General features: G+C 39.2%; 2 protein-coding genes and 1 pseudogene across 2 annotated transcripts; all 3 read left to right on the top strand.

Moving 5' to 3' along the window:
* The first annotated feature begins 5,680 nt into the window (after positions 1-5,680).
* Positions 5,681-89,566, top strand: LOC126248814 (3-hydroxyisobutyrate dehydrogenase, mitochondrial). Its single transcript, XM_049950226.1, has 7 exons — positions 5,681-5,852; positions 9,832-9,914; positions 18,470-18,648; positions 45,040-45,161; positions 47,972-48,182; positions 78,891-79,017; positions 88,135-89,566. Exons 1-7 carry the CDS (start codon positions 5,843-5,845, stop codon positions 88,315-88,317), a joined length of 915 nt encoding a protein of 304 aa, XP_049806183.1. The 5' UTR covers positions 5,681-5,842; the 3' UTR covers positions 88,318-89,566.
* A 2,012-nt stretch (positions 89,567-91,578) lies between these two features.
* Positions 91,579-98,435, top strand: LOC126235714 (uncharacterized). Its single transcript, XM_049944484.1, has 2 exons — positions 91,579-92,086; positions 96,766-98,435. Exon 2 carries the CDS (start codon positions 97,136-97,138, stop codon positions 98,417-98,419), a length of 1,284 nt encoding a protein of 427 aa, XP_049800441.1. The 5' UTR covers positions 91,579-92,086; positions 96,766-97,135; the 3' UTR covers positions 98,420-98,435.
* A 27,125-nt stretch (positions 98,436-125,560) lies between these two features.
* LOC126203073 (5S ribosomal RNA) lies at positions 125,561-125,678 on the top strand (annotated as a pseudogene).
* Positions 125,679-144,179: the final 18,501 nt, after the last annotated feature.

Raw genomic sequence — 144,179 nt, forward strand, 5'->3', positions numbered from 1 at the left:
GTGCTATCATTCTCTGTATACATTCAACATCCCCTGCTAGTCTTATTTGGTAAGGGTCCCATACAGTTGTGCAATATTCTAGGATGGGTCGCACGAATGATTTGTAAGCAATCTCCTTTGTCAGCTGATTGCATTTCCCCAGTATTCTACCAATAAACCGAAGTCTGCTACCTGCATTACCCACGACTGAGCCTACATGATCCTTCCAGTTCATATCCCTACTAAGTGGTCCACCCAAGTATATCTGTGATTTTACAGATTCTAATTTTTTTCATCAAAAGGCAATCTCGACCCTGCATGATTTGTCCCACCCTGGAGTTCAACAAGGCTGGTTTAGGTAGTAATTATGTGGCCAAAAATGGACACAGATTGTAAAGCTTTTGTGCACCAGTGTGTGGCCTGTCAACATAACATGATCACCTGCAATGCCAGTGCACCTCTTAGCACTTTTGTCCCATCCAATCAACAATCTGAATATGTTCACGTAGATATTGTTGGACCATTAATTCCATCTGCAGGACACACCTACTGTCTAACCGACACCGACTGTTTCACACATTGGCCTGAAGTGTTTCCTATGGGCGACAAAACCGCTGAAACCATTGCAGCCACGTTTTTCGGCAATGGATCATCGTTTTGGATTGCGTCTCCATAACACCAACAATCGAGTCAGGCAGAGTCATGTCTACTCACATTACTCGCTGCTTTCTTAGGCATGAAGCGCATCTGACGTGCAGCATTTCACCAGCAGGCAATGGCTAAATGAGTCCCCGCAAAGCCAATTAAAAGTGTCTCTAAGATGCTGTGAATCGTGACATTGGACAGACACTCTGCATTTGACCTAGGGTCTTTTTACTGCCATCAAGGAAGACCTTAACACCACAGCAACAGAACAGGTCTATGATCAACCAATATGATCAACTAGTTTGATTACTCGATAAAGTGTTTAGCAACATGTTTAAAGAACTGATTGGGGCATCAGACTTTTTTCAGAAATTACTTTCGGATATTCGTGAACTACATCCAGTCACACTGAGAGATCAGCATGCTCGCCATGCTTTCATTTTCGCTTACCCTTCGACATGTAACAAGGATTTTATTAGACATGACACTGTTTGCAAGCCTCTGCCGCCAGCATATGACGAACCACATATAATTCATGCACACTTCAAAAAATGTTTTGCATCATCCTGGTTCCCAGAACTCCTGAGGATATACACAGTCCCCTTGACTGTCATAAATGTCACTAAACCCGCCCAAAGATGTAAACAACCATGTATGAGTGGCGCCTATTAGATGGAGGAGGTCCGACAGCCGATCAGTTCGAGTCATTCCACCAGGAAGGAGGTACACGATTCGTGTTGTCTGTAGTTCAACCATGCCTAGACGGTCAATAGCGCGGTTCGATCGCATCCGCATTGTTACTTTGTGCCAGGAAGAGCTCTCAACAAGGGAAGTGTCCAGGTGTCTCGGAGTGAACCAAAGCGATGTTGTTCGGACATGGAGGAGATACAGAGAGAAGAGACACTGTTGATGACATGCCTCGTTCAGACCGCCCAAGGGCTACTACTGCAGCGGATGACTGCTGCCTACGGATTATACCTCGGAAGAACCCTGACACCAATGCCACCATGTTGAATAATACTTTTCGTGCAGCCACAGGGCGTAGTATTACGACTCAAAATGTGCGCAATAGGCTGCATGATGCATAACTTCACTTCCGACGTGCATGGCGAGGTCCATCTTTGCAACCACAACATCATGCAGCATGGTACAGATCGGTCCAACAACATGCCGAATGGACCGCTCAGGTCTGGCATCACGTTCTCTTCGCCGATGAGTGTCGCATATGCCTTCAACCAGACAATCGTCAGAGACATGTTTGGAGGCAACCTGGTCAGGCTGAATGCCTTAGACGCACTATCCAGTGAGTGCAGCGAGGTGGAGGTTCCATGATGTTTTGGGGTGGCATTAAGTGAGGCCGACGTATGCCGCTGGTGGTCATAGAAGGCGCCATAACAGCTGCACGATATGTGAATGCCACCCTCTGACCAATAGTGCAACCATATCGGCAGCACATCGGCGAAGCTATCGTCTTCATGTACGACAATTCGCGCCCCCATTGGGCACATCTTGTGAATGGCTTCCTTCAGGATAACGACATTGTTCGACTAGAGTGGTCAGCATGTTCTCCAAACATGAACCCTATCGAACATGCCTGGGTTAGATTCAAAAGGCCTGTTTATGGACGACATGACCCTCCAGCCACTCTGAGGGTTCTACACTGAATCGCTGTTGAGGAGTGGGACAATCTGGACCAACAGTGCCTTGATGAACTTGTGGATAGTATGCCATGACGAATACAGGCATGCATCAATGCAGGTGAACGTGCTACTGGGTGTTAGAGCTATTGGTGTGTACAGCAATCTGGACCACCACCTCTGAAGGTCTCAATGTATGGTGGTACAACATGCAATGTGTGGCTTTCATGAGCAATAAAAAGGGCGGAAATGATGTTTATGTTGATTTCTATTCCAATTTTCTGTACAGGTTCTGGAACTCTCAGGACCGAGGTGATGCAAAACTTTTTTTTGATGTGTGTAGTTGATATAAGAAGGTATTTAAAGTCGGCGTCAATGGTGCCTCTCCTCAAGGGACAAGTGTTAACCTAACATTGTCTGTGTGGGTAAGGAGGTTTCTCTGTTCTGGATCTGAGGGCTGTGCTGGCGTTAACTTAGTTGCCAGAAGGGTCACCCAATCTGAACAGGCTGAAGGGCAGGAGCCAAAGATGGCCTAAGCCTGTCTTTACTGAGCTTTTTCTTCCTTTCACCTCAAATTATAAGTAAAGGGTTGGAGGACTCTTAGGTGTAGAGAAGCCAGCCTCCCTAGCCTAGTAAACCATAAAATAAAATTGGACAGGTTGGAATGACAGAAAGTGGCATCCCCATTATCCAACTATACTTGCACATCTCTCATAAAGTGGTGAGACGAATTTCCTCAATTACTACCATGAGGGATGTTCAATAAGTAATGCAATACCTTTTTCTGAAAACTTTTTGGTTTTATTCAGGTTTCTAATACACCGTATTATTTCCCACTCTTTCGGCTACAAAACCCTACTTTTCAACACAATCTCCATTCACTGTGATGGCCTTACATCACCTCACTGAGAAGACCTTGATGCCCGTATAGTAGCACATTACTGGTCGAAATCGGAGCCAATGTCGTGCTGCATGAGTAACCTCCCCATCTTCCACATACTGCTTCCATTTGAGTGCACCCTTCATTGGGAGTGTTTGCACATTCCAAAATTGCAGGCGACACAGCTGTGTGTCGTCGGCCAGCACGCAGAAGATCGGACAAACTTGTGCATCCTAGTCACAGTGATAAGAGATTCCTCAGTCAGTGACTCACCATTCTTATGTTCACTGCCAGGACTCCATAGAAATTCTGCAAGCGCCTATGAATATCTATGATATCCTGGTTTTCCGCCAATAGAAATTCAGTGATAGCTCTCTGCTTGGGACATCGCACTTCCGTTGCAGACGCCATTTTGAGGGCTACATATCTCGCTGCCACTTGTAACTTCATGAAACTATAGCGACTGAAGTAGAAATATTCCACTATGTTCCACAACAAATTCTGCGTTTTTTTCAACCAAAATTGGTCGAGAAAAAAGTTATTAAACGCCCCTCATAGTACGAAAACAGCCTCACATCACAAAACGCGAATACGATGGGTACAACAACAGGCAGAACAAAACAGTGCAGTGAATATGATGTTAACGGTACCACCACTATGACTTCCATCAATCGCCTTAAACCTGCTTGTTGCATTTCTTACACTGGTACGTACAAACCAGACAAGTCACAGTAGACGCAGTACAAAACGACTGATGAATGTATGACAGACTTGGCAGAATCTCGTACTCCTCCGCCGAAAATCACACGATCTAGAAGTCACGTCCGTTTTAGTAGGAATCACCGTTAGCACTTGTGGACGCATAGGCATTTTCGTGTCCACACGTTGCCTCATTGCGCAAGCAGTCTGCTGTGATTCCACTTGGAAGCTTGTGTTGCGTTTAGTGTGATGAAAAGGCGGCAGAAAATGAAAAAGCGAAAGCGACTGTGGGTAAAGAAGCATCTAGATAACGTTTTGTTTGCAAATTTCATAAGGTCACAGCGAGATTTTACATTTTCGGCATAGGAAACTGCAGCGATAAGGCTGGCAATAACATTTCGTTAGCTATACTAACCCGGCCGGAGTGACCGAGCGGTTCTTGGGGCTACAGTCTGGAACCGCGCGACCGCTACGGTCGCAGGTTCGAATCCTGCCTCTGGCATGGATGTGTGTGATGTCCTTAGGTTTGTTAGGTTTAAGTAGTTCTAAGTTCTAGGGGACTGATAACCTTAGAAGTTAAGTCCCATAGTGCTCAGAGCCATTTGAACCAACATATACTAACCGGCCTCTTATACTAAATAAAAATATCAGAACTATTTATTTCGTATTTCAATACAAAGCATTTCAGTGATTATTCCTGAAAAACACATAAGGAAGTTTCTCAGGTTTTATGTGAAGGTTAATTAACTGTTGTTAATGAGTCATATCTATTTTTTTTAAGGAAAAAGCTGTTTACACAACTTTAACCGTGAAAGATTGTATGTATACTGACATCCTCAGACTCGACAAATTTGGGAATTTCACAGACTAGAACGGAAATTGTGTTTTCCAATTTTGTACTTTTTGTATCATTAGTGTCGTACATTTTTATTTCTAGTAGTTTGTTCGGGAGCTACACGCACCCAAACATTTCATTTGTTCAGGAGTCGCCGTAGCATCACTCCATGCATAGCATGAATATTCGTCCACAGTTTTCATATATACTTTTTATAAATTTTTGGCTTATTGTTCTCTGTTTTCCTGCTTCGAAACCTACGGCACCTTATTCTTTACGGTAATATGTTCGGAAACTTGTTATGTGGTATTTTCGCTCAGGGCACCACACCTAAAATTTTTATTCAAATAATCTTTAGAAGCGGCATTCCATATAACTTTTCTTTGTCTGTAATCATCTTTAAATTTAAGCGTGCCTCCTGCAGACTCAACACTGCATGTAAATCGCATACACACATGGTCCCAAGCTATCTGTCGTCTGCTAAAAAGCGCAAAGATTCTCACCGAAGCCGGGAAGCAGTGCGTTTCACGCATGGCCTCATTTTCCAGGAAATTACGCATACACAAATGCTGTTCGAAGTTTTTGCACTAAGCTGAACACAAAAAATGGTTCGTGTGGACGCACGTGGCAGTAATCGCTCATCAATAAATAAATAAATCAATGATATCGATGGATGACACATGTAAACGTGGATTTGTTTGTTAGATACGTTTCCAAACAAGCTTATGCAAATTGATTTTGTCCGTGATAAAACCAGACTTGACTCTCTCTATATCAAACGAGACTTTCACTTATATTTTTTTACTATATTAACAGTTTATATTATAGCTAATACTCAGATGTTTTCCAGTCATCGTAATTTTGAATGAAAACATCTTAATGTAAAGTTGTAAACTATTTAAAATATGTATTGGAGTCAGTATGCACACAAAATAAAATGAAGTTATCAGATACACAACCATTTAGCGACCAGATAAGAACCCTTACTAACCTTCCGTAACTTTGTTTACGTAATTTCCGTAGCTTTCACGTGTGGGAAAGCATTTGGAGTGCGTGAACTGTAGCGTCCTCTAGCTGCCAGATTTTTGCCTCAATACCAAAATAAATTTTAAGTACGCTTCTAAGTTGCTACGGCACAAGCTTTGAATTGTGCTTTGAGGCTCGAAAATGATTTCAAGTACGTATGTCCTCACAGTGTACCTGCTTTTGCGCGCTATAGCACTGCAGTGAATGACGCTGCAAAACCCTTACAGAATTACTGCTGTGAAGAATCTTAAACGATTTTATACGATGTTTCCTAATAGAGATTTTGGCATCTTTTGGGCCCGTAACACCTTATATCATAGTTATAGATTATGTAAAGTCATTAAAATGAGTTACGCGTTAGAAGTACGTTTTTCGCGTTGGAACTAGAATAGTCCGCATTTGGTATTGTAATAAAAAATTTGTATACTGCTATAATTACAATATCAAATGAAACACACATGGCTCCAAATCAAACCAACATTAAAATTTTGTAGCTAGACAGCAATTAGACTGCTCATCATCTTAGTAAACTTTCTTGTGGCTACTGATGAACATACTCTAAATATTATTGTGTAAGTTACAGTTTGCCTCATATGTGCTTATATGATACGGTGTGGCACACTATTTGGATCAGATTATTACTATTTAATGGTGCTTCAATTTTTTATAGTTAAACAGCAGAACTTTCAGATTGTTTAATTACACTGCTGTGATTCTCACATAGTATGAAATGCTTTAAGTATCATCTAAGTGTCGTCAGTATACTCTTGAATTCATTCAGAGGAGCTAATTGGGACCTTAAGTTGTTTGTCAAAAGGCACGTGATCAAAATCTGTTTAAAACTGTTGTGGGCTTTTGCTAGCCTGAAATTAGACCTATCAATTGCATATCCATTTCTTATGTAATGTATTGGTGTTCTACATTGTAGGGTGAACATTGTCACTAAGTATATCAAAATGGATATTATTCACATTAGTAAATTGGGAAATATTGTTCTCCCCTTAATTGATATATTTCCCGCATCTCCCATTGCCATTTCTCAACCCAGAACAATAAATGAAGACAAGTACACAGCTGCAAATATCTGGAGATGAACAACCTTGACTATTATGAAATGTTACTTACAACCAGTAAAGCCAGCAATCTAGGTTGAACATTTGAACTCACTGGAAATAATATGAAAATATTGGTTACATTTGTGGGGAATGGGGTAATAGCAGAATAGAGACACAGTATGGAGATACTATTTCCACACTATTTATTAGTAAGCATATATACATAACAAGTGTAAGTGTTACTAACACAGAGAGCATGCTAACTCCCCCTTCCTCGAGGGCAGCGATCTTCCGTTACAGAGTTGGAGATATTATGCCACAACACACTGACACTTTCTCATTCACTACAGTGAGAACAGCATTCCAGGATATGAACTTTACTATGGTCTCTTCACTAAGAAGAGTTGAGCCAATACTATTAATGTGTATTCAATTAGTATTTGTTTGTGTGTAGTGAAAGTTCTATCAAGAAGACAGACTTTACTGACCTGGGTAACTGACCTCCACACAGTTTATTATCTCTGTCAAATAATTTTATGTATATTTGATGGATCTATTGTAGTTTTACCTACTGCATAACAATATACAGTAGTTATTCTGAGATTAAGAAGCTTGCACAGGATAGAACAGCATGGAGAGCTTCATCAAACCAGTCTTTGGACTGAAAACCACAACAACAATAAAAGGAAAATTCACTTCAGAAAACTATAAAATTACAGAGAGACACAATGGCTGAACAATACTGGTACTTACTTTCTGGAGGCAAAATTCCAGAACTGCCGATGTTGTTGTAGCAGCAGCAGCAGCAGTTTCATCCAGAGAGATTATACATTGCATGGATTTTGTGGGAAATAACATAGCATAAAAGATTTTAAAGTGTATATAACTCTACATAATATCACATTCAGAACTACACGTACAAATCTAATGAACTACAAAAATGTATGACAAAATACATAGAGCTGATATTTATATGCAAATGAAACCTGAGTTGTAACACATTAGTTCAAAATATTTATTCACATTAGTGTATGGTTATTTGCTACAATAAATTTCTTACAGATATTCATTCACACTATGATAGCACTTTAATAACAATTTGTTCCTATTATCTGTTGTGGGATTTTGTTGAAAAATCTACTGCTCTGAATGTTTGTTTTTGCACTGAAGGCTTTTTTATCATTTCTATATGCATTTCACTGCACGTTTTTGTATTGTAGGAATTAAGACCCGAATTAGTTTTGAAACTGTCAGTGTCCTTTTTTATGTTAATCCACTTATTTATATATAGGGACATGGCAACAGTAGAATATTTAGCTGTTGAAATCATTGTTTTGAGAGCATTAGTCTTGAACTGTTGGTAATTATCCTGACTGATAATTTTTATATAGTGAAAATAGTTTTTTTGTTTGTCTTATTATTAATCCAAAAATGAGGATGGGAGACTAGAAGTAAGCCAAGTAGGACAATTCTGTTGCTATCTACTACAAATGATACTAATGAGAAGTAACAAAAAGCAAGCAGAACTGAGCTTTTTAGTGAAATAAGGGACGCGGGCTTTCCAGTCTAAATTTTCATCAGTTTGCCCCTTTGGTGATAGCCACCCTCTCAATCTGTTCAGTTTGAATTCTAAGATCTAGGTTATGTCGTGGGCTTGTTTTCCTGTGATGAATACAATTATACATATTCAGAAGTAAAGAAACTATTTGCAGCTTTTGGAACTGTTAGGTTGTTCGTTAGGAAGGAAATACAGGCAAATGTGGGTTAAGATTAGAAAGAGGGGCAGCTAATCCAGACCTCAGGATGAGAGGGAAAAAGATCTTTTTTTCCCTTCAGCCTCATTGCAATTCTCTCTCTCTCTCTCTCTCTCTCTCTCTCTCTCTCTCTCTCTCTCTCGTCCAAGCATGTTAGTGATCTGCCCCTCCTTTCTACACACCCCAATGTATCCCTCTTCCTCCCTGAGGAAGGAACTAATAGTTCCAAAAGCTAGGAATAGTTTTTTTCACTTTTAAAAGTGTCTGTCAGCTGTTCTGGAATTTTGACTCCCAAAGGTAACTGGCAGCAATTATAAGGGGTATAAGTGGCAGTCAAAAAGTTTGTTTGGCAGCCATACAACCAGAAATGTTACGGCGATCAGGGAAAATTGCCATGAGCATTTAGGAATAATCCGACCATAGCACCAGGTTGGAGATACCCGTTTGGTAAAATATTCTGTCCTACTGTGTGAAACAGTCCCTAAATGTCTGCTGTACATCCTTGTCTGACAGGAGTCATCAACCCTTGAAGGCCCTTTTTGAGGGGCTGAAGGTGTGATAATCACCTGGGGAGAGATCAGTTTAGTTGGGCAGGTGCTTGAGCATCTCCCACTTGAGCTGGCATAACTTCTGCATTATGACATTTGCAATATGGGAATGTGGCCAACACCATAGTTCAACAGAAAATTAATGAGAGTTCACTGTGTTGGATATTCTATAGCTAATTTTCTCATGTTATTTGCCAGCATAGAAATTTCATGTTCCTCCAGTTTTATTATTGATATAGACAAGTGTGGAGAGCTGCCACAATATAGTCTTAGGACTGAAAATTGCAACAACAAACTTTTCTGAAGATTTGATCTCTGTTTTACAAGTGTCAATGCCAATAAATTGATGATTTCTCTTTAAGGGGTATGGCCGTGGGGGTCTAAACTACTTGGCACAGCTGGAAGCCTGAGATGATTTTAATAAATAAGCTGTTTGTTCACTTTCACATAAGGCAGTGCTTGTCCTGCACAACTCCAACACTTTCCCTACAAGTACTCTCATTTGCTTTTAATTCGTCCAATGTAACCTGTATCCATGACATAGAGAACCTGAGAAAACTGTCAGTACTTAATGTGTCAGTGGTGGCTGATGATTCAAATTAAACCACTGACAACAGTTAGGTCACTTCCTTGTTCCTTGGTTAATTAAATTCATTCAAATTGATCAGTGGTAATGATGAGAAATATTATCTCTTGTGTTTGAATATGAGCACTAGGAAAACTTTTGTAAAAATCCTAAACACTTTAATATATATCTGTTTATTGTATTACAGACACACTGAAATGCATAAACAAAATTGGCTTTATTGGACTTGGGAACATGGGTGGACCAATGGCACGAAATCTTCTGAAAAAGGTATTTCATTTCATAATATTGTATTTAACATTTACTCATGACTTACCATTAGTTACTTATTTAGATTAAAGTACTGATACCATCTATTAATAAGTATAATGCTTGATCTCCTTATATAATTATAAAATATTGTGCACCTTTTTGAATCATTACTTTGTGTTGAAGCAATTGTTAATTATTTCTGCCCTACATTTCCTCATGATTTCTTATAACAGAATAACTGTCTGTCTTCTTTCATCATGTTTTGCAATATGTTCAGTGGTAAGTTGCTACCATCAGTTTGCTTGTAGTAATCAGGAAAAAAAAGAAAACAATTTCTCGTATACAGGAATATTATAAAAAATACTATTTTCTCTGTGTTGTGATATCTGTATTGTACCGAATAGCTGAGATGTTTATAGAGGACAGTATGCTTTACAAGCTGCCCCATAAGTAAAACAGCACATTTAAGAAGGCAAAACCCATTTTTCTATGTATGAGGTTTGTAGGGGTGTCTGTATAAGAACAGCAAAGGAAATCATTAAACTAATTGCAAAAGGGATATGCTGGACATCTTGGAAACATTGAAGCCTCCATAACCTGCTGTCTCATAGAGATTTGAGTACCATTTTTTCTGGTCTGCCAGAACTGCATAGTCACATGCACATAGAAAATCTACTTCATTTCATTTGGGAGAGAAGTAGTACTTGACATTATTGTTGCTTGCTGCCCTACTTACCCTTGAGTAGAGTTAGTGAAGAGGAGTTGAATTACTTTATCTTCATGAGCTGGACCCCACCAAAGACATAGTGTGAATAAACCATTTTCATATGCAACACATTATGACAACCAAAGAATGATAGAAGAGAAAATCTACTCAGGGAACTGTCCATGCCTTATGCAGTAGGTCTCCTTAAGGAATAAAATAAATAAAAAATGTACACATCAAGTGGCAACAGGAGAACACACATATAAAGATATTAAAATTTGCAAGCTTTTGGAGCCAGTGGCTCCTTCTTCTGGCAGAAGCATTGAAGTGGAAGAAGAAGGGATGAAGGAAATGACTGATGGGGTGTAGGAAATGGGGAGAGTTCAAAAAAGTTGCCCTGAACCATGGGTCAGGGGAGACTTACTGGATGGGATGAGAAGAAAAACCTTTCTTCTCATGCCATCAAATAAGTGTGTGAGAGTGCAAATTGTGCAATCTAAGTAGCTAATTAAACCATGCTGCTGAGCGAATATATAAGATGTACATACCATAGGGATCCTACAGTATCCCAGCTCCTCTTCCTAAACAAAGGTATCTCAGAATTGCATTGGTGTAAGCAGTCCTTTGAGACTAAATTATAGTCTCCCCGGTGTGAACCTCCTGTAGGTTGTGTACTCCCACCTGTCTCCATTTCTATTACGATCTCTGCCTCTGCTTCTCCACTCTTAACATCCTTTTCTGTTCCTGGTAACCCAGTGAAACCACAATGCAGTGTTATAAAGCCACTAAATAAACCACGTACATAATGGAAAGGATGTCAGTTATTGTGCTCCACCATTCAATATACTGATTGCCTCAAGTAGGCTGTGTTTGATAGTATGTGAAACTGTCAACTATGGAGTTAGTAACCATATGGATTCAGTGTTGACATGACTCTATGACATTGTGGAGAAGAGGTATTTTGTTTTAACAAATGTAAGGCATTAAGGATATCCCCAAAAAGTTAACATACAAGCGTTCAGAACCGGTCTAAAAAGCTTTTAAGAGTGTTGCATGGTAGGTTGTGCTGGAAATAATTCGATATGTTGCATTGTTTCCAAATTAATTGGCATTGAAATTAGCCAGTCAGATCATTGCACATTCAGATTCAAGTTGTCCACCAGACACAATTAGTGTCAATTGTTCTCATAGCATAGATGGTAGCATTCTAGCCTGCCCAGCCTTTGGCTCAGGTTCAATCCTTACTACCATCCCATGCTGAACTTTTGTGTCGCTCTCTTGTTCAATTTTAGGAAACCAAAGAAACAACATGTTTGGTGACACTGTCTCTGCTAAGACACTTGAATTTGCAAGCACAATGGCCTGGCAGGCTAACTTCAATGCTAAAAAACTCAGAAATGATGCAACATGTTGAAGTTTTTTCTTAACAATTATTTTTCAGCACAACCTACCTTGCAACACTGTTACAAGCTTTTCAGACTGTTGCTGACCACCCTGTATGTAATCCCCTCCCCCAGAGACATACACTTAACTGTGCTGTTCACTTTCAGTTGTCAAATACAGCAAAGGCATGCAGTCACGGCAAGACTTTCGTGCCCTAGATTTTGTCATCTTGAGGGACAAGAATAATCACATACACTGTCAGAAAAAATACATTACTCAAGGATTGCATTCCGTGGTACCAGGGTATAATACATGTGTACTGAGGGGCTATACAGTTAGTGACATATTTGTTGGGACCATCAATGGCAATCAGAAGGCCTGTCTGTGCTCCTTCTGTTTTGAATTTGCAGGCAGTACCTATGTTGAGTTTAGATGTGAACAGTGTTTGCAACATTCATTATAGGGTACAAACATGTCCCACTAATGAGTACACACTCCTGCTGAACAGCTTCAGCCATTTGAATGGGGCCTCACTATGGGCCTTTGGGAAGCTGGATGGATGGAACAATTGGTTGCTGCACATGTCGAGCACAACATATTGTTGGTGTGTTGCTACTTTCAGCAGTGTTTTGAAGAACATTCCCACACCTGTAGTCCAGATCCTAAAGGCTCACACAATACAGGCACACATCAAGATTGACACAATGGTGGCTGACGCAACATAATCCACAGACAAAATTCAGGCAAATGTTGCACCTGCTGTGTCATCAGGGACCATTGAGAGTCATCTGCTTGCAGCAGGATTAAAGTCCAATGTGCAGCTGGCTAGGCTACCATACCATTGACACTATGACACGGGCCATGCTTGGTTACTCTGATGTCATGAAAGAGGTGACTGGTGAGTCTAATACCATTCTCTTGTCTTCGGTGATCAGAGTAGTGTTTGTCTGTAAGCAAGTGATGAATTTATCCATGTATGGTGTAGCATTGATGAGCTGGCTATTCCAGAGTGCATTCACTCATGACAATTGGATCCCACCTCATGTATACCTGTCCTTTTTTCCCCCTAAGGTAAGTCACTCGCACACACACACACACATATCCATCCGCACATACACAGACACAAGCAGACATGTCTGCTTGTGTCTGTGTATGTGCGGATGGATATGTGTGTGTCAGCGAGTGTATACCTGTCCTTTTTTCCCCCTAAGGTAAGTCTTTCCGCTCCCGGGATTGGAATGACTCCTTACCCTCTCCCTTAAAACCCACATCCTTTCGTCTTTCCCTCTCCTTCCCTCTTTCCTGACGAAGTAACTGTTGGTTGTGAAAGCCTGAATTTTGTGTGTATGTTTGTGTTTGTTTGTGTGTCTATCGACCTGCCAGCGCTTTCGTATGGTATATAAAGACGTTCGGTCTGTGGAATCGGTTCGTCAGTATTTGATGTGGTTTACGAAATATATCCAGCAGTAACGTTAGGTGACTCACCCTGTGTGTGATATATATATATATATATATATATATATATATATATATATATATATAAAAAGAAAGAAAGATGATGAGACTTACCAAACAAAAGCGCTGGCAGGTCGATAGACACACAAACAAACACAAATATACACACAAAATTCAAGCTTTCGCAACAAACTGTTGCCTCATCAGGAAAGAGGGGAAGGAGAGGGAAAGACGAAAGGATGTGGGTTTTAAGGGAGAGGATAAGGAGTCATTCCAATCCCGGGAGCGGAAAGACTTACCTTAGGGGGAAAAAAGGACAGGTATACACTCGCACACACACACATATCCATCCACACATACAGACACAAGCAGACATATATATATATATATATATATATATATATATATATATATATATATATATATATATATTCCACAGACCGAAAGTGAGGAGAGGGGCTAGTGTAATTGTTTACAAAAATGCACGGAAGTATGTTTTTTAACACAAACCTAAGTTTTTTTAAATGGAACCACATTAGTTTTGTTAGCACATCTGAACATATAAACAAATACGTAATCAGTGCCGTTTGTTGCATTGTAAAATGTTAATTACATCCGGAGATATTGTAACCTAAAGTTCGGTCTGTGGAATCGATTCATCAGTATTTGATGTGGTTTACGAAATATATCCAGCGGTAATGTTAGGTGACTCACCCTGTATATATGTGTGTGTGTACATGCGCACTCGCACTGGCGCGCGCGCGTTTCTGCATTTGTTGTTTGATAATATTTCACATAGTTTTGCTGTTGTCTACATATATAGTTTGCAAGCACCTTTGTGGTGTGTGGCAAAGTGTACTTCTGGTACCATCAACATTTCACCCCTTCCCTGTTTCATTCAAGGACGATGTATGGGAACAATGATATTCAATAAACCTTCTTATGAACTCTTGATTTTCACATTCTTGCTATTTTGTGAGACATGTGGGAGGAAATAATATCTTCCTCAATTATTATTGGAATGTAGTTTCTCAGAATTTCAGTAGCATGCCTCTCCATGATAGATAACGCCTCTCTTGTAGTGGCCCCCTCTCTATTTTGTTGAGCATCTCGATAACACTCTCGCACTTACTAAATGGCCCATAATGAAGCATGCCACTCTATGTTGGAGCTCTGTCTCCCCTCTCCCTCTCTACCCCTCACCCAACTCTGCCCCTCTTCCCCCACCCTCCCCCTCACCCCACCATCCCCCTCTCCCCCATCCCCCACCCTCCACCCTCTCCCCCATCCCCCACCCTCCACCCTCTCCCCCACCATCCCCCTCTCCCCCATCCCCCACCCTCCACCCTCTCCCACACCCTCCACCCTCTTCCCCACCCTCCACCCTCTCCCCTCTCCCACCCTCTTCCCCACCCTCCACCCTCTCCCCTCTCCCACCCTCTCCCCCACCCTCCACCCTCCTCGAACAGTTTCTTACTGTACTTTGGCAGGAGGATTCCAATTTGTGTGAGGACCGCAGAAATGTACCTACAAACAAACAAAACAATGAATTTTTTAAGTATATTTTAAAGTGATGATTAAAACATTATATAAAATGGCAATTTTATTCTCTCCTTACTGAATAAATTTCTATTGGTGCTCATGAGTGTCATTCAGTTTTTATGTACTGGTGCAGATACTGTTCCAACAGAGCAGCACAAAGCAATAAGTACTAAGTAGCTAAACAATGAGGAGGAGCGAAGAAGCTACAAATAAAAAAATTATTAAAATGACATAACTACTAAAAATTTGGTAAACTGCACAATCACTGTGTGTTCAAGTGCACAAAAAACAGGAAAATAGACTGCATGATGGGATATCTATACAAAAATTGGACTAAGTGTCAAAACTACAGAAGATTAAAATGACTGCAAAATAGTTAAAGAGGTCTTGCAGTGATTGCATTAAACAAAAATTGAACAATGAATTAATTACAAGGTACAGAGTAAGAACAAGGAAAGGAGAAAAAGAACATTGACACAAATGAAGGGAAGCAGGACACATGAAAGAGGAAAGAAAGAAATGATAAGGTGGAATGAAAGACAACTAAAAACAGAAAAGGGATAGAGAATAAGGAAGAAGAATGGTGTGTAAGTGGAAATGAATGCAGGAGTTAAAAAGAACAGAAAAAGATGGATCATCTCTTGAACAACATTGAATATATTTCAAGAGTGTATATGTTTTGCACCTTTCATCGTCCTCTGTGCTCCAGATTGGTACACTTCACTGGCTGCACAAGTAACTAACTCTTTGCGCTGGTGTGCCACAGAAGTTACTTCATGCACTGAGCTAAGGCTCGCTAGCTGCGGATGTGGGGACCGACATCAGAGGCAATGCCGTCAGCCTCTGTCTGCACGTGCCAACTTGAAACTAGCACCGCCAGTCCTGGTGACGTCAGTGCTTATCTATCTCAAGGCCGATGTGAATTTCCCAGGATCAACCTACACAGTGCTGTTTACTGTTAGTTATCATGCAGCTCTTGCCATTTGCACATGTTGTTGTGCTGCAGACTTTGAATTGCCTCTGTGTGTAGTTCCATGTTATTGTAAGTTGTACTGTCTTGTGCTGTATCAAATAAACAAAACCAGAAGCCAGTGTCTGTCTGTATTGTATGCCACATATTGTGTGAAGACTTTCAAAATATATAGAGTGATGGAATGTTGAAACAGTTTATCCAGTATGCTACAGTGATTTCAGTGAATGAAGTATATCAGTGACTAGACATCTGATATGCAGTGGTATTTTTATTTTCCATAATTACAGAAACTGTATTTTACAGTTCAGTGTGTGTCAAGATTTTAAATACAAATAATTGTCATAACAAGGTTTTCAGTGTTGCTGTGGAGGCTATTTCAAAAGAACAGGGTCATTTAGGATTACTGTGTAGTAAAAAGATGTACATAATGTCCTCTAGTAATGTCTGGCTGAAACAAAGTATAATAAAAAGAGATAACATACATATGTGTGTGGATTACTCAGTTATTTCATGTGAATGAATAGCTACAGTGTTGTACTGTATATAGTTGTATATATAAACATTTGAGCCTTTGGCAGAATGCATTGTTTAATGTACAAAATTATGAGAGTTGCCAGCCAGTATTTATTTGCAGGAGGCAAAATATCAGCACTACTGATAGGCATATAATTACAAAAAACACAACATTACCCTAGCTTTTGGAATCAGCAGTTTCTTTCTAAGGGAAGTGAGAGGGATTACATTGGGAAGATTAAAGGGGGAGAGTAGGTTATTGATTTACAGAATATAAAAAAAAACTTTTTTGGCCAGCATCCACAGTGTAAGGTTGTGATACTATACGTGGTCTATCTTCCAAGAGTTGTCAGGTGTATTTTCCCTGCAGTTTCAGCAGATATTTGCAGTTTTGTTATTACAACATATAGCTGGACTCGGCCCACACAATTACTGCTAGTCTTGTCTTTCATGTGACACCCAGTGACAATGGAAAGCTGCAAACTGTTTCCCATTACAAACAAAATAATTTTTAAACTGGAATCTTATGTGTGCATTTGATGGAGTGGTCCCAGTTTAGTCTAGTGTGATATTCATTTTATCTGTATGTATTGACAGCAACAGTAAAACATGAAGATTAACAAGTACTCCAGCAGCAAGAGCACTGTCCTGGCCCGCACTGATTGCTGCTGCCATGCAGAAACACTGCTCAGTTGCTCCCCGAGCACTGGTTATTCTTTGTGTTTTACTGTTCCTATTAATACATATCGATAAAATGAATAATGCACTAGACTAATTAATGGGAAAGGAACCGACACTTTCTGTTGACGTTGGGTGTCAAATGAAAGATGCGATGAGCAGGATTTTTTTAGGCCAACTCCAGCTACATAATAAAAAAAATTGCCACAATGCCACCTGTAGGTGACACATCAGGTGTAAAAATAACCAGATGTCAGTGGGAGGTCAATATTTTTATATAGAATATGGTGATATGCTATTTCAAAGCATCCCAGTGAGACGTCATGTAATGGTGTCCAGCCTGAATAAGTGACAGATGAACCTTGTGTGTAGTTGGGCATGGCTGACCGCTCCGAGCTACTGGTCAAGAGCTTTGAGCGGGCATGGCAGTACTGACAAAAGTGAGCACCAGGTCAATGTAGCCAGTGCAATTCTTAGAAGATTAATGTCTGCAGAATGACCCCATTGCCACTAATATACATATTGTATAAGAACCGCAAAGACAAGATAAGAGGAATTGAGACTCATACACAGGCATATAGATAGTAATTTTTCCCTCACTCATTTTACAAGTGGCACAGGAAACGGAATGAGGCTCTAATGAACTTCAGGATGTCATTACTGTTCACTGCCTATAAGCACAATTATTATATCTTACAGCCTGTTTCTTTTTTCCTTGCAAAATTGCCTTTGAATAACATTTGCACATTATCAATTTATATTATGTAGAAAGTACAGTCATTGTGTGCTCTTCGAAAGTTTTCTATGACATTGTTACACATTAAGCATCAGGCTGAAGGCTGTTATGAATACAATTATGTTTAACTATCGATGTGCTCTTGAAGGTAATGAGACTTTAACTATTGTTTTGATGCTTAAATAAAATGGGCTGCCAAAACACCTATTCACTGAAAGGCTGACACTTCATGTTACCACAGGTTGGTAATTTATATTTTGCCTATGTGCTTGTACACAATTTCAGTCATATAACAATTTACTCAATGTGTAACTGACAGTAAACACTTTACTGCAATTAACTTTAAAATAATGTTCTCCCAAGTGTAACAGTGTATCTCTTTTTGTAGTTCATTTGTTCCATCATAATGATCAGCATTAATTTATTTCATAGTTACCAGTTTCCTTTCTTTCCCCATCAGTATTATGTTATATTTACAATTACTCATGGTGAATAAGGTACTGTAAATGACGAACATCTTGTCAAAAAGAACTGCAGCTGCATTCTTGTGTATTTGGTTATCTAACAAACAACTTTATTCAACACAGGGGAAAAAATTGTCAGTCTTTGATGTACAACCAGAAGTTGTAAATACCATTGCACAAGAAGGTGCCACAGCCTGCAGCTGCCCTGAGGAAGTAGCAGCACAGTCGGACTGCATCGTCACTATGCTGCCCCACAGTGCTAGTGTGCGAGATACGTACACTGGAGAGAGAGGAATCTTTAAGTAAGATGGTCCATATGTACAAGAATTGTAAGATGCATATGTGCATGGACAGTATACTCACTAGAAATTACAAATATGATGGTCATAAAAGATGAAAATCCAATAAAAATAGAAGCATAATTATTTTTCATTATTAAGGAGAGCTTTCAGGGATGTAGAACAAGTCAAATTATGCATTGACTGATGGATATAGGCCCTACAGCTTACTTGTATATTGTATACTAACATACTAAGCATGTAGCTCTGTAAACTTTCCCAGCATAATAATTGGTTGTATTCATGTCTAGTCTCCAGCCAGAACATACCGTCATCTGGATAAAATATTTTGCCAGTCCACCTGGCCACCATTTTCAGGTGAGTAAGCGACCACACTGTCTCTTCGGAACTGAAATCAAATACACTGCAGCGGCAACACCACATGTGCACGAACATTTGTTATTAAATAAAAAATACATTGATGCCAACACATGCTGACAAAGCTTAGCTGTTTCTTCATCCAATGTTTCACCAATTAACTGCAAAGAATCTTCAAGAAGAACTCTGGTAAACTAAGACACAACATCAAAATAAATAACCAAATCCATGGGACTGAGGCACAAAGATTTCAAACGCCGAATAAAAACCAGAGAATTGGAAATATGATGTTCGCATATTCCAGCATGGGGACTGAGAATGGACATTAAGTACTTGGTTAAATTGTAAGTAGGAGCACCGGAATTGCTAACAACAGGCCAAAGAGGAACTCCTTGCTTGTGTACCTTAGGCAAACCATATAATCTTAGTGGGACTGCAGCACCAGGTCAAAGTTTTTTAAGAACATCGTCAAACAAAGTCATCTTCAAAAGTGAAAGCATCTTGCATTTTATATGTTCAGTTGGATCGTTCTGCAATCTTTGGCATGCTGAGTCTGCAAGCAAAAGATCCATTTTACCCACATAATCATCCCACGAAAGAAGAACCATTGCATTGCCCTTGTCCTCTGGAAAAATTACTAAATCCTGGCTTTCTCTGATGGACCAGATCACGGCTCTTTCAAGTGAGGATATGTTATGTTGCAGAGTGGCACCAGACACTTGTTCAACAGTGGAAATGAATTCTGTAATGGGAACATTCCTGGGTGTAGGGGCAAAATTTAATCCCTTTTCCAATACTGCCTGCATAGCATCGTCCAGTTGTTTGGTTGTGAGATTGATCACAGCATGTCAATAAGTGTCATCATCCGTTTATGTAGACTAAGAAAAAAGCCATTGAAACTTCAAATATTGCTACTGATAGCGTTTGCATGGGCCCAGCCTAATATTTCCCAGGACAAACTGTCAACCCAATCCCAGGATTCACCATTGAACAAGCATTGTCCAGATTTCCCGACAATCTAACTGATGAGGTTAGGCAAGATCTCTTTTATACGTTGTTTCGGGTGCCATCCCCGTGACATAACGTCTTGCTTCAATGAGCCATGATCCGGTCCATCAGAGAAGACCAGGATAGTAATTCTTCCAGTGGACAAGGGCAATGCAATGATTCTTCTCTCATGGGACAATTATGTGGGTAAAATGGATCTTTTACTTGCAGACTCGGCATACTGAAGATTGCAGAATGATCCAATTGAACATATAAAATGCAATACACTTTCACTTTTGAAGATGACTTTATTTGATGATTATCTTAAAAAACTTTGACCTGGTGCTGCAGTCCTGCCGAGATTATACAGTTTGCCTAAGGAACACAAGCAAGGAGTTCCTCTTTGACAAGTTGTTGTGGTCTTCAGTCCTGAGACTGGTTTGATGCAGCTCTCCATGCTACTCTATCCTGTGCAAGCTTCTTCATCTCCCAGTACCTACTGCAACCTACATCCTTCTGAATCTGCTTAGTGTATTCATCTCTTGGTCTCCCTCTACGATTTTTACCCTCCACGCTGCCCTCCAATGCTAAATTTGTGATCCGTTGATGCCTCAAAACATGTCCTACCAACCGATCCCTTCTTCTAGTCAAGTTGTGCCACAAACTTCTCTTCTCCCCAATCCTATTCAATACCTCCTCATTAGTTACGTGATCTACCCACCTTATCTTCAGCATTCTTCTGTAGCACCACATTTCGAAAGCTTCTATTCTCTTCTTGTCCAAACTAGTTATCGTCCATGTTTCACTTCCATACATGGCTACACTCCATACAAATACTTTCAGAAACGACTTCCTGACACTTAAATTTATACCCGATATTAACAAATTTCTCTTCTTCAGAAACGATTTCCTTGCCATTGCCAGTCCACATTTTATATCCTCTCTGTTTTGACCATCATCAGTTATTTTACTCCCTAAATAGCAAAACTCCTTTACTACTTTAAGTGTCTCATTTCCTAGTCTAATTCCCTCAGCATCACCCGATTTAATTTGACTACATTCCATTATCCTCGTTTTGCTTTTGTTGATGTTCATCTTACATCCTCCTTTCAAGACACTGTCCATTCCATTCAACTGCTCTTCCAAGTCCTTTGCTGTCTCTGACAGAATTACAATGTCATCGGCAAACCTCAAAGTTTTTACTTCTTCTCCATGAATTTTAATACCTACTCCAAATTTTTCTTTTGTTTCCTTTACTGCTTGCTCAATATACAGATTGAATAACATTGGGGAGAGGCTACAACCCTGTCTCACTCCTTTCCCAACCACTGCTTCCCTTTCATGCCACTTGACTTTTATAACTGCCATCTGGTTTCTGTACAAATTGTAAATAGCCTTTTGCTCCCTGTATTTTACCCCTGCCACCTTCAGAATTTGAAAGAGAGTATTCCAGTTAACATTGTCAAAAGCTTTCTCTAAGTCTACAAATGCTAGAAACGTAGGTTTGCCTTTTCTTAATCTTTCTTCTAAGATAAGTCGTAAGGTTAGTATTGCCTCACGTGTTCCAACATTTCTACGGAATCCAAACTGATCTTCCCCGAGGTCCGCCTCTACCAGTTTTTCCATTCGTCTGTAAAGAATTCGCGTTAGTGTTTTGCAGCTGTGACTTATTAAACTGATAGTTCGGTAATTTTCACATCTGTCAACACCTGCTTTCTTTGGGATTGGAATTATTATAATATTCATGAAGTCTGAGGGTATTTCGCCTGTCTCATACATCTTGCTCACCAGATGGTAGAGTTTTGTCATGACTGGCTCTCCCAAGGCCATCAGTAGCTCTAATGGAATGTTGTCTACTCCTGGGGCCTTGTTTCGACTCAGGTCTTTCAGTGCTCTGTCAAACTCTTCACGCAATATCTTATCTCCCATTTCAACTTCATCTACATCCTCTTCCATTTCCATAATATTGTCCTCAAGTACATCACCCTTGTATAAACCCTCTATATACTCCTTCCACCTTTCTGCCTTCCCTTCTTTGCTTAGAACTGGGTTTCCATCTGAGCTCTTGATATTCATACAAGTGGTTCTCTTCTCTCCAAAGGTCTCTTTAATTTTCCTGTAGGCAGTATCTATCTTACCCCTAGTGAGACAAGCCTCTAGATCCTTACATTTGTCCTCTAGCCATCCCTGCTTAGCCATTTTGCACTTCCTGTCGATCTCATTTTTGAGACGTTTGTATTCCTTTTTGCCTGCTTCATTCACTGCATTTTTATATTTTCTCCTTTCATCAATTAAATTCAATATTTCTTCTGTTACCCAAGGATTTCTATTAGCCCTCGTCTTTTTACCTACTTGATCGTCTGCTGCCTTCACTACTTCATCCCTCAGAGCTACCCATTCTTCTTCTACTGTATTTCTTTCCCCCATTCCTGTCAATTGTTCCCTTATGCTCTCCCTGAAACTCTGTACAACCTCTGGTTCTTTCAGTTTATCCCGGTCCCATCTCCTTAAATTCCCACCTTTTTGCAGTTTCTTCAGTTTCAATCTGCAGTTCATAACCAATAGATTGTGGTCAGAATCCACATCTGCCCCTGGAATTGTCTTACAATTTAAAACCTGGTTCCTAAATCTCTGTCTTACTATTATATAATCTATCTGATACCTTTTAGTATCTCCAGGATTCTTCCAGGTATACAACCTTCTTTTATGATCCTTGAACCAAGTGTTAGCTATGATTAAGTTATGCTCTGTGCAAAATTCTACAAGGCGGCTTCCTCTTTCATTTCTTCCCCCCAATCCATATTCACCTACTATGTTTCCTTCTCTTCCTTTTCCTACTGACGAATTCCAGTCACCCATGACTATTAAATTTTCGTCTCCCTTCACTACCCGAATAATTTCTTTTATCTCGTCATACATTTCTTCAATTTCTTCATCATCTGCAGAGCTAGTTGGCATATAAACTTGTACTACTGTAGTAGGCATGGGCTTTGTGTCTATCTTGGCCACAATAATGCGTTCACTATGCTGCTTGTAGTAGCTAACCCGCACTCCTATTTTTTTATTCATTATGAAACCTACTCCTGCATTACCCCTATTTGATTTTGTATTTATAACCCTGTATTCACCTGACCAAAAGTCTTGTTCCTCCTGCCACCGAACTTTACTAATTCCCACTATATCTAACTTTAACCTATCCATTTCCCTTTTTAAATTTTCTAACCTACCTGCCCGATTAAGGGATCTGACATTCCACGCTCCGATCCGTAGAACGCCAGTTTTCTTTCTCCTGATAATGACGTCCTCTTGAGTAGTCCCCGCCCGGAGATCCGAATGGGGGACTATTTTACCTCCGGAATATTTTACCCAAGAGGACACCATCATTATTTAATCATACAGTAAAGCTGCATGTCCTCGGGCAAAATTACGGCTGTAGTTTCCCCTTGCTTTCAGCCGTTCGCAGTACCAGCACAGCAAGGCTGTTTTGGTTCCTATTGTTAGCAATTTCGGTGCTCCTACTTACAATTTAGCAAAGTACTTAGCGTCCATTCTCAGTCCCCATGTCAGAAAATTTGAACACCATATTTCCAATTCTCTGGTTTTTATTCAGTGTTTGAATTCTTTGTGCCTTAGTCCAATGGATTTGGTCATTTGTTTTCATGATGTGTCTCCATTTGCCAGAGTTTCTCCTGAAGATTCTTTGCAGTTAATTGGTGAAAAATTGGACGAAGAAACAGCTAAGCTTTGTCGCCATGTGTTGACATTGATGGATTTTTTATTTAATGACAAATACTTTGAACAAACTGACAGAGTGGCTATGGAGAGTCCATTATCACCCATAGTTGTCAATTTGTTTATGGAAGATTTTGAGGACATGGCACTGAAGACTGCATTCTTGAAACCAACTTGTTTCTGGAGATACATCAACGATACCTTTATGGCATGGCCACAAAGGAAGGATGCTCTGGATCATTTCCTAGATCATTTTAATTGTCTGCATTCCAGTATTAAGTTCACAATGGAGACAAGGATGGAAAATTTCTGTTTTTAGGTGTCTTGGTCTGCAGGAGGGATGATGGGACATTAGGACATAGTCTTTATCATAAGTCTATCCATACGGACTGATATCTCCATGCATCAAGTTGTCATCCATTGTAGCAACACAACGGGATCCTACGTACATTGGTAAAAAGAGCTTAAACCATCTCAGGTGCAGATAGTTTGACTCAAGAACTGGATCATCTAAAAGCTGTGTTCAAGCAGAATGGTAATACTGACAGTCAGCTTCATCGTACTCTACAGATTGGACCTTCGCAGGAACCAACAGAAGATACAAGCAAATTGGTGTCATTCCTACCTTTTGTGGGGAGCATATCTTCAAAAATAGGAAGAATTTTAAAGAAATTTGATATTAATAGTGTATTCTGTCTGCCAGCTAAGACCTGAGCTCTGCTGGGTTCATTGAAGGATGATTTGGGTTTGAGAAAGCCCAGGGTCTAAAAGGTTCCCTGCCATTGCAGAAAATCCTATATCAGACATGCAATTTGTACAGTCTAGGATCGTTGGGTGGAGCATCATCACCACTGCATTTATTTCAGCCAGAAAAATCTGCAGTGGTGGAACATTGTCTTACTGAAGGACATAAAATGTTGTATGATCAGACATGAGTAGATGCCCCTGTGTTGCGGTGTTGGGATTGTGTAGTGAAAGAAGCCATTGAAATCCAGGTATCTTACAATATTATAAATGGAGACAATGGGTATCATTTAAGTGAGAGATGGCGTGCCAGGTACATATGGTCTGCGGCCCCACAAGCTCGGCTCCAGTTCACCACCGGCAATGGAGGGTGAAGCTTTGACAATGCCAGTCACTCGCGCTGGCGAAATGTCAGTAAAATCATTAGATGAATGTCGGCCGAAGAACCCGAGACAGAAGCCAATAGGCAGTTTCTCAACAAGTGGCCACGAAAGCCTTAACTATTTTTAACTCTGTTCTGTTTGACATTAAGAAACAACAATCCTTGTTTCGGTCATCAAAAACTGTCAGTAGCATTTGATACTGATTTATAGTTTCCACAAGCTTTCATCGCCTATGTGCTGTTGTGCTTGTTCCTAGAGGGCAGTTATGTTCACGCACGCATGGTGGACCACAGTCGGTGTACACAGAAGCCGCTGCGGTGTGTTTGATTTCAGTTCCAGTGTGGCGGCTTACGCACCTGAAGATGGCGGCCAGGTCGGCTGCCAAAATATTGTGTCCAGATGATGATATGTTCTGGCTGGAGACCTGACATAAATACTTTGAAGCATGTATATCCATTTTGTTGTTACTTCATCCTTAGCATTTGTGTAGCTTTCACGGAACACTATAAGCTATCAGTATACTGGTGAAGTTAAAGCCTGTTTCATGTGAACATTAATGTTAACTGGAATTTACACTGGAATTTACATCCCCAAGTCAAGTATTCTTCTAAATTATAGTACTGGATAGAAAGGAATGCTTACTTTTGAATATTAGAGATTTCCAATTCCCTTACTGGTGTCTGCTGAGCAGCTATTTAAGACTTTTGCAGCAGAATTTAGAACTCCTTTTGAAAACCTAGGTAGGGATGCATTGTCTTCACCATTTGTTGCACAGCCATGTCTTCTGTTTTTTGTATGATACTAGACTCCACACTACCACTATTGTCATGGAAATGTAATTTCAGAATGACTGTACAATTTCTAAATCCCATCAAGAGTTTCATGCTATGTTTCATTTTACGCACACGAAAAAACAACCAGTTACTTATTTCTTTTCATGATGAAAAAGTTAGGAGTAAACAAAGTATGACAAAATACTGTCAATGATTTTCAGAGGGAAGAAATTGTGTTCATAGTATATGCATGTGTAAGGATCCTTGGGCCTTATGGACAATTTATGGAAGGGACAACCTGGATTATTAAAAGATATGTGTCTAATCGGTACTGAAAAATCTTGATTTAATACTGCAAATGTAATTGACTGCCTCTAACACATACAGTTTCTGTATATAATGAAGAACAAGAAAATAATTTTTTTCTTAATTGCTTGATAGCAAGCAATGAACACCTGAAAGCAAATGACATGATCTATGTAACACACACATGTGCAAATGCACTCAAAAACTATAAAAATGTTCAAATCGTTGGCTCCATGTTAGTTATTTTTTGTAAAGGAGAAGCCCATGTAATGAACAAAATGTCACTGGTTTAGTCTACTGTGAGATTTTGTTAAACTTGAAAAGGGTTTACAAATAATGAGCAAGAAATGCTGTTGGTACGTGGCCCCTTTAATACGACCTTGCACAATCCATACCACAACTGTTATCAGGACGGGAAACGGGATGGCAAATCATGGTTGGTAATCGTACTTTGATTTACACATACTTAATTTATTAACATACAGTTCCCACAGATCATTCCACACAATCTTCACTACAAGCAGCAGTTACTTAGTACAAGTTCTTATTGAAACAATACAAGTATAACCATAAAATGAATGTAAAACAGTTCAGAAACAACTAGAAAACACAGTATTGCCGTGGCTTCACCACAATTAACAGAAGCTTACAACTAACACTACAGTTCCTATCAGAGTGGGACAGCCACTTAATTGCATTTAAATACTACACAGCCCAAACAACACTTAAATCTCACGTGGTTAACCGGAATTCACTAGAACATAGATATGTAACAGAAGCAAGAAAGAGTGCCATGAAAAAACCCAAATTACACTTAGTTGCAGGTCTATTTGTTTAAACATCAGAAAATCACAAATTACAAAACGCATTTTACCCACCTTGGAAGGAAAAGATATACTAATCCTTTTGTATGGGGTCTTCGCCCAAATCAACCTGGCCGTGGCAGGGTTATGTAAACACAGCAGAACCTATTGATGAAGATTTCTCGGGTCTCCAGCCAGCGACACTTCCCAAAATGTCACGAGATATCAACGCTACCACCCGGCTGGAGACCCGAGAAATCTTCAGCAATAGTTTACGCCGGGAAAGCCTACAGTCACATATACAATAGAACTTAGGCTGCGGGTTGCACCTCACTCCCTGCATTGGTGCTTACAGCAGTTTTTGACAAACACAGGACAATTGCAACTCTCTGAAACGCACACAAAACACAGAGCAGAATCCTTGCGTCAGACATATGTGCATCAGTCTACAAAATTTTCCGTCAACGGAAACCACTGCCCTTTAAATTGAAACCACTTAAGAACAGTTCACCAATAATAATAATAATAATAATAATAATAATAATAATAATAATATCACTTAGGTGCAGTTTTCAATCACTTAATACACTTATAACTAAGACTTCACTGTGAAGCCAACATTTAACCAGCTCGCATGGAGCTCATCCATATAGTTTTCAATTAACGACTGCGTAAGTTCCACAATCATCTAGCGAGTGAAACGCCTTCAATGCGTCGCTCAGCCACATGCACTAATGGCCAACTTACTTGATGTTTGCACACATCACAACTCAGCGGCTCAAACAGCTTAATCACATTCCTTCAGGGACCTTTCCCTTGATAGAAATCACAAAACTTGGATCTCCGAGCTGCCCCAAAACACAGACTTACCGTTCAATACAATTCTGCAGTATATCATGCTGATAGGGCACACCCGGTCACAGTCGACACTCCTTTCTCTGGAGATGTCCCACTTCTCTCTGTGTTTTCCTTTTTGAAAGCTAACGGACAACTCTTGAAGCCCGCCAACCCGGAAGAAAGCCACATGATATGCAAAGACCTCATATACCCTCCAAAATCGATCACAACGAAATAACGAGCATACCCCATGCTGGCGCCAGTCTACCATGGCTCAACCTCGCCCTCCTATTCTTGTGGATCATGCAAGCTTGACTTGGCTCAGGTGAACTCGGAATACCTTGCCAGACCCCAGTTCTTTCACTTGCAGATTGACAGGGCTCAGAATCTTACAAATCTGACAAGGGCCCCTGTACTTCGGTTTTAGCTTGACCTTCATCTCCTGGCTAGAAGGAACCACCAAGTTACGAATGAAGACACAACCACCAATCTTCCCCACAAACGGCCTGTGAACCTTGTTATAACTTAGTTGCTGTCACCAGTGAATTGAATTGAATGTTCTGCCTTGCCCATTGCCAATTCTCTCGGAGACTTTCCAGAGTAATGACTGATGGTAAAAGATCATTGATGCTCCACAGATTAGACGACGGAGAGTTGAGGGTATACGTGAACATCAACGTGGCCGGTGGTACCTTGGTTGCCTTGTGTTTCACAGTATTGAACGCCTGGTTAATCCATGGGAGAGTGGTATCCCATTTACTCGGGGTGCGGGTGTGTTAGATAGTTAACGTGGTCTTCAAGTCCCTATTAACCCTCTCTGCAAAAGATGCATTAGGGTAGTAGGGTGTGGTCATAACGTGCTTAATACCATGATTAAAACAATAGGCCTTAAACACTTGCGAGAGAAAGGCGGGCGCATTATCACTTAACAGTGATTTAAGTGGCCCAAACCAAGCTATCACCTTTGAGAGTAGCTGCGTAGTAATCACAGCAGTAATCCCACGAGTAGGCAGCAACCAAGTGAACTGGGAAAAGGTGTCCACCACAACCAGGATGTACCGGTTGCCCTTTTTGGTCCGGGGTAACGGGCCAATGTAATCAATGAAGACCTCGTCAAATGGATAATGTTCCCTCTGAGACTGCAACAGGCCTTGATAAGCCCCAGAATCAGGTTTCGTCCTTTTACAGAGGTCACACTGATGAACTAAATGCCTGATGTCACGATAAAGAGATGGCCATATAAAATTTTCCCATACTTTGGCTGTCTTGTATAGCCCCAAGTGACCCCCAAGTACAGAGTCGTGGTAGGACTGGAAAACCATGGAGACCAACTTAATAGCCAAGCACACTCTCCACTGCTGGTCTCTCGTAACCTGCTTACACAACAAACCTTGCCTAAGGCAATAACCTGGCACAGAAACCCCGGCCATCAATTTTTCTCGAACCGGTCCTCACAAGGGGTCCTGTGATTGTTTCTCATTAAGGTTGCAAAATAATTTTGGCAATTTTGATAAGATGGCTCCGACATTAACCTCCCCTTCCAGGTCCTGTTGTTCCTGGGAGTCCTGCATGAACATGCAACTCAGGGCATCTGTGATCGCATTATCGGAACCTTTAATGTGTCTCACCTGGAAACTGAACGCGGATATATGCACCGCCCAACAGGCAATTCAGCCTGTCTTCCACGGCCTGCCCAAAACCCAGCTCAAGGCTTGGTTATCCGTTTCTAGTACAAACTCTTTGTGCTCCAGGTAGAAACAAAATTTCTCCAGCTTGAACACTACAGCAAGTGCCTCAATTCATATACGGAGTAATTAGATTCTGGGGCGGTCAGTCGCCGAGATGCATAGGCTAAAGGATGCCTCTCCCCTTCGTGTTCCTGAAGCAACACTGCTGCCACCCTGGTATGAGAATAAAATAACACCCGAGCAATACTGGAATCCTCAAATGTTTTGTGATGAGAAATTTATGGGGCCATGAGAACCCGTCAACGTGCACCCACCCCGCACCCCCCAACTAGAGGTAACTTTCGGCTATCAGCCACCCGACATCTCTGCGCGAGAGCTTGAGGAGATGAAAACCTGCACAAATGTCTGTACTCCAGATACTGCTCATAATCAATTAGAGATACAGCACTCCCTGAATCTAACAAGGTGCAGACTGGCTCTTGCCCTATTCTCGCACACAAGTACGGTAGAGCCGGAACATCCGCCCCCTCAATCGCTTTACAATTTACTGGCCAATGAGTACATTTCCTCCCCTTCTTGTCCTATGGCGTCAACTGTTCAGGCGAGGGCCCCTAGGCATTGGACAATCCCGTACCAAGTGTCTACAGTACGTCATCGATAGCAATGGCGCATTACAGAATTAGGACTGCTATCATTAGGTCTACCACACGCTTGCACTCTAAGAATATCTCTGTCTTGCATGGTGGCCCACTGTTCATTGGCCCATGACAGCAATTTAATGGAATCAATTAAGCCCTGAAACTGCTCCAAGGACTGAGGACATGTTACAAAAATTGACATAGAGCAATCCTGAGCACGCATGCCCTCCAGCATATGCTCGATGCAGTCACAATCTGAGACCTGCATATCTAATGCCAGTACCACCATACGAACCCTCTTAAAATATTGATCTAGAGTATCATTATGAGCCTGCACTCTCCAGTAATATTCTTGTTCCAACTCAACACGCATACGCGCCGACACCCTTCTTCCCAAGATGCGCTGACGAAGCTGTGCTAATGTACCCTGCTGTTTCAGTTCCTCGACTATAATACTATTAATCACGCCTCTAGCCACTGGATGTGGCACATGCAACACGTCAGCATGAGTTTTTAGATGGACTAATAATAACAGGAAAGATTGAATGTGGCCCAAGTTTTCAAGATAAAGATTGGATTTGTCTTTCAATAGACTCATAATGGAATTGGGTAATTTGGAAAAACAACTCAAAGTTTGCTCCATACCCTTCACTCATGTGACCTCCGCCTCCCTTTCAGGCATGGCATCAGTACTTAATCCTCCTCCCCCTAGCCCAAGTGCTACCGTGTGAGACTATAAACCCTGAGCAATAGCAAATAATTTGCATCGAAGGGGCCGCAGGAGATCGTCAAGATCAAGGGAGGGTAAATCCAACAAACAATTACAGTAATGGGTCAAGTGGGCCTGTATGTGAAATATCTGCTTACGCTTCAGTTGGTCAGAGGCAAGAAACTCAACCGTTCGAGCGATATCATCTAAAGCTGTTGTAATGTTAGACAACAAATCACCTACCTCAGTAATGATGCTGTGGTAGGGAGATAGGAGTGTTGGTCACTGTGCGAAGGCGGGCTACCAAATCACCAACATTTCCATCCACCGGGGTAGTCCGCAGATACGGAGTTTGTAAAACAACTAATCCTTACGTAAATAGGTGAGACCGGGGCAGGTTCGAATACTCGTGGTGCGTGAGTTCCTGAATGATACAAGAGCAATTAGCAGAATACAAGAAGTAAAAGAACGACTACCAACCAGAGGAGAGTGGGTCAAAAGACAAGTTCCCCCCTCCCCTCCCCCGTGTCCTCTGCTGCCAAATGGTATGTGGCCCCTTTAACAACCTTGCACAATCCATACCACAACTGTTATCAGGACGAGAAACGGGATGGCGAATCATGGTTAGTAGTCGTACTTTGATGTACACATACTTAATTTATTAACATAAGGTTCCCGCAGATCATTCCACACAATCTTCACTACAAGCAGCAGTTACTTAGTACAAGTTCTTATTGAAACAATACAAGTATAACCATAAAATGCATGTAAAACAGTTCAGAAACAACTAGAAAACACAGTATTGCCGTGGCTTCGCCACACTTAACAGAAGCTTACAACTAACACTACATTTCCTATCAGAGTGGGCCAGCCACTTAATTGCATTTAAATACTACTCAGCCCAAACAACACTTAAATCTCACGTGGTTAACCACAATTCACTAGAACATAGATATGTAACAGAAGCAAGAAAGATTGCCATGAAACAAACCCAAATTACACTTAGTTGCAGGTCTATTTGTTTAAACATCAGAAAATCACAAATTACAAAACGCGTTTTACCCACCTTGGAAGGAAAAGATATACTAATCCTTTTGTATGGGGTCTTCGCACAAAGCAACCTGGCCGTGGCAGGGTTACGTAAACACAGTGTGACCTAGGCTGCGGGTTACACCTCACTCCCCACATTGGTGCTTACAGCAGCTTTTGACAAACACAGGACAATTGCAATTCTCTGAAACACACCCAAAATAAAGGGCAGCATCCCTGCATCAGACATACGTGCATCAGTCTACAAAATGTTCCGTCCACAGCAACCACTACCCTTTAAATTGAAACCACTCAAGGATGGTTCACCAATAATAATAATAATATCACTTAGGTGCAGTTTTCAATCACTTAATACACTTATAACTAAGACTTCACTGCAAAGCCAACATTTAACCAGCTCACATGGAGCTCATCCACATACTTTTCAATTAATGACTCTGTAAGTTCCACAATCATCTAAGGAGTGAAACACCTCTCATCGCTTCGCTCAGCCACATACACTAACAGCCAACTTACTTGATGTTTGCACACATCACAACTCAGCGGCTCAAACAGCTTAACCACATTCCTTCAGGGACCTTTCCCTTTATAGAAATCACAAAACTTGGATTTCCCATCTGCCCCAAAACACAGACTTGCCGACCAATACAATTGCATGGTATATCACGCTGATAGGGCACACCCGGTCGCAGTCGAGACTCCTTTTTCTGGAGATGTCCCATGTCTCTCTATGTTTTCCTCTTTGAAAGCTAATGGACAACTCTTGAAGCCTGCCAACCCAGAAGAAAGCCGTACGATATGCAAAGATCTCATATACCCACCAGAATCGATCGCAACGATCTAATGAGCATACCCCAAGCTGGCGTCAGTCTGCTATGGCTCAGCTGTTATGGATATTTTATGTATTGCAGTACATACTTTTCCGCAAATTGTGAATAGATCACCAGAGAGAAACTATTCTGATGCATCCACTGTAAAGAGCAGCTGTCTGTCCATGTGGCTTTTAATTGTTTCTTAAATTGAAGCTTCACATGTCTGTAAAGACATTTGCAGAAAACAGTTTGGTTCAAACAACAGTTACACAAACATGCCTATATTACAGAAACAAAAACCCATATAGGCGCATCCATACTTATGCAATTGTGTATTAAAAAATTGGAAATATAATACTTCATAAATATTTTCTGTGTGTTGTATCTCAACTGTCTGTATAATCCTCATTGCAATTTTATCATAAATCCTAATGTTGGGAGGGAGAGGGGGGAGGGGGGGGGGGGCAATTGAATGTTTCAGTAATATTCTTAGATAGATGTAGATTGTCTGTTCATACGTCATATGCATTAACATAAAGGAATAGTATCATTAAGTGGAATGAACATATGAAACCAGGTCTAGCCTGGATGAATCAAATAGTTCTTTAACTGGGAGAATTTTGGGAAAGTTTAATGCATTTGCAAAGGGAGGTGGCATGCACTTACAAGATACTTTTATTTATGGTGCCTTTACCTTGGTGTCACTAGTCTATTTGGGGTCCTCAAGTTGGCTTGAAGCAAGCTATTTCAGGATTTTGGAAATATGTTGCTGTAATTGTTATCAGCTGGTTTAGAGTCCACAGAATTGTTGGTTAAACTATGAGGAAATATACCTGGGGGTAACTGTAGGAAAGGTAACTTTCATCTTCCAAAAGAAAGTGCGAAGCACCGTATCTAACATTACTTGTGGCCGTTTCCCATGTTCTACCCTCAGTCACATGATAAGAACTAATGCCATCATAATAACTTAAATATTAATAAAAAGTTGTGGACAATATTTCAGTTTAAAGAGTTTAAACAGTTCTCTGTTTCTAAGAAATTACTGCTAATAAATTTCATTAAGAGCCTCTTACTGACTTAAAATTCCTCAGGTCCATGCTGAAAGTTTTGAGAAAATGTAAACGAATTTCCTTTATTACAAAAACTTACTGTTATATGTTATTAGAGTACTACACGTCTTTAAAGTTTGATGCACAGTTGAGTTTGCAAAACACTCTAAATGAAGACTTACACTGACACAAGTCTTTAGATAGTAATATCCACATGTACAGATGTTAGTAGTATTGCATGTACTGGGTATAAAAGGGCACTACATTGGCAGAGCTGTCGTTTGTATTCAGGTGATTCATGTGAAAAGATTTCTGACATGGTTATGGTCACATAAAGGGAATTAACAGATTTGAATACAGAATGGTAGTTGGATCTAGACACATGTGACATACCATTTTGGAAATAATTAGGGATTTCAATATTCTGAGATCCACAGTGTCAAGAGTGTGCCAAGGAGAATACTGAACTTCAGGCATTATCTCTCACCACATACAACACAATGTCCAACAGCCTGCACTTAATGACTGAGAGCAGTGATGTTTGTGTAGAGTTGTCAGTGCTAACAGATAAACAACTCTGCGTGAAATAACCATAGAAATCAATGTGGGACATGCGATGAATGTATCCGTTAGGGCAGTGTGGTGAAATTTGGCATTAATGGGCTATGGCAGCAGATGGCTGACATGAATGCCTTTGCTAAAAGCATGACATCACCTGCAGTGCCTCCCTCGGCTCAATATCATATCAGTTGGACCCTAGATGACTGGAAATTTTTGACCTGTCAGATGAGTTACAGTTTTAGTTGGTAAGACCAGATGGTAGAGGTAGATGTGGCACAGATCCAATGAAGCCATGGACCCAGTTGTCAACAAGGCACTGTGCAAGCAGGTTGTGGCTCCATAACAGTGTGGGATGTTTTTAAAAGGAATGGGCTGGGTCTCCTGGTTCAGCAGAACCAATCATAACTGACAATGGCTATGTTTGGCTACTTGGAGACCATTTGCAGCCATTCATGGAATTCCTGTTCCCAAACAACAATGAATTTTTTGTCAGTGACAATGTGGCATGTCACCAGGCCAAAATTGTTCACAACTGGTTTGAAGAACATTCTGGACAATTTGAGAGAATGATTTGGCCACTCAGGTCACCTGGCATGAATCCCATTGAACATTTGTCAGACATAATCGAGAGGTCAGTTCGTGCACAAAATCCTGCACTAGCAACACTTTTGCAATTACATGTACCTGTAGAGGTAGCATGGCTTGATATTTCTGCAGGGCAATTACAATGACTTGTTGAGTCCATTACACATTGAGTTTTTGTACTATGCTTGGCAAAAGGAAGTACAACACAATATTATGAGTTATCCAGTGACTTTTGTCACCTCAGTGTAATGGGAAGGTTGGACAACAACATTTTGTAATGGACATAGACTCTTTGAAGAAATTAAAACTATGTTCATCAGTGACTCTTCTTTAATTTCTGAGCAGGATAAAAGGGACATTACGGTAGGTTTTAGCTGATGGTGAAGATTGTTGTAACTTGTTTTGCAGGTCTGATATGATCATTGGATGAACAGGCACACTGTTGTGGTGAGGCAGATTTCATAGGTGCCACCTTTGACCACTGCTGTGGGATTCTTTCGAGAAGTTTAAGGTGACATATAGTGACGTGATATTCTGTGGTCTTGGTCTTACTTTGTCCATTTGCTGCATTTCTTACTTTCTCCAGTTTTGTTCAGTAACTTCCACTGTGGAATATTCACATACGTGAGTGCTGTTTGATCTGTGAGAATCACCTCCATGATTTAGTGATTCTCATTACAGAGACAGAGGTCCCAGTTTGATTCCTAGTTACCACCTTGGATTTCTTTATATGTAAAGATCTGTAACAGTTACACTCAGTCCCATTAAGCCAATTGAGAAGTTATTTGATTAAATAGGCAGCAAAATTGATACACAAACCACTGAAGAAGTATAAAATCACAAGGGTTTGCACCAGGCGGATATCCATAGAATATTTATTTATCTTGTGCTCATGATGTTACAGTCACATCTTGTCACCAATTAAACTGGCATATACTGATTTTGAGCTTCAAAAATAACAGCAAGTAAGCATCTATTGGCAGATTTCTGAAAATTCAGCCTTCTGGTGATGTTTTAGGTAATACAGTATGCATAAATTGCAAATCTTCCCGATTTGAGGATTCAGGGTAACGACTCAGAGATGCTTGCATATCCAGTTCCAAAAGTGCACGGAATGTGCTGGTAGATGCAACAAAGACGCTATTAAATCATTATCTAAAGACACTTTTTCTCCAGTACCAACTAAACACTGTAACTGACTTACGTCTTCAAGAGAATTTCCTTGTTACCTGACCTGAACCAACCAAAGAATATGGCATGCAAGGGGAATAATCTCAAATGCAATGACTCAAGACATGTACAATCAAACCAAACAATAAAAAATAAATAAAAAAATCTCTCGAAACTTTCAGTGTGGTCCTCAGATGCAAGCTCTGAAACCTTGTTTTCTAAAGAGAGAGACATAATAATTTTGATCTGTAAGATCTATAAGTTGTGCTCCAATAACTAAAAATTTTTGTATGCTCATTTCAGATTGCTCGACAGAAATATTGCAAAATTTCAGAAGCATTTTCAGTGGTAAGGATCTTTAAACAGCCTTTGCTTTTGCTTGAAATTGTAACTTGCAGCTGTAGCAAAAAAAAGAACAAGCTTGCATTAGTGTAGATATTTCTGCTAATTTTCTTGAAGTGATGTTCTCAGATTTGTTGAATCTGTCTTAAGCTGCTTTAAACAGTCCATATGGTAACTGTTGTGTACAGCTATAAATGTTTCAGACTCCTCTTACAGTCTGTTCTCCATTCCATGTAGTTTGCAGATTAAGATGCATGCAAATGTAGCTTGAGAAACTATTCATACAAAGCTAAACCTTTAATTCTCAGCTTTGAATGTACTACTTGTGTCTTCATATCATTCTCCTTAATAATAATAATAATAATAATAATAATAATAATAATAAACCCCGTGGAGGCCCGGGAAAAGAATAGGCCTCCGGTATGTTCTGCCAGTCAAAAGGCGACGAAAAGAACAAACCACTAATAGGGCTGACCCCCTTTTAGTGTGATTACTTGGTTCAGGACAGAACTAAAGAAGCCTCGGACAAGCGCCGTCATGGTCGGGGACGGCGCTTGAACCCTATGCCCGCCCACAATGGTAATGACACTGCTAGCCAACTGGAAAATGATTTAAATCCAAATAGAGGTGTTTTGCAGGATATGCTTCCTGCAACCACCCTAGAAGGAAAACAAAGACAGAGGATGAGATGGTCAGATGAAGTTAATCGACACCTCATGTTCTGTTATTACCAAGCAACAAACCTAGGAACCAACACAACTGGATACAGATCACAAGTATACACAACATTTATTACCAGATACCCAGAATTAAAATTTTTAACAGAACAACGTCTAGCTGATCAGATTCGTGTAATAATAAAAAATAACAGGATACCCCAGTCAGAATTAGAAAACATCAAACAACAAGTACAACAAATACTGGAACAAAATAATGTGCAATTAGAAGAAGAAGAAAATACAGTAATGGACTCAAACATCCCAGAGCAAACAAACAAAGAACAACATGCATCAATTAAACAATCAGAGGAAAATGAAATCTTAAGACAGCCACCAGCACAAGCACAAATAGAACATGAAGTGACACACATGTTAGATATAGAAGAAAAATTTCAGTTGACATATATAGAATACAAAGACACAAATACAGACATTAGACCATTCTTGCATAGACCAACAAATAGCCCACAAGTCGAAACAACAATAAAAACTATCAACACAATCATACACAACAAAATAAATGAATACACAACTATGGAAGAGTTACAACTACTGGTTTATGTAGGAGCACTCACTACACTAAATATACACACTAGGCAGAGATCAGAACCAACCAACACACAGAAGAAACCCACAAAACCAGCATGGCAACACAGGCTACAGATCAGAATAGAAAAACTGAGAAAAGACATCAGACAGCTAACACAATTTATAAGAAATGAAATATCAGACAAAAAACGAAAAAGGTTAGGTAAAATCTCACAACAAGAAGCAATAGAGCAATTAGATGAAAAGAAGCAAAAATTACAAGCTTTGGCGAAACGACTTAGAAGATACAAAAAAAGTGAAAATAGAAGGAAACAAAACCAAACATTCAACACAAACCAAAAGAAATTTTACCAAACAATAGATAACACACACATAAAAATAGACAATCCACCAAACATAAGAGACATGGAACACTTCTGGAGCAGCATATGGTCAAACCCGGTACAACATAACAGGCATGCACGGTGGATACAAGCAGAAACAGATACATACAAGATGATACCACAAATGCCTGAAGTGATAATTTTGCAACATGAAGTCACCCGAGCAATTAATTCTACGCACAATTGGAAAGCCCCTGGAAATGATAAAATAGCAAATTTCTGGCTAAAGAAGTTCACCTCAACACATTCACATCTAACTAAATTATTTAACAGTTACATTGCAGACCCATACATATTCCCTGATACACTTACACATGGAATAACTTATCTGAAACCTAAAGATCAAGCAGACACAGCAAACCCAGCTAAATATCGCCCCATAACATGCCTAACAACAATCTACAAAATATTAACTTCAGTCATTACACAGAAATTAATGACACATACAACACAGAACAAAATTATAAATGAAGAACAAAAAGGCTGTTGCAAAGGAGCGCGAGGATGTAAAGAGCAACTGATAATAGATGCAGAGGTGACATATCAAGCTAAAACTAAACAAAGGTCTCTACACTACGCATACATTGATTACCAAAAAGCTTTTGATAGTGTACCCCACTCATGGTTACTACAGATATTGGAAATATACAAAGTAGATCCTAAATTGGTACAGTATCTAAACATAGTAATGAAAAACTGGAAAACCACACTTAATATCCAAACAAATTCAGATAATATCACATCACAGCCAATACAGATTAAGCGTGGAATATACCAAGGAGACTCATTAAGTCCTTTCTGGTTCTGTCTTGCTCTGAACCCACTATCCAACATGCTAAATAATTCAAATTATGGATATAATATTACTGGAACATACCCACACAAAATCACACATTTGCTATACGTGGATGATCTAAAACTACTGGCAGCAACCAAACAACAACTCAAACAATTATTAAAGATAACAGAAGTATTCAGCAATGATATAAATATGGCTTTTGGAACAGACAAATGTAAGAAAAATAGCATAGTCAAGGGAAAACACACTAAACAAGAAGATTACATACTTGATAACCACAGCGACTGCATAGAAGCGATGGAAAAGACAGATGCCTATAAATACCTAGGATACAGACAAAAAATAGGAATAGATAATACAAATATTAGGGAAGAACTAAAAGAAAAATATAGACAAAGACTAACAAAAATACTGAAAACAGAATTGACAGCAAGAAACAAGACAAAAGCTATAAATACTTATGCTATACCAATATTGACCTACTCATTTGGAGTAGTGAAATGGAGTAACACAGACCTAGAAGCACTAAATACACTTACACGTTCACAATGCCACAAATATACACTCCTGGAAATTGAAATAAGAACACCGTGAATTCATTGTCCCAGGAAGGGGAAACTTTATTGACACATTCCTGGGGTCAGATACATCACATGATCACACTGACAGAACCACAGGCACATAGACACAGGCAACAGAGCATGCACAATGTCGGCACTAGTACAGTGTATATCCATCTTTCGCAGCAATGCAGGCTGCTATTCTCCCATGGAGACGATCGTAGAGATGCTGGATGTAGTCCTGTGGAACGGCTTCCCATGCCATTTCCACCTGGCGCCTCAGTTGGACCAGCGTTCGTGCTGGACGTGCACACCGCGTGAGACGACGCTTCATCCAGTCCCAAACATGCTCAATGGGGGACAGATCCGGAGATCTTGCTGGCCAGGGTAGTTGACTTACACCTTCTAGAGCACGTTGGGTGGCACGGGATACATGCGGACGTGCATTGTCCTGTTGGAACAGCAAGTTCCCTTGCCGGTCTAGGAATGGTAGAACGATGGGTTCGATGACGGTTTGGATGTACCGTGCACTATTCAGTGTCCCCTCGACGATCACCAGTGGTGTACGGCCAGTGTAGGAGATCGCTCCCCACACCATGATGCCGGGTGTTGGCCCTGTGTGCCTCGGTCGTATGCAGTCCTGATTGTGGCGCTCACCTGCACGGCGCCAAACACGCATACGACCATCATTGGCACCAAGGCAGAAGCGACTCTCATCGCTGAAGACGACACGTCTCCATTCGTCCCTCCATTCACGCCTGTCGCGACACCACTGGAGGCGGGCTGCACGATGTTGGGGCGTGAGCGGAAGACGGCCTAACGGTGTGCGGGACCGTAGCCCAGCTTCATGGAGACGGTTGCGAATGGTCCTCGCCGATACCCCAGGAGCAACAGTGTCCCTAATTTGCTGGGAAGTGGCGGTGCGGTCCCCTACGGCACTGCGTAGGATCCTACGGTCTTGGCGTGCATCCGTGCGTCGCTGCGGTCCGGTCCCAGGTCGACGGGCACGTGCACCTTCCGCCGACCACTGGCGACAACATCGATGTACTGTGGAGACCTCACGCCCCACGTGTTGAGCAATTCGGCGGTACGTCCACCCGGCCTCCCGCATGCCCACTATACGCCCTCGCTCAAAGTCCGTCAACTGCACATACGGTTCACGTCCACACTGTCGCGGCATGCTACCAGTGTTAAAGCCTGCGATGGAGCTCCATATGCCACGGCAAACTGGCTGACACTGACGGCGGCGGTGCACAAATGCTGCGCAGCTAGCGCCATTCGACGGTCAACACCGCGGTTCCTGGTGTGTCCGCTGTGCCGTGCGTGTGATCATTGCTTGTACAGCCCTCTCGCAGTGTCCGGAGCAAGTATGGTGGGTCTGACACACCGGTGTCAATGTGTTCTTTTTTCCATTTCCAGGAGTGTAGAATACATCACATACATTCAGCAACAGAAAGATTCACATTAAGCAGAAAGGAAGGAGGAAGGGGATTCATCGACATAAAAAACCTACATTATGGACAGGTAGACAATTTAAGAAAATTCTTTCTAGAACGCGCAGGAACTAGCAAAATACACAAAGCAATTACTCATATAAATACATCGGCTACACCACTGCAATTTCAAAACCACTTCTACAACCCTTTAGATCACATAACATCAACAGATACGAAGAAAGTAAATTGGAAAAAGAAAACACTTCATGGCAAGCACCCGTATCATCTAACACAGCCACACATCGATCAAGACGCATCCAACACATGGCTAAGAAAAGGCAATATATACAGTGAGACAGAAGGATTCATGATTGCAATACAGGATCAAACAATAAACACCAGGTATTACAGCAAGCATATTATTAAAGATCCCAATACCACAACAGATAAATGCAGACTTTGTAAACAACAAATAGAAACAGTAGATCACATCACAAGCGGATGTACAATACTAGCAAATACAGAATACCCCAGAAGACATGACAATGTCGCAAAAATAATACATCAACAGCTTGCCTTACAACATAAACTTATAAAACAACACGTTCCTACATACAAGTATGCACCACAAAATGTACTGGAGAATGATGAATACAAATTATACTGGAACAGAACCATTATAACAGATAAACAACGCCACATAACAAACCTGACATCATACTCACCAATAAAAAGAAGAAATTAACACAACTAATCGAAATATCCATACCCAATACAACAAATATACAAAAGAAAACAGGAGAAAAAATAGAAAAATACATCCAACTGGCTGAGGAAGTCAAAGACATGTGGCATCAGGATAAAGTTGACATCATACCAATTATACTATCAACCACAGGAGTCATACCACACAATATCCACCAGTACATCAATGCAATAGAGCTACATCCAAACGTATATATACAACTACAGAAATCAGTAATTATTGATACATGTTCAATTACCCGAAAGTTCCTAAATGCAATATAACACATACCATACAGTTAAAAGGAAGTGACGCCTGATCAAGGTCCGCGTCACTTTCCATTTTTAACCAGACTTAACGTCTGAGAAAGTAAAGAATAATAATAATACAAGAGTTATTTGGACCTAATCACATAATTTAATGTCATGCTGATAATAAATGAAATAATGCATGAAAGCTTATTAAATAACAACTTTAACAATAATTTTTCTGTTCTTCTTTGATGTGAGACTTCACAGGCAAGTGTTTCAGTCTAATCATAGAACAGTGGTAATCAGTGCTCATTTCCTTAACATTTTTAATTGAAATGTCACTTCAATAAAGACTAATGGCATTTCTTTAGGAAAGTAAAAATACTATTAAATTATGTGACAGACTAGCGTGCCTGTACTTAACCTTCAGGAGGCAAAAGTCAGTACTGCTGATAGACAGATATGAAACCTTAAGAAACTGTCCTATCTTTTAGAACTATACATTGGAGATGGGGAGGAAAGAGGGATAGGATGCGTATGATTGAAAGGTGTCAGAGAGAGAGAGAGAGAGAGAGAGAGAGAGAGAGAGAGAGAGAGAGAGAGAGAGAGGGGGGAGGGAGGGAGGGAGGGAGTAGTGCATTTCAGAACAGATGTGACGACAGAATAAGTAATGATGGATGTAGAATTAGAAGGAGAAAGAGCTTTTTTTGGCAGGTATGGGGTAAGGGATGGGGAACAAAGAAAGAAAGAGAGAGAAGGGGCAAGAAAAAGAGAGTTGGGAGGGGGGGTTGTATGTTAATGGGGGTTATGTCCACGAGGGTTTGATTATGCAAGAATATGTTAGTAAGTGTAACTTATTAATTCTTTCATAAGCATGAAATATTAATAGTTTGAAGTGTGTTATATTCCAGTAATGCAAGTGTTCAGCACATTATAATCTTTTTTAATACTTATCTGATTAATGTTGTTGCAGTCATTCAATTGTTATAGCCTATTGTTAAACAGCTTCCTCAGGTTTTTTGAGTTCAGTGTTATATTTTCATTTATCACATTAAACAATGGAAAAGTCCAGGTTGGAATATCAACAATTATGAGAAGGATAAGTTGCCAGTCACTGTAAAGACAGCAAGTTGAGTTGCAGACAGGCACAACGAAAAGACTGTTACACACTGAGCTTTTGGCCATGTTCCACACTGAGCCTCTGGTGAACCTGTTCTTCAGAAAAGATACGAAAACAGACCATATTTGCACAAGCAGGCACACCTCATGCACACATGATTACTATCTCCAGCTGCTCGGGCCAGACTGCAACTATTGCACTGAATAAAAGCACCGATCCTGAGTGGGGCAGGAAAGGGGGAGGGATAGCAGGGTACAGGTTGGGGGAGGGTCAGTGTGGTGTGTGCCTGCTTGTGTGAATATGTGTGTGTTCCCCTTTCTTTACTGAAGAAGGATTTGGCCGAAAGCTCAGTTTGTAACAGTCTTTTCATTATAGCTGTCTGCAACTCAATGTGTCATCATTATGCTGAATAGCAATCTATCCTTTTCATATATCATGTTAGTCAGATATTCCAGAATCAGATAACAAGCTTAGTCTTCATTAAAATTTTCAACAATACTTGCAACTAAACTTCATCAAAATCATTTCACAATTCTGTCTTGCAACTGACTTCTAGTTACAAAACACAACAATGTACAAAACTGTGCATTTGTCAGATATGGAATGATGAACAGAGATGTTACAGATCAGTTATATTAAAAAGAGTAAATATTTATCCTTAACACAATTGATTTATGAAAACATTTTTGATTATAATAAGATTGTTTTAAAATGTCACCACATCAAAAAACAAATTAACAAAATTTCTGCTTTGGTTTTTAAAAAAAAATTATAAAATTTTAAAAAAATGACTTGGATACTACAGAATTGGGCAGTGGACATGGGTCAAATATAAACAGTGTGCAAGGTTTTGTAAGCTGATCTATTGGTGATATTGTAAGGCCTATCAGTGATGGAGATGGAACAAGTAATGGATGGTGAGTACATAGGGTGAGTTTTACAGCAAGGGACCTTGGGATAGAGATAATGGTATGGGAATGCTGTATGTTTTGAAAGGAAGTTATGGAGATTATGAGGATGTCAGAAGATGACAATGGGTGGTACAGAGGAGATATCAGAGAGAGAAGCTCTCATTTGAAGATTCAATTTCAGAAAGAAAAGGCTGTGACTGTCTCAGATCAGCCTGCCTCAGAGCCCCTTACGCAACAGTGATCACTAAACTGTTATGGTGTATTTGGGTAGAGAGTTGTTCCACTACAACATGTCAGTTTACAAGTTTGTTTTAGATTTTGTCACTAGGCTTTTTTAAATATGGTCCTGAGTCGCTGCAGAGCTATAGTACCACTAATGCTTTTTTTGCATTTGGGGCACTATTGAAGTATGTTTGTAAAGTTATGATGAAGGAACAACTCACAAGATGGCACTGCACAACAGAAATTGTGATGTTGAGGTGAAAGACCCTAACAACTTAAGTATATGAAGATTGTAAAATAATAAGTTAATTTAAATATTCCAAATTTATGGAACTGAAGGTAGATGGAGGGCTCTATTTGAAATGTTTTCTCCATCACAGTTTCATCTACTCTTACTAACAGTCAAATATGAAAGCTCGTTTCCTTTGTATATTTTTGGTCTATTGTATCATATACTGGTACAACTCCTGCATAAAAAAAAAGATATTTATTGCACACATAAGAAACATCAGAACAATCTGTTGCATCAGTCTGTGCACATTCTGGAAATTGCTGTTAAAGTGTCATTGGATTGTAATTCTGCCATTTCAGTTTGTTATAGATTCCCTCGTGAGATCTTTGGTTGTTAATATAGATTTCAAAAGGAATTGCAGCTGTTGCTTGATGAGAAATCAGATGAAGAAAACAGTGGCATATGGATAAAATGTTTCTAATTAGTCTACAAGAACTATCACAGTATTCTGTAATTTTTGTTCCAATAGGTTATCATCAAAAGTTAAAAATTTATAAGGTTCAGAATTGTAAATCGTAGTTGAAAGACTTCCTTGTAGCACAGTTGTTTTATTCTGCATGAGAGTTCTTCACAGTAATTTAGAGCCTTTCACTATACTGTAGCAATCATATGTATACAGTATTGCAAATCAGTTGCTTTTATCTCCTAATCAACATTCTGTGGCCTGTATCTGTATTGTCTTGTTCCATAACTTGGTCTCATTGATCCATGGGCATGAATAAAATAACCTACTGGGCAATAGGATGAAGGGAAACAGCAGTCATGTAGGATTGAACAAAGGACTGCAAAAGCTTAGGCTAGCAATGGAAGACACATTTTCTTCAGTTCATGTTGATCATTAGCTTCTTACTAATGCTTGTATATTTTAACATCTTATTCAGATCTGTCAGCAGAGACACATTTCTGATAGACTGCAGCACCATTGACAGAGATTTATCTGTAGAACTGTCTGAGGAAGCTACAAAAAGAGGCTGTTTGCAGTTTGATGCCCCAGTATCTGGAGGTAAGCAGCTTTGTGTGTCATGTATAAACTTCACATTTCTCAGTTTCTTCCTGTTTTACAAATTTGACACATAATTTGATACTTGTAAAGTTATAGTTGTTTAATAGATAACAGTGGCAATGCAGAACACACACAAAGAGATCAAATCCTATTAATTACTTTTGTAGCTCTCCTAAATTAGTGGATATTTGCTATAGTTTGTGTGTGAATCTATTATGAATATGCTCAACATGCAGAGCAAGAGACACACTAAACTAACAGCAGAAGTACCCCCATTATTGACTTGTCTATGTTTTGTCCTTGATCCTGTTTGTACAAGATTCACCTCATATATCTGTTCTTAAGAAAGTGCTTTGAGCATCCATGGAAGTGAATTCTTGCCTGAATTACACTAAGAGTCCATTAAATATTTTTACCAAATATGCAATAGAAACAATTTTCACTCAGAGATATGTTTAACACAACCAACATTCTACTATCCAGAAACATCTTTTTAATTTACGCACCTGTTTACCGCATCTTCTAAGGTCTGAGAAGGTTGATATATACCTGTTGTTATTGCTGCCTTCAGTCCAAAGACCATTTTGATGAAACAGTCCATACTGATCTCTCCTGTGCAAAACATTTCATCTCTGCAAAACTATTATAACCTATATCAATTTGAGCTTTCTAACTATATTCAAGCCTTGGTCTTCATGTACAGGTTTTACCCCCCCCCCCTAATTGTGCCCCCCTTACACACACACACACACACACACACACACACACACACACACACACACACACACACACACACACACACACACACACACACATACACTCTTCCATTCCTCGCCAAATTGACAATTCCTGTCAACCAAATCAAATTGCCTTATAAATTTCTTTTCTGTACCTCCTCATTAGTTTTTTGATATACCCACCTAATCTTTGGCATTATTCTGTTGCATAACATTTGGAAAGCTTATATTCTTTTCTTCTCCGAATTACATATGGTCCACATTTCTTTTCTTTACAGGATTACATTCCAGACAAATATCTTCAGGAAAGATTTCCTGATACTCAATTTTATATTCCATGTTAAGAGAGTTTTATTTTTCATAAATGTTTTTCATACCATTGCCAATGTGCATTTTATATCCTTTCTACATTAGCCATCATAAGTTATTTTGATCTCCAAATAGCAAAAGTCCCTACTACCATTTGCATCTCATGTCCTATCTATTTCCCTCAGCATCATCTGATTAATCCAACTATATTCCATTACCCTCATTTTACATTTATTGATGTTTGTCTTATAATCTCTTTTCAAGACACTGTCCATTCTATTCAACTTTTCTTTTCTGTCTCTGCTAGAATTACAGTGTCATCAGTAAAACTAAAAATGTTTATTTATTCTCTATGAACTTCAATTTCCTTTCCAAATTTCTCCTTGATTTTCTTTACCGCTTGCTCAGCTTGAAGATTAAATAAGCCTGGGGATAGGCTACAACCCTGCCTTATTCCTTTTTTAACTACTGCTTCCTTCTTATGTCATTAAACTCATAACTTCAGTCTGTTTCCCTCAGTAGATGTGAATAATATTTCACCCCATGTATTTTACCCCTGATACCATAAAAGTTTCAAAGAGTGCAGTCCAGTTGACATTGTCAAAAGCTTTCTCTGTACTACAAGTTTTTTCATTCATACATAAAAAAATTTGTCAGTATTTTGCAACAGTGAGTTATTAAATTAATGGCATTGTCATATTCACACCTGTCAGGCAGAGATCATAGCTTGAAGACTACGAGCAGATTCAAATGATTGTTGGTTGCAGTAGTTATGCAGAGATGGAAAGACTTGCACAGACTTCTGCAGAGCTATGTAAAAAAAGTCTTTGGACTGAAGACCATTATAACAAGAAGTTTGAATAGAGTACACAAGTATAATAATAGTTTCTTATTATAATCTAGTCTCATTCCTCATCCATGTGTATTCTCTTCCTGTTAGGATATACACAATGTAAGACGTGAATTAATGAAAGCAAGTTTGTAAGATAGCTCAAACTGTTATAACCATGGTGTAGTGTGAAGGATGGAAGTAGACATGTTGGCTTCATAAGCAGTTGTGAATAAATGCATGCCTGTAATTAACTAGGACAGTTAGGCTAAATTTGTGCATTTCTTCATTTCCTGCACGTCTCTTCTTTGACCCTGTGTTCAGTGGGACTTTGCTATTTCATTTCTGAATAGCCTCATTTTATCTAAACTTTTTTATCTTTCTTTGTGTACAGAACCTCTGTATTTGAAGACTACTGGTTCATTCATATTTAATATTCGAGTTATCATAATTGCTAATTGAACTGGTCTTTTTTAAAGATGTAAGTTTGTTGTCTTGTTCTCTTTCTTTAATGACTTTATGAGGAGTAGTTGACAAACTACTCTGAAATCTATCAGCAAACATGGATCTGTGACTCTTTTCTCCAACATTCATGGCTGTGTTTTCTACTGTTGTATTTGTGACACACCAAATCTCCTCTTGTCCCTTGATTCTGTCGGAAATATTTTTTGCAATTATTTTTCCTAAATTACTTTGTACCACACTTTATGACTGCAATTCACTACAGATCAACTTGTTGCTAATAATCAAGGGTTTCTCGAGCAAGCATGTTTCATCAGTGTTAATCCTGATTCCTCTGTTTTTATTCATCTACAGGCTGTAACTGTAAGAAATTGCTACTACCTTCAGTGCCTAATGTGTGTGTAAAATATAACTTACCTGTTAGTGAAATCATCCAATTTATTTCATACAATGTCAAACATCCTTCATTATAGGTGTGGTTGCAGCAAAAGAAGGAAAGTTAACTTTCATGGTTGGTGGCCCAGACAAATATTTTGAAACTGTTAAAGATCTTCTGTTGCACATGGGTTCACGTGCTGTCCATTGTGGTCCTGTGGGTTCAGGACAAACAGTTAAAATGTGTAATAATATGTTGCTGGCAATAAGTATGATTGGTACTGCAGAAGCAATGAATCTTGGCATAAGGTCAGTGACTTCACTATTTTCTTTAAACCTCGTTTTGTTAACTGTAATCCACTGAAGCACTATTAATCATCTTAGCTAATTTCAGATTATCAGTTAAATAAAATATAGATTTTATTTTATTTTTTTTATGAACTCAATGTATCTCCATTTCCAACTGGACTTACTCTGCATTGTTGTTGGAGAAAGACTTAAAGGCATAAGCATTGTGTATCCTAAGAAAGTACTTTTGGCTGTCACACATTGAGAAACATGAGGAAAACAGAGTATAAAAAGTAAACAAATTATGTTGCAAATTATTTATTTATTAAAGTCTCCCCTGACCTGGGATTCTGGATGACTTTTCCAAACTCTCTCCCCTTTCCTAAACCTCACCAGTCCTTTTCCATCATCTCTCTTCCTTACCTTTCCGTGCTTCTGCCAGAAGGAGGGACCACCAGCTCTGAAAGCTTGCACATCTACTTATCTTTTATATATGCTTTCTCCTTCTGCTGTTTGGTGAGTATATCTTTTATCCATCCAGTTACATTATATTTTCAATGTATGAATATTGTGTGAGATAAAGGAAGTGGAATGAAAGAAAAAAATTTCTAATAAATTAATATTTTTCAAATCTGATTTCCAAATGGCTTCAGCAAGAAAGAACATATAGGATTTCCCAAAAGTCTGTTAACCTTTCAAAATGAACTAATTCACTGAATAATTTAGGTAGAGAGATAAAACTTGACACTCACAACTGAAATGACATGGTGTATATTGAAATCAAAAAGGCTGCAAAAACTCACCAACAGACGACACTGGATGGCAGAGAGCTGCTTTTCAAACTGTCAGAGTGACAGGTGTGAGATACACTGATATGCTACAGAATCAGACCATCCATAGCCTGTCTGATCAACACTTGCTGGAAGGTACGAGTTTTATGCAGGATGGTGCTCCATCCCATATTGCTACACGTGTGAAAGATCTGTTGTGCACATCGCTTAGTGAGGATCATGCGCTGAGATGCCACTTCGGTCATGCTTGGTCTCCCAGGCCCTTGGACCTCAATCCATGTGATTAATGGTTCTGGGGTTTATCTGATGTCTTAAGTGTACCACAATTGTCCAACCTCATTAAGAATGCTGGAAAACATCTGACAGCAATTTCTCATCATACCTACTGATATGCTGTAACGTGCTGGTAACATCATTGTCCTTTGACTACAGGTATTGTTGATGAATGACTGATAGCATTTTGAGCATTTGTTGTAAAGAACATCATCTTTGCTAAAAAAATCAGTTGTTATGCTATTGAGTTGGTGGATAGTGTTTTTCCATAAGTTTAATAAACACAACAGATACACATAACAGAGACTTTAGTCATCAGTAATATATTCTCCTTCACTATTTCTGACAGTCTGCCAATGCTGGGGTAACTTTTCAATTCTGTGACTGTAAAAATAACAGTGTTTTGAGTTGAACTCGTCAAGCCATGGTCAGAGCACATTTTCATCCAGAAAGGAAGTCCCTTCAAGGTTATTAAATAGAGAGTGGAAAAGGTGATAAGCGGAGGGCACAAGAGCGGGTGAATAAGTTGGATGTGGAATGACTTCCCAACCAAACTCCTTTATTGTATTTTTTGCTGTCTACCAGAATGTGGGTGGGCATTATCATGGAATGGGTATTATAACAGAATACTGTCACTTCATGCAGTGTTCCTGGTTGTTGTTCTTGGATTTCGTCTACAAAACATCTCAGTTGCTGACATCAAATGCCAGCAATGGTGGTTACACCTCAGGAAGCAATTAATAGAGCACCACACTGTTGCTGTTACACCAAATGCGTAACATATCTTTTGTGGATGTGCACTGGTCTTTGTATCGGGAATTGCTTCTTTGTTTGGGCTTAGTCATTTCTTTCTTTTCTGTAAGTTATAAAAACACCGTTTGTCATCACCAGTAACAATATGGGGTAGAAATGGTCAGTGTTGTTCATGAGCCAGTTGACACTGAGCAAGCAGAGATGCACACATAACCAACCGCTGATTTTTATGATTTTGGCTTGGAGCATGCAGTATATATACACCTGATTTTTGAACCTTCTCCATTGCATCCAAATGTCAAATGGTGGTGGAATGATCACAGTTTGTCACACTTGCCAGTTTTCAGGTACACTGACATGGAACATTGTGGATTAATGGATTTAAACAATCGTAATCAAACCCTGAATGTCTCCCACAACTTGCAAAGTCACTAATGTTAAAACAATCCCTGATAAAATGAAAAAAAAAAAAAATTGCCATGCTCTGTCCAGTGGCCCATAAACAGCTCAAGTGTTTTGGCTGCTCCCACTGCTGCCACCCCTCTATTGAACTGAAACAAAAGAATATGTTGCAAATGGTCCAATTTCTCCACGTGGCACTACATATTCTAGTGTCCGCAGCTCCACTCACTATTTCCAAATGACAAAATGACAATATGTAGACTCAAATAACTACAGTGAACTATGAATAAAAAATGACAATCAATAAGTTAAGCCATAACAACTGGGATAACAATATGCAAAACAAAAAATGCTACAAAGTTATGCTTCAGCCTGATAATTGCCTTCCCCATGAACCATGGCCCTTGCCATTGGTGGGGAGGCTTGCGTGCCTCAGCGATACAGATGGCCGTACCGTAGATGCAACCACAATGGAGGGGTATCTGTTGAGAGGCCAGACAAACGTGTGGTTCCTGAAGAGGGGCAGCAGCCTTTTCAGTAGTTGCAGGGGCAACAGTCTGGATGATTGACTGACCTGGCCTTGCAACATTAACCAAAACGGCCTTGCTGTGCTGGTACTGCGAACGGCTGAAAGCAAGGGGAAACTACGGCCGTAATTTTTCCCGAGGGCATGCAGCTTTACTGTATGGATAAATGATGATGGCGTCCTCTTGGGTAAAATATTCCAGAGGTAAAATAGTCGCCCATTCCGATCTCCGGGCGGGGACTACTCAAGAGGACATCGTTATCAGGAAAAAGAAAACCGGCATTCTACGGATCGGTTCGTGGAACGTCAGATCCCTTAACCGGGCAGGTAGGTTAGAAAATTTAAAAAGGGAAATGGATAGGTTAAAGTTATATATAGTGGGAATTAGTAAAGTTTGGTAGCAGGAGGAACAAGACTTTTGGTCAGGTGAATACAGGGTTATAAACACAAAATCAAATAGCGGTAATGCAGGGGTAGGTTTAATAATGAATAAAAAAATAGGTTTGCGGGTAAGCTACTACAAACAGCATAGTGAACGCATTATTGTGGCCAAGATAGACACGAAGCCCATGCCTACTACAGTAGTAGAAGTTTATATGCCAACTAGCTCTGCAGATGATGAAGAAATTGGAGAAATGTATGATGAGATAAAAGAAATTATTCAGATAGTGAAGGGAGACGAAAATTTAATAGTCATTGGTGGCTGGAATTCGAGAGTAGGAAAAGGGAGAGAAGGAAACATAGTGGGTGAATATGGATTGGGGGAGAGAAATGAAAGAGGAAGCCGTCTGGTAGAATTTTGCACAGAGCATAACTTAATCATAGCTAACACTTGGTTCAAGAATCATGAAAGAAGGTTGTATACATGGAAGAACCCTGGAGATACTAAAAGGTATCAGATAGACTATATAATGGTAAGACAGAGATTTAGGAACCAGGTTTTAAATTGTAAGACATTTCCAGGGGCAGATGTGGACTCTGACCACAACCTATTGGTTATGAACTGTAGATTAAAACTGAAGAAACTTCAAAAAGGTGGGAATTTAAGGAGATGGGACCAGGATAAACTGAAAGAACCAGAGGTTGCACAGAGTTTCAGGGAGAGCATAAGGGAACAATTGACAGGAATAGGGGAAAGAAGTACAGTAGAAGAAGAATGGGTAGCTCTGAGGGATGAAGTAGTGAAGGCAGCAGAGGATCAAGTAGGTAAAAAGACGAGGGCTAGTAGAACTCCTTGGGTAATGGAAGAAATATTGAACTTAACTGATGAAAGGAGAAAATATAAAAATGCAGTAAATGAAGCAGGCAAAAAGGAATACAGACGTCTCAAAAATGAGATCGACAGGAAGTGCAAAATGGCTAAGCAGGGATGGCTAGAGGACAAATGTAAGGATCTAGAGGCTTATCTCACTAGGGGTAAGATAGATACTGCCTACAGGAAAATTAAAGAGACCTTTGGAGAAAAGAGAACCACTTGTATGAATATCAAGAGCTCAGATGGAAACCCAGTTCTAAGCACAGAAGGGAAAGCAGAAAGGTGGAAGGAGTATATAGAGGGTCTATACAAGGGCGATGTACTTGAGGACAATATTATGGAAATGGAAGAGGATGTAGATGAAGATGAAATGGGAGATACGATACTGCGTGAAGAGTTTGACAGAGCACTGAAAGACCTGAGTCGAAACAAGGCCCCGGGAGTAGACAACATTCCATGAAAACTACTGACGGCCTTGGGAGAGCCAGTCCTGACAAAACTCTACCATCTGGTGAGCAAGATGTATGAGACAGGCAAAATACCCTCAGACTTCAAGAAGAATATAATAATTCCAATCCCAAAGAAAGCAGGTGTTGACAGATTTGAAAATTACCAAACTATTAGTTTAATAAGTCACAGCTGCAAAATACTAACGTGAATTCTTTACAGACGAATGGAAAAACTGGTAGAAGCTGACCTCGGGGAAGATCAGTTTGGATTCCGTAGAAATGCTGGAACACGTGAGGCAATACTGACCCTACGACTTATCTTAGAAGAAAGATTAAGGAAAGGCAAACCTTCATTTCTAGCATTTGTAGACTTAGAGAAAGCTTTTGACAATGTTGACTGGAATACTGTCTTTCAAATTCTAAAGGTGGCAGGGGTAAAATACAGGGAGCGAAAGGCTATTTACAATTTGTACAGAAACCAGATGGCAGTTATAAGAGTCGAGGGACATGAAAGGGAAGCAGTGGTTGGGAAGGGAGTGAGACAGGGTTGTAGCCTATCCCCAATGTTATTCAATCTGTATATTGAGCAAGCAATAAAGGAAGCAAAAGAAAAGTTCGCAGTAGGTATTAAACTCCATGGAGAAGAAATAAAAACTTTGAGGTTCGCCTATGACATTGTAATTCTGTCAGACAGCAAAGGACTTGGAAGAGCAGTAGAATGGAATGGATAGTGTCTTGAAAGGAGGATATAAGATGAACATCTACAAATGCAAAACAAGGATAATGGAATGTAGTCGAATTAAGTCGGGTGATGCCGAGGGAATTAGATTAGGAAATGAGACACTTAAAGTAGTAAAGGAGTTTTGCTATTTGGGGAGCAAAATAACTGATGATGGTCGAAGTAGAGAAGCTATAAAACGTAAACTGGCAATGGCAAGGAAAGCGTTTCTGAAGAAGAGGAATTTGTTAACATCGGGTATAGATTTAAGTGTCAGGAAGTCGTTTCTGAAAGTATTTGTATGGAGTGTAGCCATGTATGGAAGTGAAACATGGACGATAAATAGTTTGGACAAGAAGAGAATAGAAGCTTTCGAAATGTGGTGCTACAGAAGAATGCTGAAGATTAGATGGGTAGATCACATAACTAATGATGAAGTATTGAATAGAATTGGGGAGAAGAGGAGTATGTGGCACAACTTGACAAAAAGAAGGGACCGGTTAATAGGACATGTTCTGAGGCATCAAGGGATCACAAATTTAGCATTGGAGGGCAGCGTGGAGGGTAAAAATCATAGAGGGAGACTAAGAGATGAATACACTAAGCAGATTCAGAAGGATGTGGGTTGCAGTAAGTACTGGGAGATGAAGAAGCTTGCACAGGATAGGGTAGCATGGAGAGCTGCATCAAACCAGTCTCAGGACTGAAGACAACAACAACAATAACAATAATAATTTCTTTTGTCTCATATAAAGCGCCATCTGTTAGTTATTTTGTGCACTTTTTTGTTTTAATAACACCCTATTTCATTCCAAACATGTTTTGTTTCAGTTTGTGTCTCTCTACCTACATTACTCTGTGAAACATTGAATTTTGGGTCACCCTGTTTTCATTTAACTCCTAACAAGTAAAATAATATCCATTAACAGTGATAAACATCTAATTATATTGCATAGTGTTAAGAAAGGTGGAAACTAACACAGTTGAAAACCGCTTATTATTTCAAAAATTGTTACCATAATTGTTGATACATTTATCCCACTGTGAGACAAGACGGTTAGTGCTTTCATGGAAAAATGTTTGTGGTTGCTCCCAAACCCATGTTTGTATCCAAGTGTGCACCTCTTCAGCCAAAGCAAATAAAAGGCCATGAATGTCTTTCTTCAGGACTCCAAAATTATGGAAATTGCATGAGAGGATGTCGGGACTGTATGGAAGACGTATAAAGGCTCCCCAGTGAAATTTCTACAACATATTTGAAGCAGTCTTGGCAGCATGTCAGTGGGCATTATCCTGCAACAGAATGATGCTGTTCATCAATCCACTGCTCACCGACTTTCTGGAACATAGCATCACAATTAACGCGCAGCGGTAGTGCCAATCGCTGCCTATGCAATTCCTATTTTTGGAGCCCTGAAGAAAGACATCCATGGCTGTCAATTTGCTTCAGTTGCAGAGATACACATCTGGATACAGTGGTGGTTGTGAAAGCAACCACAAACATTTCCATGAAGCCATTGACAGTATTGTTTCACAGTTGGACAAATATATTAACAGTTATGGTGATTTCTTTTGAAATACTTAACAGTTTACTTACTGTTTTCCATCTGTCTCATTTTCATTTGACTGCCTCTTATATGAGGAACAATAATGGACCTAAGATTGAGCATCGAGCGAACCCATATGTGATTTCTTCCCAATCAGAAGAATTTCTCCTGATTACATTGGTTGAATTAATAAGTACAACTTTCTGCATTCTTTTGGTTAGATATGGCATTATCCATTGGTTGGTTACACCATCATTACTATAAAACTGCAGTTTGTCTAGGAGAATAGTGAAATTCACAGAGTGAAATGCTTTAGACATGTCGCAGAAAATATTAACCAGTGCTGTTGTCTTATTAAATGCTTGGAAATTTTGCTAAATGAATTTGTAAATGACATTCTCAGTTGAGCAACTCTTTTGAAATAAAAACTGTGATTTACTGAGGATATTGTTGTTGATCAGGTGGGATACTGATCTAGAATACATGACTTTCTCAAAAAATTTGGTAAATGATGTCAGTAGTGAAACAGGTTAGTAGTTATTGACATCTCTCGTCTCACCTTTCTTATAGAGGGGTTTAGCAATGACACATTTGTCTCTCTGGAAAAATGCCTCCAGTAAGTGATGCAGTGCATTACATATTTCAGATGAAACTGGGCTTATTGAATGGGAACAAATCTTAAGTACTCTGTTGGAACTATGAGTTTTATGTTTTGAGAGAATATGCAATTGTCTTAATTTCATACATGACTGAGTTTTATGAGAGTTACTCCACATATGTCTGTGGTTTTTCTCTTGAACAGTTTGTCGCCATATTTTCTATTATGTTTAAGAAGTGATTATTACTTGTGACTCATCATTTACAGCCCTTTGATTCAATTCAGTAGTGATGTTATTCTGTTCTTTGACTAGTCTTGTTTCACTACATTCCAGGTATTCTTAAATCTATTGTCAGAATTACTGATTTTTGATGTAATGTGCATGTTCCTTGATTTTTTAATAACCTATCTTAGTAATTGTGAGTAGTTTGTGTAATGTGCAACTACTACAAGATCTTTACTTGTTGTCACTAACAGAGACATTTCCTGTCTCCTTTCACAAGATACTTTCCTTTTTTACATGGCTCTTTAATGTCCTTTCTGATTAGCGTACACGGAAAGCTGTTTTCAAATAATGATGTGAATTTATCATGGGATAGATTAAATTTTATGTTAGCATTTGGTTCATTGTGAATTTTGTCCCAGGTCATCTCTTGTAAGCTATTCTTTTGTTCTGGAGTCATTAATTATTCTAACTAATTTATACTAATGAGTACCAGTACTGGAAGGCACTATCTTATTTATCTTAACCAACTGTTTATCATGATAAGAGAAAGCATTTGCTACTGGATGAACACTTATTTTCTTGCTTTAAGCTTAATCAAAGAAAACAGTATTAATTACAGGCTTTATCCATCCATGTTGGAAAATTTATTATTGAGATTAATTTTTAGGATCTCAGTACAGTTTCCGGATCATACTTTCTATCAGAATCATTAAGAGAATCTACATTGAAATCACCACAGACTATTAATTGCTTACTTCTCTGTTACAGATAACATAGTAAGGTGTCCAAATTCCTCATAAGCAGTTCAAAATTTCTGATTGGGGATCTGCATAAAGTTACAGTTAAAAGTGAATTATTTTTCAGTATTAATTCACAAGCAAACATTTCTATGTGCTGATCACTACAAAATCTGTTTGTCTTGGTGTTTCTGAGATTGTGTTCTGTCTTAGTATATGTAACATCTCCTCATTTTCCCATATAAGATATACATGAGTAAGATGCTAGAGTTGGTGACTGTCAAGAAGTTATAAAAGTGAATGCGGCTGCTACCACAGGGTTCAGTCAGTCTGTCAGTTAAGTCACTCAGGCAGGCAGGCAGTCAATCAGTGAGTCAGTCACAGTTCAGTGGCAGTAGAGGGTCAATTCATCCAAAAAAATCACCTCAGGTCATCTACAGCGAACAAGAATGGTATGTAAATATGACCAACAATCATTGTCACCTCTGACTCCACAAAGATAGGTTAGTATTATTTACATAACATTTTCTGCTTGAAAACTTATTACAATTTTTTTGTCATTTTGCAAGAACCATGATATTTTGATGTGGACATTGCAAATAATTAATTTTTGGACCAAAATTTTGAGTTAATTTCCATCTACATTATGAGCAATAGCGTTACACTAAGAAAGGAGTTTTGAACATGTTGACATTTGTATCAATGGCTCTGAGGCAGGGAGGAAGGAAATGCCATTTTGGCAAAAAAGAAAAAAAAAAGAAAAAGAAAAAAAAAGGCAGGAGTATAGTGAGAAAATTATTAAAATTAGAAATAATTGGAGGAAAAACTACATTATCAATGAAGTAGTCTCAAATAAGACCACCTACATTGCTGTTAACTCCGAAAAGAGTGAATGGAGAAATGGCCAAAGCCTGGCAAAAGTCTGCTGAGCTGATGGTGCAAGTATTATTACCAAATGATACGGCACAGGATGAAGATGGAATCAAAAACATCTTTGGACAAAGCTGGATGATAATCATACTGCAGGAAGTAATCATCAGACAGTTAGAGAAAAAAAGAAAAAGGAAAAAAGAAAAGACTCTGAGACCTGACGGTACATTCGTCGAGGTGCTCAGAGGGGTAAGAAGATAACATAACACTATTTTTGACAAGTCTAAATCATGCTGAAGGAAAGAATCCTAATGTCATGAAAATAGCTGAAGTTATTATCTTTGAAAAAAGGGGAAAGATAAAGATCTTAATTTCCCAGTCATATCGGCCAATTTGCCATACAAATAATTTGGCAAAAATACAAGCACCTTTTATGTAAGACGCTCATGGAACCAGGGTAATTTTAAAAGGGTCTGGACTGTAATCAGTATTAATCAGAATATAAAATGGAACTAGAGAGCTTACTTATAATGTATGGTTTACATAACACAATTCAAAACTATGCAAGAATAGGTATTAACACTCACGCTGCCATTGATTACATAATTACAAATATTCAGCCTGGCAGATATAATTGCCTTATAGAAGACATGACTTTATCAGGTCACAACTCACAGACAGTAATAATAAAAGAAGTAGGGAAATTAGATTCACTCAGCTTTATCCCTTACAGTGATATGAGAAGTTCTAACATAACAGACCTAAAGATAAAAACTACAAAATGAAAAATGGACAGAAACGTACTTATCTAATAGTGTTAATGATAAATATAACAGTTTCCTAGATATATTTAAAAATCATTGAAGAGTGTTTGCCAACCAAAACTAAACCAATAAAGAAAAAGCAAGGAAATCTGCCATGGCTAACAAAAGGTCTATTAGTATCCTGCAAAACGTTGAAACTTCTTCATGCAATTTGGCTCCAGATAAGCCTATTCATTTTGTTGAATATTATGGAGCCAGTAAAATGATTTACAATAAAACTTTAATAGCTGCAAAAAAACTGTACAATGGAAATCTTATTACACAAGCTCCCAACAAAGTCAGAAGCACTTGGAAGATAATAAACAGAGAAACAGGAAAGTCATCAGGAAATAACAATAAAAGCTTAAGCCTGTTGTTGTTGTTGTGGTCTTCAGTCCTGAGACTGGTTTGATGCAGCTCTCCATGCTACTCTATCCTGTGCAAGCTTCTTCATCTCCCAATACCTACTGCAACCTACATCCTTCTGAATCTGCTTGGTGTATTCATCTCTTGGTCTCCCTCTACGATTTTAACCCTCTATGCTGCCCTCCAATACTAAATTGGTGATCTCTTGATGCCTCAGAACATGTCCTACCAACCGATCCCTTCTTCTAGTCAAGTTGTGCCACAAACTTCTCTTCTCCCCAATCCTATTCAACACCTCCTCATTAGTTATGTGATCCACCCATCTAATCTTCAGCATTCTTCTGTAGCACCACATTTAGATAGCTTTTATTGTCTTCTTGTCCAAACTATTTATCGTCCATGTTTCACTTCCATACATGGCTACACTCCATACAAATACTTTCAGAAAAGACTTCCTGACACTTAAATCTATACTTGATGTTAACAAATTTCTTTTCTTCAGAAATGACAAATTTCTCTTCTTCAGAAATGCTTTCCTTGCCATTGCTAGTCTACATTTTATATCCTCTCTATTTCCACCATCATCAGTTATTTTGCTCCCCAAGTAGCAAAACTCCTTTACTACTTTAAGTGTCTCACTTCCTAATCTAATTCCCTCAGCATCACCAGACTTAATTCGACTACATTCCATTATCCTCATTTTGCTTTTGTTGATGTTCATCTTATATCCTCCTTTCAAGACACTATCCATTCCGTTCAACTGCTCTTCCAAGTCCTTTGCTGTCTGACAGAATTACAATGTCATCGGCGAACCGCAAAGTTTTTATTTCTTCTCCATGGATTTTTATACCTACTCTGAATGTTTCTTTTGTTTCCTTTACTGCTTGCTCAATATACAGATTGAATAACATTGGGGATAGGCTACAACCCTGTCTCACTCCCTTCCCAACCACTGCTTCCCTTTCATGTCCCTCGACTCTTTATAACTGCCATCTGGTTTCTGTACAAATTGTAAATAGCCTTTCGCTCCCTGTATTTTACCCCTGCCACCTTTAGAATTTGAAAGACAGTATTCCAGTCAACATTGTCAAAAGCTTTCTCTAAGTCTACAAATGCTAGAAATGAAGGTTTGCCTTTCCTTAATCTTTCTTCTAAGATAAGTCGTAGGGTCAGTATTGCCTCACGTGTTCCAGCATTTCTACGGAATCCAAACTGATCTTCCCCGAGGTCAGCTTCTACCAGTTTTTCCATTCGTCTGTAAAGAATTCACGTTAGTATTTTGCAGCTGTGACTTATGTAGTGGACTGTTAAGGCAGCCAGTCCACAGTGACGGGTAGCCGAAAGGGCACACGTACACGCACGCCGACTGGCGGGAAGTCTGGAACAGGATTCGTAATGAATGTGATAAAGAAAAGAACGTAGCTACTAGAACACTTAACTTTTATATCGTCCTTTGGTATACAGCATTCTTGATGATACAAGTGAGACTATCTTGAGATACATGCAATGGTACAAATGGCGCCTTGCTAGGTCGTAGCCATTAACTTAGCTGAAGGCTATTCTAACTGTCTCTCGGCAAATGAGAGAAAGGCTTCATCAGTGTAGTCGCTAGCAACGTCGTCGTACAACTGGGGCGAGTGCTAGTACGTCTCTCGAGACCTGCCTTGTGGTGGCGCTCGGTCTGCGATCCTGACAGTGGCGACACGCGGGTCCGACATGTACTAATGGACCGTGGCCGATTTAAGCTACCACCTAGCAAGTGTGGTGTCTGGCGCTGACACCACATTCCTCCCCCGCAAATCGGCGAACGGTCGTGTGATAAGGCTTCCGCCCGCCGTGGGGAGGACCCCATGTTGACGTATGCGATGGGGTGGGGAGCCTAACAACAGGCGACGCCGTGCCACCCACACCCTGCCATTTGGTCCGAGGGGAGCTAGGAAACGCCTGAAAACCTAGTCCAGGGTGCACGTCAATATGCGGTGGATGCGCCCGTAATGAGACAGGAGGGGCCGAAGGGTTGACCTCCATTGCGTCGGGGGATCCGACGCGCGATGACGACATCTGGGCCGGAGCGGGCAAGAGTTCCATGGCGGAGGACAGCTGGTCACGGGAAGCGATCGGCGGCGCGTGACCCAGGGAGGCGCTGGGCGGCTGCAGCGAAGCGTCCACTGCGGGCGGCGCCGGCGGGAGAACAGGCGGCGGCGGCGGCATGTCGCCATGAGGCAATAGGGAAGGCAGCATCGGTAACACCTGGGGATGAGGCGAGCCAGTAGATGGGTCCCCAGGGTGCTGACCGGACGGCACCGTCGCTGAAAGCAGACGGGGAGCGGCAGAACCCGTGCGACGACAGAGGCGCAGCTGATTGAGATGCCGACGCACCTCACCAGAGGCCCCCAAAACCAAATACATCGCGTGGCCGAGGCAGCGAAGAATGCGCCCTGCGAGCCAACGCCGTGAACCTCGATAGTTGCAATAGAAGACAACATCGCCAGGAGCAAAAGCAGGAGTCTGCCGCTGCACAGGAACCTGATGCGGCGGATGCAGCAAAGACATCAAGGTTCGATGAGGACGACCGTGGAGCAACTCAGCCGGCGAGCGACCATCGCGGGGCCGAGAGCGATACGAGGACAAAAAGAGCAATAACGCGTCCTCCCGAGAATGCGACTCTTTCAAATTCAACATCTGTGACTTGAAAGTCCGGACCAATCGTTCAGCGGCATCGTTTGACTGAGGCGAAAATGGCGCGGATGTCAGATGTTGAATACCATTGGCCTTGCAGAATGACTGAAATTCTGCGGACATGAATTGTGGGCCATTGTCGGAAACAATAGTCTGCGGAAGACCTTCAACGCAAAAAATAGCGGATAACGCTTGGATGGTGGCAGATGATGTCGTGGAAGACATCCGGACAACAAAAGGAAAATTACTGAAAGAATCGACCACAACCAACCATCGAGCATTCCAGAACGGACCAGCAAAATCAATGTGCAAGCGTTGCCAAGGGGAAGTGGCTTTCGGCCATGCAAAGAATTTCCGCGGCAGTGCGGATTGTTGTTCGGCACACGCCAGGCAAGAAGAGCACATATCCGTAATCGCAGCATCGATTCCGAACCAAGTACAGTGCTGACGAGCAAGTTGTGTCGTGCGCACTATACCCCAATGTCCTTGGTGAAGAAGCCGTAAGACAGAGGACTGTAACGAACGTGGGACCACGACTCTGGACGGGTCATTATCAGAACGCAACAACAAAACACCACGTCGTACAAAAAGTCTCTCCTTGTGAGCAAAAAATCGGCGAACCAACGGATCCTCGATCCGTGACTTCAACAAGGGCCATTGTGTAGCAACAAAACGCGAAACAGTAGCAAGGACAGGGTCAGAAGCTGTGGCCGTAGCTACACGACGAAAATCAATCGGAAACGATTCGACCAAGTCATCGGTTTCCGAAGCAATGAACATGCAAGCAAGTTCGGAAGAATCGAATGCTTTATCCTCAGCAACAGGCAAACGGGACAACGCAGCAGCGTTGCCGTGCTTAGCAGCGGACCGATACAAGATATCGTAGCGATTGGCGACCTCATCACGCAATGCGTGGGGAACATTGCGCGCACTGAAAAATTTCGGTTGCGCGTTGACTTGCAGTTCCAAATGTGCTTCATAGTTCTTAGCGCAACCAAGGCCCGGTGCAAAAACGTCTGCAAATTCGTCACACAGACGAGAAACACTGTCTGAAGGCACAGTCTCGTTCACTGATAGGACCTGATTGACGATAGACAAGTTAAACAATTGAAATAAATCTAAACCAAACAAGTTCACTGCCGAAGAAGAACGAAGAACATAAAAAGACACAAGTTTTGTTTGTCCCTTGTATGTTGCAAGAAGGCTGCACTGTCCTAACACAGGGATATTCTGACCTGAATAACTCGTGAGCTGAACATTTGCGGCACGCAACGGAGGTGCGCCCAGTTGTTTGTACGTGGCGTGATTGAGCAATGAAACTGCAGCTCCGGTATCGAGCTGGAACGGTATCACTTGTCCGGCAAAGTCCAAATCTACAAAAAGTTTATTGTCCTGCTGACGACAAGAGCGACTGTTTTGTGCAACGTGAACAGACACTGGTACAGAATCACGTGCGACGTGACGGGATTTGCGTCGACATCGACGCACACTTTTTGTGGGACGAACACAGTCACTGTTAGCGAGAGGAACCCTGGGCGGAGTGGCAGTAACTACATGAATGTCCATGGGCGAAGGTCCACGAGCCTGATTGTCCTTGGTTCTATTCCGGCGCGAAGCAAAGGGCCGGGAATGGTTGCGATTGTCTGATCTGAGCTTTTTCTGGCAAACACTTTGAACATGTCCTTTCTTGTGACAGAAAAAGCAAATAGCTTGGCGTGACGGGCAATTCTCACTCGAATGTCTATTGGCACACCGCGGGCATGATTTCACTGCATTTGCTTGCTTGCGTGGGACACGTGGCTGCGCGGACGTGCACGAGGGCAGGTTAGCGTTCCGTGCAGCGGGCCCGGCGGGCCGGTTAATGTGACACACGGCTGGCGAAGTTGCAAATGAGTCCTGAGCAAAGTCAAGTGTGTCTTGCCTATCTAAAATGTCTATCACTTGTTGAAGGGAGGGATTAACTAGTTTCAAAATCTGTTCCCGTATGCGAACATCAGAAACATTCTGTGCTATTGCATCACGCACCATAGTATCTGAATAAGGGAGTCCACAGTCACAGTCAAATGCACAATCCCTAGTAAGTCCTTGCAAAGTTGCAACCCATTCCCTATTAGTCTGACCGGCCGTACGTTTTGTACGAAAGAACGCATACCTTTTTGCAACGACATTTACTGTTTCCTTGAAATAGGCATCTAAAGCAGACAAAAGTTCTTCGTATGACAGAGTTGCTACGTCGCGCCGGGGAAACAATTTCACTATCACACGGTAGGTGGACACACCCACACACGAAAGCAAAAACGGCTGCCGCTCATTACCTTGAATTCCGTAGGCGGCGAGATGAAATCCAAATTGTCGTGACCATTCCGGCCATGTCTCGTTGGCCGCCTCGTAGGGCCTAAATTGAGGTGCAACAGCATGGTGTGGCTGCGGTAGCGATGAAGCGGCGGCGGCCGCATCGTTTTGCAGCGCACGTTGACCCTGGACGAGCTGTCCAAGGGCATCCAATAACGCCTGCGTCTGCCCATTCTGCAAGCGATAAAATTCGGACAGTGCATCTGGAGATTGTAGCGAAGCCATGACACAAGCAAATTAGTGCAATAGGAACGCTAAAGTCCCTTTTTAGACTCGTCGCCAATGTAGTGGACTGACAAGGCAGCCAGTCCACAGTGACGGGTAGCCGAAAGGGCACACGTACACACACGCTGACTGGCGCGAAGTCTGGAACAGGATTCGTAATGAATGTGATAAAGAAAAGAATGTAGCTACTAGAACACTTAACATTTATATCGTCCTTTGGTATACAGCATTCTTGATGATACAAGTGAGACTATCTTGAGATACATGCAATGGTACAAATGGCGCCTTGCTAGGTCATAGCCATTAACTTAGCTGAAGGCTATTCTAACTGTCTCTCGGCAAATGAGAGAAAGGCTTCATCAGTGTAGTCGCTAGCAACGTCGTCGTACAACTGGGGCGAGTGCTAGTACGTCTCTCGAGACCTGCCTTGTGGTGGCGCTCGGTCTGCGATCCTGACAGTGGCGACACGCGGGTCCGACATGTACTAATGGACCGCGGCCGATTTAAGCTACCACCTAGCAAGTGTGGTGTCTGGCGGTGACACCACAACTTATTAAACTAATAGTTCGGTAATTTTCAAATCTGTCAACACCTGCTTTCTTTGGGATTGGAATTATTATATTCTTCTTGAAGTCTGAGGGTATTTTGCCTGTCTCATACATCTTGCTCACCAGATGGTAGAGTTTTGTCAGGACTGGCTCTCCCAAGGCCGTCAGTAGTTCTCATGGAATGTTGTCTACTCCCAGGGCCTTGTTTCGACTCAGGTCTTTCAGTGCTCTGTCAAACTCTTCACGCAGTATCGTATCTCCCATTTCATCTTCATCTACATCCTCTTCCATTTCCATAATATTGTCCTCAAGTACATCGCCCTTGTATAGACCCTCTATATACTCCTTCCACCTTTCTGCTTTCCCTTCTGTGCTTAGAACTGGGTTTCCATCTCAGCTCTTGATATTCATACAAGTGGTTCTCTTTTCTCCAAAGGACTCTTTAATTTTCCTGTAGGCAGTATCTATCTTACCCCTAGTGAGATAAGCCTCTAGATCCTTACATTTGTCCTCTAGCCATCCCTGCTTAGCCATTTTGCACTTCCTGTCGATCTCATTTTTGAGACGTTTGTATTCCTTTTTGCCTGCTTCATTTACTGCATCGGGAGGACGACGGTTCAATCCCGTCTCCGGCCATCCTGATTTAGGTTTTCCGTGATTTCCCTAAATCGTGTCAGGCAAATGCCGGGACGGTCCCTTTGAAAGGGCACGGCCGATTTCCTTCCCAATACTTCCCTACCCCGAGCTTGCGCTCCGTCTCTAATGACCTCGTTGTCGACGGGACGTTAAACACTAACCACCACCACCACCATTTACTGCATTTTTATATTTTCTCCTTTCATCAATTAAATTCAATATTTCTTCTGTTACCCAAGGATTTCTACTAGCCCTTGTCTTTTTACCTACTTGATCCTCTGCTGCCTTCACTACTTCATCCCTCAAAGCTACCCACTCTTCTTCTACTGTATTTCTTTCCCCCATTCCTGCCATTTGTTCCCTTACGCTCTCCCTGAAACTCTGTACAACCTCTGGTTTAGTCAGTTTATCCAGGTCCCATCTCCTTAAGCCTAAAAATCAATAATGTTGTAACAGAAGATCCAATAATCATTAGCAACACTTTCACCCAATATTTTACCAGCATCTGCCAACAACATACACAGGGTAACAATAGTGATTCTCTCAAGCCCAAAAACTAGTGGAGAATAAACTAAAGTCACCCAGTAACTCATGTTACCTGTATCCGGCAACTGAACAAGAGATATGAAAAATAATAGAGAAACTAAAAAATACGGCATCCACAGGCATAAATGGCCTGTCAAATAAAATTTTGAAGCTAACTACTAGGGAAATTGCTAAGACCCTCTGTCACTTAGTCAACTCATGTCTCGAAAAAGGAATCCTCCCTGATAGAATGAAGATTGCCAGAGTACTACCACTATTCAAAAAAGGTGATCACATGTGCCCAGATAATTACAGGCCAGTTAGCCTCCTTCCCATTTGTTGGGTTAATGGCATTTTTTGATAAAAACTCTATCATAAATGGTAGACAGTTTGGGTTCCAGAAGAAAAAATCTACAGTGTCAGCTGCATTTGAACTTATTAATATAATATCTGCAGGCCTAGATCAAGGCCAAATCCTGGTTGGTGTCTTTTGCGACTTATCTGAAGCTTTTGATCTTGTCAATCACCACATATTAATAATGAAGCTACACCAATATGGAATTAGAGGAACTGCTCTTGATATCGTAAAGTCATTTCTGCATAACAGGAAACAAGCAGTGGAAGTGTCACACAATCAAGGGAAACAGCTATCAGAACTACAAGATATAAAACATGGGGTGCCACAGGGTAGTATTCTAGGACCCCTCCTTTTCCTTATATACATAAATGATTTACTTGTAACGTAGACAGTGAATTGATACTCTTTGCAGATGACACAACAAGCATAACTGTGAGACCAAGCTTACAGCAGGCCATAAGCAAAAGTAATCAAACCGTTGAAATGATCACCCACTGGCTTGAAGTGAATAGGTTAATTCTCAATTGTGAGAAAACTAATGCAAATCCTATTTAGGAACAACAAAAGAAAAACAAGTGAACTAACAAATTTGCAAGAGCTAGATGTAAGAGTAGTTGAAAGTGCTAAAATTTTAGGGCTCACCGTGGACAGTTGTTTAGGATGGAAAGACCATATTTCCAATATAAGCAATAAACTTAGCAGTGCTGTTTTTGTTCTGAGACAAATTAAGCCACAAATAACTGAAGATGATGTGCGCATGGTGTATTTTTCATACTTCAATGCCATAATGAGTTATGGTATAGAAATCAGGGGCCACACAACTGAGGCAATTAAAACATTAAAAAAAATTTAAAAAAATTGAATAATAGGAAACAAAAGAACAAGAGATAGTTGCAAGCCTCTTTCCAAAAAATATAAGATTCTAACCTTCTAAAGCTTATATATATATATATATATATATATATATATATATATATATATATATATATATATATATATATATAAACAAAGATGATGTGACTTACCAAATGAAAGTGCTGGCAGGTCGACAGACACACAAACATACACACAAAATTCAAGCTTTCGCAACAAACTGTTATCATCAGGAAAGAGGGAGGATGAGGCAACAGTTTGTTGCGAAAGCTTGAATTTTGTGTGTATGTTTGTGTTTGTTTGTGTGTCTGTCGACCTGCCAGCACTTTCATTTGGTGGTAAGTCACATCATCTTTGTTTTTAGATATATTTTTCCTACGTGGAATGTTTCGCTCTCTCTCTCTCTCTCTCTCTATATATATATATATATAGGTCGATAGACACACAAACAAACACACAAAATTCAAGCTTTCGCAACAAACTGTTGCCTCATCATGAAAGAGGGAAGGAAAGGGAAAGACGAAAGGATGTGAGTTTTAAGGGAGAGGGTAAGGAGTCATTCCAATCCCGGGAGCGGAAAGACTTACCTTGGGGGGAAGAAAGGACGGGTATACACTCGCGCGCACACACACACATATCCATCCACTCATATACAGACACAAGCATACATATTTAAAGACAAAGAGTTTGGGCAGAGATGTCAGTCGAGGCGGAAGTGCAGAGGCAAAGATGTTGTTGAATGACAGGTGAGGTATGAGTGACGGCAACTTGAAATTAGCGGAGATTGAGGCGTGGTGGGTAACGGGAAGAGAGGATATATTGAAGAGCAAGTTCCCATCTCCGGAGTTCGGATAGGTTGGTGTTGGTGGGAAGTATCTAGATAACCCGGACGTTGTAACACTGTGCCAAGATGTGCTGGCCGTGCACCAAGGCATGTTTAGCCACAGGGTGATCCTCATTACCAACAAACACTGTCTGCCTGTGTCCATTCATGCGAATGGACAGTTTGCTGCTGGTCATTCCCACATAGAATGCATCACAGTGTAGGCAGGTCAGTTGGTAAATCATGTGGGTGCTTTCACACATGGCTCTGCCTTTGATTGTGTACACCTTCCAGGTTACAGGACTGGAGTAGGTGGTGGTGGGAGGGTGCATGGGACAGGTTTTACACTGGGGGCGGTTACAAGGATTGGAGCCAAAGGGTAGGGAAGGTGGTTTGGGGATTTCATAGGGATGAACTAACAGGTTATGAAGGTTAGGTGGACGGCGGAAAGACACTCTTGGTGGAGTGGGGAGGATTTCATGAAGGATGGATCTCATTTAAGAGCAGGATTTGAGGAAGTCGTATCCCTGCTGGAGAGCCACATTCAGAGTCTGGTCCAGTCCCGGAAAGTATCCTGTCACAAGTGGGGCACTTTTGTGGTTGTTCTGTGGGATGTTCTGGGTTTGAGGGGATGAGGAAGTGGCTCTGGTTATTTGCTTGTGTACCAGGTCGGGAGGGTAGTTACGGGTTGCGAAAGCTGTTGTCAGGTTGTTGGTGTAATGGTTCAGGGATTCCGGACTGGAGCAGATTCATTTGCCACGAAGACCTACTCTGTAGGGAAGGGACCGTGGAACCTTGTAACCATTGATGATACTTCCTTATACGCAAATATTCCGCACGTCCAGGGCCTCGCTGCGATGGAGCATTTCCTTTCACGCCGATCACCTGCCACCCTACCTAAAACCTCTTTCCTCATTACCTTAGCCAGCTTCATCCTGACCCACAACTTCTTCACTTTTGAAGGCCAGACATACCAACAATTAAAGGGAACAGCCATGGGTACCAGGATGGCCCCCTCGTACGCTAACCTATTCATGGGTCGCCTAGAGGAAGCCTTCTTGGTTACCCAGGCCTGCCAACCCAAAGTTTGGTACAGATTTATTGATGACATCTTCATGATCTGGACCCACAGTGAAGAAGAACTCCAGAATTTCCTCTCCAACCTCAACTCCTTTGGTTCCATCGGATTCACCTGGTCCTACTCCAAATCCCACGCCACTTTCCTTGACGTTGACCTCCATCTGTCCAATGGCCAGCTTCACACGTCTGTCCACATCAAACCCACCAACAAGCAACAGTACCTGCATTATGACAGCTGCCACCCATTCCACATCAAACGGTCCCTTCCCTACAGCCTAGGTCTTCGTGGCAAAACGAATCTGCTCCAGTCCGGAATCCCTGAACCATTACACCAACAACCTGAAAACAGCTCTCGCATCCCGTAACTACCCTCCCGAAATAAACCAGAGCCACTTCCTCATCCCCTCAAACCCAGAACCTCCCACAGAAGAACCACAAAAGTGCCCCACTTGTGACAGGATACTTTCTGGGACTGGATCAGACTCTGAACGTGGCTCTCCAGCAGGGATACGACTTCCTCAAATCCTGCCCTGAAATGAGATCCATCCTTCATGAAATCCTCCCCACTCCACCAAGAGTGTCTTTCCGCCATCCACCTAACCTTCGTAACCTCTTAGTTCATCCCTATGAAATCACCAAACCACCTTCCCTACCCTCTGGCTCCTACCCTTGTAACTGCTCCCGGTGCAAAACCTGTCCCATGCACCCTCCCACCACCACCTACTCCAGTCCTGTAACCCGGAAGGTGTACACGATCAAAGGCAGAGCCACGTGTGAAAGCACCCACGTGATTTACCAACTGACCTGCCTACACTGTGCAGCCTTCTATGTGGGAATGACCAGCAACAAACTGTCCATTCGCATGAATGGACACAGGCAAACAGTGTTTGTTGGTAATGAGGATCACCCTGTGGCTAAACATGCCATGGTGCATGGCCAGCACATCTTGGCACAGTGTTACACCGTCCGGGTTATCTGGATACTTCCCACTAACACCAACCTGTCAGAACTCCAGAGGTGGGGACTTGCCCTTCAGTATATCCTCTCTTCTTGTTATGCACCAGGCCTCAACCTCCGCTAATTTCAAGTTGCCGTCGCTCATACCTCACCTGTCTTTCAACAACATCTTTGCCTCTGTACTTCAGTCATTTGATGTGGAATGTGGGCAGCAGTCATAATGGAGGTACTGTTGTTTGTTGGTGGGTTTGATGTGGACAGATGTGTGAAGCTGGCCATTGGACAGATGGAGGTCAACATCAAGGAAAGTGGCATTGGATTTGGACTACGACCGGGTGAATCTGATGGAACCAAAGGAGTTGAGGTTGGAGAGGAAATTCTGGAGTTCTTCTTCACTGTGAGTCCAGATCATGGTTTTGGAAACCATCCTTGTAACCATTGATGCCACTTCCTTACACACAAATATTCCGCACGTCCAGGGCCTCGCTGCGATGGAGCACTTCCTTTCACGCCAATCACCTGCCACCCTACCTAAAACCTCTTTCCACATTACCTTAGCCAGCTTCATCCTGACTCACAACTTCTTCACTTTCGAAGGCCAGACATACCAACAATTAAAGGGAACAGCCATAGGTACCAGGATGGCCCCCTCGTACGCCAACCTATTTATGGGTCGCTTAGAGGAAGCCTTCTTGGTCACCCAGGCCTGCCAACCCAAAGTTTAGGTACAGATTTATTGATGACATCTTCATGATCTGGACTCACAGTGAAGAAAAACTCCAGAATTTCCTCTCCAACCTCAACTCCTTTGGTTCCACCAGATTCACCTGGTCCTACTCCAAATCCCATGCCACTTTCCTTGATGTTGACCTCCATCTGTCCAATGGCCAGCTTCACACATCCGTCCACATCAAACCCACCAACAAGCAACAGTGCCTGCATTATGACAGCTGCCACCCATTCCACATCAAACGGTCCCTTCCCTACAGCCTAGGTCTTCTTGGCAAACGGATCTGCTCCAGTCCGGAATCCCTGGACCTTTACACCATCAACCTGAAAACAGCTTTCACATCCTGCAACTACCCTCCCGACCTGGTACACAAGCAAATTACCAGAGCCACTTCCTCATCCCCTCAAACCCAGAACCTCCCACAGAAGAACCACAAAAGTGCCCCACTTGTGACAGGATACTTTCTGGGACTGGATCAGACTCTGAATGTGGCTCTCCAGCGGGGATACGACTTCCTCAAATCCTGCCCTGAAATGAGATCCATCCTTCATGAAATCCTCCCCACTCCACCAAGAGTGTCTTTCCGCCGTCCACCTAACCTTCGTAACCTCTTGGTTCATCCCTATGAAATCCCCAAACCACCTTCCCTACCCTCTGGCTCCTACCCTTGTAACCACCCCCGGTGTAAAACCTGTCCCATGCACCCCCCCACCACCACCTACTCCAGTCCTGTAACCCGGAAAGTGTACACGATCAAAGGCAGAGCCACGCGTGAAAGCACCCACGTGATTTACCTACCAACCAGCCTACACTGTGAAGCTATCTATGTGGGAATGACCAGCAACAAACTGTCCATTCGCATGAATGGACACAGGCAGACAGTGTTTGTTGGTAATGAGGATCACCCTGTGGCTAAACATGCCTTGGTGCACGGCCAGCACATCTTGGCACAGTGTTACACCGTCCGGGTTATCTGGATACTTCCCACTAACACCAACTTGTCAGAACTCCAGAGACGGGAACTTGCCCTTCAGTATATCCTCTCTTCCCGTTACCCACCAGGCCTCAACCTCCGCTAATTTCAAGTTGCCGCCGCTCATACCTCACCTGTCATTCAACAACATCTTTGCCTCTGTACTTCCGCTTCGACTGGCATCTCTGCCCAAACTCTTTGGCTTTACAAATGTCTGCTTGTGTCTGTATATGCGCGGATGGATATGTGTGTGTGTGCGAGTGTATACCTGTACTTTTTCCCCCCTAAGGCAAGTCTTTCCACTCCCGGGATTGGAATGACTCCTTACCCTCTCCCTTAAAACCCATATCCTTTCGTCTTTCCCTGCTTGGGATTATAAAGATAAATTCAACAAAAATGAAGATGTACACCATCACCACACCAGAAACACCAAGAAATTAAGAATCCCGCAGCATAACACAACTCAATATGAGAGAAGCAGTGCTTACATGGCAGTAAAGTTGTAAAACTCTTTACCACCATACTTCACTAATGCCAAATCGAAGAATAAGTTTAAACAGTCAATCAAACAACTGCTATTAGAAACCCCTTTATATTCGATCAGAGAATTTCCTTCAAAGGAAAATAACTGAAGCAAACAGGCATAGTGCACTAAAAGAAAAATGTACACAGGTATAGAGAAAAAAAAAGTAAAATGTGTTCACTTCTTAACAGCATTGTTTTATCTAAAGATTTTGTTTTTCTACAGTATTATTGCTGTTAAATTTTTTTGTAAATGTAAACAAAACGAGATGTAGAATATGTGTATGCTATGTGAATGTATTATACCATATATATAAAATGATGAACCCATTGCATGGAATTATTGCAATAAGTGTTCTGTAATTTAGGTACACAGATTATGTATCCTCATAGAATCCATTCAGTTTACAGCATCTAAAATTTTGTAATTATGATGTTAATTTTCAGAAATGTTGTGGCTAAACATTTTTAGTTATCTTAACAAAATTATAGTTAGAATCAGTAAAAGTAATTTATTTTATTGCAAAACTGACAAAGCAAATATGTACTTGGACTTACTCCATAGATGTACATCATAAGCTGCCAAATAAATAAATAAAATAAATAAATAAGTTCAGAAAGGGACATCCAACCAAAGATGTCATAAACCAGGCAATTACCTTTGTTCAGGACTCAAATGAGGTCTGAAGTCTGTGCTGTGGGAATAATATTAGATATCACAGGTGCCTTTAACAGCCCGATGTGGCTGACATCTCACAGATGCATAAAACGGAATATCCTACCACCTTTTCAGGAGCCTAAGGGGTTATTTATAGAAATCTGTATGCAAAGTGTACATGGCCAACCAAAAGCATAAGGAAGGATGGTTCAGCATGAGGGGCCATATTCTAGGATGAAGAGTCAGAACCCTAGTGGAGAAAATGTGTACTGTAGCAGAAGTTGAGAACAGTGTAGCAAATGCAGATGACTCCTATTAATTATGTGTGGGGCAACTAGAACACAATTGAAGGAAGAGGAACAAACACAATGCAGATTGTGTAAGAATAGTGTCAGCTTCAAGTATATAAACTAAAAGTGCCTATGTGAAAATAGTTAATACATTGTTAAAAGGATGCTTATCATTCAAAAGAAATCGTAGAATAAAAATAAACAATGAACCAGTATAAAGTGATGTTTCTGGTAGGGTATGGGATTTGTATGTGATAGAAGGCAAAATTATCCAGCTCATGCAAAACAAACCAGTACTACAGCAGCTGCAGTTATGCAAAGGATTGTTAGTATAGCATAAAATAAATTTAGAATGGCTTCACAATTAATACGGATATGCCATGAATATATCTTATCAGGCATCGTAACACATGGAGCGGGTGTATGGGCTCACAGGTTGAGGACAATGTTGGCCCAGGTAATACAAAGGGCACAGAGAAGAAGCTTATTGAACAACAGCAGCAGATGCTCATTTTACTATTCTTGGGCCCTGGCCACTGGATTACATCACACACTACAGAAGTGCAGTGTATTGGCTAGTAAAAAAAGGATGAGAGAAAGTTAAAGCCATTTTAAGAGAATATACAAACAGAAAACAGGGAATCATGAATAAGTTATTAACGGAGTGGCAATGAACCTGAGAAAGGATTACTACTGGGAGATGAGTGTACAAAATATTTCCTATTGTTGGGGAAAGGTTGTTAATGGAATATATTTACCCATCAAGAGGTTTTGTTCTCTTCAATATTGGACGTGGTACATACCCCATCTGCCTGAAAAGAAGTGAAAGTGACATCTACATTTGTGGGCTGATTAGAGCCCCTGAGCATATTGTCATTGAGTATAACCTACATGCAAATATCACAGATGGATAGAGAGACCTTTTGAGAAATAATTGTGTTTATAATACACTTCGGGACTGAGGATTATACGAGGTACTAAACAAAGTATATGAAAAGGTGTTACAGCATGGACTGGAATTGTGTCTGGCAAGACAGGATCCAACTACAATAAGATACCAGGCAGCACAGCTAGCATAATGAAATAGCATAAAGATACCGCTAAGGTAGGAAGGAGAACATCAGTGATACTTGGGAATGACCTAGATACCACTCAAGAGGAGCTGCAAGGATTAAATAGCTAAAGTTTCAGATGTTGCTGTAAGCTTAAACATGCTATTTGTCTTCTTCCTCATGGTCTCCCTTCCAAGTGTTAGGTCTACTGGCATTTTATAACCTCGTTGAAAAGCTCTCTTGCTATCTTTTCTTCAGTCAATCTAGTGATCTTGCACTGTTGAGTTGGTAGTATAATATGGATTTTCAGATGCTTTGAACTTATTCATCATATATTATGTATGTTTTCTCCAGTTGTTCTGTATATAACGTGTGACGGGCTCCATTTTAAGTTCCTTCAACAAATATTCATTGTCTTGTGATCCTGTTTGGTGTGACCAGCTGTTCATCTCAACAATTTGCTTCCATAGGCTGTTAGTCTTTTTCCATATGTTGTCTTTATTATCCATATTCTGCTGCCATAGCACAGCACAGGTCTTGGTAAGGTGTTAATAAAGCATACTCTTGGTATTCCCCTGGACCAGGGAAGGCATCATTACATTATTAGTAATTCCCATTGTTTTTGTATAACTGACACATTTTTCATGTAGGTTTGTTCCTTCAAGAAAGAACAGCTTATAGCTAAATGTGTGAATGTGTTCACTCTTTCCAGGGTTTTATTTTTCAAACGGATCTTACTTTGTACTGGGTATTTTCCAGAGAAGGCCATAGTTTTTGTTACTGTCTATATAATTTCTCAGTTTTAATCAGCTATACAATATAAACCATAGGTAATAAGAAGCACATTGTATGTAAAAATATTGGTTAATGCAAAGTAGTATATAAATTGTAAATAATAAAGTGCAACAGGTGGCAAGATATTTGCAGCACATATGAATGCAGATAAATGGGGAAGCCATTCCAGGCCGCTGTTTCAAAGGACTTTGGATATAAGTGGAAACCTGAGAGTGATATCACATTCTGGAAGCAATCTGCAAGGGTCATGGGAAACAGAGAGCCTTCTGAGGGTGCCTCATGGTAGACACAACATGTGAGGTGGTACCAAGATGTGTTAGTCCCAATAATATGCAATGCAACCGTTGTGATATGTATCACACCTCAACTAATTACAAGAAAGTGATTATTGTATAGAAAAGAAGATATATGGTTTATAATGACTTGGTGGCAGTCTGGAAACCAACAGTGAGTGTCATGTAGAACCAGAGCATGAGAAAATGCTTTGGTAAAATGAACATACTGCAGGCTGATAACTGGGTCAAATCATAGTTTTCGTTTAGAATTTTATTAATTTGAAGCTATAGCAAAATAATCAATTTTTATTGTTGGGATGTATTTTAGTATGTAATTAATGTATTTTTTTCTCTTAATTTATATGATTGCAATAGCAGTTGCATGGTTTGTTTTTGTTTCTAGGTTGCTAATCAGAGATGTAGTAGCAAATAAAAGAAGTCTTTTGTACTATTACATGGCAGCAATGTTAGAATCTCCTAATGATCTGTCTTCTATTTTAGGCAGCACTAAATTGAATACGAAAATGTTTTAAAATTTTTTGAGTTGTCCCTGATACTATCAGGAATTGGAGTTTCATGTACATCTTGGAGACTGGACCCTTGCCAACAACCACCACCACCACAGCTGCCCCCATCATATTTATTTCCCCAGTTATCAACCTGCCAACTTACTATTTCATCCAGTGTATTAATTTGCAACTGTTAACATTTATTTTCAGAAGGTGTGTGTGTGTGTGTGTGTGTGTGTGTGTGTGTGTGTGTGTGGGTGGGTGGGTGGGTGGGTGGGTGCAACCACAACGGTGGGTATCTGTTGAGAGGCCAGACAAATGTGTGGTTCCTGAAGAGGGGCAGCAACCTTTTCAGTAGTTGCAGGGGCAACAGTCTGGATGATTGACTGATCTGGCCTTGTAACACTAACCAAAACAGCCTTTCTGTGCTGGTACTATGAATGGCTGAAAGCAAGGGGAAACTACAGCCATAATTTTTCCCAAGGGCATGCAGCTTTACTGTAAGGTTCAATGATGATGGCGTCCTCTTGGGTAAAATATTCAAGAGCTAAAATAGTCCCCCATTCGGATCTCCGGGCGGGGATCTCTCAGGAGGACATCATTATCAGGAGAAAGAAAACTGGCATTCTAAGGATCGGACCGTGGAATGTAAGATCCCTTAATCGGGCAGGTAGGTTAGAAAATTTAAAAAGGGAAATGGATAGGTTAAAGTTAGATATAGTGTGAATTAGTGAAGTTCACTGGCAGGAGGAACAAGACTTCTTGTCAGGTGAATACAGGGTTATAAATACAAAATCAAATAAGGGTAATGCAGGAGTAGGTATAGTAATGAATAAAAAAATAGGAGTGTGGGTAAGCTACTACAGACAGCATAGTGAACGCATTATTTTGGCCAAGATAGACACGAAGCCCACGCCTACCACAGTAGTACAAGTTTATATGCCAACTAGCTCTGCAGATGATGAAGAGAGTGATAAAATGTATGATGAGATAAAAGAAATTATTGAGATAGTGAAGGGAGACGAAATTTAATAGTCATGGGTGACTGGAATTCGATAGTAGGAAACGGAAGAGAAGGAAACGTAGTAGGTGAATATGGAATGGGGGTAAGAAATGAAAGAGGGAGCCGCCTGGTAGAATTTTGCACAGAGCATTACTTAATCATTACTTGGCTCAAGAATCATAAAAGAAGGTCATATACATGGAAGAGGCCTGGAGATACTCAAAGGTTACAGATAGATTATATAATGGTAAGACAGAGATTTAGGAACCAGGTTTTAAATTGTAAGACATTTCCAGGGGCAGATGTGGACTCTGACCACAACCTATTGGTTATGAACTGTAGATTAAAACTGAAGAAACTGCAAAAAGGTGGGAATTTAAGTAGATGGGATCTGGATAAACTGACAGAACCAGAGGTTGTAGAGAGTTTCAGGGAGAACATTAGGGAACGATTGACAGGAATGGGGGAAAGAAGTACAGTAGAAGAAGAATGGGTAGCTCTGAGGGATGAAATAGTGAAGGCAGCAGAGGATCAAGTACATAGAAAGACAAGGGCTAGTAGAAATCCTTGGGTAACACAAGAGATATTGAATTTAATTGATGAAAGAAGAAAATATAAAAATGCAGTAAATGAAGCAGGCAAAAAGGAATATAAACGTTTCAAAAATGAGATCGACAGGAAGTGCAAAATGGCTAAGCAGGGATGGCTAGAGGACAAATGTAAGGATGTAGAGGCTTATCTCACTAGGGGTGAGATAGATACAGCCTACAGGAAAATTAAAGAGACCTTTGGAGAAAAGAGAACCACTTGTATGAATATTAAGAGCTCAGATGGAAACCCAGTTCTAAGCAAAGAAGGGAAAGCAGAAAGGTGGAAGGGAGTATATAGAGGGTCTATACAAGGGCGATGTACTTGAGGACAATATTATGGAAATGGAAGAGGATGCAGATGAAGATGAAATGGGAGATACGATACTGCGTAAAGAGTTTGACAGAGCACTGAAAGACCTGAGTCGAAACAAGGCTCCGAGAGTAGACAACATTCCATTAGAACTTCTGACGGCCTTGGGAGTGCCAGTCCTGACAAAACTCTACCATCTGGTGAGCAAGATGTATGAGACAGGTGCAATACTCTCAGACTTCAAGAAGAATATAATAATTCCAATCCCAAAGAAAGCAGGTGTTGACAGATGTGAAAATTACTGAACTATCATTTTAATAAGCCATGGCTGCGAAATACTAACACAAATTCCTTACAGACAAATGGAAACACTGGTAGAAACCACCTCGGGTAAGATCAGTTTGGATTCTGTAGAAATGTTGGAACACATGAGGCAATACTGACCCTAAGACTTCTCTTAGGAAATAGATTAAGCAAAGGCAAAGCTACGTTTCTAGCATTTGTAGACTTAAAGAAAGCTTTTGACAATGTTGACTGGAATACTCTCTTTCGAATTCTGAAGGTGGCAGGGGTAAAATACAGGGTGCAAAAGGCTATTTACAATTTGTACAGAAACCAGATGATAGTTATAAGAGTCTAGGGACATGAAAGGGAAGCAGTGGTTGGCAAGGGAGTGAGACAGGGTTGTGGCTTTTCCCCTATGTTATACAATCTGTATATTGAGCAAGCAGTAAAGGAAACAAAAGAAACATTCAGAGTAGGTATTAAAATCCATGGAGAAGAATTAGAAACTTTGAGGTTTGCCATTGACATTGTAAATCTGTCAGAGAAAGCAGAGGACCTGGAAGAGCAGTAGAACGGAATGGACAGTGTCTTGAAAGGAGGATATAAGATGAACATCAACAAAAGCAAAACGAGGATAATGGAATGTAGTCGAATTAAATCGAGTAATGCTGAGGGAATTAGATTAGGAAATGAGACACTTAAAGTAGTAAAGGAGTTTTGCTATTTGGGGACTAAAATAACTGATGATGGTCGAAGTAGAGAGGATATCAAATGTAGACTGGCAATGGCAAGGAAAATGTTTCTGAAGAAGAGAAATTTGTTAACATCGAGTATAGATTTAAGTGTCAGGAAGTCATTTCTGAAAGTATTTGTATGGAGTGTGGCCATGTATGGAAGTGAAACGTGGATGATAAATAGTTTGGGCAAGAAGAGAATAGAAGCTTTCGAAATGTGGTGCTACAGAAGAATGCTGAAGATTAGATGGTTAGATCACATAACTAATGAGGAGGTACTGAATAGAATTGGGGAGAAGAGAAATTTGTGCCACACCTTGACTAGAAGAAGGGATATGTTGGTAGGACATGCTCTGAGGCATCGAGGGCTCACTAATTAAGTATTCGAGGGCAGCATGGAGGGTAAAAATCATAGAGGGAGACCAAAAGCTGAATACACTAAGCAGATTCAGAAGGATGTAGGTTGCAGTAGATACTGGGAGATGAAGAAGCTTGCACAGGATAGAGTAGCATGGAGAGCTGCATCAAACCAGTCTCTGGACTGAAGAACACAACAACAACAATGTGTTTCTAAATTTAGTTTTTTAACTTATATATCTTAGCATATACATTTTTACTTTACTTCTTTTGCAGGCTGGGCCTGAAACCAAATGTCCTTATGGAAATCTTCAACACAAGCACTGGACGTTGCTGGTCATCAGAACAATATAATCCTGTACCAGGAACAATCAGCAATGTACCAAGTGCCAATAACTATGAGGTATTTATTGTCAATTGATTTCTAGATAGTCTGCTATTGGAATTGTAAAATCCTTATGTTCTGTGTTCTGGTAAGTTATATAGCATAATTTCACAGGATAGACCACAAATATTATGTGATTAACTAAGAGGCAACGAGCCAGTGTATGATAATTTTTACTTTGTTAACCTTTTTTGTTGCAATTACAATATTACATTTATGTTGGTGTGACTGTACATCATATGTATGTGGGTTGTAGTGGACAAATATTTGTGTTCAAATGTAATAATATCTTGAGATTTATTTTCTGTTGATTGTTATCTGAAAAGAGTATTTCCATCTCTCTCTCTCTCTCTCTCTCTCTCTCTCTCTCTCTCTCTCTCTCATTGCAATGACTTATTCATATTGAGATGAAAGTGAGTAAAATGCTGGCTGGAAGGATGTCAGTGTTGTGGTCTGTTGGGGCTAATAAAAGCTATAATGTGTAACAGTCTTTCTGTTGTGCCCATCTGCAACTCAACAGGTCATTCAGAGGTGTACAGATTCAGAGGATATATGTAGCTTTGGCCATGTTTCAGACAGGGCAATTGCATGAGACTTTAGGTGATTTAAGAGAAGCCTCAGATCATTCTAATGCACAGATGTGGATTGAATATCACAAAGTGTGCTAAGTAATAGCTTGTGGGTGACTTATTGTAGTCAGTTTTGTGTGTCCACCACTATAGTAATCAGTTTAAAAAATGCAGAAAGCTTGGAATTAATGGAATGTAAGTGTGCTAACAGCACTGGAAATCATAAGTAACACCTAACAATAATTTCACCCCAAGAAATTTGTGCTACAAAAAGTTTATTTGAATCTGAAAAACAAGAGAAAAACATGACAAAATGTAACATATTGTAACTACTACGTAATACTTGTATTACATGTATAAAAAGAAACATTTATTACAGGCCACTGAAGATGCTTCACAAACAAAAGAAGCGAAACGTATTTGGCAATAAACAAACTGCCTTTCATTTATTTGCGTAGACGGGACATACCTCCATGAATAACTGTGACTTGTTGTGCTATACCTTCTTTTTTTGTCAAAATTTACAAGAAAAGTGTAATAAAACATGATATCATTTATCATTTCACAATTGCGTAGCAGATAAATGAGCCATTGTGTAGGTTTTACTCACTATGGAAGTAAATTTAAATCTCATGCTCTGTGAAAAATTTGTAAATTTCTATGGCTTCATTCGAGCTCAAACATTCAGATACTTTCAGTAAATATTTGAACTCTCTGCATTATTTTATTGGTTAGTAAGAAATAGTACCTCCAAATTTTAACTTTCCTTCAGTCAGCATTATACTTACTTTGGTCTCAATGTCAATGAGTCATTGTAATGAGAGAGATGGAAATACTCTTTTCAGATAACAATCAACTGACAAGGCTTCTATTGTCAGCACATTTGTTGTTCTATGTGCCTTGACATTTTGCCAAAGTTCTCCTGTTAGTAAATAATATCTTCTGTCCTGTTTGGCATTTTTATCAGTAACCAGCATACTTCAATCATGATATATTACTGCGTTTGTTGTTGAAAGACACAGTGAGTAATCCATAAGTTTCTAATATTACAAATGTAAAACTAACTCTATCTGTCTTTCTGTCATCTTTTCACAGGAGAACTGCTGAATCAAATGTGATGAAATTTGATATGGAGATAGCTTGAATCCTGAGAAAGAACAAAGACTATTTACAAAAAAGTTAAATCAATAGGCAAAGGTGCTAACAATCAATAATAGTGAATCAAGCAGCAAAATCTTTGTCAGCAGTGCACTGTTTTACAATATGTTGCTGAGGCAATAAGAGTTACGTCAAATTGGGAAATACAAAACTGTAGATCTTAAAATATGTACACATAAGTCCATGAGAACATATGCTTAGCTTTTAGGGTTCACCCATAATGGTTTTTGTCTTTTTAGTGCACTTGGTGCATTAAATCTAACAGACATCAGAAAAGTGGTGATTGTGGGTGAACCGTAAAAGCTAACATCGATTCTCGCAAAATTTTCTGTAGGGGTTTCTGACTTCCATATTATAGTACAACATCAAATTACGTACCCCATATTGAATGGGCAGTGTGTTGCTGCTGTCAAAATCTTTGCTTTATGTAGCAGGTTATCTTTAAATGGCTGAACAAAATTTCATCACACATATATCACGACAATTCTGATTGAACTAACCTTCAAATAAATTCAAAATCTGCATTAAAATTGCGGCATTGGAGTTGGTACTGTGATGCCATAGCATACAAAGACTTATAGCAACTGATTTTGTGCGATGGGGCAATGGAGGGGATGGCACACATTGCAAGCTGTGTTTCTCTGATACTCTCTCATCAAAAATGGCTCTGAGCACTATGGGAATCAACTGCTGAGGTCATTAGTCCCCTAGAACTTAGAACTAGTGAAACCTAACTAACCTAAGGACATCACAAACATCCATGCCCGAGGCAGGATTCGAACCTGCGACCGTAGCGGTCTTGCGGTTCCAGACTGCAGCGCCTTTAACCACATGGCCACTTCGGCCGGCTACTCTCTCATCATCATAACAATACTACTGATATGCCAAAGCTGAGGGTAAAAGCTAATTGAACACATTCCCTTTGCCAGAAAAGTTCCAGAACAGATCTTTAAAAAAAAAAAAAAAAAAAAAAAAAATCACTTACCAAGTAATGAGCCGAGCTCCTATTGAAGTAGTCCCCTTGGTTCTCTATACACAGTAGCCAATGTCTCTGTAGCTCTTGGAAGCAAGCATTCAGCTGTGATGCTGTAAAGCTATTTTTCACAGCCCATTTGATGTCTGCAATATCAAGATAAAGCTTTCTTTTCAGTTGCCTTTTCACTTGCGGAAACAAGGAGAAATTGCAACGCAGTTTGGTGGATGTGGGATGGCAATAACAACAGAATATCTGGTCAGATAATTGGTAACAGATAAATCAGTGTGGGGTCTTGCTGTGTCAGGCAGTGAGAACCAGTCCAGAGAATGCCACAAATCAGGGCAGTGACGTCAATTTGCTTGTTGCAAATATTTCAAGACTTTTCTGTAAAGAGTTTGGTCCTCTGTTGGACCTGAAGGAACATACTCATGGTGAAATAGTTTTTACTATCAAAGAATGCGATCAACATTGTCTTCGTTCTCAAAGATTGTAGTTTGACATTTTTCGAGATTGGTGATCCAGGTGTCCACCATACAGCACTTTGATGTTTTGTGTGGGGATGATACTGCCAGCACCAACTTTCTTCCCCAGCAATAATCTTTGACAGAAATATAGGATCACATCTGGCTCTGTCCAGTAGGTCAGCAGAAATTCTTCGTTTTTCCTCTTTCTGTTTGTGTGTTAATGTGTGAAGGATGAGTTTTGTATTTAGTTTCTGTTTCTCAAAATCTTTGCGTAAAATCTTATGACACAAATCTTGATTCAAATGAACTTCTTCTGATATGGCATGCACAGTCATATGATGGTCTTTTTGCAATAACTGCCTTACATGCTCCACATTTGCATCAGTTTGTGCTGTAGATGGGCAACCAGCTCTGGGATCATCCTGCATTGAAAATCTGCATTCACAATACCTTTTGTGCTACTCGAAGACATGACTTCTTGGAAGTGCCTCACCTGCATATGCTTGCTTAATCAGTGTCCACATTTCACTGGGGGTTCTCCTGAGCAGAACTTAAATTTCACTCTTTACTCACAATCAGTAGCTATTGTGTTACCATAACTAATTGGCCAAGAACTCAAAAAATGTGTTGCTAAGCACAGCCCTGCTACCTAGTGACTTTGCATGGAAACATGGCCCCAAGGTCATTTCAATGATGCACAAATACCGGGTAATATAAAAACAACATTTATTCCTTTTTAGTATTGCAAACTCAGAAATAAAAAAAAAAGCCTGTCTTGGAACTTTCCTGACAAAGGGAGTATAAATAAATAGACACTATTACTAATCGATGGAGGATCTTTCAGAAATGCTTACAGGTGGCACTCAGTTTATGTAGCAGTGTACAGCTGTTCTTTGAACAGACCAACAGACACAATTTTCAGCCACAACCTGTAGAAGAGTATTACCATCTGTCAGTAATCACACCTTTTCTCGATCATTTGTTAAATGAAATGTCAGTAAGGCTCCCTACAACCTAGCTATAAAGAATCGGGCATCTACAAAAATTGCATTTGCAGAACTTTAGTGATAAAGATATACAGCATGTTTGGCAAAATGTTTCACCATACAAAGACGATATCCCTTGATGGTAATTTTGAAGGGAAAGCTACAAATTTGGCAACAAATGGATGGAAATATGAAAAGTCTCCAGTACAGGCCTATAAAAGAGCAACGGTGCTCGCAAATATTAGAGTCTCGTGTCAGTTACTGTACACATTTCCTGTAACAGCCAGCAGTGTGGAGAGATCTTTCTCAACCTTACACAGTCCGAAGACATATCTTCTCAGCAGGATGACAGAAGGTTGTTTAAATGTATTGGTACCAATGCATATCCATCAAGGTACCGTATTTACTCGAATCTAAGCTGCACTTTTTTTCCCGTTTTTGTAATCCAAAAAACCGCCTGCGGCTTAGAATCGAGTGCAAGTTCTGAAAAACGTTGGTAGGTGCCGCTACAACTAACTTCTGTCTTTGAATATATTAGTGGTGGGCAGGAAATCGCGTATGTTAGAAATCGCAGTGACTGAGAAGTCACAGATATCACAGTAGCAACTTTACAAAATCTAACTGCGATTTCAGTCACAGTTAGCAGTCGCAAGTAGTATTTCACACTCAAAGACGTGAGCCATCTATTGGTCGAATTTAGCACTGCTTTCTGCGATTTCAGTGACAAGTCGCAACTAAGAGTCACAAGTAGCAACTAAAAAGCGCGGTTAACAGTGGCATCTGTTGGCCGAAGTTCGTACTACGTCCATCTCTGCAGTACGCTATGGAGTCTAATTGCGATTTCCGTGACAAGTCGCAACTAAGAGTCGCAAGTAGCAGCTAAAAAGCGCGGTTAACAGTGCCATCTGTGGGTCAAAGTTCGTACTACGCCCATCTCTGCGGTACGCTATGGAGTCTAACTGCGATTTCCGTGACAAGTCGCAACTAAGAGTCGCAAGTAGCAACTAAAAAGCGCAGTTAGCACTGCCATCTGTTGAGCAAAGTTCATACTACGCTATTCGCTACCGAGTCAAACTGCGATTTCTGTGACAAATCGCAACTAAGAGTCGCAAGTAGCAACTAAAAAGCGCAGTTAACATACTTTTCCTAGTGTCATCTGTTGACCGACGTACGTACTTCGTTATGAGAGCCTTGTGCCTCACGAGATCGATGTGCTGTGTGTGCATATGAAGGGCTTATTTCAATAGTGGTACAAGTCCATTTTTGTTAATTTTGAGATATAGAGTCGTAAAGTTACATGAGCGCTGAAAAATCTGCAGTTGAGATACCAGAAATATTCAAGCATATGGCTTCTTGCTAGAGATGAACCTTTATTTATGTTTGTTTGGATCACTAATTTCAGAAGCATTATAGACAGAAAAGTGGAGGTAATGGACTTGTACCACTATTGAAATAAGCCTTTCATATTATATGACGACATGCACATTCAGCATCAGTTATGGTTGGTCAAATACTGCTGTGACTCTGAATGTATTATATTAATAAGAAGCAACATTGCCGTTTTCTCCTGAAAATATCAAGTAACGTAACAAATGTGTTTGATTCTGCTTCCAATATGACAGTTTTGGTTAATACTCCACATGCCTACAGGACTTTGCAATGTTAACACAGCAGAACTCAGACATCTGTATAAGTGTAGAGAAATGAAAACAGTCATATGAATGCCTCACTTTTGTTACGACACAGTTCAAGACTCGGGAGAAAAGTTTTGCACCTGGTGTTCTACATGGCAACTTCACACACAAGAACTTTTTGCCGACACTACTACCACCTACATAAGTAAGCTTTTCCTGTGTTACTTTCAAGTAATGCACTTAAGCTATTCCTGATTTAACTGGAAGATCTGTACTTCCCACTTTCATATCAACAGCCTCAAAATGCATATTGTAGACTTTGGGATATGTTACAGGTCAGTGTCACACCAAGATTGTGGAGAAAGGGGGCGGGGGGGGGGGGCATGTCGCTCTCCAACAAGTGTTTACCAATAAGTAAGTGGCGGAAAATTATGGGTATAGGACGGCTTAAACATGTGGAAAATGAGATTTTTATTATTCACTCACTGTATTTGACATTTATTATTCCTTTAAAATCGCACAACAACTTCGATAAAACACAGCTTAATCATTAACACACTTATTTCACAATTGTTTCACTTTTAAACTGCAAATCCTCTAAGAGCTGTCTTGAATCTTCACGAGTCCCTCCCAACAGCCTTGATGTGGATAGATACGTACAGCAACCAGTAATCAGAGTCAGAACTGTGTCTGCAAAAACACAAGGATTATTAAACAATTTTTGCTGTCATTAATTACTAGAAGTATAATTGACAGAGTAGATTGCTAATATTTGCTATAATGAATATCACATTTGCAAGAACGATCTCACTGAAGTAATTAAGTCCATCGAAACGCTTAGAAACTAACCTATCGTCTGACGAAAACGGTCTAAAGATGCAGTGGCAATTTCTTCAGATCTGTTGACAATGATATTTTCAGTTATCACTTTACTGAGTGACTGAAATGTAGTTCAGGTACCTGTGAACATAACAATATGTTAGAATTCATTTTCTAAATACGAACTTTTACGGTACTGTACGGCTACTTACATATTAATTACACTATTAATATTTTCACAGTTGTTTCTTTAATACAAAATTAAAGCCAACGGAAGAAAAAACGTAAAACATACTTGCCAATGACAGGTTTGTTGCGATGCAATTTTCCGTGTTGACAGATGTAACTTTTTCATACAGTAGTAAGTCGCAGAAATCGCAGAAGTAGCAGGAGTCACAGAAATCGCAGAAGTAGCAGAAGTCACAGAAATCGCAGAAGTAGCAGAAATCGCAGAAGTCACAGAAGTAGCAGAAATCGCGGAAGTAGCAGAAATCGCAGAAATAGCAGTGGCGGAGGGATACACGACCTATGTTCCTTACCTGCGACTCTTAACTGCGACAAATCGCAGTTAAGAATAGCAGATACTGAAAAGTAGCATTCACAGAAATCACTGATATCGGAAAATCGCAGTTTAGCCCATCACTAGAATATATGTAGCGCTTCGCAGGCACAAAGATAAATACTGGCACCAAAACCTCTGCGTCAGTAAATAAATTTAAAAAAAGGTGGAAGATGGGCTTTTTTTCTCCGCCATGAGTTTCGACCACTGCATTTTCATACATTATCCAACGAAGTAAATACAAATTCCGTATTGTTCATCTTCGAATGTAGCAACATTTCAATGTACTAAGAAAATTCGACTGGCAAGACTGTTTGGGATGTTTGTCAGTACGGCCAACTCTGCGTTCTGAATTTTTTCCTACCTGTGAGAAGAGATGGTTGCTAATTGGAACTTTTATGAATTGTGAATCACAAGCAGTATTCTCTTCACCATAATAATAATACGAATATAAACATTTTGTCATGTATTCTTTAGTGTTTGCTGCTATCTCATTTAAATCCTGTCTGCCTAATAAACTGTGAAACTAGAGTGAGACAACAGCGAACGCGGAAGAATATACATATCATGTCATGTTTACATTCGTATTATTCTTATGCCGAATAGTGATACAGTCAGAAATGAAGCACGGCAATTGATTAGATTTTTAAATCTAAGATGACTCTAATTTCTGTGCAGAATGTAATGTACTAAAGAGGCGTCTGCAAAGATTTTCAAACGGAGAAAAATTTTCGCTAAACTCTCGTTCAGAACATCTTCTATCATACGCAGTCTATTATTTAGTTCTTGTTGGTCAATATCAAAGAAAGAAGCAGTGTAAGTAACAACAAATAGCAGTCTCTTGCCATTGTTTCGCTAATGAGATGATTTCTCTCTCTCTCTCTCTCTCTCTCTTTTTTAAATTGTAAGTGGCGGTAGCGCGTACAAAAGCAAGCCATGCCGCGAGCGGCGACAGGTCGTAAACACTCATTATCAGAATGCGACAAACAATGCATGACACAGTACAGGAATGCATTTTCAGCTTTGAGTGACGTAAACACCTATAACAAAGAGAACGGCACTGATCAGATCAAAGAAAAATAAGCAATCAATTCAAACCAGACGAAGCACGTTAAAAAGGAAGGGTACTCGTATAAATACGGACGGAGTGCCTGACGCATCGTATGACATGTCCCGCGATAAGCACAAGTGCCCTATGACGATCTTCGACGATTAAGTTGAAGAGAAAATCCCAATACCCAATCCCTAATCCAGTTCCTTCCCATATAACACCAATCATCTCGCCTACCTCAGGCAAGTACCAGACACATTCACAACAATCATCACAGATACCAAAAAACTATAGAAAAATCACACACACATGTACACAGGGGAATAAAAGCCGAAAGGCTACAAACTCCCCCTCACACTTCCCCAAAGAGGGGAAAGTAACAGATGAAAGCAGCAACGCATAGCAACGGCTACCTGGTAAAGCTTAACTGCTAAGCTTAAGACTCGAACCAAACTACTATAGCTGTATCGTCATTCATTCGACCTAAATTGTGTCTCATATTACAATGGACCAACTTTGTTTCGATTTGGAGGTGCGGCCTAAAACTATTCTCTCCCCTTGAATTTCGAGTCTCAGATTTCAGATGCGGCTTAGATTCTGGAAAATTTTTTTCCTCGATTTCGAGTCTCATTTTTCAGGTGCGGCTTAGATTCGAGTGCGGCTTAAATTCGAGTAAATACGGTATTGCATCAACAGTGAATTCTGTAGGAATCACAAGAGGAAACTTTCATTGTATCTTATGTAATAATGACTGTGATAAAATATGGCTGCAATAAAACTAAAACTTTTAGTTCACTGTGCAATTTATCATCATGCAACATATGCACAATTACTGTAAAAATAGAGTAATAAGGCTTGTGGTAGTAACTAAAACTGTGATATCACTGTGTTAAATTATACTTTTTACCTGTTGTTGCAGGGTGGCTTTGGCACACATCTTATGGCAAAGGATCTTGGTATTGCACAAGAAGCATCAACAAAAAATCAAGTGCCTACTCCCTTAGGTTCATTAGCACACCAGATTTATCGCATTTTAGTTGCACAAGGATATGGAAAGAAAGATTTTTCTGTTATATATAAGTTTCTAAGTGAAGCGAAATAAATCTGCAGTTGTGTAATATGTCACTCATAGTTTCCTATGCAAATGGCTGTATAAATGTATTACATTAAGAAATGTCAAAATTGACTTTGTATTGAAGATGGAGGTATGTGTTTTATGTTAGCACAGTTATCAGCACAGTTTTTAGTAGCAAAGTGATTTTGTATACACCAGGAATACTTCCATAATTATTATTTGAGACCATGTGTTTTACAATTTCTATCCTGCAATTATGTCTGCAATTGGTCCCTTTCTCCTATGCAGATGTTAAGAATAAGAATAAGAATCTTTATTAGCCGTTCAGTATTTTCTTATACAATGGGCTTCGTCAATAAGTTCAATTACAGTATAAAGATGGTTATATTCTCATAACAGTGTATATATAAATCATGTGAAATTTAGTGTAGTACAATAGCACACATTTGGAATTTTATACATTATTAATTTTACAATAAAAAGGAAAACATTATACAGATTTATATTAAGCAGGGAGTATTCATGTTGATGACACTATGTCATTATCATATACATGTTGATAACACTATGTCATTATCCTAAGCTATTGATACAAATTTAGGTCCTACTACAGGAAGAGGTACCTTTCTCTATGTTAAAACAGCAAATCTGCCATATTACAATCTTTAAATTCATCAACTGAGTAAAATGCTTTACCTTTGAGCCACTGACCCAATGTTGTCTTAAATTTACTTTTAGATACTGTTTGTACAATTTTAGGGAGCATATTAAACAGTTCAAAGCCTACATATTTATAACTATTATGTATCTTAGACAGTCTAGAGTATGGCAGATCAATTGTGTGGTTTCGTCTTGTATTGTGGGTGTGGACAGATGACCTAAGGGGATATTGAGCTATGTTTTCTTTTACGTGTAGTAAGCAATAATAGATGTACAAACAAGGAACTGTCATGATGTTAAGTTTTTTGAAATGTTCCCTGCATGTATCCCTAGGAGATAAACCCACTACACATCGAAGAGCTTTTTTTTGCCATCTGAAAATTGATATTGAACTGGGAGAATTTCCCCAGAGCAGAATACCATAAGAAAGATGGGGGTGGATATAAGCAAAATATGAATGCAGCAGTAAGTTTTGGCTGACATTACTCCTAAGCTTATAAAGTAGGAACATAGCACGTGCAAGTTTAGAGCATACGTATGTGATATGTTTATCCCAGCTAAGTTTCTGGTCAATCATCATTCCTAGCAGTTTAACGGACTTATTTTCTTTGTTTGATACCTTCAAATTAAAGAATATTTCCTCAGTTTTTGTTTCATTTATGAATAGGGAGTTTGCACTAAACCAATGAACTGATTTTTCAAATATTATATTAATTTTTTCTCGTACAGATTCAAGAGTCTGTCCTGAATTGATAAAAGTTGTATCGTCTGCATAGAGGACTGTTTTACAGGGTAAATACTGTGGCATATCATTAACATACACTACAAAAAGGAAGGGCCCAAGTATGGAGCCCTGTGGCACACCTCTTTTTATTGTTTGTGGGTTTGACAGCTGCCCATTTACACTAACAAATTGTACTCTGTTGCTTAAGTAGGATTCTAATAATTTCAGGGTGTCCTCTTCCATGCCGTAGTGTCTTAATTTCATGATCAAAGTACTATGAGATACAGTGTCAAATGCTTTACTCAGGTCTAGGAGAGTAGCACATGAGATTAATTTATTTTCAAAGCCGTCATATATATCACTAACAATATTTTCAACTGCTTTAACTGTGGATAGTTTAGACCTGAATCCATACTGTGAGTTACTTAACAAATTATTCCTCTCAAAATAGTGATTCATTTGTTGGTGAACACAGTCTTCGATTATTTTAGATATTATTGGGATTAATGAGATAGGGCGATAGTTACTTGGATTTGATTTATCTCCTTTCTTAAATATGGGAATAGTTACTGCTATTTTCAAACAGTCGGGGAAAATCCCTTGCTGTAATATATGGTTAATGAGAGTGGTTAGAGGGGGCAGAAGATCACTTGATATCTTCTTTATGACAAAGTTTGACAGACCATAGAAGTCCTCTGCTCTGGAACTACCTAGTTTGCCTATTGCTTTGCTAACATTATTTTCAGTTACTTTTGCCCAGCAGAATTTATGGACTACATACTTATTTGAACCTAAAAGAGTTTTAGCATCAAGCATGGTGTTTAGTGGAGACAAATCTTGTTGTAAACTGAAGTTAACAAAGTGTGAATTTAAGATATCTGGGGCTATGGGTATAGCTAGTTGAGTTGTTGGTCTATTTATTTCACTTTTAATTACTTCCCAGGCAGCTTTACAGCTGTTTCTGGATTTAAGAATATAGTTATCATTCGCCCTACATTTTGCCAAACTTATTTCAGATCTATAAATTTTTCTTATTCTAATGTACATCTCTTTGTACTCGTTGCTGTTATGAGATCTGTCCTTAAACATAAGAAGCATAATCCTGATGCTGTTGAGGTATGGCATAAACCAATTATTTAGTCTCTGTGGTTTATGAGCTCGGTTATTATTCTGTCTTTTTACTAATCTGGGACAACACTCATCAAATATTCTTGCAATTTCCTCTATAAATAATTTGCTTGTGTTATTCACACACATATCTTTGTATAAGATGTCATTCCAGTTAACTGACATTAATCTGGTTCTAAACTCTCTTATGTTGGATTCATTCATAGGTCTAACAGTTTTGTGTTGTTCATCTGGAATGCTGACTGGAACTGTAATCCATAGGCCATCATGGTCAGCTAGGCCTAACTTCACTACTCCAATTTCAACATTATTTTCATGGATATTACTTATTATATTGTCCAAGAATGCATTATATCTTGTAGGCTTATCATTTAGACAATAGCAATCAAAAGCTCTTAGGCTATCCAAGAATTCCAATATGATATGACTCTGTACCCTGATATCCATATTAATATCACCAAAAATTAAGATTCTTTGGTATTTATGTTTAGGCTTAGTTAGTAAGACTAACAGTTTTTTTAAATTTACGATAAATTCATATTCACTAGAAGATGGTGTGCGATATACAGATGCAACAATAATATTATGTTTAGGTATATGTACAACTGCATGTGTACTAAGGCTTCAGCTTCTTTTTCAACATTTTCTGAAATACAAGACTTTCTGTCCCCATCCATTAACTAGTCAACCGCCTACCTGATCATGAACTATCCTGAGGCTTCGCCTCCTATCTGTCTTACTTCAGACACATTTAAAACTAATAAAGGACACTGAATGCCACTCACACAAGCAAGCACTCGTTACACACACATGACCATCATCTCCGGCAGCTCGGGCATTCTGGTTCAAGCTGTTGGAGGTGATGGTCATGTGTGCATCAGGTGTTCTTGCTTGTGTGAATGAATGTGTGTATGTTTCTTTTCTGATGAAGGCTGTGGCTGAAAGCTAATGTGTAAGTGACTTTTAACTGTGCCTGTCTGCAACTTAATGTGTCATCTTTATAGTAAGTAGCAATCTATCTTTTCCTCATGTTGTTGGTATTCCGACATGTAATTGTTTGGATATCGATTGTATACAGAGAAGGGCAGCACATATGGTCACATAATTTGTCTGACCAATGGATGAATGTTGCAAAATTATGAAAAATCTGAATGAACTGATCACTTGAAGAAAGATGCCAGCTCTCCCACAAAGGCCTGCATTCTGCTACATTGCCAGCTGTTAACCAGTAATTGGTAATAATGTAATCCACATGTGAATGGCACAGGAAGAGCCCTAATACAGGTACAGTTGTAATTATTTCCTTCCATGCATTTCATAGTTGTTTGCAGGGCGTTCATGTAGATGTAGATTAACTACTTGAAATGAAATGTCATTCACTTCACTATGCGATATGGATTTAGTATTTGACTGTAGAGGTCAGGGGTGAATGGTGTTTGTGGTGGGTGGTGGAACTGGGCTGTTAATGGTCAGGAATGGCTTCAGCTATCCACCTTGAGAGTGGTTGCAGCAATGTGGTGAATAGGTACCATGTGGATGTCCAACATCCAGTCATAAAAACAGTAATTTCATATACTACTACATCTCATCATCAATCAGGGTGGTTATAGGAAGCAGTCAGTGACCCCAGAGCAAATGCTATTCTCAGACAGTGAAGCATGCATAGGTCAGCAAGTGGCCTCCTGTCACCCACATGTGTCACTGCCATGTCCAACAGGCAGATGGTGCGTTTGTCAGCACTCCAGTAGTATAGTGCCACACCAGCCTGTGAAGGGTATTGGTGTGGGGAGTACATACCAAATATTCACACATGAGCTCCTGTACCACTTTGGACATTCGTAGTAATAAACTCCTTGAATGCTACAGTTAAACCAAAAATATTTATAGCACAGAAACTTATTCTTGATCACAAATGAATGAAAGCATATACATTTTTCATCTCCTTTGCTTAGTATTCTGGTTAATGTCTTAACTTCAAAAAATAGACCATTTTGGCTGAAAAACTAGCCGCAATAACCACTTGCCAACTGCCTGCACTTGTCTCCAGATGAAACCAAAGACCCCCAGAAAGACAAAGATACCTTACATTCCCCTACTGAATACTTTTATGAATTTGGAAAATGCAAGATAGAAAAATGCCCTTCAGATCACGCAAACTGAAATCACACAAACTAAAATATTACTGATATAACCTGAAATTATGCACTATTATTATAATATTATTGCCAATGTGTTTATCATATAATGCCTTAAAAACATTACACATATATGCATGCATCAAATAGATCCAATCTATGTGCAAAATTCAGTGTCCCGTCATTTAAACATAGCAGTGTCAAATAACAAGATTAACTGCTACACAAGGCAACCTGACATGAAACTTTAGTCCAATAATTCAATTCTACAAATATTCAGTTCTTTTTAGTGAAAGTATTAAAGTATTATATTTTTGCAGTTGCATCATATTGAATCTGAGTCACCATTAGGTTTTCATTTTCACATGCTCTACATTCTAATTGTCTGCTGAAGAAAATAGAAGGAATATTAACAAAACATGAAATTAAATGCACTTTCTCAGATTATGACACTCACATACATATGAGCACCCCCCCCCCCCCTCCACACACACACAGAAGCACTCTAATATGTTGGTGTGATCATATATATCTCGTGGGCTGTTGTGGCAAGGCAGCTTGCAGATTTCACACCCTTGCTACAGCATGTGTGATTTTGTTTACAAACATCAGCAGGCTGGCTTAATGTAAGTAGTCAGAGGTAAGTGTTCTCTACCTAGCCAGCTGCATGCCTTGTCGGCAGTTTTGAACTGTCAATAATCTTCCTCTGCCATAATTCCAACATGTTGAACACATGAAGTAAAAACAAATTGTGCCTAAGGATCTGCTAGAAGTTCAACCACTTCACCTACACTTTGACATAAACCCTAAATTTCTCTTGTCAGTCCCTATTCACCCGATTTCCTTCACAAACAATCCCTTTTGTATTAACTTTGCTGCCTGATTCAGTCCAAAAGGGTGGTATGGAATTTCTATCTGTCACTTTGGATATGCCGTTCTCATTTCCATCCTGTGCTATTTCATTTGCTTCTCTGGGATAGTATTTCGTGTTATTTTGACATGCTCCTTCCCACTTCCTTGAAGTGATTAATATGTCATTGTCACATACTGTGATTCTGCTAAGCAATTTGTCCTCTAAAACATTATCCAGTGTCCGGATAATAGTAGCCACAGGTATATTCAGTCAGAAAGGTTGCATCCTACATTGGTAGCACCTACTACAATAGAGGATTGCAGAGTCCCAAGATTCGTCATGCCATTGGACTTGATGATAACCCATCATTAGGTCTAGAATGCTAAATATTGTAGTCTCATTAAATTTGTGCAGGGAGTCTCTCTAGATTTTCTAGGTGGTCCTATTCTGGTTCAAAAATATGATTTGCTTTCCTTGCATCTAACATGATTCATACTTCCTCATTCTGTTTTCCCACTGCAAACAATTGACTATTATAATGGCTAGTAGACCTTTGTATTACAACCAGTTTAAGTGTCCTCTGTGTTTCTTTGTGCACTGCATATTTCTTGATTTGTGACATTGGGCTGAAATGTTTCCAGGTTTGAAGGGAACATACCAGTACTTGACTTGGTATCTGTCACTGAAACAAAGAGTCCTGTTACTTCTGATTTTATAGTTTCTCCATTAAAGATGTTGTCTGAGGTCCATCTTCTTGCACTGTCAGGCAATTTTTGATGTGGTAACTATAAAATTATGTATGCAAAACTGGGAATTTAACTTCAAAACATTTGTTGGAAAATTTTTGCATCATGCAACAGTCTTGACACCACAAAATCTGTTACATCACTGAGACACACACACCTACCACCATGCTGGTTTTATCATTTTACAATAATGAATGTTGAACATACACACTGTTTTCGAATACATTTCATAAATTGCAATAGCGTTTTTACAATTCTGAATAGCTGATTTGTTTTTGTATGTACTTTTGTGTGTGATAGTAATTTAACAGAAATATATTCCCTAAGTCGCAAAAATGTGTGGTTTTATTTATCTAAACAATGCTTTGTATAAAAATCTTAATTACTTAAATATGTAAAAACAACAAACAGTGGGAACTCCAGGTTCTTAGTTGTGCTTGTATGAATCTTAGCATGTCGTCATAATGGTAAATAGTAATCTATCTTTTCCTATATTGTCAATATGTAAAAAAAGTATTTTATAGGATGGTTATGAAGGTAGTGTCATTGGCAGAGAGCCTCCCTTGTTCATAATTGTCTGATGTACTACCATCAGTAAATACAGATTGTCAAGAGTCCATTGTGAGTCTAAAAGGACATAAATTTTGCATTGAAACCATAAGCATTAGAAAGAGTTCTGCCCATGCAGGCAGTCCAAGATAGCACCAGATCACACTCGTACTCACACAAGGCAGCTGCATCCAAGTGTCTGTAACCCTTAAATTGCACCGCCCAAGGAAGATGAGCTACCAAATGTTGCTCAGGATGACCACTTGGGTGCCATGAATCTGTTTCGCCCATTGTGGCGTCAGAAGGCATTGCGACTCTTATCCTTTTGCAGACACAGTGACGACTGGTACTGATGAGCAGGCTTTTAAAATCACAACTTGCTATGTGACACATGCTGTAGACACAAGACAAATTAATAAAAGTCAGAACAACACAGTACTGACTGTTAAGTATGGATTAACATTACTTGAAGATTCAAAACACTTAATCTTATTTGCTGCTTGAATGAAATTAACTCACTGTTAGTAGCCAATACATTTTCTTGGATATCAGTAATTAAATCGTTGTTCTTGGGAAAACTGGGACCTGTTTGCATATATTAGTATATACGATTTGTTAAAGTTAACTGGTAATATTCTATTAATGAGAGCTTTCGAGCTGCAGAAAAGTAGTTGGCAATACATAAGGTATATCAAACAGATCACATGATAAATCTCAGTGGCTGGCATTTAAAATTAATCCACTGTCATTTAATTTGAGTGTTAAAGGTTGATCTGGTGTACCAGAAGTTGTAGGTGTAAATGTGACATCAAGAGTTGAATTGACAGTGTAAATTATACCTTCAGAACATCTTTTAAGAAATGGCTGATACAGTTTCATTAAATTCCTAGGGCAATCATTGCTTGGAGAATTATTCATAAACAGTTCTTCGTCACAGCTGTATACTTTTCTATCTAAAAACACTGCTGATTCTGGACAAATTAACTTATGTCTTCATATAAGCAGATCATGCTCATTCAGAGATAAAAAATGCCTTCAGTCCTTTTTAGTCAGTAAATAACACTGTTCAACATGGGTTCTATTTCTGATATTAAAGTATGTGCTTCCAGACCATTTTACTGTGGGAAATTAAAATATGTAAACAAAATATCGTTGTCAGGGATACTTTTTATGTAATATGTATATATATGTATATTCACAATTCATGGCAAATACAGAGATGTTATAGAGAAATACGGGTATGTTGCCGCATCCAGTAGTGATAGAATGTGATAATTTCTTGTGCAACAGCAGGTGGGAAGAATCAGACATCATTAGGTTATCCCCCGCCACACCTATGTCATTAAGACCACCTGAAACATCTCATTAACTCGAACGGCGACAGCCGGTCGCTGCCTCGGCAGTAAAGCTTCACACCTCCTAGGGGCAGGTGCATCGAGTTTACAACAGTGGTGTTAGCCGCAATTTGTGTCAGTCTTAACGAGTGGGTGTTTTGGCTGACAAGTAACTGTCTGTCATATTTCTGAGCATGGTTGAATTTTTTAGTTCCTGTGTGTAAACTGATTGAGCCTGGTGCTGAAGGTAAAACAACTGCTTGTTTTTACACATCAGCGTTCCTCTAGTTCCCTACTATTAATTTAATACAGGTGTATTACCAAAGTGGTATTTTTAAATTTGCAGAAATGCCACGTCGTCGTGGATGTCGATATAAGCCGGACAACTTCTGCTACAGCTGTGGGAAGTTCACTTTTGCCAGAAATAGGAAGAAAATTTCTTCAGTCATAAAGAAAGCATGCAAACATTACTTTGGAGTAGAGGTAGGAGACTAAGATAAAGAATGGGCACCACATTTCTGTTGTGCTACATGTTACTGCAAACTAATTCAGTGGTGGAAAGGTAAAGAGAATGTGGCATTGTTTGCTGTTCCCATGATGTGGAGGGAGCCTAAGGACCATGTTGCTGATAGTTATTTCTGTCTAACAAAATTCAGGGTTTTACAAACAAAAAGTCGAAGAGGCACATTGTTTACCCAGATCTGCCTTCAGCAAGAATGCCAGTGCAGCATGCCGACAACCTTCCAGTACCGTCAAGAACTCGAGGTCAAATTCCGAGTGACAGTGAAATAAGTAGTACTCAAGAAATCACAGATGATGATTCTTTATATCACTGCACAAGTGAGTCATCGCCACATTTGTTAACACAGGCAGATTTAAATGATTTAGTAAGTGATCTAGAACTAAGTAAACAAAAGGCGCAGCTGTTTGGTTCAAGATTACAAGAGTATAATCTACTGCACCAAAGTACTAAAATCAGTGTGTTCAGGCACAGAGAACATGCCTTTATTTCTTATTTTTCAACTGACGAAGCACTGACATTTTGCAATGACGTTGCTGGCCTGATGAAAGTGCTGAACTTCACTTATATTTCACAGGAGTGGAGACTTTTCATAGATGCATCGAAAACAAGTCTGAAGGGTTTTTTGCTCCATAACGGAAATAAAATACCCTCTGTTCCAGTAGCTTACGCTAGTTTGACAAAAGAGAATTACGAATTCGTACAAAGGATGCTAAATTCATTAAAATACAATGAACACAAATGGAAAATATGTGCAGATTTCAAGGTAATTGCTATGGTACTGGGAATGCAACGAAGCTACACAAAGTATGCCTGTTTTCTTTGCGAGTGGGATACTCGAGACCGAAATTCTCACTACGTGAAAAAGAAATGGCCTAGGCGAAGATGGAAAGTTGGCGAAAAGAATGTACAACGTGAAAGTCTGGTAGCTCCTGACTATATACTACTTCCACCGCTTCACATCCAACTTGGCCTGATGAAACAATTGGTGAAGACCATGGATCCAACAGGCTGGGGGTTTGCATATCTAGCTACCAAATTCCCCCGTCTTTCAGCTGCAAAAATAAAGGAAGGTGTATTTGTGGGCCCACAAATCAGGGAGCTGCAGAAAGATGCAAATTTTGAAGCATGTTTAACTGATAAAGAAAAAACCGCATGGGACTGTTTCAAGATGGTGTTGGAAAACTTCCTCAGAGGAAGAAGAGCTACTAACTACAAAGCAATGGTGAAGGATATGATCAAAGCATATCAGGATTTGGGGTGCAATATGTCTTTGAAGGTACATATGATGGACTCTCATCTGGACTACTTCACAGAGAGTTGTAGTGACGTATCGGATGAACATGGGGAAAGATTCCATAAAGACATTTCTACCATAGAAAGGCGCTATGAAGGGAAGTGGGTACCTTCTATGTTAGCAGATTATTGCTGGAATATCATTCGAGAGAAGAAAGATTCACAATACGAGAGAAAAAAGTGATGTGCATTACAAGGCAGTGGCTCATTGTTTGTCAATTTTCTGTAATTTCTCATGTCAAATAAATGCTTCAAAGTGTATACACAAAGGTTACTGTGTTATATGTTAGACCCTACCCTCCATTAATGTGATGAACTTATAACATCATAAAGATGTGCATTTGTTTGTCGAATTTCACCTCACGTTTGCTGCACTATATCAGAAACTGAAAAGAGAAATAAAATTGCGATTACTCATAAACTATCCCTGACAGAAAAAAAAACAAAAACAGTTTTCAATTCAGCACTCAAAATACAACTAGGATCACAATATTTTTTATCAGAAATAGAAATAAAGGTCTTCTTTGTAGAACAGTGACTGATAAATGACATGCCACATAACAGGGTAAGTGTAAGTCTTACACATTTCAAAATTATGTTTTGATGTAGCAATGAGTATAGAAACAATAATGGGTAATTCATCTTCAATCATTAAAGAGTGTGTTGTAGTTAGCTTGTAGCAAGCATACAAATTATAAGAATTAACAGGGTAAATCGTAGTAGAATTTGAATATAACTTGCTTTCAATTGACAGTAGCAATCAATAAGAATTTGTCTGGATGCAATAGTATACTGCTTAAGCGATCATTTGAACTACGTTCTAGAACTGTTGACTGAGCATGGTGGCACAGTGGTTAGCACACTGTACACGCATTTGGGAAGACGGCGGTTCAAACCCTCATCCAGTCATCCTGATTTAGATTTTCTGTGATTTCCCTAAATTGCTTGAGGCAAATGCCGGGATGGTTCCTTTGAAAGGGCACGGCCAAATTCCTTCCCCATGCTTCCCTAATCTGATGGGGCCGATGACCTCAGTGTTTTGTCCACTCCCCCAAATCAATCAATCAACCAACCAACCTAGAACTGATCATAGAATGAAGGCTTTCACGGCAGGCATTGACATCAACTAAGATCTTCAGTTCTAGCATTCAATAGACTGTCAGTAATTCTTAAAAGCAGAGTGTTTAAATATAAACGAGCACTCAATGCATTTAATTTTTCAAACAACTCACGAATCATTGCATTCATCTCACCATGAATTATGTTGGAATTTTTTTATTTATTTATTTATTGTTCCGTGGGACCAAATTAAGGAGAAATCTCCATGGTCATGGAACGAGTCAATACATGAAATTATAACACGATATTAGAAACAGATAAAATGAAATATAGAAAAAAAAAACATATTCAGGTGACAAGTCATAAGTTTAAATGAAGACAATCAACAATGTAACACTGGAATTTGCTTAATTTTTTAGCTCTTCCAGGAGCTCCTCGACAGAATAGAAGGAGTAAGCCATGAGGAAACTCTTCAGTTTAGACTTAAAAGAGTTTGGGCTACTGCTAAGATTTTTGAGTTCTTGTGGTAGCTTATTGAAAATGGATGCAGCAGAATACTGCACTCCTTTCTGCACAAGAGTCAAGGAACTGCATTCTACACGCAGATTTGATTTCTGCCTAGTATTAACTGAGTGAAAGCTGCTAACTCTTGGGAATAGGCTAATATTGCTAACAACAAACGACATTAAAGAAAATATATACTGTGAGGGCAATGTCAGAATTCCCAGATTTTTGAATAGGGGTCGACAAGAGGTTCTCGAACTTACACCACATATAGCTCGAACAGCCCGTTTTTGAGCCAAAAATACCTTTTTTGAATCAGAAGAATTACCTCAAAAAATAATACCATACGACATAAGCGTATGAAAATATGCGAAGTAGACTACTTTTCGTGTTGAAGTGTCACTTATTTCAGATACTGTTCTAATGGTAAATAAAGCAGCATTTAGTTTCTGAACAAGATCCTGAACATGGGCTTTCCACAACAGCTTACTATCTATCCGTACGCCTAGGAACTTGAACTGTTCCGTCTCGCTTATAACATGCCCATTCTGTCTGATTAAAATGTCAGTTCTTGTTGAATTGTGAGTTAGAAACTCTAAAAACTGAGTCTTACTGTGATTTAGCATCAAATTATTTTCCACAAGCCACGAACTTATTTCATGAACTAAATTATTTGTTACTGTTTCAATATTACACACAAGATCCTTCACTATCAAGCTGGTGTCATCAGCAAACAGAAATATTTTTGAATCACCTGTAATACTAGAAGGCATATCATTTATATAAATAAGAAACAGCAGTGGCCCCAGCACCGACCCTTGGGGAACGCCCCACTTAACAGTGCCCCATTGGGACTGAACATCACTACCACTCTCAATATTGCGGAGAATTACCCTCTGCTTTCTGTTCTTAAAGTAAGAGGCGAACCAATTGTAAGCTACTCCCCTTACTCCATAATGGTCCAACTTCTGCAGTAATATTTTGTGGTCAACACAGTTAAAAGCCTTCGTTAAATCAAAGAAAACACCTAGCGTTCGCAACCTTTTATTTAATCCGTCGAAAACCTCACAGAGAAAAGAGAATATAGCATTTTCAGTTGTTAAACCATTTCTAAAACCAAACTGAACATTTGACAGCAAATTATGTGAATTTAAATGCTCCAGTAACCTTGTATATACAACCTTCTCGATAACTTTAGCAAACACCGATGGCATAGAAATAGGTCTAAAATTGTCAACATTATCAATGTCTCCCTTTTTATAAAGTGGCTTCACTGCCGAGTGTTTTAATCGATCAGGAAACCGACCACTCCTAAAGGAAAAGTTACAGATATGGCTAAGTACTGGGCTAACATACATAGAACAATACTTCAGTATTCTGCTAGATACCCCGTCATATCCATGAGAGTTCTTGGTCTTTAGTGATTTAATTATTAACTCAATCTCCCTCTTGTCAGTATCATGGAGGAGCATTTCAGGTAACAGTCTCGGAACACTTTTTTCTAAGAGCGCTATATGATTCCCTGTTGGAATTAGGTTTCTATTTAGTTCACCTGCTATATTCAGAAAGTGATTATTAAATACTGTACATACATGCGACTTATCAGTAACACGGACATTCCCACTACGCACTGATTCTATATCCTCGACCTGTCTCTGCAGACCAGCAACTTCCTTTACGACTGACCATATGGTTTTAATTTTATCCTGAGACTTAGCTATTCTATCTGCATACCACATACTTTTTGCCTTCCTAATAACATTTTTAAGCACCTTACAATACTGTTTGTAATGGGCTGCTGCATTTAGATTGCTTTACAATTTGTTCAATAAAAACATATTGCATATTCCTTAATAAAATTATTTCATTAGAGATGTTAATTGAATTCGTAGTAGACTATTGTTCTTTGGCTAGAATTTTGTCTTTAACATACAATAGATCTCTGCTGGTTAAAGCACCAAATACAGTAAGAAGGAAACTTCCTCCAAAATCAAACCAGGCACATTTGCACCTAATCGAGGTTTTGTGTGGCAAGAGGTATAAGAAACAGTTACTCTCTTTTTTATAATTAGCAAATATGGACTCTCCCTGCATTTTAGTGCTAATCCAATTGTTATAACAAGAAGTTTCCATTTCCAAAACTGTGTTATTATCTTGCAGTAGTTTACTTTAAAATTAAATCTTTTACAAAAACTTTAGCCACAGTCTCAGCACTCAGATCAGGTACTGGTATCTTCAGACAATATCTGGAGAAATGATCTAACATGGTCAATATGTATTTATACCCATTTTTTGTCTTAGGCAAAGATTCAATGACATCAAGTCCTACCCTTTCAAATGGTTCACTAGTCTCTGTCAGTTCTTGTAATGGTGCCTTAGTTTTCCCATATTATTCCATCTGTTACAGGAAACACATTGTGAAAAAAACTCAAACACATCAGCTTTATGGCTTGGCCACAAGTATATTTCAGCTATTTTATTTATTTACTTTTTGCTTTTTTTACCAGAATGTCCAGATAAAAAAGACTCGCATCATTCCCTCATGCTTTCTGGAATAACTAGGCAGTGTCCTTTACTAGTGATTTTCTACAGTAGTCCATAGATTTCAACAAAATGTTGATTGATTTCCCATATTTTTGCACTAAGGATCCACCTCTTGATTTGCTTTTAACTCTTCCTCACAACTTATTGTACCACAAACATGTTTCTTTTGGCCCATCGTGTCAGCATGTATATGTAGTTTGACAGAGCGACAAACAACTTTAAACTGAAACTTTCTCAGTCGTCAAGCCCACCTTGTTAGTCTGGAACTTGGGTCCTGTAAGCTCAATAGCCATTTAAGCATGGCACTGTCTGTAATCACTGTGAATTCTCTTTCTGTCAAAAAGATCTGTTATGTGTTATACCAAAAACCAAAGCACAAAGCTCCTTTTCTGCTGTAGTATAGTCACATTCTGCTATGTTTAACTGTCTGGAAGCAAATGATATTTCGTGTTCATGGCCATGAATTTCTTGAGGCAAAATAAGAGCAACAGCAAAATTTGAAGCATCTATTGAAAGAATGAATGGTTTGCTGAAATGTAATTTTAAGTTCTTCCATTGCCTTTGTGCACTGTGTTGAACAATTGAATGTAGTTCCCCTTTTTCTCTAGGTGTCACTGGACATGCTGTATTTGCATAACCAGCTATGAACTCCTTTTAGAAATTTACTAGTCCCAAAAATGATTATAATTCATTTAAATTCTGTGGTTCAGGGAAGTTCTTGATAGCTTCAATTAATTTTTGATTTGGACGGACACCTTCACTATTTATAGCATGTCCAAGGCAGCTCACTTAACTTCATACAAGGTGACATTTATCCTTTGGCAAATACAGATTTGCACTTCTTATACACCAGAAAACAGCTTGAAGTCACTCAGTATGCTGCTTCATATTTTCACTGAAAATTATTATGTTGTCGAGCGATGCAAGAGCTTGTGTCAGTGTGAATCCTCATAAAACTGAATCCATCAGGCACTTAAAGGTGCTGGTGCATTGCGAGGGGCATGGATGTGTGTGATGTCCTTAGGTTAGTTGGTTTAAGTAGTTCTAAGTTCTAGGGGACTGATGACCTTAGAAGTCAAGTCCCATAGTGCTCAGAGCCATTTGAACCATTTTGCATTGCGAGGTCCAGATAGCATACAAAAAAATTATATGCCCCTGTTAAAATAAATTATGTTTTTGCTCAACCAATCTGGATCCATTGTCAGCTAATGATATTGGATATCTGCCAAAGTAATCAATGGTTTCTACCAGGCCTGGTAAAGGATAAATGGCTGGTGTGGTTACTGCATTCAGAACTCAGTAGTGTATGCAGAAATGGAACTATTGTTCTCCAGAAACAAATTTCTTTTTAACAATCACAACTGGTGAACACCATGTTGTTTAACCATTTCTTCTACCAGCTCTCCTTGATTGAGTGGTATTTTGTAAGGCTTCTGATTGATCGATGGTACATTTCCAGAATGTATATTATGCTGAACCAAATGAGTGACAAGTAAATTTTGAACGTTATCAGAAAAGCTTACTCCAAAAACACAGGCGCTAAAATCTTCTGCTCTTCAACTGTCAAATGTTTTATCTTCTGCTACATCTTCTTCTTTATTTCATTATTAATTTTGACTCCTGCTTGCAATTTTTTGGTATCACTACAAAAATCTCTCTCTCTCTCTCTCTCTTTTTTTTTTTTTTTTAAATGCAGCATTTGAAATTTCATTTGGAATCTGTATGACATCACTTTTACTTATGCTCAACACTTCAGCAACTGTCATTTCTAGTGGCAATACGACATATTCATTACTCATGTTCATTTGGGACTCTAGCTACATTCTTTCTCACCTTTGTACCCACACCTACACCTCTGCCAACATAACGATGCATTTTGTCAAGTAACTCACATTTATCTGACCGTTTGGTCACTAACAGAGCTCCTTCTTTGCATCAGGTTGAGTTGCCTTTGACATAGACTCTTTTTCCTGCTCCCTGGGGAATTTGCTAAAACTGATCAATCTTTAAATTGACTCTGAGGGTTTGTACCGATGCACCACTCACAACGATCAATCCAATGCTGTCAGTGTTGCTGCTCCTTTGAGAATGATATCCAAGACTGTAGTTTCTACAGCCTAGCCTGAGCCTTCTATCTGTGACAAATATCTCTGCCCTTTTAGGGGACAAGAAATCAAATCCAAGTACAGCGTCATAGTGCATTTCATTGTTTGAAACTAGCTGCACCCTAACTGCATATTTTTCTTGGCGTGGACATAATTCTACATCAACCTCTCCATAGTTACATAACTTCTCCAGTTTAGATGGAGGGCAAGGGAGAGAGTGGGGGGGGGGGGGGGGGAGCAGAGGGGGTTTTAGCAGAAAAGGAGAGAAGTAGAAAGACTGGGTGCATTGGTGGAATAGAGGGCTGTGTAGTACTAGAATGGGAATAGGGAAGGGGCTAGATGAGTGAGGACAATGACTAATGAAGGTTGAGATGAGGAGGTTTACAGGAACATAGGATGTACTACAGGGCAAGTTCCCACCTGCGCATTTCAGAAAAGCTGGTGTTGGTGGGAATGATTCATATGGCACAGGCTGTGAAGCAGTAACTGAAATGAAGAATGCCGTGTTGGACAGCATGCTCAGGAATGGGGTGATCCAGTTGTTTCTTGGTCACAGTTAGTCACTGACCATAAAGGTAGCCAGACAGTTTGTTGGTTGTCATGCCCACGTAGAATTCATCATAGTGGTTGCATCTTAGCTTGTAGACCACATGACTGGTTTCCCAGGTCGTCCTGCCTTTGATGAGATAGGCGATGTTTGTGACCAGACTGGAGTAGGTGGTGGTGGGAGGCTGTATAGGACAGGTCTTTCATCTAGGTATATTACAGGGATAGGGCCATGAGATAAGGGGTTGGGAGCAGGGGCTGTGTAGGTATGGGTGAGTATATTGTGTAGATTTGATGGATGTCGGAATACCACTATCCTTAGAGGGCAGGACATTTCTCATTTCAGGGCATGAGAGGTAGCCGAAATCCTGGCAGAGAATGTAATTCAGTTGCTTCAGTCCTGGGTAATACTGAGTTATGAGGGGAATGCTCTTCTATGGCTGTACCGTGAGACTTTGGTAGGTAGTGGGTGACTGGAAAGGTAAGTCATGGAAGAGTTGTTTTTGTACAAGGTTGGGACTTCTGGTATGGAACGGGAGGCAGCTGTCGAACTGGATGTATTGTCGGTGGTTAGTAGGTTTGATATGGACAGAGGTACAGGTGTAGCTATCTTTGAGGTAGCATGTCCCATTCATCCTCCCCTACCACCTGCTCCAGTCTGGTCACAAACATCACCTATCCCATCAAAGGTAGTGATGTGATCTAAAAGATAAGCTGCAACTACTGTGCTGCATTATATGTGGGTATGACAACCAAAAAGCTGTCTGTCCGCCTGAATGGCCACTGACAAACTGTGGTCAAGAAACAACTGGACTACCCTGTTGCTGAGCACACCACCCAACACAACATTCTTCATTTCAATGATTGCTTCACAGCCTGTGTCATGTGGATCCTTCCACCAGTACCAGTTTTTCTGAACTGCAGAGGTGTGCAATATCTCCTACGTTCCCGTAACCATCCTGTCCTCAACCTTTGTTAGTCATTGTCCTCATCCATCTAGCCCCTTCCCTGTTCCCATTCCAGCACTACACAGTCCTCTATTCTGCCAGTGTACTCAGTCTTTTTACTTCTCTCAATTTCTGCTACCCCCCCCCCCCACCCTCCCCCTGCCCGCCGTCTAACCTCCCGACTGCACCTAGCTGCCCTACCCTGTCTCCACATTGTCCCTGCATCCTCCCCAGCAGCACTTCATTGTCCTCCACCTCTACCTCTACCCTGCTGTCCCTCCCCCTCCGTGCCCCAGCCACCACCTCACCCAGTTGCCTCTACCATCATGCACTGCTGCTGCTCATAATCTGGCTTCAGCTGTCAGAGACTGTTGTCATTTGTGTGTGTGTGTGTGTGTGTGTGTGTGTGTGTGTGTGTGTGTGTGTGTGTGTGTGTCTGTCTGTCTGTCTGTCTGTCTGTCTGATAGTTCGTTTTATTGTTCCCATCTGCAACTCAGCATCTGCGCTATATGGTGAGCAGCAACTGTCCTTTTCATAATATTGTTATATTCCATCCTGGCTATTCTACTGTTCGATTTTCACTGTTTAATCCACATATGTTTAACTGTGGCAGTGTTATCTTATCCCTTTTGTCAGTGTGACACCACATTAGTGAGGTCTACACTACTCTGTCAGTAAGTGGCTTGATCTGTTGCCCACGAAGTACTTGCACTATCACAAATTCACCTTTGATTGATTTTCGCTGGAGCTAACAGGAATCACTGTCTCCAGTAGGGGGCAGATGTTCTGGAGCCAAGTATGTCTGTGTACCCATTTAATGATTTGTCAAGTTGTCTGCTGCTGACATTATCCTTTATTTTATTGCGATAATCTTTCAATACGTGGTCCTGTATCCCACAACTGTAGCAATTTCATTTCTCCTTACAGTCTTTATGTTTATGACCAGGTTTCTTACATCTGTAACATTCTGCATTTGTGTTGAATACAAGGTGCTCTTCCTTCGCATACAATTTAGCCCTCTTAATGCTTACACAGAGCCAATAGCTGGTTCCTGAAAGTTCTTACATCCTGCCAGTCTGACAGCTTAGGTTAATTCCTCACCATACATCCCATGGATAATATGTCTAAAGCTCTCTGATTGGTTTCAAATAGCTGAATGTGATTCTTATTTTTGTCTTCTAGCAACTCGTATGTTTGAGCATTAATGTTTTGAATTCTGTTGACAAACTTCTCAATAGATTCTTCCCATCACATCTGCAGACAATGGAGTTGATCTCTCAAAAATCTGATAGTATTTTTGCTTTTGAATCTCTAAACAACTGTCACTTCTTCTGATTTCCTACAAGTAGGCTCCATGCTGAGGCAATCTTGTGTGGCTCCATGAATTCTTAATTTGGCAACTGCTAATCTATCTGAATCAGTCCATGGACTCAATAAGGCAGCTCCTTCAAGTTTATGGAAGAATACTTTCATGTCTTCTTTGGGTTTACTGCTAAATTCTGGTACTGAAAGCAATAATGAGAATTCCTTATGGGGCCAGCACTGCAAGAGCTATCATTTGACATGTCATGGGGAAGGTTGCACTCACTTAAGACTGTTTTTAACTGCTGAATCTCTTTTTGCAAATCATTTATAATGGTTTGGAGATCGGCTATGTTACTCATTCTGCCATATCGTTTTATGTATGCCAACAAAATCACTCCAGTACAGCAAAAGTTTTACAAATCCATCACTGCCTTTCAAACTGTAGCAAAATTTGAGTAGATTAACCTGAATTACAGCATTGGGTGTCCCCGTATTGTTAGATTATGTCCAGACTGCTGCTGCTGCTGATGCTGATGATACTGCTGGTGCTACTAATTCACCACGAAGATGTGGCAGAGACTTTGAAATTCTCAGAAGTTCCCACATCGCAGTACCTCTGCAAGACTGTAGGATTTCCATAATTAGTCCCCATGCTGACACCACTTCTATAATGTGGTTACAAGATTTGTCTCCTTGACTGAGAACCTCCCTTGCTATTTGTCAGGTTTATTGCAGGCATATATGCGAGTTATTAAATCAAGACCTTAAGCTGTCGACAGGTGTTGATACACATCAACGGGCACAGTTGAAAATATGTGCCCCGACTGGGACTCGAACCCGGGATCTCCTGCTTACATGGCAGACTCTCTATCCGTCTGAGCCACCGAGGGTACAGAAGACAGTGCGACTGCAGCGATTTATCCCTTGCATGCTCCCTGTGAGACCCACATTCCCAACTTACTGTCCACACACTACATTTGTAGTGCCCCTGCCCATTACCGTACACTCATTACTCGTGGCTGACAATCTTACTGAGACCCGTAAGAGTTAGGGCAATGCATGTGCATCCACACAGAAAAAGGAGGTCAGTGGCCGGTTAGCTTTAATTATATGAAGATGGTATCTTCATATACGACTTCTTAACCATCACCACATTATTTCTATAGGGACATTTATAATAACGTGCTCAATGCTCATGAACCTGTCATAACTGTGTCTGACATCCTACCATGAATAAATATGGATTTGTCAAGACTCCATTGTGAGTCAAAAAGGACACATCGAAACCACGTGCTTTGGAAACAGTTCTGTATGTCCAGTAAGCCAGTGACATGACAAGACTACTGCGTGGCAACACTCTGCAGCCAGTGTTTGCTTGTACGGCAGTTAATCAGCATTTCAAGATAGCATCACCTCACACTCGTGCTCTCGTGAGGCAGCTGTGACCATGCCTGTAATCCTCTTAATCTGTTCCTGAAATTTTGACGTTTGTTATGTAACATATTGAATGTTGTTGTTGTTGTTGTGGTCTTCAGTCCTGAGACTGGTTTGATGCAGCTTTCCATGCTAATCTAGCCTGTGCAAGCTCCTTCATTTCCCAGTACCTACTGCAACCTACATCCTTCTGAATGTGCTTAGTGTATTCATCTCTTGGTCTCCCTCTATGATTTTTACCTTCCACGCTGCCCTCCAATGCTAAATTTGTGATCCCTTGATGCCTCAGGACATGTCCTACCAACCGATCCCTTCTTCTTGTCAAGTTGTGCCACAAACTTCTCTTCTCCCCAATCCTATTCAATACCTCCTCATTAGTTACATGATCTACCCACCTAATCTTCAACATTCTTCTGTAGCACCACATTTCGAAAGCTTCTATTCTCTTTTTGTCCAAACTATTTATTGTCCATGGCTACACTCCATACAAATACTTTCAGGAACAACCTGACATTTACATCTATATTCGATGTTAACAAATTTCTCTTCTTCAGAAAAGCTTTCCTTGCCATTGCCAGTCTACATTTTATATCCTCTCTACTTTGACCATTATCAGTTATTTTACTCCCCAAATAGCAAAACTCCTTTACTACTTTAAGTGTCTCATTTCCTAATCTAATTCCCTCAGCATCACCCGACTTAATTCGACTACATTCCATTATCCTCATTTTGCTTTTGTTGATGTTCATCTTATACCCTCCTTTCAAGACACTGTCCATGCCGTTCAACTGCTCTTCCAAGTCCTTTGCTGTCTCTGACAGAATTACAATGTCATCGACGACCCTCAAAGTTTTTATTTCTTCTCCCTGGATTTTAATACCTACTCCAAATTTTTCTTTTGTTTCCTTTACTGCTTGCTCAATATACAGATTGAATAACATCGGGGAGAGGCTACAACCCTGTCTCACTCCCTTCCCAACCACTGCTTCCCGTTCATGCCCCTCGACTCTTATAACTGCCATCTGGTTTCTGTACAAATTGTAAATAGCCTTTCGCTCCCTGTATTTTACCCCTGCCACCTTCAGAATTTGAAAGAGAGTATTCCAGTCAACATTGTCAAAAGCTTTCTCTAAGTCTACAAATGCTAGAAACGTAGGTTTGCCTTTCCTTAATCTTTCTTCTAAGATAAGTCGTAAGGTCAGTATTGCCTCACGTGTTCCAGCATTTCTACGGAATCCAAACTGATCTTCCCCAAGGTCAGCTTCTACCAGTTTTTCCATTCGTCTGTAAAGAATTCGCGTTAGTATTTTGCAGCTGTGACTTATTAAACTGATAGTTCAGTAATTTTCACATCTGTCAACACCTGCTTTCTTTGGGATTGGAATTATTATATTCGTCTTGAAGTCTGAGGGTATTTCACCTGTCTCGTACATATTGCTCACCAGATGGTAGAGTTTTCTCAGGACTGGCTCTCCCAAGGCTGTCAGTAGTTCTAATGGAATGTGGTCTACTCCCAGGGCCTTGTTTTGACTCAGGTCTTTCAGTGCTCTATCAAACTCTTCACACAGTATCGTATCTCCCATTTCATCTTCATCTACATCCTCTTCCATTTCCATAATATTGTCCTCAAGTACATCGCCCTTGCATTGACCCTCTATATACTCCTTCCACCTTTCTGCTTTCCCCTCTTTGCTTAGAACTGGGTTTCCATCTGAGCTCTTGATATTCATACAAGTGGCTCTCTTTTCTCCAAAGGTCTCTTTAATTTACCTGTAGGCTGTATCTATCTTACCCCTAGTGAGATAAGCCTCTAGATCCTTACATTTGTCCTCTAGCCATGCCTGCTTAGCCATTTTGCACTTCCTGTCAATCTCATTTTTGAGACTCTTGTATTCCTTTTTGGCTGCTTCATTTACTGCATTTTTATATTTTCTCCGCCGGCCGAAGTGGCCGTGCAGTTAAAGGCGCTGCAGTCTGGAACCGCAGGACCACTACGGTCGCAGGTTCGAATCCTGCCTCGGGCATGGATGTTTGTGATGTCCTTAGGTTAGTTAGGTTTAACTAGTTCTAAGTTCTAGGGGACTAATGACCTCAGAAGTTTAGTCCCATAGTGCTCAGAGCCATTTTTATATTTTCTCCTTTCATCAATTAAATTCAATATTTCTTCTGTTACCCAAGGATTTCTACTAGCCCTCGTCTTTTTACCTACTTGATCCTCTGCTGCCTTCACTACTTCATCCCTCAGAGCTACCCATTCTTCTTCTACTGTATTTCTTTCCCCCATTCCTGTCAATTGTTCCCTTATGCTGTCCCTGAAACTCTGTACAACCTCTGGTTTAGTCTGTTTATCCAGGTCCCATCTCCTTAAATTCCCACCTTTTTGCAATTTCTTCAGTTTTAATCTACAGTTCATAACCAATAGATTGTGGTCAGAGTCCACATCTGCCCCTGGAAATGTCCTACAATTTAAAACCTGGTTCCTAAATCTCTGTCTTACCATTATATAATCTTCACTCCTGGAAATGGAAAAAAGAACACATTGACACCGGTGTGTCAGACCCACCATACTTGCTCCGGACACTGCGAGAGGGCTGTACAAGCAATGATCACACGCACGGCACAGCGGACACACCAGGAACCGCGGTGTTGGCCGTCGAATGGCGCTAGCTGCGCAGCATTTGTGCACAGCCGCCGCCAGTGTCAGCCAGTTTGCCGTGGCATACGGAGCTCCATCGCAGTCTTTAACACTGGTAGCATGCCGCGACAGCGTGGACGTGAACCGTATGTGCAGTTGACGGACTTTGAGCGAGGGCGTATAGTGGGCATGCGGGAGGCCGGGTGGACGTACCGCCGAATTGCTCAACACGTGGGGCGTGAGGTCTCCACAGTACATCGATGTTTTCGCCAGTGGTCGGCGGAAGGTGCACGTGCCCGTCGACATGGGACCGGACCGCAGCGACGCATGGATGCACGCCAAGACCGTAGGATCCTACGCAGTGCCGTAGGGGACCGCACCGCCACTTCCCAGCAAATTAGGGACACTGTTGCTCCTGGGGTATCGGCGAGGACCATTCGCAACCGTCTCCATGAAGCTGGGCTACGGTCCCGCACACCGTTAGGCCGTCTTCCGTTCACGCCCCAACATCGTGCAGCCCACCTCCAGTGGTGTCGCGACAGGCGTGAATGGAGGGACGAATGGAGACGTGTCGTCTTCAGCGATGAGAGTCGCTTCTGCCTTGGTGCCAATGATGGTCGTATGCGTGTTTGGTGCCATGCAGGTGAGCGCCACAATCAGGACTGCATACGACCGAGGCACACAGGGCCAACACCCGGCATCATGGTGTGGGGAGCGATCTCCTACACTGGCCGTACACCACTGGTGATCGTCGAGGGGACACTGAATAGTGCACGGTACATCCAAACCGTCATCGAACCCATCGTTCTACCATTCCTAGACCGGCAAGGGAACTTGCTGTTCCAACAGGACAATGCACGTCCGCATGTATCCCGTGCCACCCAACGTGCTCTAGAAGGTGTAAGTCAACTACCCTGGCCAGCAAGATCTCCGGATCTGTCCCCCATTGAGCATGTTTGGGACTGGATGAAGCATCGTCTCACGCGGTCTGCACATCCAGCACGAACGCTGGTCCAACTGAGGTGCCAGGTGGAAATGGCATGGCAAGCCGTTCCACAGGACTACATCCAGCATCTCTACGATCGTCTCCATGGGAGAATAGCAGCCTGCATTGCTGCGAAAGGTGGATATACACTGTACTAGTGCCGACATTGTGCATGCTCTGTTGCCTGTGTCTATGTGCCTGTGGTTCTGTCAGTGTGATCATGTGATATATCTGACCCCAGGAATGTGTCAATAAAGTTTCCCCTTCCTGGGACAATGAATTCACGGTGTTCTTATTTCAATTTCCAGGAGTGTATCTGATACATTTCGAATACCAGTACAAAAATAATTTTTTTTATATATATATTATGAATTTGGCCAGCTATGGACCGCACACAACTTAAGACTTATGGTGTTTCTTTTTTCTTCCGTTCTTCCCAGTACTTCTTCATTTTCTCGCCAACTGCTCGTCTCTGCTCATCTGTCCACACTCTCTTGGGTCGAGGTTTTGGCGCATCTTCTTCAAAGTTTGCATTTTCTATAAGTAGCCTAAAGTTATTCCTGTCACGTATTATATCTTCTGTAACACCTATTTTGTTGGCGTCTTTCTTTACTGCTTCTATCCATCCTACAGTTTTTTTTTCAGCTTACTAATGTAATTAAAAATTTTCTTTGTAGTCCGTGTTTCTTCCATTCTTTTTAAATGTCCATAAAATTTTAGCCGTCTATTTCTCATTGTATCTGTGATCTTTTCTGTATTTTTGTATAGATCTTCATTTCTCCTTTGAATCCACCTATTTTCCTTGTTTTTCTCGGGACCTAGAATTTTTCTTAGTATTTTTCTCTCTCTTTTTTTCTAGTTCTCTTAATTTGCCTTTCTTATTCAATGTTAGGCACTCTGATCCCTATGTTGCTTGTGTTCTAATAACTGAATTATAATGTTTAATCTTTGCTTGTATGGATATTGATTTCTTATTGTAGTAGTTTTGTGTTAATTTATATGCAAATTCCAACTTTTTTATTCTTTCTTTATTTGTTGTTTTATCCAGTCCATTGGCTTGGATCCACTCCCCCAGGTATTTGAATCTATCAACTCTTTTAATTTTTCCATACTTTGTTTTCATAAACTTTTCTGTATTATGTTTGTGTTCTATATACTCGGTTTTTTCGTAGGATATTTTTAGCCCAGTCTTTTCAGCAATCTCGTGTAACATATCAAGCATAACTGTTGCATCTGTTCGGTTTTCAGTTGTCAATGCCATATCATCCCCAAAAGCTAAACATTTTACTTCAAATTTGTTCTTTCCTTGGCCCATGCTTATACCCTTTGCGCCTCTGTTTTTCAATGTGTTTTTCCATGTTTTTACTACTTTATCTAAAACCAAGTTAAAGAGAATTGGGGACAGTCCGTCACCTTGTCGAACTCCTGTTTTGATTTTGAATGGTTCAGAAATTTAGCCTTGAAACTTAATTCTTGATGTTATATCTGTGAGTGTTTGTTCAACAAGTCTTCTGGTGTTTTCATCTATCCCTGATTCATAAAGTATGTGGAATAGTGTTTGTCTGTCAACTGAGTCGTAGGCCTTCTTGAAGTCTACGAAAGTAACTACTGTATTTTTATTTTGTATAGCTGTCACTCTCAAAATTGTTTTTAAATTAAGAATCTGTTCTGCACATGATCTACCTTTTCTAAATCCTGCTTGATAATCTCCTATATTAGGTCCTGCTTGTTCCTCTGATCTGATGATTTTTGCTGTCTTTTTCCTTTCTTCTTTAAACTCTTCCCAGTATTCGTGTTTCTTATTACTGTTCCATTTTTTCCATGCCTTTAGTCGATTGTCAATTGCTTCATCACACAGCTCGTTCCACCATCTGTGTTTTGGTATTCTTCGTGGCTGTCCCATTTCTATAACTGAATCTATCATTGTTTCTTTAATTTCTTCCCAATTATCCATTTTTCTTGTGTTTAGTATATGACAGAATTTGTCCTGTTTTTGCAGGAGAAATTTAGTGTTTACTCTTGGAAATCTTCTTGGTTTCGGTTTGTTTGGTTGGAACATGGTCCTTATTTCTATCAGATAATTATCTGAGTCTATGTTTAGGCCCTTCCTCACTCTGACATCCAAGATTTCCTTGTAGTTGCGAGTCGTTATTGCCACATGGTCCAACTGATATTCACCTTGATTTGGATTAGGTGATACCCACGTTTTTTTCTTTCTTGCAAGTTTCCTGAAACATGTCGACATTAATTTTAGATTAAACTGTCTACAAAAATCTATGAGTCTTTCCCCATTTCTGTTGGTTCTTGTATGTGCTGGATAATCTCCAACTACTGATTTAAATTTTATTTCTTTGCCAACTTGTGCATTAAAGTCTCCCACTAAAATTTTTATATGTTCTTTTGGTAATATGGATGTTTCGTGTTCAAGCATTTCCCAAAAATCTTCCACTTTGTCAACATTTGTTCTGTTATGTTGGTTAATAGGTGCATGTGCATTTATAATAGTGTAGCGTTTATTGCCTGACTTGAACGTCAGAAATGAAATTCGTTCTGATGGGGAGCTAAAATTAGTTATTGATTCCGTAAGTTGCTGTTTGACCATAAATGCGGTCCCTAATATAGTCGTATTATTGGAATTTGTAATGGCTGGTTTTCCTTTGTAGATCCTGTATCCACCTGATTCAAATGCATTTTCATCCAGATACCTTGTTTCTTGAAGAGCTAATATAAGTATGTTGTGTTGATTGAGAGTGTCCATTAGGTGTTTAAGTTTTCCAACTTTCATAAGTGTGTTGATATTCAGAGTCCCCAGTAGATGTTTTTTCTTGGGTCTTATCTTTGAAGAAGTACTAGGAAGCTCCGACTCTTCCTTACATGATGTTCTAGGCTCTCCAGAATCCAAGGCCTAGTTGCACCGCCATGAATAGCAATAGAAGATTGGTTACTTCCTGGAGTAGTTTTCATTTTGAAATTTACCATCATGTCTTAGGTTAAAGTTTGGTTTGGGGAAAGGTAGTTGAACCCTTCGATGATAAAAATTCAAGCATTTAGCTTAGAATTATAAGTGAGGCCGCCACTATATAACATGTGGGACAGACGCCTTTTGCAGCCACCCACTGTGGGAACAGACGCTACAGTCTGGTGGTTTTATACAAAAGCCTGCCTCTTCCGCCAGTTCAGCCGTTCTGATGATCTTCATCGCCGCCTTCACTGCCGTTGAGGTCTTCACCGTTTCCCTGGCAAGGTACCCTCACGAGGTACTATCACCCGGGCCAGGTGAACCAAGGTTTTTTAATGAGGTGTTACTCCTCCCCCTCCTCCTTTTTCAACCAGGCTTGGGACCAGCTTTGGCGGAGTTAGTACAAAAATAATAAATATAGCAGTAACTTTGTTTGATCGCCTCACATGGCAAGAACAAAGATCTTTACTTAATCGTTCTAGTTCATTGAAAATACATAATAGGTTTACTAATTACATCCCAATCTGCCTGCTTTATGTGAATAACATTATTACAAAGTGTAGGAAACTGAATACACTTCACATATGCAGGGAGTTATATGAGTATTGGAATCTCTGAAATACCTGGGATAAATCTTTTCATCAAGTACTGTCCCATTCTGATACATTATATACTCCCTTCCCAGAGCAGCGCACGTATAAATTATGAGAGTGAGTCTGCCAGGGCATGCATGTACCATGATAGGAAGTGTATTATACAAAGTAATTATTGTGTCTGTGTGAGTTTGTGAGATAGTCGTGACTGTGTGAAAGTGCCTGTGTCTGTTTTGTATTTTAGAAGAAAGGCTTTTGGTTTGAAAGCTCAAATGTATAGCAGTCTTTTTGTTGTTCCTGTCTGTGACTCATCGTCTCCTCTACATGGTGACTAGCAATCTACCCTTTTCATATATTGTCATCATTCCAGTCTATGTTTTTTTATTGTTTGCTCATAAAGTTACTCATAACACTTGAAAATTACACATTCTACTTCATAGTCACTTCTCATTTTATGAATAACCATTCTTCACAATATATGAATTGGAATGAACACTCCCTCTTTGGCATTTTGAGTTCACTTGAAACAATCAAACACTTTAATAGAAAATTAATTGTGATACGACTCAGACAGAGAAACAGAGAACCATACTGCTGTAAAGCTTAAACTGAACTGAGATAAGGGCAAAAATGGAAACTCAACATCATTAGTGCCCAATAATACTCCTTAAGGGACTCGGTCAACTGCAATAGTAAAAGCTTTAATATTTAACTTATCAGCTGGAGTGTCTGGAACCGCGTGACCACTACGGTCGCAGGTTCGAATCCTGCCTCGGGCATGGATGTGTGTGATGTCCTTAGGTTAGTTAGGTTTAAGTAGTTCGAAGGGACTGATGACCTCAGAAGTTAAGTCCCATAGTGCTCAGAGCCATTTATCAGCTGGAGTTAAAATATAGATCACTCAAGAATTTGGAGAAAAGTGGAAAGTATGAGAATATTTCTCTGAAATTTGAAACCCTGGATCAAATTGCTGCTCCAAAAGTACTTTTTTTTTTTTTTACACCAGTTTCTTTAGTTTGAAAACAGGACTGTCCTGAAAAACGGGGAAAGCTTGCAACCATAGCCTGTCATCTGTTAAAGTACAGAAAATTCATTTGTCTGCATTCAGTTGCTCAAATCTAAGCATTTTCAAAATCTCCCCAAATTCTTGATTCCAACAGCATGGTGATCGATTTCTATAAAGACTTCTTCAATTTGCAAACAATATTTGTGTCCTCCAAAATAAAACTGTTTCAGTTGTGACATGTACACTACTGCTTTCAAATTCCCATTAGGAATCAAGTTGTAACATCAAACTGTCTGATTTCCATATCATGTTAAGCTGCTAATGTTCCGGTAATTCTTGACCTTAAAACGAGCAAATTACATCTCTTCAGATTCCTCTTGAATATCGTCTGCAGCATGGCTCCCCAGACAAAATTCAGCACATATACAGGATGTAAATTTTAAGTTGACAAGCCACAATAACTCGAAAAATAAACTTCACAGGAAAAAAGTGTGTAGAATCCAAAGTTGATTATTTCGGCTGGTGCTAAAATTACCACCCACCCCAGCCCCCTGGGGGTGTTGCGGGAGGCAACTTCAAAATTTCAAATGGGAACCTCCAATTTTTATCGCAGAATCAGATTCTACATCACAAAAACTATATACATTTTGTCTTAAACATTTGTTTTGATTCTTGGTAGTTGGCGCTGTAATTCAAGAAACTTCATGTTCTCATTTTTACGTAGAAAATGGTTACGGATGAATAAAAAATACTTATTTACTTCGTAAATTTTGATTCGCTAAAACTAAAACTCTCCCTAGAGGGTGGAGTTTGAGAGAGAGTGAGGAATCAGAGTTTTACAAATGTTTTCCGCAATTTCGGATAAGTTTTGTTTCTTTCGTTGTCATGAAGCCACACAAGTTTTATTTATCAAACAAATCATCTGACTAGCTAACTAACCAACTAAACATCCTACTTACTAACGAGTGAACTCATTAACTAAAACACTGACTCACGAACCTAATTTTTTTATTAGATTGGGAGTAATCACTCCTGTTCATGGAGGTACCTCCATGCTCTTGTTTGTCGAGAAGTTTCTCAAATGGGGTGCTTGCAAATTTTAGTCTTTTAGTCTCGGCTGGAAAAAGGAAGAAAACGACAATCATAAATTTATTGGCTTAAAGCACATTGTTCACAACTTCATTTTATTTCGGAATATCGCGGCTGCTACGTCTTCTTCATTTTTAGAATTAAGTACGATAATCGATATCCCACAGAACTGATCAATATTCGATACTCTTATCCAGCCCTTGATGATGAGCGGCGTAATGTTTCGGAGTGCCGCCGATAGGTAGCGCAGGGACGGGAAATTCGGCTTCTCTAGTAATAAGAAATGGCTCTGAGCACTATGGGACTCAACTGCTGTGGTTATCAGTCCCCTAGAACTTAGAACTACTTAAACCTATCTAAGGACATCACACACAGCCATGCCCGAGGCAGGATTCGAACCTGCGACCGTAGCAGTCCCACGGTTCCGGACTGCGCGCCTAGAACCGCGAGACCACCGCGGCCGGCTCTAGTAATAAGACTGGGCTTTAGAAATTATAAGTACTAATGTAATAAACGCACTGTATCTTTTACCCGTATCAGCAGTCAGACAGCAATACATCGTCTATAACGATTGTCTTTCGGGCGAGTTATGTTATACCTGTCTTCAGCAAAGTATTTGAAGTTGTGCTGCTGACACAACTTAGTGACTATTTCTTGAAAAATAAGTTCCTAACAGAGACACAACATGGATTCCGAAAAGATCATAGTACTATCACAGCAATTACGGAATTTCTTCAAACAACGTATGGTGCCCTTGATCAAGGAATGCAAACAGCTGGCATATTTCTAGACCTCACTAAAGCCTTTGACTCGGTAAACCATGAGGTACTTTTAAGTAAACTTGAGTCATACAATGTAAATGCTGCATCCATGCAATTGCTGGCTACATATTTATTTAACCGCAAGCAATGTACAAAGCTGACTTACAAAATCAATAATCAGATCATTAATTTCCAGTCCAAATACGAGACAGTCACACAAGGTGTACCACAAGGCTCAATTTTGGGTCCTTTCCTTTTCCTACTGTACATAAATGATATAGAGCAACCTTTCAACTCCCAATTGGTAACCTATGCAGACGATACCTCACTTATTTCTTGGTAAACAAAATGATGAGTTAACGTTGGTAGCAACGGAGGGACTACATCAAATAACTACTTATTTCCAAGATAAAGGTTTGAAAGTGAATATCAGTAAATCTCAGTTATTGCCAAACTCACACCAAACCTCTATCAGTAACATAGGTGGAATTGAAGTAGTGGACACAGAAGGCTGCAGTTTTCTAGGTATTCACCTAGATGAAAATCTAAGATGGATAAACCATATCAAATTTTTATGCAATAAAATCAGCAGTTCATTACATCTAATCATCCAGTTATCAAAAGTAGTCCCACATAAGACATTAAAAACAATTTATTATGGAACCATTTTTGCACAGATTAATTACGGGATAGAGATATGGGGTTGTGCTGCCTACATACACATGAACAGAATATTAACCCTACAGAAAAGAGCAATCAGAATTATCCACGGATTAGGGTATAGAGATTCATGCAGGGAAATCTTCGTTCATCATAAATACCTCACAGTCTACTCACTGTATCTTTACAAATTAATTATATTTTTTGTGACACATCAAAACAAAGCAACAAAGTGCTCTGATATGCATGCCTATAATACAAGAAATAAAGACTGCTACTACAGACAAAGAACAAAATTAAAAGCATCAGACCATAGTCCATGCATTAGTGGTCAAATATGGTACAACAGATTACCGAACTCTATAAGGTGCCACAAAGGGAACTTATTCAAAGTGAAACTGAAATATTTCTTGATTGACAAGTGTTTATATTCTTTAAGTGAATATTAATATTAAACTAAAATATAGTTGTGTAAAATCTGAATATTTGTAATAGGTACGATGTAACACCCAATATTGTGCCTTATTAGGTACAATGGTACATTTTTATCATGTATATGTAATCACATATGTATATATGACTGTACAAAACTTGTAAAAAATGCTAGGACGTTTGCAAAAGACACCAGTTGGTGTCTCCATGCAAAAAAATACAATAAATAAAAATTAAATATTACCCTGTGTGACTGCGTTCGAGGCTTTTGGTCGCTACCAGTCGTGTTTGACACAGAGTTAGTAGTTCTAGGCGGAATTATGACGAGCGGGCAGCTGATCGCTCATAGAAATTCTAATCCTGCCTTTCTCGACACCCCTTATCTTCACTCTCTTGAGATTAATAGGTGGCATATGTCATTATGAATTATCTTTCTGTGGAAGAAAAAATTGAGATGGTGTACATTTATGGAGAAAGTGGGAGAACTTTAGACGATGCAGTCACGCTATATGCTCAGCGTTTTCGTGGCTAAATACAATCACGGTCCTCTTTTGTTCGAGTTATTAAACAAATTACTGCGGAAGGTAGGGTGAACCAGAAAAAAAGAACCCGTGCAGCTACTGTTTGTGGAGAAAACAATCAAGTGGCAGTCATAGTTTCTGTGGCTCATAATCCACATGCAAGCACAAGAGAAATGTCAATGCAATCAGGAATTTCACATGTGAGTGTTTGGAAAATCCCGAAGCTCCATAAATTTCATCCATACCATGCATCCATGCATCAGGAACTACATGGCGATGACTTCCAAAACCGCCTAAAGTTTTGTCACTGGGAAGTTCAGCAGATTCAATAAAAACCAAAACTTCTTTGCCAGAGTACTTTTCTCTGATGAGGCAACATTCACAAACCATGGCGAAGTCAATCGCCATAACATGCATTACTGTAGTGAACAGAACTCTCACTGGATTCGACAAGTCAACCATCAGCGACCTTGGTCAGTTAATGTTTGGTGTGGTATAACTGGCGATAAACTGATGGGTCCATATTTTATTGGTGGTAATTTGAATGGCAACAAATATCGAAACCTACTTGAAAATGAACTGCCAGATCTACTTGAAGACCTGAGCATCGAACTTCGACAAAACATGTGGTTTGAACATGGTGGTTGTTCAGTGCATTATTCGTTAGTAGCGCGCGATGTACTAGATCGAGTTTACCATGGTCGCTGGATCGGCAGGGCAGGTCCTGTGAATTGGCCAGCTAGATTGCCTGACCTTACCTCGCCATATTTGTTCTTATGGGGATATCTAAAAGATATCATTTATCAGGAAACGCCTACCACTCGCGAAATATGATGCAAAGAATAAGAGATGCCTCCACTGCAATTACACCAGACATGTTATCAAGACGTATGCAGGGATTTACAGCACGAGTCAATAAATGCATCGATTTATATTGCCATTTGGCTGCAATTTCATTAAATAAAAAAATAATACATGCATTGAAGTTGGAGGTCATCACTTTGAACATTTGGTTTCATAAAACGGTGAGATGGAAGGGATTCATGGACAACAAGCAGACCGAAAGTGAGAGGCGAGGGGCCCAACTGGAAACAAGCACACTGAAATTCATTTACTTGCAAGTATTTGCAAATAATCAACAATAAAAAGAAACCAATCGTTCCTTTTATGGACCACCAAATCTTAAACGAGAATACGTTCATCTTTAGTTAGCGTGTGGGTTACTGTGTGGCTTCATGACCACGAAACAAAGAAAACTTATCTGAATCTGTGGGAAAATTAATATTTGGTTCAACATTTGTAAAACTCTAATTCCTCTCTCTTATAACCCAACCTATGGGGAAAGAGGAAGACTTTTAGTTTTAGCAAATCAAAATTTATGATGTAAATAAGTATTTTTTATTTATTCACAACCATTTTCCATGCAAAAATGAGAACATGGATTTTCTTGAATTACAGTGCCAACTACCAAGAATCAAAACAAATGTTTAAGACAAAATTTATAAATTTTTTGTGATGTAGAATCTGATTCTGCAATAAAAAATGGAGGTTCCCATTTGAAATTTTAAAGTTGCCTTCCGCCCCACCACCAGGGGGGTTGTGGTGGTGGGCTAAATTTAGCACCAGCCGAAATAATCAACTTTGGATTCTACACATTTTTTCGTGTGAAGCTTATTTTTCGAGTTATTGTGGTTTGTCAACTTAAAATTTATACTGTGTATATTCCATGTGTAAAGCACAGATGTTGTAGAGGTTTGTAATCAAAAATGTATAGGCAATAATTGGAATTATATCAATTATAGATAACTGTCGTCAATTTTATTGATTTCCTATCCCATTTTGATCTAAATTGATGTGATGCTGATCCCAACTTTCTCACGTGTTTTAAAGATGGAGATTTTCCAAACCATTTTTCATAAACTGTAAACTATGGTTTACTTTACATGGTCGTTGATTTGAGAAACGTGATGAGTAATTTACTGACTTGGCCCATAATTTGTGAGATATGACTGTACTCGGTTACATATTGTGTCCATATTCAACAATGGGCCTGTTTTCTGGCTCAATTCTGCCATTCTGCTATGGGTTATAGGGAGCTGTTTATGTATGTATTGTTGCATTTTTATTGAAATAGTCTTTAAATTTTTTATTTATGATTTCAGTCCCAGAACTCTGATTTTGTTTCCAGTTTGTCTTTCAATGAGCCTCTAGAATCCCAAAGCGAGAGGGAAAGTACCTTGTTTACTTTTAAGAAAGTACACAAAACTATATGAAGTGCAGTCCTCCTTGAAAACTATGTACAAATGTGCACCTTCAAGACATGCTTTTCTCATCCATCCACGCAAATCTGCATGAATAAATTCGCCAGGAGCTTTTGACTTTGATTCCAAATATGAATTAAACAATTTTACCTTCATTTTACCATACCGACAGGATTTACAAGGAAGATATTAATGTTTTCTCATTTTTAAACTAGGAATTAATTTCAAATAATCTGTATTCTTCACACCTTCAAAATCAACTTTCCAAATCTCTCGTGCCAGACCATTCTGTAATTCAAGAACACAGGGTTCATCTGTTGCACATCTGGACATCTAAATGACATTTGATAATGGTACATGTCCACCTTCATTCTAGCTGAAGTCACACCTAAATTGCAAAATTTCATTCTCTTGCTGTCAAAAATACATTTTATTTCCCTTTTTTGTCATTCCCAAAACCAAAAATATTTTTTTTATCTTTGGAATGTATAATGTGTTTCCAAAGTGCAAGGTTCCCATTTTACCTTAATGATAATACTTATATGAATCCAATGTCTTCTGTGTTAACATCCAAGTTGCCTCTAATTTGATGAAAGGAGTCAGCAGATTGAAATGGCTTAAAAAGAGTTAAACCAATGTACACTTGATGTTATGTGTTTTGGAGCAGTGCTATCAGCTAACCAAATATTTTCGAAATCTGGAGCAGAAGCATTCACTTGTTTTGCGCTCAAAGTTTGGTGCTCAGAACTATAATTCATATTGTTGAATTTTGCTGAATTTTTTCTGTACACATATTTCAGATATCTCCTTTTGTGATAGTAATAACATTAAACATATTTTCTACTGACACTGTTAGATGTTTTGTTATTCTTTGAATAGAACTTACTTGTATTCTCCACATTAATTGCTGCAAATACAGTTGATTTTTTCATCACACTCTTAAAGTTTATGTCTGTTTTTCAATAAACTTGAAGACAAATTATCGAACATTTATTGATCTTCAACACACAAATACAATGTAGTCAGAAAAGTTCAAAATTTAAATGCCAAATTAGCACAAGTTTTAGCCATTTTTTCAATATCTGTAACAGGTGTACATGTATCAGATAATACTTATAACAAAGACTCAACTTGACTGAGGAGTTCTGTGATTGTGCCTGTTGATGATGTACTATAATCAAAAACCTTTTGCTTCAGTGCTATTTTATCAAATACAGATCATCGTTTGTGAACAGCATTTAGTCTGGCTCATATTTCACCTGCACACATGTTGTCATGTTATCATACGAGCACATTGTAGCTGATCAAATTTCATTGAAGAAGGTATAATGAGCATTGCTTTCACATTTATGTTGTCCCATGCAGTTTGATTGTCACCAATTTCATTTGGTTTGCCCCTCCAACCTTCCTACCTCCACCCATTTGCATGATATCAAGAATTTTTTCAGCATGAATTTGCAACTGATATTTCTACAACTGGAAATTCTTACTGTCAAATTTGTCCATATTCATGTAAACTTGACCATAAATCTGCCTTATTTTGCATTTAAGGGCTCAATTACATTTGAAACAATATCATTATAAAGTATACTATGTTTCAGTAATCCTTATCTTCCAGGAGGTCCAGATAATTTTGAACTAGCAAGTTCTCTTGTAGCACTAGTACATATTTGACCAGATTGATGCTTCTTATTCAGTTACACTATGTTATGATCAGTTAAGTGCTGTTATTGCTTAATTTCTTTTAATTATAATTCTAATAGTTTTAACATTTTTTAATAAAATGCCATTCTGAGGTTATCAATCTTATCCTATTTATCAAATCTTCTTTTGGATTTTAGTAGTTGTCATATGTTTATTAACATAATTCGAGAAGGATCAATTGAAGAACCTTATGTTATAACAGGAGAAATTCTAACAAACTTTTTTTATGTACCTATTTCCTAATTAATGTTCATGTTGCAAATGCATGAGATAAATTAATTAAGGAGAAATATTAAAATTAGCCAAATATCTTAGGAGAAGCATACATTTGGAAAACATTAAACTAGTTTAACATTCCAAACATCATTTCAAACTTAAGAAAAGAACACCCAAGAAACTTCATTAACAACACCTTTAAAGCAACGAAGCAGATAAATAATTAAAGATAGAGATAAAAATGTCTTACATGCTATATACAGCAACCCAATAGAAGTGAACTTAGGTGAAGTTCCTTTAACTGGCATAAAACCAAAAGAGAAAACAGGAAGCTTCATTAAAAGGCATGAAAGAATAATCACCACCTAAAAAATTGAAGCTTAAAGTAAAACACTTATAAAAATAGTTCAGATATACTCTGCCAAAATATTAAAGTAAAACCACCTGCACCATATTAAATATTATAGCCATAGTCTAATTCAGTTTCTCGTTCATTTCAACAAAATCAAAAGGCATGTGATTAGATCCGGCTAAACATGAATCAAAGCATACTAAAGCTAAGGGGAATGAATAGCAATAGATCAACAATATAATTAATAATTTGGAAAATCAAATATGTTAAAACCACCTACTAAAATTATTAAATACACTAAAGCCACAGATAATCTAATTTAGTATGAAACAGTTCAAGCAACAGAAAGTAAAGAACCTAATGAACAACAATTTAAATTTGATGAAAACCACCATTATCACAGTATAACCACTTATTCTAATACAAAATAGAAAAGTAAGAAAACCTAAGAAAAACACATAAGTTGAAGAAAGACAAATTTCCCAAGCAGCTAAAGAAATTTTCAAATTCAAAACAGTGGGAAATTAATAAGGCAAACAATTTGTTATGGTAGGAATAGTTCCCCCCCTCACAAACGAATTAACTTCATCACTATAACGTTTTGTAATACCATCAAACTCTACCTTATTAGGACCTTTTCAAATGTGAATGTAACCTAAGACCTTTCACTCTAACAGTTTTAAAAAAGTTTCACTAGTTAAAACAAAGCCATTGGCCTTGCCACAGTGGTAACACCAGTTCCCATCAGATCACTGAAGTTAAGTGCTGTTGGGCTGGGCTAGCACTTGAATGGGTGACCATCTGGTCTGTCGAGCGCTGCTGGCAAGTGGGGTGCAATCAGCCCTTGTGAGGCAAACTGAGGAGCTACTTGAATGAAAAGTAGCGGCTCCAGTCTCGTAAACTGACATACAGCTGGGAGAGCAATGTGCTGACCACATGCCCCGCTATATCAGCATCCAGTGACTCCTGTGGGCTGAGGATGACACGATGGCCAGTCGGTACCATTGGACCTTCCAAGGCCTGTTCAGACACGATGGCCAGTCGGTACCATTGGGCCTTCCAAGGCCTGTTCAGACACAGTTTAGTTTTTTCAATTTTTAGTTACAACAAAAATATCTGCAAGAAGAAACTTCAAAATAAACGTAAATAAATAATCTACATAAAAAATTATCTATTTAATACATTAATGTGTAAAGGTAATATTTAATCAGCTTTAATGAAAAATATAAAAAGTATTTTACCCACCTTGACCTTTTATAGTAATGTGATAGGAGCAAACCTGACTCACACCAGTCTGAAGTCAGATGATGTAAGAATTTAAGCATCCAACAGACCTAAGTATTGGGCTCCAGCACCAAGAATTTTTCTTAATCCAACACTGGAATCTTCTTAGTCAATATGAAATGTTGAAAACAATCACACTGTTATCACTAAGGTAATTTAATCTGATGATGATAAATTATGGTTTACAATAAACATAAATTACTGATTATTAATTAAGAGTTTAGTTATTCATCCCCAAAAAATAAATTTCAATTAATATAAAAATACTATAAAAAAGCTACATAAAAAGAAAATGTCAAACTACATAGGCTCTTCCAGCCATAAACAAAAATTTGGGCCTGTTGATTCAAAGTAAAACTCTAAAATTTTTCAAGGGGCAGCTGATTTCTCAACAAGTAATTCATTACAGCCCCTAATTAATAGAGTACTGATTATGCTACCAAAACATCTTCAAAATGCCATGGCATCTTAGAACTTTATCATTTGGATCTCAAAGTATCGTAAAGAGGGCATGTTTCACATAAACAGGCAGAAAAGTAATTTTCGTAATCCATTACAATGAATTAACAATAACTACCATTAAAATAAAACGAAACACTAATTATTGTCCTGCAAATTTTCTGGTAGTAATTGGACATTAAAAATAGGCAATCCGCCAACACTGTAATCACATGCACATTGACTACCTCTGTCAGCATATAGGAGTAAATTTGTGCATTTGGTGCACTGGATAACACTTTGGGTTAGCATACAGGACGTCAAGGGTTTGATTCTGGCTCAAGGTGTATTTGTTTTTATTTGCCAATTTCAGTCATCCATATAACACTGTTGTGTGTAACATTTATTATGCCGCATGTGTCTGATACTTACATAGCAATGTGTCTTGTATTGGTGAAGCCCGCATCTCGTGGTCGTGCGGTAGTGTTCTCGCTTCCCACGCCCGGGTTCCCAGGTTCGATTCCCGGCGGGGTCAGGGATTTTCTCTGCCTCGTGATGGCTGGGTGTTGTGTGCTGTCCTTAGGTTAGTTAGGTTTAAGTAGTTCTAAGTTCTAGGGGACTTATGACCACAGCAGTTGAGTCCCATAGTGCTCAGAGCCATTTTTTTGTATTGGTGAACATAACGAAAATATGGTCAGACGAGTCAGAAATTGAAACAAGTGACCTGTCATAGCACAGAATAACTACGAAAACAATACCAGTTTTGAGGTTCTAAAGATGATAGCACAGTTATATAACTCAAAATCTATTATTCATTTATACTACATGCAGTATGTTTGGTCAGATGTAACACTTCGACAAATAGTGACAATAATAATTTCTGTGTTAATGACCAAATGATGTTTACAAAACAGTACATTGTCCTCAGAGCAGATGCTCAAAGCAACGCCCTCTGCATGTCTAAACATTGTGTGATTCTCTGGATCATACAGCTCTGAACTCTTCGCAACATGGCTGCATCCACAGATACAAGTGCAACATGAGCGCAAACTTCTTCTGCATGCATCAGCATAGTAGAATACACATGATTAAGGTCACGTGCAGATGGAGGCCATACAACTGTATCTCCCTGTCCGAACCATTGCCCTGGAAATATTATGTCCGAATACCATCACAAATTAATTCCAGAATGTGGAGATGCACCATTATGCTGGAATTATAGCCTCTGCTGAACATGAAGTGGAACATCTTCCATTGCACCAAGCAAATATTTTGAGAGGAATGCATGTTACCTTTGTGCAGTCAACCGGTCAGGCAACAAGCAGGGACCCAAACTCCGGCCTCCCAATATTCTAGCCAGACACTGATACCAAAGCAAAATTGATATCCATGATCTAGGGTGACGTGAGGTCTAATGTCACACCAATGTTGTGCATCATGCATATTGAAGACCCCTTCACAAGTGAACACTACATCATCTGACCATATTACAGTGTTAATAAAATCTTTGTTTGCTTCCTGTTATTATTGGAACCATTCACAGAATTGGATCTGCAGATGGCAGTGCGAAAGATGTAAGTGTTGCATGAAAGAATAATGATAGGAGTGAAGCCTATGCTCATGAAGCACATCAATGTTTGTGCTTTGCGAGGCCAGCAGCTGCCTTGCTACGCTATGCATACTTCTCTGGGGTTCTTGATATGCGACGTCCAGAATAGCTACCTCAGTAGCAGGAGTAAGGTGAGTCCATTGATGACCTCTGTCATGCAGTAGTGGAAGGAGAGACCCTGTCTCCCAAAGGTGAAGCTCCAGATGCCGAAATACATGTTTACCTGTATGACATCAACAAGGATATCTAGCAGTATATTCACAAACACAATATCAGCCCAATTATCACATGCATCAAGAACTAGAAGCATATCCACATATTCATTGTTTGTGCATGCAATATAGCTGCCACACTGTTTTAGCATAGAATGGTGTCTGTCATGTGTGCATTACTCAGCTAGCAACTAGCCCCTGTCTGGTGAACAGTGCATATTACATAAACATGTCATTAGTCACAGAGGGCCATTTCACCTAATGCATATCACCACTCTTACGGTTTTTGTTCTGCATGATGCACCCCCACATTGATAACTGTGAAATGTTCATTTACGAATTAGACTGTTTCCCTAATGGTAATAGACATGGTGTTTCCAGATTTCCATTGATAATAATAGTAACATATGGATATACTTACTAAACAGCATGTGGTTATCAGATCCCATGTTGAAAGGCACATCTAGTGGTGCCACAGTGGTAATATGCGCAAATGGTAACTGAGTTTGGAAATTGTTTGCAGAGCGCTTTGCTAGACCTACTGGAGATGTAAGGCCGTAACAAAATGTAAAGGACTTAAAACTGACAAGAATAATAGCTTGAATTACTGGGGACTATTGGGAGAGGATACACAGCAAACAGATTTGGAATCAAGTAGACACATCCATGACACACAAAAGACTTCTTTGTAAACTGACCAATCAAAATGATTGTACTTACATTTCTGTGTTCATGATACATAAATGCAGATGTTCTAACGTTCTGACAACTTAAAATGTGAGTGTGGGTCTGGGTTATATCAGCTTATTCCCCTAAACCACCTTCCACTTCTTTACGAGGTGACTTACTTGGAATTCGCAGGAAGTCTTCTTTTCGTCAATTAATGATGTATTTGACCCTCATACACAATAAAAATCTCACTTTCCTAATGAATATGTAACTTCCTGCAAATATCTCATACAGTCGGATGTTAGAAACAAATTGAGATGCAGTTGAAAGAAAGTTGGCTCGGATACTGTGACCTTTCTTAACATTAATCATAAATTGAGTCTTGCCTCTAACAAGGTAGCGTCAAGAGCCTACAAGAGTACTTTTTCAAATGTTCTTGTTTTAATAACAGTAGTCATGACACAATAAGCTCAGAGCAGCATATAAACTCCATGGTTCTTTCTTACACACACACTAAAACACCTGTGGATTGCCTGAAAGGTACTTGTTGGTGCCATCAGACCCACACATCAACTTTCTTCCCATGATTGATTTCAAACCTGCCACACACAAACCTGTGGCGTGCAGTAGGTAGGATTCCACTATCCCACACTCATATCCAGATTATCGTGTGTTCGAGATGGTAGAAGGCTGAGTGGTTCTAGAATTTACGCAGAAATTCTCGAATCACTACAATATGCTTCCACTGATCAAATATTAAATGCTCTGAATAACTGAACATCACCCAGTGGGACTTTTTGTGATCTATCAAAGGCTTTTGACAGTGTGAATTGTGAAATTCTTCCAGATAAGCTTAAATATTGTGTTATGTGTGGGACAGTGCACAAATGGTTTAATTCATATTTAACTGGAAGATTGCAGAAGGTTGAAATTAACAGCACAGATAGTCTACAAAAATCAGCAGAGGCTTCTAACTGAAAAGGTAGGACAGCATCCCACAAGGTTCAGTCTTGGGTCCCTTATTGTTCTAAATATGTATTATTATCTTGCCACTCTATATTCATGAAGATGCAAAGCTAGTTCTCTTTGCTGTTAATACAAGTATATTAATCACACCTAACATACAAGAATTAGCTGAAAAATGTAAATAAAGTCTTTCAGAAAATTATTAAGTGATTCTCTGCAAATGGACTCTCACCATGTTTTGAGGAAATACAGTATATGTAAGCAAATGGGATAACACCATTGATAAACATGGCCTTTCAACAGAAGTCTGTTGCTAAGGCAGAATATTCAAAATTTATGGGAGTGTGCATTAATGAGAAATTGATTTGGAAGAATCACTTTGATGATCTGCTGAAATGTTTAGGTTGAGCTAGTTATGTTATTGGATTTATTGCAAGTTTTGGTTAGAAAAATACCAGTAAATTAGTGTACTATGCCTATTTTCATTCACTGCTTTCATATTGCATCATATTTTGGGGTAATTCATCATTGAGAGAAAAAGTATTCATTGCACAAAAGTGTGTAATCAGAATAATACCTGCAGCCCACACAAGATTACATTGCAGACATTTATTTAAGGAACTCAGGATATTCACAGTACCTTTGCAATACATATATTCACTTATGGACTTTGTTATCAATAACCCATCCCAGTTCACAATTAATAGCAAAGTGCATAGCTACAGCACTAGAAGAAAGAATGATGTTTACTATTTTGGGTTAAATCTGACTTTCGCACAGAAAGGGGTGAATTGTTCTGCCATGAACGTTCAAATGGTTCAAATGGCTCTGAGCACTATGGGAAGTAACATCTGTGGTCATCAGACCCTGCCATGAACGTGTTTGATCTCCTACCAAATAGCAGTAGAAGTCTGGCAGAGAGCTAGCCAGCATTTAAAAACAAATTAAAAGAATTTCTGAAAGAAAATTATGTTATGTAAAGAAAAATATGTTAATCTGACACTTCCCACATCATTACGAAACGCCATATTCATGACCAATGTAACAAGTTTTAATGTAATGTAATATAAAATATGTAATTCCTGTACTGTTTTATATTATTATGTCTTCTTCTTCGATAAAAAGCAGGTAGCTACACCTTTTTGCAAGTATGGTAATTAAAATATTCAGTTAATATTAAGCAATAACCTATATTAAGATGCATAACTAAATGAAAAAAATTAAATTAATTACATTGAAAAAATAAGAAAAACTGTAGACATACAAAAATTAAGTCATTTCATAAAAAATTTGGAAAAACAAACTTTGTAAAAAGGTTTTAATTTATTTATTAATTAACAAAACAAAATTGAGTGATTAAAGCATTACTTCACATTGTAAATAAAGCAAATAACGATACCTCAGCTATTATTACATAGTACAGAATTAAATTACCTCCATTTGTATCAAAAAATTACCTTATAATATAAAAATGTAAGCTAATGTGTTCACACCCCATTCATAAAAACATCCTTTTTATGACCATCAACTCTACACACTTCTCCTTCTATCAATATTAATAATACAAATGCTCCCCATTTTCAATTTGAATAGGATTAGGTATCGACTTAGTTTCATTATCCCATTTTTAGTAAATAATTTAAACATTTTAATAAATGAAGTGTCAGTTAATTATTTTATTGTTCAAGGAATTATTTTCAACTTTATTGATTTATTCAGATGAAATAGTATTTATTTCACACATAATAATATTCTATTAAAGAGCTTTTTTCATTCTTGTCACCCAGAAGTTTATATATACTGCACCAGTCTGCCATATGGTACGAGAATCTTGAAATTAATGATAAATATCATTAGCTGTGTGTTCCTGAAGGATTATTTTGTAATCGTTATGCTGACCTACTTACTTTACCTCTCCAGATAATTTAATAGCTTGTATTTGTTCTTCCTTGTGTAATGACAACGCAACAATTGAGGTAATAGATCCAACACTTAATAATTCATTTAATTATATATATATATATATATATATATATATATATATATATATATATATACATCAGGATAATCAGAATGTCCTGATCATATACCTGCTAATCCTAGAAAATGTTATCGAAACAAAGTTGGATTAACTTCACTAAATACCATAGAAAATTGAACTTTTAATCATGTATTACTTATAGTTACTCCTGTAAATAAATGGTATCACTGAATAACAATTATCATATTGAAACTAGTGCTCCTACAGATAACAGATGAGGGAAATTTCAATAACATAGCAAGTGTCATGGAGGTCAATATTAAATGATGAATTTACAAATATTTTCCTCTAATCCATCAGTTTTGAATATGAAACTAGATCCAAGTAGTCATAATAAAGGAGAATTAAACATGAAGAAAGTCGTTTATACAATGTTACTAATCATCTACATAATGTAACTCTTGTTGGTAAAGCAATAATCATTGTTGCTTATCTAAAACTTATGGTGTTACATCTACATCTAATATAAATACATTGTGTGGACATAAATTAATCCTACTACTCCAATTTATAATCAGATAATACGTAATGTTCGAAATTATTCAGTTTTCTTCTTCCTAGATAAAGAATATGTGAGAAAATACAAATCCAAATTAAATTACATGACGAATAGTCAGAATAGGTGTTTGTATAGAAGGCTTAACAGATTATTCTTTTAACAGTAATTTTGCAGGTAAGTAAATCACTTAATTTAATTCTTTATTATAATGGTAATAGAGGTAATGTGGAAATTAATCCTACTCTTGAGATTAAGAGATTGATACAGAAAACATTTCTTGACGTTTGAAATTTAATTATTATTGATGATGAACTTTCTGTTTAATATGTAACAAACAGAGAAAAATCCAATTCATACAAAATAATGTAATGTAATGATTGTTAACACTACAATTATTTTATAATAAAAACGTAATATTATTTTCTATAAGTGATTAGATAACAATTCATTTTCGTAAATATCTGAGATAAGGAGATTATCTGCCTAAAAAGGGTAGTGTAAAGAAAATTTTGAATTAAATCAATGTTTTCATATTTCTTGCTGAATAAGTTTGATTCATGATGAATAAATGTCGTTGCTTCAGTAATAAAAGTATAATTAATCATAATAATGAGTAAATACTTAAGGGTAACTGTAAAACATGTTCTCTACCTATTACTCATCTTATAGTGTATCAAAATATCGAATTAATAATATGCCAAATGTTATTGTAATGATGTTTGGTTTATACCTCGTAAAGCTCCAGAAACAATTCTTAGAGTAGTAATAGTAAAGATAAATGTTCTTAACTCAATACAGTATGATAGGTCTATTATTGGACCAATGTTATTAATGATAGGCAGTTAACTCATCTTGATACTGCTGTATTTGGGAAACCAAACTAATAATAATAATTATTATTATAATTATAATCTAAAATCTCTTTCCCATTGTAATGAATGGTTTATCTGAGTCAATAAAAGCGAAAAATTAATATTGTTGATTCTATTGCTTGAACAATAAAATGTTTAATAGATGAGTTATTTATGATTATGCTTCTATTGTTTGTTTGTAGGGAAACAAATCAGAGAAAGCTGAGATCCAGTCCTGCTCAAACTCCAATTCAGGAATTTGATGAAATGGACACTATCACTCCCATCACTAATGTTGGTATGGAGAGACGTTTTGTGCTATTATTAGTTTTTTACATTAAATTGTATTTACTTTAATTTTCCCTGTTAGTCTTAAATAACAAACTAAGATCAGATACTACAGTACTTTAAGTGCTGGTCATACTTACCAGGTTACTATTAGCTAAGGTCTTTAAACTTATAGTATCTCATCCTATTCGAAGAAACTTACCCCATGATTGATAATAGACGACGGAACGACTGACTTTACTTTATTTCTTCATGCGTGTTCATTATCGGAAATATCTTTTTAGAGTTATAATTTTTTTATTTCAAAGATACAATATTTCACATCTGTGTGCAGTTTATAATGACAAAATGCAGAGTTTCTACAAAAGGGCAGTGAAATATGATGGTTTCAAAATTTTAAAAATAAAGTTGAATGCAGACTTCACTGGAATACAGCTTCAATCAGATGCAGTGAATGTGTACTATATGTACATGGTTGTCTGGACCCACAACCTGATGTAATTATGTTTTGCAGAAAATCACAGGGTGAAAGCTCAGAGCTACATAGGGAACTGTTTCTTTTCCTATAAACAAAATGTGATGCAGTGACCATGATCATAAAGAAATTCAAAAATATATGTGTTATAATGTCAGAGAGTGAACACGTGTAATTGCATCTAACAAGCTGACATTATGAATATTAAAAACAAGGAATCAGTAACTACAACACAACAGCAACAAGCACAATTTTGTCAATAATACTTAACAAGAAATACAGTTAGAAATTGTTATATATGTTGAGGCAGTGTAATTCATGATCTGCAAAGACCCTGAATGCATTCGCCAAGTATTTGAGACTGAGAGTACCAAGCGATTTGCAACAAATATTATATGTAATTTTAAACCTTTAGAAAAGTGTTTCTCACTGATACTCTCGAGAAAATGATCAAAGAAAGAAAGTACATCAATTTTTCCATGTTTACTGTTCAAGCAAACGAATGTCACATCTGGCATGATCGTTAAATTTATTACTTGTTTACTACTAACTATATTCACTTTTTGCACACAATATTTGCACATATTGCAAACTATACCTGAAAAATTATATTACTCTATGAAATATATGAAGTTATAAACTTTGTGACTTGTGAAAAACTAGCTTTTATGCAGAACTGAATACAAATTTACCAGACTTTAGTCTCACTCTTTCACTCATGAAATCCTTCAGCGAATTTCAAGAGACACTGAGTATAATTTCAAACCTCTTCTGAACTTTTTCTCTCTTATAAGGTTAACGTCCAATACCTAACACATTAACTCATTTGTAAAGTAATTAGATGTTTGAAGCTGATTTATAACTAGTGATTCTAGAGTAAATGAAAAAGTATTCCTCCTCTAGATGGAGCTGCAACATCAGCATAGGATATTCATTATTTTTGCACTTTTCGAAGTCGATATTGTTGCAGTGATATATCTCTATGTACTTGTGCTTCATGAGAATAGCATGTGGAACATGTGAACTCCGTGACATGATTTGATTGGTATCTTTGAACGGTATAGAAGAATATAGAATATTTCATTGTATTGTTTACTTTTGGACAAGAAGTAACTTCTGTATGTTAGAGAATTAGTGCAATTATTTATGTGGATAAATTGTGAGGTCACATAAATTGAGGCTCTGTCTAACAATTTTCATGTCTTTCTGTAAGTAGCTAAATATGCATGCAGAAAATGAATATTGATGGTAAATCGTTCCACGACGTTACTGACGAAATTAACAAACTGCCGAATGACATAAAGGATTTGGTGCTTGCAATTCCGGTATATTTGGGCATGAAGCATATACAGAACAAAACACAGTGGATACTTTGGCCCAGGCATAGGATGATATCAAGCCAGACTTAAAGAATCTGCAAGATCAAATAAATCCTCTCATATGTAATGAAGATTTTTGTAGCAGAGCCATGATCACAGTTAAAAGCAACACGATATCTGCCCGCCAGTTTCAGCAGATTCCTTGTCGCGACTGCAATTAAGAGCACCTCCATTTTCACTTTCCTAACCACAAAAGTGATATGTAGTAATGAAGAACGTATTGTGAAAGCCGAAAGTGAACGGTTCATCTTTGTGTTAGACAATTTGGACGAAAATATAAAAACATTATTGTTGGGCAATATTGTGCGTCCGCCACCAGACAGATCTTACAATAAGCTGAAACAAGAGCTGATCCCTTGCTGCACTAAGTTCATTGACCTCACAATCAGACAGGTACTATATCAGGAGGAATGCAGTGACAACACTCCATCAGAATTCTGGCGATATCTGCACAACTTAGTAACAAGCTCTACAGTGGCTGAAAATAATACTTTTTCTGTACTTGTGGGTAATAAGAGTCACATGACCTCTCTGACGTGAGTTGTGCTGTTATCTCTGCCGCAATATAGGGGTCTCCACGCAATAGCACAGTCCAGTGATCTCAATACAGTATGGAACTCACTGGTACAGTCACAATACTTTTTGGGGTAGAAGTCATTACCGTTTGACAACTGGAGCGACGTTACAGCTCCAAACGGTGAGAAGGCAGACAATCACATGCGTTGTCAACAAAATGTTATTTTTTATTATTTTGTATTTAATTAACAAAATTGCTGTTATTTTTGGTTTCTGTAAGTTAGAAAATTTGCAAGAAAAATGAATTATCGTGAAATACATGTAAAAACAGCCAAACTACAGTGGTTGAATGACGTAAGTTATAAATTATTCAAATATATTCTAGTGACAGATTCCACTCCTTAGCTTTGAGCAATGACGTCGTACTTGTGGGGAAAGACGTTACATAGAGGCTATCTATGAATGGAAGGGATAATACTCATAAAGAAACAAATGTAGTATATGATAAAATTACACTAACTTTTAATGCAATTATTTATTTGCACACAAATTATACCTAGATTCATTGAAGGTAACGAAAATAAATAAGAACAAGAATGACACAACAATTTGATATCGTATTAGAATTACTACTGTAATTTGTGAGAGTACAGGAGCACAGGGAACCATTAAAGTGCATTCGGTACATGGTGAAGTCGCCCAATTATACAGTTGCGTTAATTTTAATATTAATTATATATTCGAATGGGAGAAGTGCAGCAATGTTAGGGGTTTTGGGTGGAGTGAAACTGAATTACAAAGGAGTAAAGAAAAAATAAAGTGAATGATAACAGATACAAATCAGTAACACGAAATATGGAAAAACCAACACACTAAATTCTTAAAAAAAAGCAAGAACACAAGTATCAAAAATTCATACAAAGTAACGAATATTGGAGTCAATAACTAGACTTAACCTATATTGGTGAATTCCAGTTACAGAGTACAGCTCTTTCGTGACTCATATATTAATGGTTTATGTGGGAGTTGTTTGCACTGAAATGTAATAGAATATCTGCATTTGTAATTACTCTCTAAAAAACCGTGGCGAAAAGGTAACTTTCACTGACCTTTATAGGAGATGAATTCTAGTTACCAATACAATATTAGTAACTGTTTTGCAGTGGTTCAGAGAGCAATTACAAGTGCAGAAATCGTACTACATCTGACACATCTGCTGAGAAAACGATTCAGTAAATGAACCATTGAATCGTTGGAATTGGTAATTAAAATTGACGTATATAGGAGGTCAGATCTAGTTACCCATGCCAATCTTAATAACTTCTTCACAGTAGTTCATAAACCAATTAGTACTGCCGAAATTCTGCCACGTTTCAGTGCAAAAACCTGCTGAAAAACGTCCTAAATTATGAAGGATAGAATGGTTCGAATTGGTAACTAGAATTCACCTACATAGGAGGACAGTTCTAGTTACCAATTCCATCTATTTAATCATAGAAAGGTTAGAATCAGTAACTAGAAGTGACTTGTACAGGAGATAAGTTTTCGATTCCAAATAGTCAACTATGGAATGATTGGAATTCATAATTTTCTACATCTACATCTATACCTACATTTACGTGATTACTCTGCTGTTCACAGTAAAGTGGCTGGCAGAGGGTTCAACGAACCACTATCAAGCTGTCTCTCAAACATTCCACTCTCGAACGTCATGTGGGAAAAACGAGCACTTAAATTTTTCTGTATGAGCCCTGATTTCTCTTATTTTATCGTGATGATCATTTCTCCCTATGTGGGTGGGTGCCAACAGTAAATTTTGCCCAATCAGAGGAGAAGGTTGATGATTTAGATTTCATGAGAAGATACCATCGCAATGAAAAACCCCTTTGTTTTAATTGGTGTGACTTGTGCAATTTTCCATTCTTTAAATACAGATCTTTCTGTGAGCGAGCGGTTGTATATAATTGCTAAAGATGAAGCTATTGTATCAGCATACTCTGAAAGGAACCTGACTTTTATACAATATCTGCGCAACTTAGTAACAAGCTCTACAGTGGCTGAAAATAATACTTTTTCTGTACTTGTGGGTAATAAGAGTCACATGACCTCTCTGACGTGAGTTGTGCTGTTATCTCTGCCGCAATATAGGGGTCTCCACGCAATAGCACAGTCCAGTGATCTCAATACAGTATGGAACTCACTGGTACAGTCACAATACTTTTTGGGGTAGAAGTCATTACCGTTTGACAACTGGAGCGACGTTACAGCTCCAAACGGTGAGAAGGCAGACAATCACATGCGTTGTCAACAAAATGTTATTTTTTATTATTTTGTATTTAATTAACAAAATTGCTGTTATTTTTGGTTTCTGTAAGTTAGAAAATTTGCAAGAAAAATGAATTATCGTGAAATACATGTAAAAACAGCCAAACTACAGTGGTTGAATGACGTAAGTTATAAATTATTCAAATATATTCTAGTGACAGATTCCACTCCTTAGCTTTGAGCAATGACGTCGTACTTGTGGGGAAAGACGTTACATAGAGGCTATCTATGAATGGAAGGGATAATACTCATAAAGAAACAAATGTAGTATATGATAAAATTACACTAACTTTTAATGCAATTATTTATTTGCACACAAATTATACCTAGATTCATTGAAGGTAACGAAAATAAATAAGAACAAGAATGACACAACAATTTGATATCGTATTAGAATTACTACTGTAATTTGTGAGAGTACAGGAGCACAGGGAACCATTAAAGTGCATTCGGTACATGGTGAAGTCGCCCAATTATACAGTTGCGTTAATTTTAATATTAATTATATATTCGAATGGGAGAAGTGCAGCAATGTTAGGGGTTTTGGGTGGAGTGAAACTGAATTACAAAGGAGTAAAGAAAAAATAAAGTGAATGATAACAGATACAAATCAGTAACACGAAATATGGAAAAACCAACACACTAAATTCTTAAAAAAAAGCAAGAACACAAGTATCAAAAATTCATACAAAGTAACGAATATTGGAGTCAATAACTAGACTTAACCTATATTGGTGAATTCCAGTTACAGAGTACAGCTCTTTCGTGACTCATATATTAATGGTTTATGTGGGAGTTGTTTGCACTGAAATGTAATAGAATATCTGCATTTGTAATTACTCTCTAAAAAACCGTGGCGAAAAGGTAACTTTCACTGACCTTTATAGGAGATGAATTCTAGTTACCAATACAATATTAGTAACTGTTTTGCAGTGGTTCAGAGAGCAATTACAAGTGCAGAAATCGTACTACATCTGACACATCTGCTGAGAAAACGATTCAGTAAATGAACCATTGAATCGTTGGAATTGGTAATTACAATTGACGTATATAGGAGGTCAGATCTAGTTACCCATGCCAATCTTAATAACTTCTTCACAGTAGTTCATAAACCAATTAGTACTGCCGAAATTCTGCCACGTTTCAGTGCAAAAACCTGCTGAAAAACGTCCTAAATTATGAAGGATAGAATGGTTCGAATTGGTAACTAGAATTCACCTACATAGGAGGACAGTTCTAGTTACCAATTCCATCTATTTAATCATAGAAAGGTTAGAATCAGTAACTAGAAGTGACTTGTACAGGAGATAAGTTTTCGATTCCAAATAGTCAACTATGGAATGATTGGAATTCATAATTTTCTACATCTACATCTATACCTACATTTACGTGATTACTCTGCTGTTCACAGTAAAGTGGCTGGCAGAGGGTTCAACGAACCACTATCAAGCTGTCTCTCAAACATTCCACTCTCGAACGTCATGTGGGAAAAACGAGCACTTAAATTTTTCTGTATGAGCCCTGATTTCTCTTATTTTATCGTGATGATCATTTCTCCCTATGTGGGTGGGTGCCAACAGTAAATTTTGCCCAATCAGAGGAGAAGGTTGATGATTTAGATTTCATGAGAAGATACCATCGCAATGAAAAACCCCTTTGTTTTAATTGGTGTGACTTGTGCAATTTTCCATTCTTTAAATACAGATCTTTCTGTGAGCGAGCGGTTGTATATAATTGCTAAAGATGAAGCTATTGTATCAGCATACTCTGAAAGGAACCTGACTTTTATACAATCTGGACCGGCGGCCTTTCCTATATTTAGTGATTTAAGCTGCTTTGCTACACTGAGGATAAATACTTCTATGTTTCTCATCATGGTAGCTTTTCTTGATTGGAATTTAGAACCGTTTACTTCGTCTTCTTTGGTGAACGAGTTTCGGAAAACCATGTTTAATAACTCTGCTTTAGTGGCATTGTCATCGGTGACTACACCGTGGTTAATGTACAGTGAGGGTGTTGATTTCGTCTTGCCACAGGTGTGCTTTATGTATGACCAGAATATCTTTGGGCTTTCTGCCAGATTCTGAGACAAGAGTTTCGTTGTAGAAATTATTATAAGCATCTCACATTGAAGTACACGCTATCTTTCGAACTTCTGCAAAACGTTGCCTATCTTCGGGATTTCGTGTTCTTTTAAATTTGGCGTGCATTTTTCATTGCTTCTGCAACAGTAACCTGACCCATTTTGAATATCATGGGGGATCAGTACCATCACTTATTAATTTATGTGGTATATATCTCTCAATTGCCGTCGATACTACCTCTTTGAAATCATTCTATATCTTTTCTACACTTACATGGTCAGATAGGAAGGAGTGAAGACTGTCTCTTAAAACGGCGTTAAGAGCATTTTTATCAGCTTTTTTAAATAGACGGACTTTGCATTTCTTTTCGATGGTTATGGGTGTTATGGTATTCAGCCTAGCAGCAACTGCCTTGTGGTCGCTTATCCCCGTATCCATCACGATACTCCCTATTTGTCCAGGATTATTTGTTGCTAAGAGGTCAAGTATGCTTTCACAGCCATTTACGCTTTGAGAGGGCTCATGAACTAATTGTTCAAAATAATTTTCTGAGAAAGCATTCAGTACAATTTTGGATGACGTTTTACACCTGCTGACAGCTTTAAACGTATAATTTCTGCAGCATATCGAAGATAGATTGAAGCCACCACTGACTATAACTGTATAAGTGGAGCACCTATTTGACATGAGACTCAAGTGTTCTTTGAACTGTTCAGCAACTATATCTTCTGAGTCGGGGTTCGGTAAAACGAAACAATTAGTAGTTATGCCAGATTGTCAAGAATAGCCTCTACCCATACTATTTTGCAGGAACTACAGGCATCTACTTCAATTTCACTGCAAGGTAAATTACTGCTGACAAAGACAAGTACTTCACCACCAACTGTATTTAATCCGTCCTTTCAGAACACTGTTAGGTCGTTTGAAAAAATTTCGGCTGAACTTATTTCCAGCTTTAGCCATCTTTCTGTACCTATAACTATTTGAGCTTCAGTGCTTTCTATTTGGGAGCTCTGGTTCTTTCCCAACACAGCTATGACAATTTACAAATACAATACCGATTGTTGCTACAACTACCTGTGCCCTTTTAGACGGACGCCCTTTCTGTGGTTTCCTGAGACCCTCTTAACACAAAAAACCTCCCAGTTCCTTCCACACAGCCTCCGTTACCTGTGTAGCCGTTTCCTGTGTGTAGTTGTCTTGTGGTCTATTAAGCGGAACCAGGAAACCCACCACCCGATGGCGCAAGTATGCACATTGAGTGCTTCCTTCCCCTGCTGTGGTGCCATGTTCCTATGGGCCCCCATTACACGTGTAACATTGGAGCTCCCAACTAGCAGCGAACCCACCTTCTGTGAATGACCAGACCTTGCGGGCCAAGATGTTTCTTCTGGAACATGGTGGACGATTGCGTCCAGCTTAGAGACTTCGTCCGCTACAGATAACGCCCGAAATCTGCTCGTCAAACGAACTAGGGAGGCCCTACGATGGGACACTTGGAAAGTGGTTTGCTGCCTGCTGAACTTTGGAATGATCTCCCACTCGACCATGGGTGAGGGATTAACCTCAGTGCAGGCAGTATCCGGGGTGGCCACAGCAGTGGACCGATTGGGGGATGTGTGGGACATGCTCGACATCCATCGCATCCCCGCATCCAACCCCCACACAGTGATGCCCCATAGCAGCAGCCTCAAGCTGTGTGGTGGGAGCCAGCACCGCCTGGAGATGTGAGCCAAGGGTCACTAACTCAGCTGCATCTGCACACAGCAATCACAGTTCCTATCCATTACTAATGACACTCCTGTTTGAAGCTCATAAAAATATATAGCAAACGAACGATGTATTCAGCTTATTAGCAGCAGGAACTCGATATGCTCTGCCACTGACGATCTAACGATCTACCGACACTGAGTTGTTGTAACCAAAACAAACAAAAGTCTGTAAGATATGTGGGTCGATAACAACGGCGGTACTGTACACTACACTGTTATTAAAATAAAAAGTTATGCCCAGTAATCTCTCAAACGCGCAAGAAATTACAAAAAGAATCTAGTAACTACATAGATAACTAAAAATAAGTCCCTCCTCCTTGAAGCTCGTAAAAAATGTAACAAACGATCGGTGTACTCGCGTTATTTGCAATAGGAACTCGAGGTACTCTGTCACTAATGGTCTAACCAACATTTTCGAAGTTTTTGCACTAAATCTGTGAACTAGCTTTTTGTGTGATTTTCAGATTTCTTATTGATCTCTGAACTAATGCGAAAAGGTCTTTTCTTTGTCATAGAGTCTACTGAGTAATACCAAATGTAGAAACTCATAATAGTTTAGTGCGCCCCTTTGCTACCAAAACTTCTAAATGAAAAACGATGCAACGATTGGAATCTTAACTAGAATCAAGCTGTATAGTTTAATTTTAGCTACCAACGCCAATATTTGTAAGTGTTTCACAATAGTTTAGAGAGCAATTACAAATTCAGTCTTCCTATTTCCTTTTAGTGGGCACACCTGCTAAAAAACGATGTACATAATGAACCATGAACTGTTTGGAACCGGTAACTATAACTGACCTGCATATCTAAAATCTAATTGTCAATTCCACTCTTTTCCATGCTATGTTATAAATTTATAAAGGTCAGTTCTAGTTACTGATTTCACAAATTAATATTTCTCACCATCTTTATAGAAAGTACGTACATTGGTATGTTGTAGGATTTCTATTTCACTGTTACTATCTGCATTACTGCAATAAATATTTTTTTTTATTTGTTGCAGAAGTACAGAGAGGAAGGAACCAATGGAAATTCTGAAAGACACCAGTGAGAACACACTTTGTAAAAACGCAGGACATGCATACCTTAGAATCGACAAAAGAATTCACATATATAGGGAAAATCTACTGATCCATTTCAAAGAACATCACTTCCAAAAGTAGTAAACAGAATATTTCCAAAAATTAATTTCTTTAAAAACCCAAAATGAAAACACAAAGACTACAGACCTTGGAAGCGGTTACCATACTACACATGACTCACACCAGATAAAATAGCTGGAAAATCACAAACTGTAGAATTTGTGCCTCAGAAATGACAATAAAATCGGCAGAAGTATAGCAAAAACATGGAAATGAAAAAAAAGAAAATCGGCCACATATAAAGAAACTTACCACATGAACTTCCAGAGGTGTGAAAGTTTAAGGATGAGAAGGAGAACAGGGTAAGGACATAACAAGCAATAAGAACGTTAGGAGGCCAAACTATAATAAAATATGCAAAAACCAGCATAATTAATCAAAAAATTAATAAGAGACACTAAATGCCAAACATGAAAGAGGTACCACCCAAATCAATTCCTCCCCACCACCCCCTCTCTCTTGGCCAAAAATTTTAAAATAAAAGACACAAACCAGTGACAGAACCCCACACACACAAGACAAAACAACCAACCCCTCGCCCCACCATAGCACCCAAAAAATATTAAAAAGACAGAAAAACCTCCTCCCAAGGAAATAAAAAAAATGCCAAATCCGCAGGCCACTGTAACAGAAAAATAGCAGAAAAACAAGGCTTGTACATTTCACAGGCTATTCTCATAAATGCTATAAAAACACAATAACCTTTAGAAATACTCTTCCTCCAACATTATTCATCCCAAAGGCCTTTCAACACTGAAGTCCCTCTATTTTACAGC

The sequence above is a fragment of the Schistocerca nitens genome, chromosome 1 (genome assembly GCF_023898315.1).
Source record: "Schistocerca nitens isolate TAMUIC-IGC-003100 chromosome 1, iqSchNite1.1, whole genome shotgun sequence".
Lineage (NCBI taxonomy): Eukaryota > Metazoa > Arthropoda > Insecta > Orthoptera > Acrididae > Schistocerca > Schistocerca nitens.

Excerpts from the sequence above, each read along its gene's own strand:
- LOC126248814 (XM_049950226.1), top strand. Across the intron at positions 45,162-47,971 it reads TGATGCCCCAGTATCTGGAG|GTGTGGTTGCAGCAAAAGAA; the intron begins GTAAGCAGCTTT and ends CCTTCATTATAG. Across the intron at positions 79,018-88,134 it reads CAAGTGCCAATAACTATGAG|GGTGGCTTTGGCACACATCT; the intron begins GTATTTATTGTC and ends CTGTTGTTGCAG.
- LOC126235714 (XM_049944484.1), top strand. The coding sequence starts at position 97,136 with ATGCCAGTGCAGCATGCCGACAACCTTCCAGTACCGTCAAGAACTCGA.